This window comes from Rhinolophus ferrumequinum, chromosome 5 (genome assembly GCF_004115265.2).
Source record: "Rhinolophus ferrumequinum isolate MPI-CBG mRhiFer1 chromosome 5, mRhiFer1_v1.p, whole genome shotgun sequence".
Taxonomy (NCBI): domain Eukaryota; kingdom Metazoa; phylum Chordata; class Mammalia; order Chiroptera; family Rhinolophidae; genus Rhinolophus; species Rhinolophus ferrumequinum.
The window spans coordinates 903770-1047948 of NC_046288.1; the positions used below are offsets into that span (position 1 = coordinate 903770).

A 144179-nucleotide genomic window follows, 5' to 3' on the forward strand; every position below is an offset into this window, starting at 1 on the left:
GACTACTTACATCTGCTGCTAAACCCCTCCAGTGAATTCTTAATTTCAGTTATTGTACTTTTCCACTCCAGAATTTCTATTTGGTTCCTTTTAAAATCTCAGTCTCTTTTTCGATATTCTCTATTTGGTAAGACATTGTTTTCCTGATTTCCTTTAGTTCTTCGTCCATGGTTCCTTTTAGCTCTTGCAGCGTATTAAAGGAGTTGATGGAAAATCTTTGTCTAGTAAGTCAGTAGTAAGTCCAATACCTAGGCCGCCCTGGGGACAGTTCCTATAATATTACTTTGATTTCCTATGTATGGGCCATACTTTCTTTTTATGCTTGCCTTGTAATTTTTGTTGAAAAGTAGACATTTTGTTATTATAATGTGGCAAGTCTGGAAATCAGATTTTCCTCCCTCCCTAGTTTGTTGTGGATGCTATTGCTTGTTTGTTTATTGACTTTTCTGAACTTTGTAAACTCTGTTACTTCGTGTGGCTACTGAAGTCTGTTTTGTTTGCTTAGTGGTCAGCTAGTGATTCAACAGAGATTTCCTTAAATGCCTACGACCAAAAAATAAAGAAAAAACTTCTAGTCTTTGCCAGTGGTCTCTGTGTATGTGTTGCAGCACACCTTCAACATTCAGCTGGGCAATTTACAAATCCACCTTAGCCCCTACTTCCTATTTGAGCAGAGCCTGAAAGTTAACCAGACATGAGTGTTTACGGCCTTTTCAGGTCTTTTCTGAGCATTTGCCCTACCCTGGGCATGCATGTGTCCTTTTTGATTTCCAGGAATATGTGGGAACTTTTCAAGGATTTTATTCTCCAAAGTATCTTACTGTTCAGTTTTCCCTCCCAGGCTTTTTGGTGTGTCTATTGTTTGCCCAAATTGTCATTTCTTTCCCCAGGTGGCAGCAGCTAATAAACTTTTTAAAAAATGTTTCTGACAAATGCCCTCTGGGTACTCACCTCTCTGCCTCGGACAAGTTTTGAGTTAGGCGGAATAAGGAAGAGCCCTTTGCACCAGTTCTTCAGGGTGCCACCAGACAGGTTAAAACACACTAACACAATTCTTCACTCTCTGGCACTAGGAACCTGCACTAGTAATGCAGGTACTCTTCAGATTTGCTCCTGAACTGATGATGAGGAAATGAGACCATGAAGTTTAAAAGACACAGAGCTCTCCTTTGAGATTCAACAACCTTTTTGATTAAGTGTCTGTCTGGTTACTGTAATGTCTGACTACTTTCCAGAGTTCACATAAACTTGATTCTGACAATCTTTGCCAACTTATTTGCTATTTATGTTGCTATGTGGAGCATTTATGACACATGTGGAGGGATGTGTCCTTGGAGTTCTCTGTTTGCCATTTTTGTTGACATCATCTCCAAAGGACTGATCTTGAAGAACCTCAACATTTGGTAGTGGAGAAAAATGGGTCTATAAAAAGGAATGAGAAGAGTTGTCAGAGAGGTAGGATGAAAACGAAGAATATACATCACAGAAGCCAACAGAGAAGGGTAATGCAAAGAGAGTAGCTATCAATGTCAAATATTCTAAGATCAAGTAGGAGAAAGACTGAAAAATGTTCAGTGGATATGGGAACATAGACGTCATTTGTGACATTAAAGACTAGTTTTCAATGGGGGGTGATAATGGTATTTTGATCAGGACAACTCTTAAATGTGAGGGACTGTCCTACACATTGCAGTATGTTAGGCATCCTTGACCTTCATCAATTAAACACCATAGCACCCCTCACCCTCAAGTTATAACCAAAAATATACAAGCCAAAGCCAAAAAATACTGCCACACATTTCCAAATGCCCCCCTGGTGAATCAGCACTGTATCTTAAAGAACCCTTGCCTTAGGAAAATCTATTATGATGATGTCATGGGGGCAGATCAGGGGTCACTACAGTGACCTGAAATATGAGTAAAGTGAAGAATGAAACCAGTGAGGTATCAGAGACAAGTCTTGCTGGAAGTTTGGCTGAAGTGACAGAGCAGTAATTGCGGTCAAGGTTTTTTCTTTTTTGACACAAGATTCAGACATGGTTAAAAACAAATGGAGGGGGCCGGCCCAGTGGCTTAGGTGGTTGGAGCTCCATGCTCCTAACGCCGAAGGCTGCTGGTTCGATTCCCACGTGGTCCAGTGGGCTCTCGACCACAAGGTTGCCGGTTGGATTCCTCAACTCCTGCAAAGGATGGTGGGCTCCTCCCCCTGCAACTAACAACTGCAACTGGACCTGGAGCTGAGCTGTACCCTCCACAACTAAGATTGAAAGGACTACAACTTGACTTGGAAAAAGTCCTGGAAGTACACACTGTTCCCCAATAAAGTCCTGTTCTCCTTCCCCAATAAAATCTTTAAAAAAACAACAACAACAACAAAAAAAAAACAAATGGAAATGATCAGGATGAAAGGGAGAATTTGAGTAAACTAAGGAAAGGTTAATTGATACTGTAAAGTAATTGAACAGGTGGAAGAAAAGCATATATGAAGGAAAAGGCCTTAAAGAGGATGCTTTTAACTCCCGTTTTGAAATGGCGACTTTAGGACAATGCAGATGTACTCTAGTTTCCGTTTTCTTCCTTGCACATAGACTATTCTAAACACAGTAGCCAGTGTCCCTTCTCTGCTCATAATTCTCCAATGGTTTCTCATCTAACTCAGAATAAAAGCCAACCTTCTTATAATAGCCTATTAGATCCTTCATGATCTGCTTCCCCACCCCCTCCTTTAATCTATGACTTTATTTTCTAATCCTTTCCCCCTCAGTCACTACATTTCACCCATACAGCTTTCTTTATTGTTCTTGAACACATCGGCTCACTCCTCTCCCAGACATCCATATAGCTTGCTCCCTAATCATGTTCCAAGCTTTTGCTCAAATGTCCCCTGCTCAATGACCACACTATTTAAAATATTACTCCTTAATCTGGTACTTCCTATCAACCTTTACTCTCCTCTATGGCACTCACTACTTTCTAGATTACCACATCACTTATTCATATTATGCCTGTCATTTCCCACTAGAATATAAACTCCAGGAGGATAGAAACTTTTGTTTGTATTGTTCATTAATGTATCTCTGGCACATAGTGGGTAGTCAATAAATTGTTGACCAAATAGAAGGATAAATTGAGTGCAGGTAGGTTTGCATATTTGGAACTAGGAAGAAATTTCCATTTGGTGGCTTTAGTTTAGGAGGAAGAAGGCTCATGTTATCTTGTGACTGTAAAGAGGAAGTAGTAAAATGAGGGGGATAGGTTTGAGGAGAGCAGTTTAAAAACTTGCAGTGGGTGAGAAAGTTAGAGAGATGTAAGATTGCTTGGTTGTGCTGAGGGTTCATTTGATTCGGGTGATGGCGAGATTTTTAGTGGAATTTATCCATTCTATTCTTCAACAGTTTCCAGCAGTGTGTACCTGCTCAAGAGGTACTACAAAAGTGAACAGTCGGGTTACTCCAGACTGAACTTTTGCCAGACAGAAGCAAAGGGTTTAGGGTATAGTTCTCAATCTTGGCTGCATGTTAGTACCTCTCAGTTGGAAGAACTTAATATTGATATGGTGCTGTCCTGTTGGCTTTTACTCCTTTTCTAAATACAATAGTAATTTTTGTTGCAGTTTTCCCATTTTTTCCCACATACTGAATGAAAGCCTCACATCACAAATTTGAGAAAAGGTTCTCCTTTTAGTTATGTACTGTAGTTAAAATAGACTCAAGAACAGAACCAAGTTAATTTGCTCACTGCTATGATCCTAAGACTTGATACAAAGAAGCTCAATGTTTTTCTTTGAATGAATGAATGAATGATAACCACCAACAGTGGAGGATACATGTGCCAGGTGCTGCTAAACTATTTATATAATTTATTTACTATTTACAGATAGCCCTAAACCCTATCAAGCCAATTTTAGATACAAAGAAACACAATTTCGGAGACTTCAGTAATCTACCCAAAGTCACACTACTAGTCAGTCAATGTGACATAATATAGCCAGAGTTCTACATTATGTCATTCTGAATCCAAATCTCATGCCTTAATCACTATACTATGCTGAGTTTGAGGGGAAGGCAAGGACAAAGAAAAAAAGAGACAAATGAAAATAGGTAAAATGTTCATGGAATACACCCTTATTTTGTGACCCTTTAGAAATTCCAGCATAACCTTTTTAAGTCCCTTTTACAACTAGAGGCTTGAGGGTGTCACTTTTTGATTCTTCTAACAGTAGGATCACTTTAAAATCATGGTCACTTATCATAGTGAACTTATGGGCTGATAGTTCTTCCTCTCTATTGGTTATGTCTTTTTTTTTTTTGTAAGTTTTATTGGGGAATATTGGGGGACAGTGTATTTCTCCAGGGCCCATCAGCTCCAAGTAGTCGTCCTTCAATCTAATTGCGGAGGGCACAGCTCAGCTCCAAGTCAACACAGTTTTCAATCTTTAGTTGCAAGGAGCGCAGCCCACCATCCCATGCGGGAATTGAACCAGCAACCTTGTTGAGTGCTCGCACTCTAACCAACCGAGCCATCTGTCTGCCCCTCCAGAAGCTCAGTGGCAGCTCCTTATCTTCAATCTAGTTATGGAGGGCGCAGCTCACTGGCCCATGTGGGAAGTGAACCGGCAACCCTATTGTTCAGAGCTCGCGCTCTCAACAATCTGAGCCGTCAGGCCGCCTTCTATTGATTATGGGTTAATCTATTGGTTGAAACATGGGTCTTTTGATCATTTAGAAACTTGAGTTCACTGACTAGAAAGAAAAATGGTCTGTTTAAAATGTTATACATACAAATTTATGTACATTTTCAAATTTTATCTGTTACAATAGTTTTTTATCTGTTAGGAATAATCCAGTTTTCCATTATATTTGTGACAGCAGGACTGGATTTATAATCCTATTGTTCTTTTAGAAAGCAAGCAGAAGTAGAACCATAAGCCTTTTCCTCTTGAGAATTACAATATTTTGCTATTTTTTTGTGTATATTTTTGTAGGCAAATATCCTTTCATTCAACAAATATTTACCTAACATGTTACACAGAGCTTTCATTCTAGGAGATAATAAACAAAAATATATAACATATTCTATAGCAAACTGTTTAAGAAAAACACAGCAGGATAAGTGTGAGAGGGTGGTGGGGTACATTTGTATAGTTCTCAGAGAAAGACCTTTGTGATAGTGTGAGATTTGGACAGAATCGTAAAGAAATGATAGTTTGAGCTAAGTAGGTACCAAGAGGAAGAGTATTCCTCTTGGACCGAAGGATAGTGCAAAGGTCCTGAGACAGAGACATGCCTGATATATTGGAGGAAAAGGGAGGATAGAGTTGTGGGAAAAATGAGCAAGTAAAACGTCTTTGGATATGAAACCAGAGGTAATAGGGATGGGGGAAGTTTACACAGGGCCTTGTAGACTATGGTAAGAGCTTTAGCTTTTATTCTGAGTGAAATGGGAAGCCACATGTAGGTTTTTAGATAGGTGTTTAGGATAAAGGTGTAGGCTGGAGATTCTGGGTTTCATTTAGCCAGAGATCTAAATGGGATTGCCGAGGGGGAGAGAACAAGTAGTTCAAGTTGTGAGATTTGAAACTTGGGGCTCTCCAGCATTTAGAGGCTGGAAAATGAGGAGGAACCAGCAAGGAGAATAAGAACAGCCATTTAGGAAGGAAGAAAATCAAGAGGGAAATAGTGTGTAATCCTGGCAGGTAAAATAAAGCACTTCAGAAAGAAAAGAGTTAAGTTATCAGTTCTTTCAAATGCTGCTGACAGGTGAAGTAAGACAGAGTAATAAAAATTGGATTTAAGAATATGGAGGCTACTGCTGTTCCTGAGCAGTTTCAATGGAGTGTAGGTTCAAGAGAGAGGAGCAGAAGTGGAGATGAAGATTTTCTGTAGAGGAGAGCAGATCACAGCAATGGGGTAATATTTGGAGGAGTTCCATGTCAAGTTTTTTTGTTTTGTTGTTTAAAGATGCTTTAAAAGCATGTTTATAAATTGACCAAAGTGATCCAGTTGCAAGGGAAACAATAAGGAAAGTGGACAATTACAAGAGTAAAATGGAACTCAAGGCAAAAGTGGCAAGTTAGGTCTTAATTTTGACATTTTAGCCATAGTTACTGGAGTATAGCAGTGTATTCAGATGTAGGAAGGTTGGTAGGTGCAGTGGTGGAAGGCAGAAGCTATTACTGATTTCTGATTTCCCCTATTTTCTAGATAAGAAAACAATGACTTATGAGTGAGGAGGGGGCCTGTATAGTCAAGAAGAAAGATAGTAAATAACTGTCTCAGAGGGCAAGGAAATTAGTCTGAGGGGGTAAGAATACTGAGGAGTTCACTTCAGAGTTATCACTGCTGCGTATTTTTCTTCAGCCAAGTTGAACTGCTCTGACGGAAGCATACACTGAATCAACCAGGGTTGTGATTTAGGCAGGTGAAATGCAGGAAGAGAGAAGGAAAGGATTGATGGTATTTGCAAAGGAGAATTTGTAACAACGGATACTGGAATCTAAAGTAGGCAATGAGTTTTTTAAAAATGGGTATAACATATAGATGTGTCCTTTAGGAAAACTCTATTCTCATTATTTGAAGTAGTTATGTTTTATAAAGTCACGATGAACACTAAACTGCTCCTAGGGGAAACACAGGGTTAGGTTCCTGAGAGACTCTGGTCACATTTTTGTCAACCAATCAATACATCACCTTGTTTTATGCGTTTCTATTTAGATACCTTATTTTACATTGTTGATTTATTAACACTGAACTCATGGCCAAGATCACTAATGATAAGCTTGAAGGGAGCTTTTCTAGGACACGTTTTCTCCGCAAGGCACATCCCAGCTTTCCTGTGCTTACGAATTACCAGACAGCACTGCAGCACTGCTTGGGGGGTAAGGGGACGGTAGTGCTTAAGACAACACAATCACCAATAAACAGCACAAAAAAAGGTGAAAAACATGACATTATATATATTATGAAAATCGCATTTGATTATAGTATGCGAGGTGAAACAAAGCTGAGGATAGCCTTGTTTAACCTCAGCTGAGAATGTGTCAGGCAAGTTAGATTTTTTTGCTACTCTGTGAATATTCATGAATGCTGCATGCATTAATTTTCAGGGTTACAAATAAATTTTAGTGAGTAGTCGAACTCATGAACATGGAATCTGTGAATAATGAGGACTACATTGCCTGGAACTGTTTCCTCCATAGCTCAGTCCAGTTTGCTGCTTTTGATCAAATGATACGTATCAATTTCAGCACACATCTGATCATCAAATAAAAAATTAGTAACACATTTTGCTGCCAGTTTTCAAAGTTTCTGCATACGATCAATATATTACTTTTTGTACCTTTCTAATCGGATGTCTCCTGTCTTCAAAGTATTTGTTACAAGCGTTAGAAATTACACATAAGACTTTGGGTGGCTTTTTTTTTTCTCATTTCAGTCACTGAAAGTTCTTTTCTAGTTACCGACAGCTTAAGTAGGCATTTACTAGTCCTCACAAACAGCAATAATCTTAACATGTGGCTGGTGGGTGTGATAAATAAAGTTAATGTAATTTATTTTTTTCAATCAACCGTGATTTCAGGGCCCTTTCCCCACATCGTTCCATCTCTTCATTAGGTCCAGCAATATTGTTATTTGTTGGATACCAAATAAATCAGTTATTTTTTTGATAGTTTTTTGGAGGAGTCTTGTTTCTTCTCTTTCCTATTCTGCCTCTTTCTTTTATGTAAATAGTTGTATATTTGCTTTATACTAAAATGTTTTTTACTAATGTTGCAAGGAGCAGAAAAAATAATTATCTGAATACCACCAACCTCAAGGAAAACTTAATTTTTTATACACTTGACAGTTTTTCCATTCCCATCTGGCAATGTTACTATTGTGCCTGTAGCAGTCTATAAAATTCGATTTGTAGCATTTTCATTGAACACAACCTAGGCCTTGATTCGCACGCCAAACCTCCAAATGAATTTCCTTTCACCATAGGACTTCAACAAGGAAGAGGAACTAGACGAAAAATGGGAAATAAAGAGAGGTTGGAGAGGGCACGGCTGGGCGTGGAAAATCTTAAACAAGGATAAGGCGGTCCAACCCTTTTTCCAAGTCACCCATCCCCCTGAGTCTCCGGGCTCATCCAATATTTTAATTCACTGTGCCCAGCGGCGCTCCCAGCTCGGTTCAGGAACCTCCACCTTAGAGCTGCGCAAGCACAAGGCCTTGTCGCATTGGGCACAGTATCCCTAAATCCTTCACATTCGTCTTTGCTGGCTTCTGGAGCTGTGACTTACTTCTAACATGCCGCCGCGCGGGCTCCAAGCAGCCCTTGCCCGTCGCAGGTCGGTGGCGCCTTAAGCGTCCAGTTTGAGGCTGGTGTCCAGGCCCGGCTTCCGCCTCCAGAGAGCTGGCCTAAAGGAGCAGTCGCGCGCTCCCTACCTGCCTGAGGGCAGCTTCCGTTGATGCTCACAGAGGAAGCTCCACGGTAACCATCCGCCTCCCGGTCGCCTAACTAGAGGTTTGCGACCACCTCGCCCGAGCCCGAAGGGGCGGGGGCCGGCGGCCGGAGCGCTCCCCCCAGGGCACCCTACCCCACCCCCGCCCACGCCTCGGCGCACGCGCAGCAGCCGCAGCCTCCCTTATTTAGTCCGAGATGGCTTCTCTCGCGCCCCACCGTCCTCCTCCCGAAGGCGGCTCCCTCCCGGCGCACCCCGGGGCCCCTGGGACCAGCCTCGAGCGGGTTCCCAGGCAGGACTCTCCCTAAACTGGAACGGCGGTGGCCGGACGTGAGCGTGAAGAAAAGCAGCGGTAACCGGAAAGAGCTGACGGGTCGCGAGGCCGGGAGCCAGGCCTCAGAGGAAGAGGAAGGCCGGGGCGAGCCGAGGTTTGCCGAAGGCGGCGTTCCGGAGCTGAGCGGGGCGGGGAGGAGGACCGAGGGTGGGAGAGGAGGGGCGCGGCGGAAACTGCCGAGGTTTGCCGAAGGCCGCAGCCTCCGAGTTGCCCGGATGTAGTTGGTGGAGCGGCAGCGGCGGCACCAGCGGCGGCGGCGGCGGCAGGAGGAGGAGAAGGGCCAGGCAGCGGCGGCGGCGGGGGGAGGAGGGGAGGAGGCGGCGGAGCAAGAGGAGGAGAAGGCGGAGGAGGCAGTCGCTCTCCGCGGGGCTGGGCCGGGCGCGTCTTCTTGCCCCCCTCCCCCCGGTTCGCCGCTGCCGCCGTATAGTTGGCGCCGCTGCCCGGACTGAGAGTGAGCGTGGTGTGGACGGAGGGAGATGGCCCGGGAGCGCCGGCGCCAGTAACGGGGAGGTGCTGAGAGTCGCCGAGGGCGCGCCGGGCCCTGGTGCCGGTGCTGCCGCCCGCCCGCCGCCTGCGCGCCCGCCTGCCCGCCTCTCGCGGCCACTCTCCCCCCTCCCCCGACACACACTCACAGGCCGGGCATTGATGGTAATGTATGCGAGGAAACAGCAGAGACTCAGTGATGGGTAAATTGGCTTTTCGTTTCGGGCCGGGCCGCGGCGGGGGCGGGGGGCGGCGGCGGCGGCAGCGGCGGCGGGGGGGCTGTTCCTCCTTATCTGTGCGGGCTGAGCCGCCATTTTTGTTGTTAACCCTGATCCGGATCGGGCTGGGGAGGAGGAGCGGCCGCGCGGGCAGGCGAGGCCCGAGTGAGTGGGGAGGGAGCGGAGGGCCGGTTCGCGGCGTTTCGCCCTCGTTACCGCCTTTAAGCGGCGAGTGTCTGTGTGCGGGCTCAGTGCCGCTTCGTTTGGTAGGTTCCCCGCGGGGAGGGGCGCTGGGGGGGCACCCGTTTTCTTCCCCCCCCCCGAGATGTTTCATGTCGCTGTCTCTCTTCCTGTTTTTCAGCTGTCACGACCGGAGGGGGGACTCGCAGCCTTACCAGGTACCAGCCGAGACCGGGGTGGAGGGGTGGATGGGGGACGGAGGGGGAAGGGAGGACCTGCTGCTACTCGAGCGCAGGCTTCAGAAGTCGCTGCAGGCCCTTTGGTGCAACAAACCCGAAACAAGCACCACGGGTTCTCTTAAAATGTTGTGTTTGGGTCCATTAGCGCTCCCCAACAAGGTTTAGTTACTTATTTTGACAGGTGACTGGAGGAAGGTCAGTTGTGTTAGAAAAAAATCATTCTCAGCCAGGAAAGACCTTACTCGATTATTTGGGTGTCTAAAGAATCGATAGGGTGAGGTGACAGGTGATTTCTGAACCGTATTTATTGTATTGGGGAACTAAAAGTTAAAGTATTAAAATTAGATGAAAGGTCTGGGAAGAAACAACTAGTTGATTTGTAATTCTTAAGTGTGTTGTAAACCACTATCCCCTCTCAATTGTTTTTTGTGCAAATAATTGCCTTACTAGTGAAAGATAGTGGATTTGCTTCTGTAGGAATTGAGATCTTTGGATACTTGGATAATTCATTCTTATGTAAGAGGGTTTTAGGTATTTGGGTTCCTTTTTATTGCAGTTGTTGCATGTAAAGTTTTAAAAAATTGATACAGGTGGTGCCTCTTTTCAGGGGGCGAATCTCTTAAGTGGTTAATTATCAGATAACCCTAGCAGTGAATACTTTCTGCATCTAATTACTTTATTAGTGATTAGGAGAGCAGGTTTCTAAGCTGATCTTTTAACTGGCTAGCATGAGTTAAAGCTCAAGTTAGAAACCCTAGGTCCCTTGATGTGTAAAACAGTTTCATTATAGTTGGATATGTCAAAGATTAAACCCTAGTGAATCTGCTCCCCTAAAAAACATAATTACACATTGTAAAAGACTGGTATATCGTGGTCGTCTTAAATATGTGTTAGAATAAAACTAAACCATTATTGTGAAGGGGTTGCATTAAGTTTCATTTACATTAGAAATGTTACGTTAGAAATATCAGCCAACATTTTTTGTATACCTTAAAATTGTTTTACACCTGTAAGAATAGGTAAGATATGTTTGAAATGATTTATTTGAATAAAAGATTGGAGAAACGGATGCTTCTGTAGGTTTGCAGAAACATGCTTAAGCTCATTATATTTGTGTCTTTGCATCAGTTGTAGAGCAGAAATAGACTACAGTAGTACTCAGTTTCTACTTTTCTTTAGGTTAAACTTTATTGAAAACTTTATTGAGGAATTAATGCACCAAAGTGTTTGGTTTTATGTATTTACAAGATACTTTATAGACTGGATTTTTGTACTTTTCGATTTTTTTTTACATGGTATTATGATTTGTATCAGGAGTGTTATAATAATTTAGGCTTGTAGGTCTTGTCTGAATACCTTAAATGCACAATTGAAAATGGAAATTTTAATTTTATTGATACAAATTCATAAAACTTCATGAAGTTAAAAAGCCAGATTTTGTGATAAAATTAATTTAGGAAGCAACGTTTACAGTTTCAATTTTTTCTCTTCTTTGGGGGGGTGATGTTTTACAGGCACTTAAGTATTCATCGAAGAGTCACCCCAGTAGCGGTGATCACAGACATGAGAAAATGCGAGACGCCGCAGATCCTTCACCACCAAATAAAATGTTGCGGAGATCTGATAGTCCTGAAAACAAATATAGTGATGGCACAGGTCACAGTAAGGCCAAAAATGTGCATATTCACAGAGTTAGAGAGAGGGATGGTGGTGAGTAGCTTTTTTGTTGAAACTTTAAAAATACTTTTATTTTTAATAATAGCTCTGTATAAAACAGTAGGTGGAAATAACATTTCTAATGTGTGGATGTTGCCATATAATTATGTCATCAAAATATTTTACTTCTGTCAATTTACTTGATTCCTGAAGAAGTTATTGTATAAATAAGATGCTGACCTGAGCATCTAAAAATGGACTCCAACGACTGATAATAGAATGCATTTATGAATATAGTCTACGAAATGCTTTACTAATGATGAGAGAAACTCAGGACATTTTTCTAAGAAAGGAACTTGCACCTTTTCAAGTAAAGGTTTTAGTTTATTTGGCTTAATTTATTTTGAGATCCGTGTTGCAGCTCAAATTTACTTTTTAAGGGCCTCATCTTATTGATAAATTATGAATTTAAAACAGTAGGTTTTTTGAGACAGTATACAGGTTAAAAAAACTAAGTTTTTTTAAGTTTCGTTATGTTACGTTAGAAATATCAGCCAACAGTTTTTTTTATACCTTAAAATTGTTTTACACCTGTAAGAGTAGGTAAGGTATGTTTGAAATGCTTCTCTGTGCATAATTACTGGGTTGAAGAAATTAATAATGGTTAGGAAATTGTATTGATATGGAATAATTTGTATGGGAGGAAAGTATAATTCTCTTTGGAATATAGCTATAACTCTGCTACTAACTCGGTTGAACCATATTTTTGTTTGTAAGTGACAGCAGATGAGTTTGATTATTAAACTATTAGAAAAGTTCTTAGGCAAAATTACTTAGACTATTAATATTTTTCATTTTGTGGGTAAATTTTCCATAGTGTTATGTATAGTCTGAGGTGGTACTATTATCAACCATTCTTCTGTAGTGGATTTCATTTCAAATATTAGCTCTTGGAAGGCAGGTATTGTATGTACCATACTGTGCTTTATTTTGAAAATTTTGATGACTGACAAAATAGGATGTGACACCTCATCTCCTTACAGATAAGTATCTTAGGTTCTCTTTCAGTGATTATGATTTGGTTAATCTAATCATCTATCCCCAGATTCAGGAAGAAGTCAGTTTAGGTGCTCTAGGAAACTTGATGGAAATATTTTCATACACTTATAGTGAATCATGCTTGATAAATTCTTTTACAGGCGAAATAATCCCAAAACATTCCGTTGCTTATTCATTCAACAAACAGTGGGCATCCACTGTGTGCCAACAGTTGTGTGATATTCCTGGAAGTAAAGATAAGATGTCACCCTGGCCTTGAAACTATTCAAGCTTTTGACTTTTGAGAGTTAGTGGTGGTGTAACTACTTTTTCTTTACTCCTTTTTTCATTGTGATTTTAATTTTACTTCCTATGTGTATTTGATACCACTTGTAGGCTTTTAGTTTCCTTTGTATTTGCTTCTGCTTGCTGATGTTTCTTTAGCTCCATTTGTAAGAAATTTCTTTATTATTTTTCTGATCTAGTCATTTGCTGAGTTAGGCCTTACTTTCTAACTTTGCTTTTTAGCTGCTTGCCTGTCTTCCTGTGGATCCTAATGTAACTCCATCCCTATTCATACTATCTCTAATATACCTGCCATATTTCTTCATACTATGTAGGAATAATAACAAATATCATAAAATGTGAGATCTCTGGAGTTCAGAGTGTATCTTTGATAATTCTGTCTTTTAAAGGTATAAAATGATTCTTCTCTCATTTAATACTTAGGTATTCAGTCATTATACTTTAACTACAGTTTTATTGTTAATATGAGGTTCAAACTAAGCTTTTAAAAATGCATATATATGATTTTATTATAGGCATTCGTATTGCCTTAGAGTTTTGCCTTTAAATATGAATTAAAATAAATACAAATATTCATACACATATATACGTATATACATGTAAAGTCAGAGTCATTGTCCAAAGTCAAATGCAGGTGAGTTGGATTATCTGTGTGCTTAGCGTGTATACGTAGCAACTTAATATAAAACAGGTTGCTAGAATTGAAAGAACTGATTTCGAATTTGTTATTTTTTTCATTTAGGATTAAAAAAAAATCTGATGACTTTCTTTAGTAAATATCTAATAAGTGCCTACGTGCTATGATTTATAACTTGCATTTTACAAAGCAAGTTAAACAAATATGGAACTTGTAAGATGTGTTTTTTTTTTTTTTTTTTCAGTAATTACTAGATTTCTTTCATGGCACCGTGGATTTCCTTGAAAAGTGACAGGTTAGAAGTAATGTATAAAAAAAGCTTTTAAGGTATGTTATAAAAACTTAGAAAGTAGGGATTGAGAAGGATTGTCACTCCAAAAAATCTTTAAAGAAAAACTTAATGTAACATAGCATGTACAATTTAAAAAGTGAGAGATTTTTATCCTTTAGATTTATTAAAGGGAATGTAGATTTTCCATTATGAATTAAGGGAAGTTATGTGAGGTATAACTTACAATGTTATTTAACTTGGTGAAACAAATTATTTTTCTGTATTGTATGATCCATCTGCAAATCATATAATCTTCTGTTTAAAAATAACCAAAAGCAAGAATCTTAAGATACAATCATGAGATTTGGTTTTTATAGCTTAGACATGTTTTTAAAGGTACAACTGACATCCAAACCTCAGAAGAGTGAGCATACAGTACATGTTGAATTTATATTTTATGGATTTTTAATTTTATCCATTTGGTTTAAATACTTTTTTCTTGAGGCCTAGTTCTAATGATTATTTTACTAAGTAACTTTAAGAATGATAATACAAATGAGTTGAGGAATGAAGGAAGGGTGTCTTTACCAGGGATTCTGTAAAGCTGTCCCAGAAAACTTCAACCTCTTGGGGATCGTTCCATTTTTCTCATCATCCATCTCAGAATTGACTGAAATTATTATGATATATTTGGAATACTTGTTAGAAACATCTTTTTAGGAGAGGTAGCTCAGTTGGTTAGTTGAAAAATATTCTTACTGGTTCTCTGATTTGTGGGACTTTAGTGAATTTGCATAGCTCTTTAGTTAGCATTCAAATGTTTTTGAATGCAAAGGAAAATTGCTGTGGTTTGGGTACCCATGGTTTCTAAAGATTTTCAAGTTTTTAGCTGCACAGTGAAAGTTTTATCTTGTCATTTAGCCATATACTGGAGAAATTTGGGGATACATTTTCATCTAATTTTCAAACAGGTTACTATAATTAACATTTGAAGGAATTGTTCAGTAAGGATCATTTGGGGGATAATTGGTGTTTTATAGTTTTTAAAATATAACTTAGTAATGTTTGAATCTTTTCACATTGGATAATAATAACTAGGTTTTGAATAAAATGAGATAATGCTTTGCGTTTGTAATGTTAAGGAGTGATATAAAAATGAACAGACTCATTCGATCCTCGTTTTTGACCTTGGAAGGTAGATAGAACAGGTAGCATCCCTGTTTTAGTTTCACAAATGAGGGAAAATACCATAAAGTCTTTTTTTACCTGTATAAAATTGAACAAATAGTGACAGCTAAGTTTAGGAATTAGTCTTTTCTACTCTGGTAAATTGTATACACTGTCAGAGATGAAACATTAGGCATATTGAAAGCTTACTTGGTGTGTGTTTACTATAGCACAAATTAAAGGTGCTTTTGTTTGTATTCTCTTAATGGTTTCAACCAACTTCCTCCAGTGGTAACTTCTCACCTAATTATAGTACAGTACCAAAGCCAGGGAATTGACATTGGTACAATGTATATGTGTAGTTCTAGACCAAGTTATCACATGTCAGTGTTTTACTTTTAAAAATAAGTTTTAGCATGAAAGCTTGCCAGATGTTTTACAAGAAAGGAGACTTGTTTTCAAAGCAACTTGGAAATTTCATACATAATCTAAAAGTTATTAAAAATTACGATTTCAGTAACATTGATTAATATTAAATATTTTCTGTTTATTGACCGATAAATATTACCTATTTTTATTAATCCATGCTTTATAGGAAGATAGTAACCTTGGCGAATATGTTTGCATTGGATTTCCATAGGTCAGTGAAAAGATCACAGGAAACCGGTATTCCATTTCAAGAGAAACAATAAGGTTGGCAGATTAGCGTTCTCAATGTTTCAGTTCTTTAGTATTTTTTCCTTATTTTTAGAAAATGCATATGCTCTAAATGTTTGTGCATGTATTTGAACACATTCATCATTTGTCTTAGTGATCAAATTTTAACATTTGTTATTTTTAAAGATGTGGTTATTATGTATTGTTTACGACCTAATTTTTATTAATATTTCACAATCAGAAAAATCTGGAATGGTTGACTTTGATCTTAAAGCAGCCTTAATTGAACTGTTAGTTGTGCAAGATGTATTTGAAGTTCTTGGTGTAGCACACTTAGGATTTTTGGTCCCTAATTCACAGAAAATTTATATATTCTAGATTGTCTCTCTGTTAAACATCTGTTTATTGTTTTATTCTGTTATGCAGAGTAGTTTTGGTGTATGTAATGTATTATTTTGTTATGATGATGGAAAGGGTGAAGATCCAGTGCTCCCCATCTTTATGGGGATTCTGTAAGTAAGACTAAATCTATAACTGGATTTTGGTTCTGGGACTTTATAGTAAGTTCTGGAGATACTATTTGTCAGTCGTGTCAAAAGCAATTATTTGGGGCTTGAAAATAGATCTTATGAAGAGTCTAGTTTTTATGATTTATATGATGCTTCATAATTTTCAAAGCCCTTTAACATTGTTTCTCATCTGATCCTCTACAGCCCTTTGAAATAGGTTAATTGGATTATTTGTGTTTTACTGATGAAAGTATATAATCCAATGAAAGAATTCAGCCTACTATTGTTGAAACTGGAAATAGGTCTGTGCTGTACTTAAAAGCTTATCTCCACCTTCAGATTATACTCCAAGTGTAACCACTTCTCAGGACTTAAAATACAACCATTGTAGTCCTGGTGACCACCTCTTTTACCTGGATTCTGCAAGAGCCTCCTGAATGGTGTCCCTGCATCCTTTCTGTTTCACCCAGTTTTTTCTTCACACAGTAGCCAGTGTGAAATGCCAGTCAGCTCTCATCACTCTCATGCTCAGAACCCTCCAATGACTATTACTTATCAAGGACTATAAAAGACCCTGTATAATCTGGTGTCTGGGTGTTTCTTCAGCCTCTTCACTGACCACTCTTCCCCTTGTTTGTACTGCTCTGTCCACACTGGCCCTACAGGAAGAAGTTTGCTCTTGTCTCAAGGGTGCTGCACATTATTCTCCTTTCTGGGATGTTCATCTTTATGTGCTGGTGTACTCTCTCACTTCAATAATGTGTCTGCTTAAATGTCACCCTCTCACAGGCCTTCCCTACCCTTGGTCACTCTGAAATAGCCATCACCATCATTGTTTATCCTTTCCACTGCTTTATTCCTTCCTTGTACTTAATGTGACTTGATGTTACTTAGTCATTGTGCTACCACATGACATACGTGTTCCTGAAAGTCACCACGCTATGCAAAATTGCACCACAGGATTTAAGGGGAAAATGTTTTGAGGAACAATATTCAAACACATTGTCGGTGACGTGTTAAAAAGAGAGGAACCTAACAAAAATTGTAGCATAACATTAAGTGATTAAGTACATTAATGATACAATAATCGTGCTTTATCCTGACAGACCTGAAATAGGCTTCTGGAAGTGGGCATCTGTTGGAAGGATTGCAGCTTGTTAAGTTATAAAGTGATGGAAGGAGGGTTTTCTGAACTAAGCATCTGAAAGTTGTAACACCAGTTGTGGATGGATCTGACTCATAAGTCATACGACAAACTGGGTAGCTGACATGTTTGAGGTGTGTGTGTTTGTGCTTTGTGAATTCCTGTGTAGCTTGGTTCAGCTAGGTGCAGCTAGTACTTCACAGGTGAAATTGCTCATAAGTAAGTTGGAAATTTGTGTCGTGCTCAAATAGTTTCCTGGTACATCAGTAGCACTCAAATGTAGCATTTTCAGGTGGCCGGTTAGCTCAGTTGGTCAGAGTGTGAAGCTGGTAACACCAAGGTTGCCGGTTCGATCCCCACATGGGCCACTGCGAGTTGTACCCTCCTTTAAAAAAAAAAAAAAAAAAAAAAAATTCAGCATTTTCAAAACAAGTGTTATAGCAGAACTATTTTAATTTCCTTGTCTTTTTTGTATAAACTCCACCAGAACAGGGAGTGAGTTTGTTTTGTTAACGATTTTATCCCCCTTGTATCACTGTTGCCTAGAACACTATATGACACCTTACAATGCTTCTGTATATGGGTAGACAAAAGAATATTGGGATTGTCATGATTTAAGGGAAATGAAATTGCAGTGACTCTCAGACTTGAATGGTTACACTAATCACCTGGAGATCTTGTTAAAATGCATATTCTAGTTCAGCAGTTCTGGGGTAGGGCCCAAGAGTCTGCCTTTTTAACAAGATCCCAGATGGTGCCCATGTTGTTGGCTGCATCTGAGTAACAAGGTTCCAGAAGAGAACTGTCCAGTGGAAATATAATACGGGCCACAAATGCAAATCACATGTAGTTTTCTAGTAGCCATAGTGAAGTAAAAGTGAACTGAAATTAGTTTTAGTATATTTTATATAACCTAATATACCTAAGATATTTCAACACGTACTTGATAATTAAAACACATAAGATTCTTTACAATTCTGTTGTGCAATGTCTGTGAAATCCATTGTTTTATACTTACAGCATATTTCAGTTTGTATTAGCCACATTTCATATGCTTACTGGGCACTGTGGTTAGTGGCTACTGAATTAGTTGGACAGCACAGTTCTGGAGAATATGATCACCCTGTTCGGTCTAACTTTAGACATATTCTTATATCTCTGAAGAATAATTTTTTTCCCTGAAATACTGTGACAGTAAATTAATAGGTTTACTCTTACTTCTATGATTGATGAAGAATTAGTGTCAGGTCAGCAGCTCTAAGTCTCTAGGAAGGAAAATACTGGGAGTCTGGCAAGTGAGCTCCATGAAGGACTGCAGGGCAATTTTAACTTGGAACCTGCTTGTACCCAGGATTTTGCAGTTCAGGGATTTTTAGAATAGATGTATGTAAGGTTTCAGAAACCAAAACACATGTTCAGGGTAATTTCCTCAAATTTGGCTGCTTATTAGAATCAATCTGAGAAGCTTTTAAAGCTGTAAGTGCCCTGACTCCATCTGAATTACCATGAATCAGCAATAGGGGATAGAGCCTTGAAAACTGAATTTTTAAATAAACACTGGATTCCTTTAGATATTTATAAACTGCAGATCTAGGAAGTATACTCAGGAGGCACTCTGAACTGGACATTACGGAACATGAGTTTTATCATTAGGAATCTAGAAGTAGAGTGGTTGGGTGTGTGTGTTGTTTTAAAGAATTTTCTTGTCATCTTTCCTGATTCACAGATAGTAATACAATTTGTATGCATTAAATATAAAATTAAACATTAAGTAGCTAACTTCGTATCCTTTGGCAAGGACAACTAATACCCCAGAGTAAAACTAGTGCGAGACAGTAGAGAAGTTTCTAACCATACCAGCAACTGGACAGGGCAGTAAGATATATTTGGGTAGTATCTGGAGCGACCACGATTGCTTTAGGTAAAAGTCTTTGGCACTTCATATTCTCCTCCCCTGCCACCCAGCCTCTCAGTCCTGGGCCAGCCAGCCGTCTTGAGACAGCTAAGTGGTAAACTACAGTTAGCTTTTTGTCTGTTTGAAAAATAGCCTTCACCTGAGTTGTTATACTTAGCCTGATTTCAGATGTTAGCAAAGTTTTCCTGAACCGACCCTTAGGAGTAATTTTGCATTTTTAAAGAAACTTACGATGTGTGGTTGATGTATATACATAGGTCTAATCTTTTGGTTTAAATTTGATTACTTCTCAATTGTGTGACAGTATACCAGAAGAGCATGGCATAATGTTGGCATCTTCTGAAAAGTTCTGACCTGTACTGTATTCACAGAAGTAGTCCTTTTCTGGTAGTCAAAAAGCAATACTAGTAAAATATGTTAATTTGGAATATTTTGGCTTGGATGAGGAGAGGATCGTGATCAAGTGTTTCTGCATTTAATAATTGATTTGTGAAGAATAATTTTGCAGACTCAACTTCATAAAAAATGTGTGCTGATCATGAAAACATTCATTGTAATAGGGAAAAACTAGGGAAGTTGGAACACAGTATGTGATAGGCTATTAGAAGCAGCCTTGACTGCCTGCAGCCTTTTCTGATGATTTGGTCAGGTTTCTGTTCCTGCTGCTTATTGGCTCCATATCAGGGTTTTAAAGCATTCATCTTTAATACTGTCTGCATAGATATCTCAGTCTCATTTACCATGGGACCTTTAAATTACAAAAAATGTGAAGGGTTAGGTCATAAGGCTGTGCTTTCTAAAACTGTAGACTAACTTTAATTATATATTTTTGTGTAATTACGATAGTTCCTTTTTTATGTAACTATTAAATGTCAGTGTTGATTATTTTGGAAAAGGAGAACAAAGTACTTAACCCTTCAAATCTCCCCTTTAATTTGATTTGGGCTGGTTTTATTTGTTACAACCTTAACAAGGAGTGGGTGAGTCCTTGATACTGACACTCATAATTTAGGAATGTTCTTGATTTGGGGGAAGAACAGGTTTCAAAATACAGTACTCATTTTAATATTCAAATTTTAAACTCTTATTTTTATAGCAAACATAGGGAATTTGAAAAGTTATTTTACTGTATTTTCGTCTGTGTAGTGCATGGAAAGATTCAAGTCTGGCCCAGTCTAGAGCAGAACTCTACTGGGTGCTATTATTCTAACTGTTAAATTTAATTTGACTTTGTCAGCACCACGTTAGTAGCACAGTTGGGGGATTAACTACTTTTTTCCCATTATGCCCTTGCACATTGGCACATTATACATTTAGGCTTTGAAACTGTCCTTTTGTGTGCTGATTTGGCATACATTAGCTAACATTTGGTTATATAAAGCCATGTGTTATTAGCACTGTTTGAAGTACTATAGATTTGAAGTGATTAGAATTTGGATTAAGATGGTGGAAGTAGAATTTAAAGAAGATTGCATTTGATAAGAATATTTTGAGGGAAAGATAGATTCTGGTGTCCAAATGGTTAGAAATGCTAAAGACCTCAAGTTTGAACCTAATGTACTGGGAGACTCCAAGAGAAATGGTGGGGTGGGGGCCTAGATAGTTTGATTTTTGGACTAGTGGTTGTCATTGGGTGACCTCTTTATTGATGTTTTCATCTTGTTTGAAATTTTGATACTGTGTTTCCCTGAAAATAAGATCTAGCCGTAACATCAGTTATGCGTCTTTTGGAACAAAAATTAATACAAGACCCGGTCTCATTTTAATGTAAAATAAGACCAGATCTTGGGTCTTATATTAATTTTTGCTCCAAAAGATGCATTAGAGCTGATGGTCCGGCTAGGTCTTATTTTGGGGAAACATGGTATGGTTCCCATATAGCAAAATTTCACTAATGTGGAAACTTCTGATTTCTATTTCGATAATGTAGAGTGGCTTGAGTTAAAAACTGTGTACATTTTCTACTTTAAAACAGAAAGGTTTACTTAATTTTTGTAAATAATACCAGTAGGAATGTATCCGAAAAGAAGACATTTTTATAACACTGAAAGCATGTTCAAAGTAGTCATGTTATATAGTTCTTGGTAATTGCATGTTATATTGCTTCATTAAAATTAGAAGGGCAATATTTATGAAAGGTAGAATGTGCATTTCTGCTGCAGCTTCTCACTGTAGTTGTGTATTGGATTAAGTCATACGAAATTACTGTTTTTGTAGGTAAAAAAATTAACTTCATATTCAACCTAGATTACAGACTTATAGCATATTCTTCTTGTTGGGGCAAGTCCTCTTGTTTTTGAAAAACATCTAGGATGTGCTTAAATTTATTTTCTCACTGGGGTAATTTTTTTTTTTGACTTAGGTTTATTGCCAAAGATGGGCATTCAAATGTTCATTGTATTGATAATGGACATCTTTGTTCCGCATTTTAATGGCATACCTCTAGAGTTTCACCTTTAAGAATGCTTTTAGTTTTCTGGTAGATAATTTACAAGTTAAGGCAATTTTCTTCCTAGTTTGCCAAGGGTATCCAGAACAGATGTTGAATCTCATGCTTTCTCCTAACAGTTAAGAGAGATGATCACTTTATTTTTCTTCACTTTATTGATATAATAAATTGTAATAGGTTTTTTAATATTTAAATATTTTTAACGTTGAAGAAACCCTGGTTTTGGTCATAGTATATGAGGTTTTTGTGTGCTGACATTTTATTTAGCTTTTTTATTTTTTTTGCCTTTATGTCCATAAATAAGAAGCACAATTTAGAAAGATTTCTTCTGTGCCCTGAAACAGCTTGAATAATATAGGAATTATCTATTTTTGACAGCTGTGTTTGAATCTGTAAAACTGTTGTTGCCTTATTGTGTGGTAGAACTTTGTCTCTTTTCCTGTTTTTCCTATGGTTATTGATTTCTTTTCCCTACCTCCTTTAATATTTTATTAGAAAGTTTATTGATACAAAGTTTAAAATTTATGTTTAAATCTGTCATCAGTTTGATTCTTCTCTTGTATTAATGTTCTACCCTCCTCCGCTGTTTGAGAATCAGACTTAACCAAAAACTCATTTCTTGTATTGGTATTTTTTTTTTTTAACAGGACTTTATTGGGGAACAGTGTGTACTTCCAGGACTTTTTTCCAAGTCAAGTTGTTGTCCTTTCAGTCTTAGTTGTGAAGGGCGCAGCTCAGCTCCAGGTCTAGTTGCCATTGCTAGTTGCAGGGGGCACAGCCCACCATCCCTTGTGGGAGTCGAACCGGCAACCTTGTGGTTGAGAGGACACACTCCAACCAACTGAGCCATCCGGGAGCTCAGCGGCAGCTCAGCTCAAGGTGCCGTGTTCAATTTTAGTTGCAGGGGGTGCTGCCCACCATCCCTTGTGGGAGTCGAGGAATTGAACTGGCAACCTTGTGGTTGAGAACCCACTGGCCCATGTGGGAATCGAACCAGCAGCCTTCGGAGTTAGGAGCACAGAGCTCCAACTGCCTGAGCCACCGGGCCTGCCCTGTATTGGTATTTTTTAAAGAAGCTAAAAAGAACTCTGTTTTCTATTTATTTTTAAGTGATTTTTGTTTTTTTGTTTTTTAAACTTGTACTTATTATAAGTGTGTTTTTCCAGGACCCATCAGCTCCAAGTCAAGCAGTTGTTTTCAATCTAGTTGTGGAGGGCACAGCTCACAATTGGCCCATGTGGGGATCAAATCGGCGACATTGGTGTTAGCACAGGGCTCTAACCAACTGAGCTGACCGGCTGCCCCTATTTTTAACCTTTTATTGGGTTCTTCTTTGGCCCTAATTTCTTTAGTTGAATACTTAGTTTATTGTGATTCTTTGTTGTTTATTGAAAACATTTTCTGGAAATAATTTCAAATTTATTATTATTCATTGTTGCAGGTGGGAAGGATGGTATCACACCTAGTTCTTATTTATAAAGGTAGCTTATCTGGTATAGTGTATCTCTTAACTTCCCTGTGTTCTCCCATACAACTTGAGAGCCTTTAGAATTTTTTCTTTATCCTAAGATCTAACATTTTACCAGTCCCTCACTGTAAGTGTGATCTTGTTTTCAGAATACATTGTACTCTGATGAGAATCCCTTAGCATGTTTTCACGCTAATTATATTTTAAGCTATGTTCATTTCATCCACCTATTGAAAGCTCTATTTTGGACGATCTAGTACTTTAAATTTTTATTACGTCTTGTAATTTTATGAATCCAATTTGATAGAAATACTCTGAGAATTTAAATTATATTTTGGTTTTTTTCATGTCCTATGTTTCATCAGAAAATTTTCTGTTTGAGTTTGGTGCATCTGTTTCTGTTACTGGGTTCCTGGGATGTTTGCTGTTTGTAATTGCTCATATTTGGGAATGAGAGTCTAAGCTGCTTTGCAGTAGAATGTTGATGTGGTTTTAAATGTTTAACATCTGAGCCGTACATTATGGTAGCCACTAGCCACATCTGCCTATTGAACATTTGAAATGTGGCCAGTGCAACTAAGAAACTCAAGTTTTAATCTTACTTAAATTTAGCCCATTGCTGTTAATGCTTTTTACTATTGCAATTTCTTTTTGCAGTTGCTAATCTCTTGGTTACCACTGAAAACCTTTCAGTACTTATTTTACTTGACGTAAGTCCTTTCAAATGCTTTGTCCTTTGTTGTTGATAGGTTTTTGATTTTTGATGATTTCAGTTTTCTTTACTATGCTATTGTTTTAATCCCATTCCTGAGCGCTGAGTCTTATATAGCTGCACTGAAAAGTTAGTATTCTGTCCTTGTTGCTCCTCATTCTGCAAACCCTATCCTTTAATTTTTCAGGCCCACGTATCTTTTTGCTTATTGGGCATTGTTCATATGGTGGGTGGTCCATAGGTACCTTCCTAAAATTTATTTCTAACTTGAGTATTCCCTGTGCTGGTTAATGCTGGAAAAGTCATACTTGATGGTTTTTCCTTTTCTCCTGTGTTTAGGGGGAGTTCTGGATCTCATTGCTCTTTTCTTAACTATTGCAGTATCCTTTTAATAGATTATTGTCTCATTCTTTATCCATTGCTGAGTTTTAAGCTATGAATTTAAATACAATCCCTTCATTAACCCTTAAAGCCTGACTTTTTATAGGTCTTTATTATGTTCTGTTGGCAACATAATTGTCCAAATATGAGTTTTCCTCCCTACTTTCCCATGCTTATCTGGGAAATCTCCCTGTCTCGTGTACATAGAAGATGCTGAAATGAAAACAATTATGTTTATGCTGGAAAGCAAGCATCTCAGAATAGATTTCTGCTTGTAAATATAGCTTGAAGATTTGAATAATTTAAAAATCTCTGAGTCACCATTGCCAAGAGTCCAAGCATCTCTCTTTTCTTAACTACGTTCTCTTCCTATACTGCAATTATATAAAACCACTTACCCAGTCCTAGAACACCAAATGATGTTGTCCTTTTGTGTTTTCATAACCTAAACTGTCCTCTCCACTTCTACCCTATCTTTTTTCTTGGCAAACCTCTTAATCCTTCAAGACCTCAGTTCTTTATTGTGTGATGCCTTCCTTGAACCTATTTCTGTTACAACTCTTTTACAGCGAATTTTAATTATTTACATATGTGGTTTGCCTGCTCTACTGTGAGCTTTTAGAAGGCAGAGACTACGTTTTAATTTTTATTGTACCAGGGCTTGGCATATAAATGTAGGTTCTCAGTAATGTTAAATTAATGTCTTATATGCCATTTTAAATATCTAGTACATGTCAAAAACAGGTGAGTGGTAGTAGTCTTCAGAGAATTAATTGGTTTCAATCGAAAGTTAATTTTTTCAGGTACAGTTAAGTATAAAATAATTTACTATTCTAGAATTCCTAAAATAGTTTAAGTTGCTTTTGTACTATTCATGAAGGAAGCAAATAGTTTATGCAGACTTTCAGGGAGAACAGTATAAACTTTTTTTAAAAATTGTGTACATAATTGATATGTTAATTCCAACACATTATTACCAATCCCTTAAGTGGTCTTGATAGTTAGACTAGTAGATGTTGCTTTGTTATAATCCTATAAAATATTATATGTAATTTAAATAATAGAATGACATTTAAAATTCTACAGCCGCCTTTAGTATTTTGACTGCTCCTTTCCTAAATCATTGTTTCTGAAATTCTCTTAAATCTATGCTCCACTAGTTAATGAGATTTTTATAGTTTTACTTTTTATAAGCCTAAAATATCACTGGAAGCAAATAATATATTAGGCAGAATAATCGGTTGGGTTTTTGTTTTTTGTTTTGTTTTTGAATAGTCAGTAAGGCTTTTCAAGCTTATTGAAATTAAGAATTTCCCTAGAAATTCTTAACATGTGGTGCTCCATTTTCTTTACCCTTGAGAATCGCTGCACGAATTATTTTTAATTAGTGATTCATTGTTCCTAAAAGTGACTAAAGTGTAACTGAAGATAATTTGTATCAGGAAAAAAAGAAGACAACAGTAACATGGCATATTTGATAGCTCTTGAACTTGTCCATTTTGACAATAAAACCATAACTTAAAAGTAAACTCATTGAAAGACTTTAAACTGTTTCAACTATGCAGTGGCCCTTTGAAGCCTTTGGGGTTGAATTGACATCTTGTTAAAAATTCGAGAGCTACAGTAACAGATTGTTGTTTCTTTTCAATCCCATTTTGGTTTTGATCTGAAACAATATTAGCCAATTTTCCTTCTATATTTACTTGTGTTGCCATTGAATTATGTATTATTTTTAATAGTCAAACCCATCTTCAATGATTAAAACATTAGCTTAAGACATTTGAGTGAGTATATTACAGGCTCTAATGGTTTCTCAAAGAGGAGTAATACATGTTTTGAGAATTGACATCATCGGAGACTTCTTAAGGTGAATGCTTTGCAGGTTGGTATTTACTTTTCTGTATGAGTATTCTAATGTTTATTTTTTAAAAAAATCATTACATTATTTGTCACCTTTCTAATTTTTTCTCAGTGTTTATTCAGGATATGTGTGGTTTTTAAAAAGCTATCTGCTGGCTTTAAAAAAAGCGTGACTGTATTTTTGTAGATGTTGGAATGATGCATTGTATTACGGATTTTCCTGTAGGCTCATAATTGATCAAGTCAGGTGGGAAAAGTCAGGCTTATTGGTCAGAATGGTATTTAGGTTTGGTTTGCTAGCCCTGTCTCTTCTTTATGAGTGTGTTACGTGCCTTGAGTCAGCTCCGACTCCTGGCAACACTGTGAGTGATGTCCACGGTGTCCTGTCCTCAGAGCCTTATGCAGTGCCTGCAGACTCATGCCTGTGGCTTCTTTTATGAAGTCAATCCATCCTATATTTGTCTTCCTCTTTTCCTACTGCCTTCTGTTTTTCCCAGCATTACTGTCTTTTCCAAAGAGCCCTGCCTTTTCATGATGTGCCTGAAGTAGGACAACTTCAGTTTTGTCTTTTTGCTTCCAGTGATATTTCAGGCTTAATTTGATCTCGGACCCACTTGCTCATCTTTCTGGCAGTCCAGGGTATCTGTACAGCTCTCCTCTAACACCATATTTGAAATGAATCCATTTTTTCCTTTTAGACTTCTTCAGTGTCCAACTTTTGTATCCCTACTTAGTAATTGTAAATATGAGGTATGGATGACCTTAGCCTTGGTGTCTAATGACACATTTTTGCTTTTGTAATCTTTCCTAATTCTTCCATTGCTGCCCTTTTGAATTTTAGCCTTCTCTGTAGGCTCCATTTTACTTGACTGAACCAAGGTAAGCAAAATCTTTTTTAACAAGATGTTTAAATGTAATCCTGCTTTGGCACTTTCTTTTAATTTCATCACAAGTAGTTTCAAGTCATTGTTACTTTTCTGCCAGTAAGATGGTGTCATCTGCATATTTTAAGTTTTTGCTATTCCAATTCCACCAATTTTCACTCCTCCTTCCTCTTAAGTCTGGCCTGATTTTCCTGATGTTTTTTACATACGGATTAAACAAAGAGGGAGATCAAATGCACCCTTATCTGGCACCTTTGCCTATAGGAAACCATTCTGTCTTGCCGTATTCTGTCCTGACAGTGGCTTCCTGTCCACAACACAGGTTACACATCGGGGCAGTCGAGTGCTGAAGCGGCATGCCCGTTGCTTTCAGAGCAACCCATAGCTTTTCATAGTCCACACAGAGGCTTTACTGTGGTCTATAAAACAGACTGACCACCTTTCTGAAATTCTTTGTAGCACTTTAGTATCTCTGTAATCCTTTCAGTATCATTAAGATTGGTATCAATGGAGAAAGGCAGGGAAGCATATAGAGATCTGCTTTGTGTAGCGTTATTTTAGAAGCTCCTTCTTGGTAAACTGGGTTTTTAATACACATGTCAAAGCATCATGTTAAGGAACTACTACCAAATAAAATTTAAAACCTGAAAGAAAAAAGTTGAATCATAGAGCCAGAACTCTTTGAATGTTGACTATTGTAATTATAAGAAAGTTCCTGTTTGGGTTTGGATATATGTATCTTTTAGGATGGTACCCCGCTAGAGATAGATTGTTGTTAATTTGGTAACGAGAATTAAGGTGAGAAAATGTACAGTGCAAAGAGCACCAGTCTTGGATGTGGATGTTGTAGTTTGTGTTTTGCTGGTTATTAGCTTTTTGTCTATGGGCAGGTCATATATCTTCTTGGTGGCTGCTTTTTTGTTCTCCTTTTTTTCAACAGGATTGAATTGATAATTTCCAAGGTCCTTTCCAAATAAATGGCTTGAGATGTGTGCGGGAGAACTTTCTGATTTTCGTGCTTTAATTTATGCTTTCATATGTTTGCTGTGTGTTCTGCCTTTCCATAGTAACTAAATTTCTCCTTGCCAAAAGTATAGTACAGTACGTATGGCTTCTTTTGTTTGTGTGGGGACCTTTGGAATATTTCCCATCAGTATTTAGCATTTTTTTTCATTGCTATATAGAGAAGAGTAGAACAGCGTGATAGTTTTCTCTGTGCTTATTAATTTAAATTGCAAAATAGGTTGAAAATTTTCAAGATTATAAGTAGAAGTCCTAAAGTTTTTACTGTATGTACTATATATACTGTAAAAATCAATTTTGTTTATATAAAAAGTGGTTTAGTTTGTAAGCTTATCAGTACAGCTTCCAATTTTAAGTCTTCAATTGCCCACCAAATTCAGTATTATTGTTTGCTCTAAGTTGGGAAACATTCATTTTGCTTCAAAATACTGCGTAGTAAATATTTGAAACTTAATCTATTGGTCAAATACCAGTTTCTGGTGGGTTTACTTTAAAAATATGAAAGAGATACTAATTTTATATTCCAGAAATTCTTGGGTGTTCTTTGTATTTTAAATGTACAGTCTTTTCTGATTTTTACTTAATAGATGAGATACTTAGAGTATTATAAAACAAAGGCATTATGCAATTGTATAGTGGGATTTAAGATTGAGGGAAGAGTCATTGTTGCTGGTTTTAAGTTTAAAGTATGTGACCTAAATTTGGCCATTTTTGGTGAAAGTGGAGTTTTCAAAATGCAGTTACTGTGCATGAGTCAATTCTTTTTTGTACTGTATAGGTTTGTATAGCTGTGGAATGGAATGAGCACTGAGGTGTGGGTGAAGCATGCTCATTGTCCACTTACTGGTTTTATGAGCTTAGATTCTCTTCTTATCTTGGTTTCCTTTACTTTGCTTAGTTCTTGACTTTCTTAATACCGTTACTCTCCTTTATCCCCAATATCCACTTATGAGTCTCTTAGATCTTGCCTCTGAAATAGCTCTTGAATGGATTCATTTTTTTCCCGAGCTCAGACCATTGTCTTTTGCCTGAATTAAAGCATACTGCCACTTCTTTACCTCCAGATATTCCTCACACCAGAATCACCTCTTAAGAAGAGCACATTTTCTCATTCTTTATGTAAAAATCTTTGTCTTCCAGTTGCCCTTAAGATAAAGTTCAAACGTTTCTAGTGAACAGCTTGCTACATCTCTGTATTTTTTTTAGCCCTCGTACATGCGTCAGTTCCTTGAAGATAATGAGTTCTATCACACATGGGAACTTCACAAAGGCTGTTTCCTTCTAGAATACTGTCTCTCCTCCTGCCCCTTTTGCCTAGTTAATTCCTTCCTATTTTTCAGGCTTCAATTTAGAAGTTACTTTCTCTAACCTCCCAATTTCCACTCTAGGTTAGTTAGCACGTCTATTATCACATATAACCCATTGTGATGATTACATTATAATGTTCAGAACTGAGCTGCTCATGTTCCCCTCTCAAACCTGCTTTTCCCACAGCCTTCTGCATTTTGTTAAATAGAAACTGCAGCCTCTCAGTGGCACAGGCTAATAATCTGGGCCTCCTAACCGGTCTTTCTGCTTTCCTACTTTCCAGCTCTTTAGTTTATTCTCAATGCAGCAATCATATCAAGTCACTCCATTGCTCAAACGCTCTCAAATGTCCTTACAAAAGCCCACAGGCCCTTTGTAATTTGTTACACCCTCCATTGTTAGCTCTCTGACCTTACGTCTCTAGAGTCTACTCTTGCTGCACTTCAGTCACACAGACCTCCTTGTAGTTCCTGGAGCGTTTCAGGCACATTCTTGCCTCACATCTCTATCTTTGCTCTTCCTTTTCACTGGATATCTCAGCTATTTTCTATCATTTAGGTAGTTTGACAATGATATATGAAATGGGTGACTAAGAAAAACATTGAATGAATTGAATAATCAGAAGGATTGCAGTGACATCAGTGGTATGCACGTTTGTACTATGGCCCTTACCCAAAGCAGCAACAGATTGTTCAAATATGCTTGGTTTTTCATAAATATTTTCTCCCGCCGGAGGAGTAAATATCTAATCTTAAAGACTAAATCCAGTGCAGTTATTTAGGGTTAATAGAGGGATGGGCTTTCTTGAACAAAAAGTGAAAATACACTATAAAATATACTGCCAGTAATCTTAAGTCTTGTCAATTTGTCAGTGTTCTTTAGAACATATTACAGTATATTTCAGAGAAAACTATATTCATTATATTTTAGAGAAACATTCTGTTTCTGGGTTTTTTCCCCCATGGTCAGAAACATGCACCATTGTTTTTCAAAGTATGGTTCATGGACCACTTGTCCCAAATCACTTGGAGTGTTTAAAAATGCCACTCAGTCCCACACAAGACCCAACTGATTCAGAACCTCTGGGTGGTGATAACCTGGATGTGTACATGATCCCAAAAGTCATGTTGATCCACATAAAAGTTTTGACAACCACTGCTTTGTGCTATATGAATGATAGAGTTATAATGGAGTAGAGGAAGAATTCCATGGCATGATTAGTGGCAGAAAATCTTGGATAAATTTTAAAGCTTAAAATTAATTTGAATATATTTAAAACTCAAAAGAAAAACTATAACTTAAAACATTGATGCTAAGAGAACCTGGGCCCTTTAAATTGCAGCGGTGTCCTTCATTTTTTTCCTGGCGGCAAGTAACGACATATGTTGGGGCTGAATAGGGTGGATCCATTTGGAGTTGTCAGTACTCAAGGACTTTCTAATTCTTAGTGACATTTTGTCACTTGAGGATTACACTAGAGAACTTTGGTTCAAACCACAGAAACATACGTACGAAAACATATTTTTACAAACCCCTGCTTTCTAGGGAAATGGCTCTTTTAGTTTTGATATTTGTTACAATAATTGTGAACTGGTTTATATTAACACTCAGTTTTTAGCCTGGATGTGAGTGGGTTAGTTTGGGTTGAGGAAAGCTGTGTGTTTTTCCTCCCTGCTAGTGAGAACTTTGCCATTTTAATCTATTCAGTTTTAAGATGGAGATTGTCCTAAATATTTGAGCCTAGTAGTTGCATACTTTGGTTACACTTCTGGCAAGTCTGCATAAGTCAAGATTATTTAACTTGAAGCAGTCTTTTTCTATTCAAAAATGGGTGTTATACCCTGAGGCGTTTAGAAATTAACTTGAATACCTGTATAATAGACTAATAAACCATCTTGCATAATTGAATGCATCTTCATGCCATTAAAAATTGCATATTGAGGCAGTATAACACTATTATAAAACTGTATTAATGTCATACAGTATTATCATTACCTACATAAAGTATCTGAGATTTAGCAAGCTCTTTCTTAGAGATGAAAATTTACCTCTGAAATTATTTTTCTTCATTTATTTCCTGCTGCAACATTACTTTTTTAATGCTGTGTGCAGCAATCTACTCCTATACACATAAGTTATAAAAAATTTTGTGTAAACAAACCAACCTCTGTTCACAATTTTCCATTCTTCTCTTTGGTCCTCATCATTGCACTTCGTTGTGTCAAAGACTATAAGTATTGATATTAATGAAAGCCACTAAAATAATGAGTTTGCTTCAGAATTATTAAAATGTGGTATACTCAAGAAGTTCAAGAAATCCCAAAGTGGGGCTGTCCTGGGGAATAAAGACACTTTGCAAAAAGTGGAACGTAATTTGTATACACTGTAGCTATTTAGTTGATATAATTGGCAAACACCTAGAAGTGAAAGGTTAACCAGAAGTGAAAGGTTAGAAAATATCAGAAAATTGTAGAATGAAGACTGTGTAGTACATTGGTACAAATCAAGATGAATTTGTTGGTATCGTGTTTCCCGGAAAATAAGACCGGGTCTTATATTAATTTTTGCTCCAAGTGACGCATTAGGACTTATGTTCAGGGGATGTCATCCTGAAAAATCATGCTAGGGCTTATTTTACAGTTAGGTCTTATTTTCGGGGAAACGTTATAACAGGTGGAATGCATAAGGTAAGAAAACATTAGGGGGACCGTGAGAGATTGATAGAGCATGCACAAATATATTGAGGACCTACTGTGTGCCAGGCACTCTGGATATTGCAGACATTAAGACAGTTAAATCTGCCCTTTAGATACTGACACTCTTGGGAGAGAGAGATAATAAACTAATACATGAGTTAGAGAAAAGTACTGCCTCACAGAAAAATAGAGCTGAATAAGAGAAAATAAGATAATCTTGGGAAGAATGAGCTACTATATCGAAGTATGGGTTTGCTATATAGAAATGAGGAAGGTAGGCATATGAATATGGGGTGAAGGAAGTATATTCCAGGCAGAAAACAGTAAATGTCAAGGCCTTTTGGTCAGAGTAAGCGTGATGTATTTGAACAAGATAGCACGGCGTTTTTTGAATGGGGAAGTGATGAAAGATCTCATAGGTAGCAAGGACCAGATTGTGCAGGGCCTCGTAGGCTTTGGAAAGGATTTATAGGCTTTTATTCTGAGTAAGATGAAAAGCCATTGGAGGATACTGATAAGAAGGCAGCTTATTACTATTACAGTGTATATACTGGTTATTTTTGCCATTTAATTATAGCTGTAGAGATCATTGTAGCAACCGATTTTTAAGTTAAACATGGGAAGGTTTATTTGAACTATACAGCATGTTCTCGAATAATGTTTTTTTTCTGTCGCTTCAGTATAAGGTTGATGAGATGCCCTGGGAACTTAACTCTAGTTTATACCAATTAGCCTATCATAAAATTGCTTTTGTTATTCATTGTTTCGCTTAAAGCCTCAGAACCTGTCTAGGACACTAAATGAGAACTTCAGTAGCTGTTAAATGTGTCTTCTTAAAGCTTTGAAAATGCAGCCTTTCATGCCATGGATGTTCTGCAAAAGTACCTTGCAGGTCACTGTTAGGAGCAAGGGAAGAGAGACAAATTCTGCCTCTACCTGTTTTCTATATCTTTTCTGGGTGAGATTTTACTTTGGGCAGAGTTTTTCTTTTAAAGGTTTTGTTGAAAACTACTTTTCAAAATAATTTATATTCTGTAAGTATGAAATGATAGATATTAGAGTTAAAAGCAGTAATGCAAGGTGATGATCTGCTATAGTTCTACAGAACTGTACTCCCCACTTAAGAAATAAAACATCACAAATTAAAGAAAGCCCCTTGTGTACTACCATTTCTTAGTCACATCCTTTGGCTGTCCCCATCCCTACCCTCAGGACCCCTTTCCCAGAATTGTCCTGATTTTGGTGTTTGTCATTACCATGAATGTGGCTGTTTTGATTTTGTATTCATCTAAAATGAACTTTTACAGATTTTCTTTTGACAAAAAATTAACCAGAAATGAAAAGTTCACTTTTAAATGTCTTTAAGAAAGAATAGTTTAAAGCAATTTACATTAGGGTGTGTGGATGTGTGTTGTTTTAATGGGATTTGAACCTAAGGGTAGGGGGAGAGAGGGGACAGGAATTATAGAACTTTTAAGTTTTATTAGGTGGGATGGTGGGTGGAATATTACGGGTTGTTCTTCTAGATTATTTAGAATCTTTCTGGGTTGTGAGGGAGGGTTGAGAGCCAGGAATTGATTTGTGATATGTAATACACTATAGACATTTGAGATGTTTTCTGATAGATTTTGTAAATGTTTTCTCACCCAGTTCCTTAAGGGCAATGATAGCAATTGAAAATCTGATTCAGATAGAGTGATCTGACCCTTTATAGCATGCTTCATGGTCTGATACGTGTTATCCTAGCACATAGTAGATGCTGAATAATACGGTGATTAAATGAGCAAATAATGTTATGGCTAATAGTTTCTGAATTTGAGTATTATTTAAGTGTACTTTTAGGAGATAAGAAAGGTAACAAAAATTAATAAAATTGAGAAGTAGGCATTTCATTCCATCCCTTTCTTGAAGGAGTTAAGCTGAAATTGACTATTTTGTACCTGTCAATTATGTAAATAGTGATGCATTAATTGCATTATGGTACAATATACATAACAATTAGCATTAGGGCAAGTACTGTAACCCATGTTTGTCTTCCACTTACTCTGTAGCCTTGGGCTCATTATTTAAATTTTTTGAATTGTAAAATAAGTCTTTGTACTAATCCTCAAAGATTTGCTTGAGGAATAAATGGCATAAAGAGCCTAAAATCTGTAACAATCCCTCCTGTATAAGGTAATCAAAAAATGTGTTTCTGTTTTTTGTGTTTTATGCTACTGTTTGAGTAAAAATGTATTTGGCTTTAGGTGCAAAGAACCATGTTATTTCAGCATTACTCTTCAAGTAACCTGGATCTTTTTCCCTATAATTGAAATGTTTAGTAATACCTAATACCTCTCTTTCCTTGATTTTGGCTTATAGCTAAACTTAGTGATTATGTTCTAGGATGTATAGAACAAGTGAGATTTTGGAATTAAAAAAAGTGTGGGGGCAATTATATGTGGACAATTATATATTTTTCTTTTACTGAAAATATTTCTTGAAATTGAACTCTCAAAATGCTGTATTTTATAGCACTAATCTATAGGTTTGGGAATTTTACGGAATCTTGACATGAAGTATGTTAAGTCTTTTTGGTTACTTTAAACTTTTTCAAATTTATGACAATTTAATGGTAGCAGTGTGAGAGACCACTGTATTATTAAGGACAATTACAGTAAAATCGTATTTGAATAGATTTTGTTTCTGAAATGGCATCAAATTCAAAAGTGTTTAAAAAAATCAAGGGACAAGAGCAATGGGAAAGGAAAGTGCAGACTGGCTAATATTGGTGTTATCTGTAGAAGGCAAAATTATTTATTTGGAGGAAGTTTTGATGCTGACAAAAGGCATGGTGAATGGGATGAGCGAAAAGCCATGGAGGTTAAGACGAGTGAGTAGGAGTGATTAAGCATATATTAGTGGAGATTAGGAAGTTTAGTGGCAATAGTGAGGAGCAATGATGAAAGCCCCTCCAGCAAAAACTATTTCATGATTTGGAGCAATGAAAGAATAAAACCACACGACCTATACTTGTTAACAGAATAGGAGCAATCACACTTGGGTTTAAACCCCCGCTGTTTGTTTTAGCTGGTTTGGTTTTTTAAAAAAACTTTATTTTGGGATAATTGTAGATTTGCTTACAACTATAAAAAATACTACAGAGAGATCCCATATGCCCTTTATCCAGTTTGCCACAATGGAAACATCTTGCATAATTATAGTATGCTACCGTGTTACAACCAGGAAATTGATGTAGATACAGTCCACGGGCCCTATTCAGGTTTCACCAATTTTACATGCGTGTATGTGTGTATTTCGTTCCATGCAGTTTTATCACATGAGCAGATTAACATGATTACTGCCATAGTCAAGCTACAGAACAGTTCCTCAAAAGTTTCTTGTGCTACGCTTGTACATGTATAGCCACAGCCACCTCCCTCCTTCCATTCTTCCCTAACTCTTAGCAACCACTAATCTATCCTCAATCTCTATAATTTTGTCATTTCAAGAATGTCATAAATGGAATGACAGTATGTATTAATAACTTTTTGAGATTGACTTTTTTTCACTCAGCATAATTCCCCTGAGGACCAGGAGAATGTGTATTAATAATGTGTTTCTGTTTTATTGCTGAGTGGTGTTCTGTGGTATGATATATAGCTCAGTTTGTTTAACCATTCACTGTTGAAGGACATTTGGGTTTTTTCCAGATATAGCTGTACGTTCATGTACATGTTTTTGTGTGAAATAACCTTTCATTTCTCTCTTACAAATGTCTATTATTGCTGGGTTATATAGTAGGTTAGCTGCTTAACTTTTTAAATGACAATCACAAACAGGAAAATCTTCACTTACTGTCATCAATCATCAGTCTGTATTATAAATTGTTACTGTTGCCGGAATTTAATTTTCATCTGTGGTCTTCTCGCTAATCACATTCTTCTGTAAGTCATTACACAAATACCTGAATTTTTTTTTAAGGAAAGGCATTTTACTGGATTCTAATTTAATGTTTCAGTATTTGTATCTAATGTGGCATGATAGTAGTAAATGTAGCAGATTTGCTTTTCATTTTGCTCAGAAAATGATACAAGCAACTCTTCTGGATAACCTGTGCTTTCATATTTGGTCATTATATTTAGTGTAATAAAGATATGTTTAAGGCAATTTATTTTTAACCTGTCAAACTCTTGAAATACATATGTTCACAGAGGTATTTTTTTTTGCTGCTAGCTACTCTATTTTTTTTTACATTTAAAAATTACTGAGTGTTTAAAGAGCAGTGACTCAATCTAGAATCTGCCATTTATAGTAAAGTGGCATATCTACTATATTGCCATTGTCAAAAACTTTACAGTAAAATAAAATACAGTAAACAGTAAAATTACTAGATGTTATTTAATATGCTTTTGAAGATTTAGGAGACTTGAAGTTGCAATATATGTTTTAGCTATGGTAGACCTCTAGTTCTAAACGTGGCTATCAGAATCACCTGGGAAAGTCTAAACCTGAAAATCCTCAGATTATTAAAAGTGGTGGCATGGGACTAGGAATCTTAACTGTTTATGAAGCACCTCAGTTTCTTTTGAAACATAGTTAAATTTGGAAAACTGAACAGTTACATAAGTTCCAGGGAAGAGTGATTTCTGTTTTATTCTTTTGGTGTCTTGCACCATCTTTGGCATATGGTAAATGTTTAATAAATACTTGTTAAATGAATACTGTGTGTGTTGTGGTGGTCGAGTGTTATTGACTGCTTGTATAAAATAAAATTACAACAAAAGAACAGTTTAAAGAGTATAGTTTGAGTAAACTAAGTTTTGCTGTGTAATGTCAGTCATTTGGCACAAAACAAACAAGTATGAAAATAAACACTTGGTAATTGTAAGTGGCTGTTAAGCCTATATACTAAGCAGACGAATTTAGGTGCATTCAGTAAACACTGCCAGTCTTTTCCATCTGTGGATTTATTTTGATTTTTCTTATGATTGTGTTAGTCCCCTATTGTTACTCATGAACTGAATCCTGGTTGGAAAAATAATTCTCTGGGCCACATCCATTTTTTTCCTCTTAGCACAAGACATTACTACTGTCTTCTGGCATTTAATGTTTCTATGGAGAAGTCTGAGGTCAGCCCTTTCTTGTTTGTTTTATAAGTTTCTGCCCCCATATTCTTTATGCTTAAAATTAAGCAGCTTCACTAGGATATGAAAGACGTGTCAGTTTTTATTGGTTCTTCATTACTTTTTCTTTGTATATGGTGAGCCCTGTTCACTCTCCAGATTGAGATCTTCCTTTCTTTCAGGAAAGCTTGTATTATACTCATGAGCATCATCTTTGTTTTTTATCGTCTTCTTCAGGACCTCTAGTTTTACATATGTTGGCTCCATCCTTCATATAGAACGTTTTATTGCTAAATGCTATGTATCATCTGTCCTTTTTGTCCACTTTGCTTTGTGGTATTTCTGAGGTCAGTGTTCCTTATTATAGTTGACATTGCATTCAGCAATAGTAGGATTCAGCAATGTTGATTCTTTATTACTTCTAATGGGGTATTTGTTTGTTTAATGATTTCATTTCTTCTCTAAGTTCCTCCTATTCCAGCTCCCCTGCTTTTTACCTTGTCTTACCTCTTTTTTGTTTCATAGAATTTATGTACTCTCTGCTCTGACATAGAACAGAATTTGTCTAAAAAGTTACCGGTTTCCTGAGATTTCTTTCGAAGTATTTTCTTTACCTGTTTTTGTTATATTCCCCCACATTGGTCTCCGCACAGACTCTGTGTGGGATGGTTTCTGTGTACCTGTCTTGAGTGAAGTTATTCTATTGGGTCTTTAAAATAGACAAAATATATAAAATACATATCGTGTTTGAGATTCTCTTTGATTCTGTTTCATATTTTCCTGTACACTATTTTAATTTTGTATCCTTAGAAGTTCCTGTTTCAAAATCTGAGTCTATATCAGGGAAAAAAGTGAGGGATGTGTCTTTTAGGAGGAGAGTGATAACGTGGGAAAGCAGCAGTTCATTCTGCTTTCTCTGAACTTCCTGTATGTGCTTACCTCATTCTGTCATCGGGGAGTCCTGGCGAAGCTTCAGAGTGGCGAGGCTTTCCTCTGATTCAGGTGTTTGCTACTTAATTGGGCCAAGTGACCCTTCTCTCCCACCTCTTCTGCCTGCCATAATTTTCAAAATAGGTCTCTTTACAGATTTTAGAGTATTTTTCTGCGCTTAAGTGTGGAGTTTGTTGTCTCTTGAAACTATTTGTTAGCACCAGTTTGTTGGGTTGTGATGACTATTCCCTTGTTGAATTTGATTAAATGTCCTTTTGGTGTTTTTTAGTTAATTTTGATATGTTTCTATACCTGCCCTCTATAAAACCTATTCTCATGGTGTCATCTTTCTGAAAAGCTGCTTTTAATGTAATTTTCATTATCAGTTTTTTGCTATCTCAATCATTTGTTAAAACATATATCATTTCAGTCATTGAGTGGCTTTTAAAATCAATTCAGAAATAAGCATCTTAAGATGACTTTTACGTGGTTCTTTTCAATGTTAGATATTGCTAATTTCATTTTTATGTGGCTTTGGGAATTCAACACATAGATAAATGGTAAACAGAGAACACTGAAGTGTTCCTCTGATTTACATATTATGATAGATGCATGCAGTGTGGAGTATAATGTTGCCAATTACATTTATGAGTGAAGATGTTGCTGGGTATTAAATAGGAAAAGCCACATATAAAGTAGTATGATTCTGTTTTTGGGTGTTATATATATAACAGAAAAAAGCCTATGAGGATAGTTATCTTTTCTAATGTTTTTCTGTAGCTTCTGATTATAATATTAACACCTGTTCTTTACTTTAGAAAATCAGTTGTTATAATTTTTAAAAAATGATAAAGACTCTTGGGACACTCAGTGTTAAAAGGAATTGCTTGGTGATAAATCATTATGCAAAGATCATCCCTATTTGAAGTTTGTCTTGATTAAGGAAGCACCCATCTTTTCCTACATTTAGCTCTTAATGCTCTTTGTTAGAAGTCTTAAATTTTATCAGATGTCCTCTTAATATCTATTGATAGCGTATTTTTAAAAAATTAAATTCAAGATTTATATTCATACAAGTCTTTCAATATTCAGCCATTGTGCATTCCTGGACTGAGATATATATACACGTATATAGTTGTGAATTCTCTTAATTCTGTTACTGCTCTATGGTTCTTGTCATCTTTGTCAAGGATTTTGCAGTTGGTTTCTTTTATGATTGAATCTGTTTCTGGAACAGATTATATACTACAGGAATTAACTTTTTCCTTGAAAGTTTGAAACAGTTCCTCAATAAACCTATATAATCTAAGTCTGGCTAGAGCTGGGAATGGGCAAGGAGGGTGGTGAGGAACAGAATGATTGGGAATGAAAGGAGAGTGAAGAATGTAATACTCTTTGTCCAAAGTATGTTGCCTTCTAGTTCTGTAGGTTAAACATTATCAGCAAATGTGATCTGTTGGTGCTTCTCCCCTAATTATTCCAAGCCTCTGTTTTTATTTTTAAAATACTTCATAGTTAATAACATGTGCATCTTCCACTTAATGTGTATAAAATTGGCTTAGGCATTGTGGCAATGTTTATTTTTTAGTAGACAATCATTTCAGAGTTGGAGAACATCTAGACACAAAATACCCAGTATTAGATCACCAGTAGCTGTATCAAAATGTAGCCCTGTCTCAACACAAAAGGAGGTTGACTAAACAACAGAAACAGATGGAGTTTTAGAATAAATGCTGTTTGTGTGTCTATTAAGAGACACGCAAAAGCAATATTAAAAATGTCTTATCTGTAAGAGAAAACTTACTGTTTTCCTTGAGATAATTCTGCTGTAATATGCTGCCTTTTTTCTTTCTAATAACCTCACAATTTTGGGAGAAGAACTTTTCCAGTTTATGTTGTACAGGTAATAGACTGGAGGGTAATTTTTCCTATTAATAAGTATTGAGTTACACATTTTCAGTGAGAATTGGAGGTAATGAGTTTCTTAACTTTTTTGCTGTGTCATATTAGTTACACTTAACAGGTAAAGTTTATATACCTGCATATGACACAGGATTTGTTACCACTACCCACCCAGCCTAGTTGTCATTAGTTTTGACAACTAATCTCTAGAGATTATCTATATCATTCCTTTTTAAATCATGCTGTATGGAGTTTACAAGTTCCAGGATTGTGACTGGTCTAGTTGATCCTTAATCCCACACTACCCCATTGCAATAAGAGCAGCTCCTGTTTTAAGTACTGGGCTTCCATTCATGCGTGTACTTTATTTTAGCATCTTCTGGCAGACCCAAGCACTGTTGTAATTACAGGGATTATAGTCATGGTATGAAAGGCAAGGTGTCTGTGCTCAAGAAGTTTCCTCATGGAAGAGACACAATATATATAAAGTGGATAAGCATGATCATTTCATGCTGTGACTTGTGCTATAAAGAAAATAAATAGAGATAGCAAGGGGTAGAAGGTAGTCAGGGAAAGGCTTTTTTTAGAGTGTGACTTGTGAATTGACACCCAAAGGATGAACCAGCCAACCATATCAGAAAAGCATTCTGTGGCTTAAAGTTGGGGGAAAATATTAAGACAACCATTTTTCTAAAAAGAATCCTCTTTAGTCTTTTGTGTTGTCTTTAAAAATGCATACTTGTAAATTGCTTTTTCATGGTGTACTGTTCAAAAGCATCAAAAAAAATACTCAAAAGCAAAAAGTTAGGTTCTTAATTATTTATTTTGTGTTCCTTGTACAGAAGAAAAATTCTATTTTTTCTTTAGTTTGGCTTCCGAGGCCCTTGAATAGTCTTTAGTTTAACTTAGCTTTATACCCCTTTTATCTCACATACAGTAATCTCACGTTCCTGTAAGCTAGTTTTGCTCATTGTCCTCAGAACTGTCATCGGTGCTTTCTGACTTTTATGTCACTGTTCATACTGTTTCCCTTGATGGAAGTTTAGTCTTCATTGTACCCAGTTAGATCTCTTCTTGTGTTAGATGATCTTTGTAGTTTCTCTTTCTATCTTAATGTAACTGAGTTTAAGTGTGTGAAACATGAAGGCATGGCAAATACTTGCAGATTCCTTTGCATCCATTTTTCACCCATTCTTAAATTGAGGAGTATCAAGAGGCTTCCCAAGTTGAAATTAGCTACTTCTTGCTCAGTTGATTAGAGTCAGAAGGTAAAATTACTTGGAGAGACCTGCAGACATGCCAGGACCTGCCTCTGTTTCTCTATGTTTGCTGTACTGTGTGTCTGAAGGCATCAGTTTGGGAAAGGATAATACTCGGTTTTTCAATTACATTGTCTGCTGCTCACCCTTTCAGAATCTTACTATAATTTCATAACGTTTTCAAAAACTGCTTTTATTTTTCATACTAATGTATATTCTTTTTCTCTTAAAGGGATGCTTTCCTTCCTTAGACTAGCCACTCAACTAATTTAAAAACAAGAAAACAGGGAGCGATGTCAGATGTAGTCTAATCACGCTGCTTAAAAATAGTTATTAAGGAGAGATGTGTGCTATGATAGGGGGCTTGTTTTAGATTGAGGGGTCAGGGAAGGCTTTTCTAATAAGTGGCATTTAAGCTGGAAGGACGGCCAAGAAATGGGCAGGCAAAGAGTAGGAGATACAAGTAAGGAGACAGAAGGATCTAGGGTAGGAAAGAACTGGGCATGTACTCAAAGAACTGAGAGAGACCGGTATAGCTAAAGTGTAGTGAGCAAGGTGGTGGTGGTGAGCGCTGCAGGATGAGGCTGGAAAGGTAAGTGGGGCCAGAGGAGTTTGAATGACTTCCCTCATGAAATTCAAAACACATCTTATGATCTGACATACACATTTAAAAGGTTACTTTGACTAATCTGTAGAGAGTGTTTTGAAAATGGAGATGAGAGTGACAGTGGGAGAGCAGTTAGAATATTAGGGTGAACCCAGTGAATTTCTGCAGGAGTTGGTAAGAATGAGGAGATCCTTACTCCAGGATGCTCTGTGATGCTATTTGATCTGTGTGGTACTGAATCAAGTGCCTGAGATCACTGAAGAGTCAAGAGTCATGTTAACAATTCAAAGCAAATAGAAGTATAAGGCACCAAATGTTGAGGGTATAGGCAATTACCCTGTTTCCCCGAAAATAAGACCTAGCCGGACAATCAGCTCTAATGTGTCTTTTGGAGCGAAAATTAATGTAAAGACCGGGTATTATATTATAAGACTCGATCTTATAGTAAAGTAAGATCGGGTCTTATATTAATTTTTGCTCCAAAACATGCATTAGAGCTAATTGTCCGGCTAGGTTTTATTTTCAGAGAAAAATGGTAGAAGGTCTAGGCTTTTATTGTTACTTGGTTAATAAAGCCTTCACCAAGAGCTAATAGGAGGAAGGATAAAAATCTTAGTCTAAAATCTTCACTAAACCTTAGTGAAAAGTCAGGTGAAAGATCAAAAGAGGTTAGTAACCTTCATAAGTCTAGCATTTCAGCTCAGTTGTCATCTTTGCAGTCCTACACACTGTCAGACCCGGACCTGATTTGACAGAGGTAACCGTAGAAGTTAGATGACCTCATTTTTATTTTGTAAGGTGGAGGCAAAATATGTACTAAAGCCCAGACTGCCGGATTGGGTGCTCTTTTTACTAAATCAGTGTCTCAACTTGGTTAGACTGAACCTTCCTACCCTTTAAAATATATTTTAATTGGTTATTTTAAAAAATTCAGATATTATTCACATACCACGCAATTATTTCTCCTCCCCCAATAAACCTCATACCTATTAGCATCATCACTCCCCATTTTCTTCTTCTCCCTCTCCACCCCCCAATAGCTGACCTACTTTCTGTCTTGATAGATTTTCCTGTTGTGGACATTTCATATAAATGGAATTCATATGTGGTCTTTAGTGACTGCTGCCCTTTTTGGTAACAGTTTTAATGATGTGTAATTAGCATACCATACAGTTCACACATCTAAAGTATGCATTTAAGTGGATTTTAATATTTTCAATCACCCAAAAAAGAACCCCTGTTGCTATTACCCTCCTCAGTCCTGCTCCCCACTTTTGCTCCCAGCCCTAGGAACCATTAATCTCCTTTGTATCTCTATAGATACTCCTATTAATGGATGTTTCATGTAAGTGTGTTCCTGTAATATGTAGTCTTTTGTGACTGGCTTATTTCACTTAGCATAATATTTTCAAGGTTCATCGATGTTATAGCGTATAGCAATACTATTTTTTGTTGCTGGATAATAAATAGTCCATTGTATAGATACACCATATTTTATTTATTTGTTAATCAGTGGGTGGACATTTGGTTTGTTTCCATCTTTTGGCTGTTATGGATAATGTGCTATGAACATTTGTGGACATGTTTTCGTTTTTCGTAGACATGTCTAGAAGTAGAATTGCTGGGTCATATGGTAATTTTATGTTTAACCTTTTCACGAACAGCCAAACTTTTTCAAAGCAGCTGAGCATTTTTCCTTGACAGCAGCAATTTCTCTGCATTCTCATCAGTAGTTTGTCACAGACTGTCTTTTTTGACTGTAGCTATCCTAATGGGTGCAAAGTGGTATCTCATTGCAGGTTGGATTTACATTTCCCTAATGACTAACGTTGAGCATCTTTTCATGTGCTTTTTGCCCATTTTATGTCTTCTTTGGAGAAATATTTGTTGATCTTTTGCTTATTTAAAAATCGGATTTTTTTTATTATTGAGTTGTAAGAGTTTCTACTAGTAGAACTAAAGTTCTTTCCATGTGATTTGAAAATGTTTTCCCATTCTGTGGATTGTCTTCTCTTCTGATGTCCTTTGAAGCACAAAAGTTTTTAATTTTGACAAAAACTAATTTAGCAATTTTTTTTTTCTTGTTTCACTTGCTCTTTTGGTAATAATTTGTCTATTTTCTTGCAAGAGTTTTATAGTTTTAGCTCTTATATTTATGTCTATTACTGATTTTGAATTAGTTTTTGTGTATGGTGTGAGGAAGGGGTCTAAATCACCTTCATTCTTGTGCATGTACATGTTAAATATTTTGTAAAATCCCCATTTTAGCCTGTAGATAAAGATAAGTAATATATGCTACCTACATGTGTAAGAGTGGGGAAGACATGGGTAGTTCCAAAGGAAATGATAACAAATAAACTAATTTTTCACAAAGAAGTTTGTATCACTGCTAAAACTATTTAGCATACTAATTTGAGATAAACATACAGGGTATCAGTACTGTTTTTAAAACAAGCTTTATTAATGAAATCCAGGGAGAGTTGCATCTTTATTTTTGTTAGTTTGATAATTTGTGGTCCTATCTGTTAACAAAGGACATAATAGCATTTGTTTGTAATAAATACAAGTACAGCTGTATCGTATGGCATTATTGATAAGATTTTTTTCCAGGTGGTAACCATCTTGGTAAAAATTCAAAACAAAACATAAGTAGTCTCTACAGTACAATTTGCACAGCAGTTACATTCCTTGAAAACTCAGCGTATTAAGCAGAGCTAGGTTCTCGGCTCAGCTAATTATAAGCTAATTTTTCAGACATGGGATAGTTCTTTGAGAAATGCCCTACGCATAGTAAGCATCCCTGGCCCCCTTTGAGTAAGTGTCACTGGGCACTTTCATCTACAGCAGTGCTGTCTCATGAACTGTATGTGCAATTTACAATTTTCTAGTAGCTGACATCTGGAATTAATTTTAACATAGACTGTTTAACCAAATATATGAAAAGGTTGATCATGTCATCAATATAAAAATATTCATGTGCTGTTGTACGTTCTTTTTGTACTAAGTGTTTGAATCCAGTGTGTATTTTGCACATAGAGCAAATCTCCATTTAGAGTAGCCATATTTCGAGGGCTCAGTAGCTGAATATGCCTAATGGATATCATTTGCATAGGACAGATCGAGAGGGAGTAACTCAACTCCAGGGGACTTTTGAATGAAAGCCGATTGTTGACACATCATCTTATTCATTCCCCTTCCCCCCAGTGACAGTCTGGTTAGCACAACTTTTATTTTTTACCACCATAAGCTCATATACAATTGGTAAATTGGAAAATGACATCACTATAAACTGAAGTTGTGTTGGTTCATATGTGAAAAAATTTTTTTCTAGTCAAGGAGAATCAGTAGCAGGAGTATATACCTTCAAATACTGTAGAAAGAAAAAAGCCCTCAACCAGCTGCTGCATAGTCAAGAGACCTACAGAAAACTCAAGCCTACTCCCGGAGCCTTACATGGCTCACTGTCTGTGGCAAGCTGCGCTTTCTCCTCTATCAATTTAAAGTGTAGTCTCAGTGCTCAGAACTTCACTTCCATGTTCTCAGCTGCAGCAAGCTTTGTTTATATGTTAATGAGTTTTTACATTTTTAATATCCCTTGAAGTAATTCTACAACCATGCTGAGCTGCTTGCTTCTGCTATTCAAGTCTTTGTTAGTGTTCTGGTTATAAAAAGTTGCATAATATTGAGTTACTCATTTGTTTCTACTCTATTTTTCCCATAAGACTTTATTCTTAGTGTGCAGTTTTGCAGAATTCAGTGTTTTTCAAGAAAATATTTGTCATGTTACGGCAGAAATACCCACTATAGATACCTAGTTTTCTTCATGAAATCCCCTTATTTTTAAAGGTTTGTGGTCTCTGGTTTTGGGGTAATGAGAGGAGGACCAAAGACAATGGAAGGCAGTACGATACTTAGAATGAAATGTGGCCTAGATACTGACCACACCAAACCATCATGAGAGTGCTCATTAAAAATTCAGGTCTTGGGAGTTTCATCTCATATACTGTAAATCAGAATCTCTGAGATTTAACCTTGAAATCTGTATTTTTTTAAATATACTGAAGTTTGAGAGTCACTGCTGAACCTTATTCGGTCATAGCTGTTACCTGCTTTTATTAGTTTGGAAAGCATTTGGGGAAGTAGAGGTCCTTGAAATCTTTCATTTAGTATGATATTAGGTATACCTTACCTGTTTATTCATTGTCATGTTCTGAATAAGGACATAATGCCATAATATTTTGCTACTAGTAGAGTGAAAACTGTTTCACCTTTTGAAAAGCTGGTTGCAGTTCCCAGCCTTATTTGATCATGTAGAATTGTATATACAGTTCCTGGTTTCCTGCTTACATCTGAGTTCCCTTTTCTAAATGGGAGGGCAGTCTAATTGCTTTAGTGCCCCCTTTTGCTGAGTCAGTATGTTTTGCTGCATTTTTTTTGTTTTTCAGAGTACTCTCCTAGGACTCTGTCTTACTCAGAGTGTAGGTTATATTCTTTTTACCCTTAAGATCCAGCTTTCGAAGTTTTAGAGGATGCCAAATAAGGATTATTTATTCTGCCTTTTAAATATTGAAGGTTCTGTCAGGTACAAGGTCATAGTATCCCTCTCTTGGAAGCCTTTAAGACTTGCTTTATCAGTCCTAACTTTAATTTCTTAACGTTGGTTTGAATGTGTATTATTTAAAACCATTTTTATCCCACTTCTCTGCAGATGCTACTTTTCTCAAGGAGATAGTTTCTTTTTCTTTAAAATAGTAAGCATTTTTCTTGGTAGTGGACACAGAGCATAAAGGGTACTGGACCATATAAACAACTTTTGCTTCCTTTGTTGGGCCAACTAGCATCCATGAGACTATCTCACCAGCATATATATTATCTTCCTTTGTGTATTTGACTAATCATTGGATTTAGTAGTAAAATTCTGAGTTCAAGTTTTATGTATGGCTCTACTTTTTGGATGTATTACCTTCCACAAGTCACTAATTCTATGTGTCAGTATTAGGTTCTACATTATACTAATAATGAAAAAACAATTTGTGTTCTAATCCCGCAACACTCAAATTCATCGTGGGATAGGATACAAAAAAATAATGCGAGTTTTTAAGATAAAGTAGGAGATTTCAAAGAAATTGTGTCGTGGCATTTTCTCTAGGTATGGCTCTGGAAAATCATAACTGCCATCCTCATTACTCTGTCACTGGGGAGGGTGAGCATAATCACTTTGCTTTTATGCTTGTGTGTTACTTCAGTTTGGAAAGAACTAAATGGAGAAATTAAAAGGCTCAAATGAAATACTCCCCAAAAATGCTCTGGTAAAGCACGTAAATTGTAGCTTTTATTATAGAGAGTTGGCTTTGCTTTAGCTTATTGTGTTTATGTTATTCTGGGGCAAATCTGCCTTTCCTTTACTTCTTAAGCATATTCTCCTGGCTGGATCTAGCCTGTGTTACCATAACATACTTCATGTAAAACTTCTTTTACTTAATTTTGAATTCTGTTTAAGAATGTCACTTTATTCTTACAGTTTTACAAAAAATATCTGTATCTTAATCTTGCTCCTTGCTTTTTAAAGTTTCATTTGTTAGTTTTGCTATCTGGTCTAAATAAATCTAATTCGTAGAACACAGAATCTAGTCCCTGTTCATAAAGCTCCTGTCTCTGAGAATGACTTCATTCTAAACAGCTGATGTAGTTTTCTCTTGACTCTAAAGTCTTAGGCTAATGTGCCTTGATGCTTTTGGTTTTCAATTATGTTGTACCCCCTGAAAACACATACTAGACCTAAATGGTATCTAATACGACAGCCGGAACGTCTGTCAGGCTGGTGGAATACCATGTCTTCAGAGGTAAGAGCTTAGTTAGTTGGGTGCTTGTCAATTTTTGAATTTTCATTGATACTAAGAATAAAATGGAGGGGATTCCTGGATCTTAACCTCATGAGAGTTCCGTAGACCTCATTTCTAGCATACCTTATGTTTATCGAATATTCTGCCTATCGTGCCTTTTAACAAATCTTTATAATGTGGCACTTTTGTTTTATGGGTTTAAGCTATTTCATAGACCATTTTGCACAAAAATGTATGTAAATAGATGTCTAACCCAGACTTAATGTATTACTCCGGGGTTCATTTCGGTCAATAAGATTGGCCTTTTCGCCATTATTGCTGATGTTTATGGAAATTTTCGTGGAAATCTCAGTTCCACTATTAGTGTATGTGGCTTTCTATTAGTCTGTATTACCACTTCTGTTTATTTGTGTTCAGCTATAAACCTGTGATTTTTAGAAAATTTTATGAATTACATCTGGAAAGTACAAATTTTGGCATAGGTCTAAGATTTCCTTTAAAACTTGGAGTATTAATTTTTCTTTGTAACTGAGTGTGTTGAGGTCCTCCGACCATCCCCAGGTTTGGTGATTCTCTAAGAGTACTCACAGGACCCAATATGTAGTCATTATCGTGGTTATGACTTACTACGGTGAAAGGAGGCAAAGCATAACCAAAGGGAAAAGGCAAATGGGGCAGAGTCTGGAGGAAACCTGGTGCAAGCCTCCAAGGATCTTCTCTCCGTAGAGTCACATGGGACACGCTTCATTTCTCCAGACTTGAATTGTGAGAACAGTGTCGTGTTGTGTACAAAAATGTTGTGTAACGAGGAAGCTTCTTAGAAATTTAGTATGCAAGGTTTTTACTGGATTTGGCTTATTATGTAGGCACTCTCCCTAGCACCTACCAAAAGTCTGGATTCTCAGTAGGAAAGCACGTGTTCAACATAAATCATATTACAGTACATGCACAAGCAACTTAAACACAGTGAATAACTCTTATTGTTGTGGGAACTCTCCTAAAAAATCTAGGTTCCCGCAAGCCAGCCAAGGGCCAGCTGCTCACGCAGGCCTTTCTAAGGATAGCAGTCTTAAGCCTGCTGTGTTAACTTTTCTGCCCATTGATCTTATTCTTAACTGATTTCTTCTTGATTGTGTTCATTCTTACAATGTTTATTGAGTTTGTTACCTACTCTATTAAAATAGTTCAGTGTTTTGCATAAGTATATACTATCAAGTGAGATAAAATTAAAAACAAGTAGATGAAGAAAAAACATCAGGCATCTTAATCTGCAGCTCTGTTAGGAAATTTCCGCTGTTATACCTACATTTTACTCAGTACTTAAGTAACCCTCTTTTGTATTTTGTCACATCACTAGCTTTATTGGGTCTTTGAGTCTGCTTCTAGCTGGTCCCTCTCGGGTTAAATCTTAGCTATTTCCTGTTTTCTTGCCTTCGTCTTATTTCATTCTGAGCTTGTGGTGCATACTTATTCTATGCAAGGCAAAGTTAGAGGCCCTTACCTTTCACGTCTAATAGAAGAGACTTCAGATGCACTAATAGAAGAGACCCAGTTCTTCATAGATCTGCCAACCATTTCCACTTGGATATCGTCAGTTATCTTCTGTGTGTCCCAGTTCACCTTTTTTTATCTACCAGGGGTGCCAATAAAATGTGCACACATGTGACTTGTATTTATCTTTCGTTATTGGTATATATTATTACAATTTTAATAGTTTTTTTTAAATGAGTTTTTACTTATTCCTACTCATCGCAACTCTGGATCTGATGGCTAAAGAACCTCAGATTACAAAACTTCTGTAGTTACTTAAAGTAGTTTAACATGAGTTGCTCTTTCCATAATATATAAACTTCTTATACTATATATTTATTGAATGCCTACTGTCTATTATACACTATTAGTCCCTGTCCTCAAGGGCATGAAACTAATTCTTTGACCACTGGACCATTTAAATTGCTCTTTCCACTTCCAGTTTTCGTTCATTATAGTGTAGCCTTCATACCATTGCCAGCTCAGTTTTTTTTAAAACAGTTGAATTATGTTACTTGATGTTGAAAACTAATGTGGAATGAGCTGAAATACTAACTGCGATTTTTGAGGTGAAACATTTTCTGTCATTAATCAGTGTTTTTGCAAGTCTGGAGTTTTATACCTTGGCTTTTCTTAAGACAATAAAAATTATCCTGCCTGATGATTTCTGTGATGTTTAGATTACTCATAAAACTATGAGTTACATTTATGCATTTTTTTAGGTAGGTCCTGTTATTAAAAAGCTTGATGACATTTTTATCATCTTAAAAGCAAGTACCTTACTGAGACTTAACTTCTTGAAAACTTTATACTGTTTTAGTTGAAAAATTTGTGAAACTATTTAAGAAACTGAAAAATAATTGCAAAAACATATTGGATAATTGTGACTATTCTGTATCAGTTGAGGTTTTGTGCCCTTTCCTCTATGTATGTTGTGTTTCTGTTTATCCTTAATAAAACTTGTAGTAAAACACCCTACAAGTTGCTAGAAATGATACAGATGAGGTTTTCCTCATCTGAGTATAAATAACATTATTCCATAGGATATTAGCCATGTAGTATATGTGTTCATTAAGCCATATCTTTAGTAGGCTCATAAATACTTTATACATTAATAAGAATTATGAATATGTATATATTCCTAATGCTTATGTAAATGATTTAAGGATATACCATGATATATATATATATGATATGATATAAGGTATGATAGACCAATTTAAACACGAAACACTTGTAAGTTGTTTTGCTTTTTGTTTTTTTTTTAAGGGACCAGTTACTCTCCACAAGAAAATTCACACAACCACAGTGCTCTTCATAGTTCAAATTCACATTCTTCTAATCCAAGCAATAATCCAAGCAAAACTTCAGATGCAGTAAGTATATGAACATGCTCAATTTTGGTTTTTTTGGAATTTATTGAAAAAAAACAAAAAAACAAAACACCTCACACCAAGTCTTGTTAAATCTAATGTCTTAAAAAAATTTTTATTTTTAATCTAAGTTGGCCTTTTCTTAATATGTTTGAACTAATGAGCTAGCCTTACTAGAACTGAGGGTAGTCAGAAGACACCCTTTGGCATTATTTCATCAGTATTCCTGTACAGGGCAGAATTTTACCATTGAGATATCGGAGAGGTAAAGAACCTCAGATTATGAAACTTCTGTAATTAAAGTAATTTAACATGAGCTACTCTTTCCATAATATATAAACATATATTTATAGAGTACCTACTGTGTGTTATACACTGTTAGACACTAGTCCCTGTTCTCAAGGGCATGAAACCCAATGAGGAATTTTAGGTAGTTCTAAAATGAAGTAACTCAGTTTGAATTTTTATTAATTTAAGATTCAAATGAAAGTTCTAGTGCATTCATTCAGCAAAAATTTAATAATTGTATTTCAATTTGCCAAGCATATTCTAGGTTGTAGAGAAATAGAACCAAGAAAATGTGGCACATCTTAAAGGAACTTTGTGACCTGTGGTAGAGATAGAAAAGTAGACAATTAAAACAGTGCATGTTAAAGTTGCTTTGGGAGCACTCAAGGTGGGGCTGGTCTCCCAGCTTGGATGAGGAAGGTATTAAAGCATATGTAGTGCTACCCAACAGGTTGAATAGTTGAAGAGAGCTGGGATTTCTGTAGCATGCAGAGGAACAGCACCTACAAAGATAGAGAAATGTAAAATAGCATAGTATGTTTGGAGAACTACAGGATTTTGATAATGTGAAAGAATGGGAGGAGCTCAGGTTACAGATATAACTGGGGGTCTGATCACAAAGAGTTACATATCTTGCTAAGGAATATGAGTTTTATAGAAAGGCAGTGGAGAACTGTTGATATAATTGGTAAAGTAACATCAGATTTGCAATTTGAAAAATTAAGTAGCCGCGAGGAAAATACATTATAGGAAAGAAAGAACGAACAGCTTGAAGGCTATAGAAGCGTAGGTTGAATCCATCAGATTTTTGCCTTGGATATTTGGGTGATCATCATACCTTAAGCGGCTTTGAAAGATTCTCAGTTAATTATTTCTTGTCCCTTGTTGAAGCAGTATAGATAGTACATTTCCATAGAAAGTTGAGTCATCCATGATAATATTTTCATAAAAATAAATTCAGAATAATTTTAAATATTGTGTCAATCAGGGTCCAGTTGGAAAAATAAACATAGTAGCTATTTTTAGTACAATTTAATAATACAGAATTTCATATACAGGATTGGTTAAGCAGATATCGCAGTTATTAAGGACAGAAAGAAACAGAAAGGGACACTGAGGGAACACATATGTAGTGACTGCGTCTTAGGGACTGAGGAACAATAGGAAGAGTTAGTATCAGAATGGAATAGCTTAGGGGAGGAGGCCTGCAGAGCTGGTGTTAGTAACCTCTGAGTGGTGTGATAAAGGTCTGGTTTGGGTTAGTAGCAAAGAGCTGGAAACTAGAGCCAACTGGGGCAAGTAGGCTTTTCCTTTCTCCTGCCTTTCAGTCTTCCTCTAATGCCTACTGTTGGCAGAATCTAACCGGAGTCCAGCTGGCTAAATCGGATGTAATTTGCATTATTCCAGCCCTAGCATCGCAGAACAGACAGAATATAGAAGGGTGGTTTTGAGGCTGAGACAACAGCTTGATAAAACTTCACAGGTGTTATCATCAAACTACTTGTGATGAGTCATTTTCAGTAAGACATACACTCAGGATTTTAGAATGAAGAGCTCAATTTTTGTCAAAAATAACTCCATTAATTTACAAAGTTACACTAATGCAAAGTTCTGTTTATCCCTGACGATTCAGATTTGGTATTTGTCTCCTGTTAGGACAGAGGCAGGCCACGTGGACATTACCTTGGTTTAAAAAAACAAAACACCTTATTCACTGAAAACAAATTCCGATTATTTTGATTTTCAAGAAATGAATTAACGTAGTGAAATCAGAATAAATAATAATCAAATTAGCTTGAAAGACCCAAAACCTGAAGGACGTCAGGGAATTTCATTACATGAATGGAAACTGAAGACTGTTAGAGAATGGATTAAATGTGTTACCTGTTTTCAGAATCAGGGTTTCCCTTTCTGTAGATTTCAACTATAGGTAAAATTAACCTCCCAGTAGTTGTCTTTTTCATTATAATGTACCCAGCAGATATGACACATATATCAATTACAATCTTACCTGAGAAGTGGGCTTTTGATCATTTCTGAAGGTTACTTGTAAACTGACTTTGTCTTAAAATTACTATAGTGGAAGTTTTTGAGTAGTAAGTAAAACATAAAATTACCTTTCATCTAATATTTTCATCTTGAAAGAATAAATGAACAGATGAGTATTAGGTCACCATTATTTTAACCCAAGTTAAAATAAGGAATAATAATAATAGCTTTTTGAAAAATGGTTTTTGGGTTTTTGTCTTTGAGATTTTAAAGTTTTAAATCTGTCTTTGAAAATCACTAACAATATTATTTAGGGTACTAGATAGACTTTTGGTTGTATAGTGATTTATATTCACTGTTGCAAGTTGAGTTGAAGTCACCTTATTTTTTCAGTATTAGATTAAGATATTTACATGTAGTTCCCTGCCAAGTCCTGTGATGAACATTTTATTGTTTTTTTAACACAAAGCCTACCTCGCCCTTGGTAACTATTTAGGAAAAGCTTGTTGAATATTCCATCTTCCTAAATCATGATAGGGCTTGTAGGAATCATATAGACTGTTTAGATAAGTTATGCATACTTGTTTTTTGGGGTTTTTTTAAGAGACCTCTGAATCTCAGAAATAATGTTTTCATTCTCATTTAAAGACATAATTGGACTCTTCCCTTTTAAGTATGCTTCACCAATTTTGATTTGCTGGCAAGCACTTTAAATTCAATCCTAGATGACTTTCCATTTATGTTCCAACTCCTCTTATCAGTTAAATGTCTTCTGTATGTGTTGGAGCTTTTAAATTTGAGGCTCCCAGGATCTCTTTTCTGTAATCAGTCTTACCTGAAGATATGCTACTTAATTTAAAAAAAAAGAAAAGAAAAGAAATTTATGAGAAAACTCATAGGATTCCGTGAAATGATTTGTTACAGTGAATGCCATCTTTGATGTTCTTTAATGAACCATTCTTTATTAACAATTCATAAATTTTAAGATTAACTATTTCTTTTTCATAGTTTAACTTAGAGAAGAAGTAGTAGGACTCCATATTTTGGAGAGAGTAGAAAGGGAAGGTGCCTTTTTTTTTTTTTTTTTAAGAGAAAAGCAGTATTCATAGAAGAGTTCTAAAAGACGTTTTGAACTGACGGAGGGCAGATAAGTGGCTCAGTAACTGTTCAGTGCTAATCTTTTAGAGCAGCCATTTTCGTACTTTTAGTCTCAAGACTGCTCTACATTCATGAACTTGGAGAGTTTTTTGATGTGGACTCTATCAGTATCTACCATATTAAATTAAAACTGGTAAATTTGAAAAGTAATTCGTTTAAAAATCAATTATAAACCCATTACGTATTAACATGTAATACGTTTTTAAGAAAAATGATTATTTCTAAAACAAGAAAACTGACATTGAACATGTCTTTTATGCCTGAGTTAGTATAATAGAAGATACCTAGAATTTCTTATCTGATATGCATTCAGTGTTTTGTGATATCAAATCTTTATGCAGTCTCGGAAAACACTTTGATAGAATGAGGAGAAAAAAGATAAAACTATCTTAGTTTTATTATGAAAATAGTTTTGATCTTGTGCAGTGATCTCGGAGTCCCTTATGGGTTCCTGGACAGCACTTGCAGAACTACTGCCTTAGGGTATATGTTGGCAATTACTTCGAGCCTAATTTAGAAAACTTGTAATGTTTTCAGGCTTTTTGTTTGGTTAGTTCTTAATTTTAGATACGTTTTTAAAATTAAGAAATTTAACACCCGAGGATCTCTAATGTATAACATGGTGACAATATTGATAACACTGTATTGTATAATTGAAATTTGTAAGAGAGTAGAACTTAAATGCTTTCAACAACAACAAAAAAAAAGCAATGTGAGGTGACAGATGTGTTAATTAACTAGATAGATGGGCAGAATCCTTTCAGTGTGTATGTATATCCAAATCATCACTATGTACACTTTAAATATCTTACAGTTTTGTCAATTAGACCTCAGTAAAGCTGGAAAAAAAATACTTTGGAACAAAAAAGAAATTAACACTTGTTGCACATTAGCATTTTAAAAATTACTCCATTACTTAAAGTCCTCCCCCCCACACACACACCTTTACCTTTTTTTTTGAGCATGAAAGTGGCCTGTTTTGAGAAAGCTCTAAGTTACTGGTATGTGATTATACTGCTAAATCCTACAACACCTACTTGTACTAAGCTAAGATTTGATAGGCAGAATCACCGCAGTGTCATAGACCCACGTTCTTCAAAGTTCTGGTCTTTGAACTTTTAACTGTCCTGAAGTTGTGCCAGAATATGAATTTACTGGCATTAAATATACTGTTTAGTTGATTTTTTATTTTTGTTTTTTTCTTAAAGCAAGCCTTTTGGCTAGGGAAGCAGTGTGTTGATACATATTTTAATGGAAGCTCCTTATCTCGTCCAGGACAGGCAACAGTTCCCCAAACTAGCACTTTGAAGAGCACTGGTCTAGATCACTCTCATCTGCCCTGGTCTCCTCTGTCCACCTGCCTCAAAATCTTTACTATTGAACCCAGAAGAAAGGAAAGATAGGCTTCCAAAAGTATATTACTTCATTTAATCTTAAAGGTCTTTTGAAAAAATAGTTAAGAAATTCATCTGAAGTATATTTGGGATTCTACCAGATTTCCTGGGGCCAGTGCAAGTCCCCACTTTTTGAGATTAGTTCCATGGAAACTGAGCCTTTCACATTTGTCTAATTTCATTGTAATTTTACAGTGCCTATAAAATACACGCAAGAGACTATATCTGAGAACTTTCAAAAGACAGACCAGTTTTAGTTTCAGGACAATGAGTGCTGCTGCTGATCCTATATATTATATGAGACAAGATTTAGTTAATACTTGACCTATCTCATGGATTTCGAAGGTGAAACAAATTCATAGCCCTTAATTAGCTTTGTGTTTACATTTAAGTTTGTTTTTTGTGGTTTTTTTTTGCTGTTTTTCACTCAGTAACAGTAAATACAGGCAAGTTGTTTTCTTATACTGTATGTGATTACTGTTGTGCCCTAAGAGTTTAGAACGGATGTGCTCTCCTGCCATCAAATCAGTCACTTGAGAATGAGTTCCCTAACCTCCCCTGCCATGTGGCTGGATTTCAGCAACTGAAATTATGATAATGGGGAACTTTGTAATGCCTTTCGAAAGTCAAGATATTGTTAATTTCATCTTTTCTTTCTGTGTCTAATCAACTAGTATTAATCTATTTAATTTTATATTTATAGAGTTTTCCATTATCTTTGAAGGTTTTCATAGACTAAGGTCTCCTAAAGTACATACATAGATAGATAATTAATTACATCCTAACTTAGGGCACCTTCATCTTATAAGTCTTTTCCAGTATGTGTGCTTTGAAAACCATCTACATTCTTTATACTTCATATCAAGTGGTTAAATAGTATTAACATTTTCTAATTTTTAAAAATATTTTTAAGCCTTATGATTCTGCAGATGACTGGTCTGAACATATTAGCTCTTCTGGGAAAAAATACTACTACAATTGTCGAACAGAGGTTTCACAGTGGGAAAAACCAAAAGAGTGGCTTGAAAGGTATTTGCTCTTAATCTAATTCAACAATATTTTTCATTCTTTATTCTGTAGGTTACCATCTTAGAACACTAAACATTCTAAGTTTAGGTTTCTTATCATGATACTCCTATTTTTAATTACAGTGGTTGGCCTATTGTGTTTTCCACTTCTCTTTACTATTTCTCTGTTTACCTTTGGGCCCTATCCACAAGGGCTTTCAGTATACTTATTTTAAAATTTCATATTAATCTACATTCATGTTACCGTCCTTACAATTTGTAATGCATCTTCATTTATAATTCTTGTAGGATACTATTTTTCCTTCATATATGTAGAATTAATGTTGCAGAGTTTTGGTTGTAGGGTTAATGGCATAAATAATTGGTGTAATATTGCCATCAGTGAGAAACATTTAATACTCTGTTTGCTGCATCCCATCTGCCATGCGAGTTAAATGATTTTATGGCTATGTTCAATTCTTTTATTTTCCATATACCATTTTGTTGAACATTTGGCCAGAAGTGTTATATGTGGACTCATTATATCTGGTATAATTTTTATGGGTTTATCTATTTTTTATTTTTAGAGAACAGAGACAAAAAGAAGCAAACAAGATGGCAGTTAATAGCTTCCCAAAAGATAGGGATTACAGAAGAGAGGTGATGCAAGCAACAGCCACTAGTGGGTTTGCCAGTGGAAGTAAGTATTAATTTTCTTCTTTGAAACAATAATGATGTTTGATTCATTCCTGTAGTTCATTTATGTTACAAATATATACATGCATAACCATTTATATATGTAAACTAATATAAATAGAAACATATAAGGTTTCCTTTATGTTGGATCTGTTTCCCTAACCTCCACCATATTTTCCCTGAAAAGGGAAAAATATGCGCAGTGGAATAGTACACACATGTATTCATCGCTATCCTAATGGCTATAATGCAGTTGAGTGGTTAAAAAATACAACTTCGTGTTGTGGATTGACTTCCTTTTAAAACAGGAACTTTGCCCCCCACCCCCAAGTTGTGTACTATTAACTAGACACTGAAATCCCTTCCAAAACTCCCTGGGTTTCAATCTAATAATTGAATCAGAGCTACCCACAGATAGTGGCATCAAAGTACCTATTGGTGTTTTGTGTTATCAGTAAAAAACTTGTTTATCCTTATATTTGGAAACTGATTTCAACATGATCATAGATCTGTGTAACATCTCCATACTGTAAGCATACGTTAATGTTTTTTTGAGGCCAGATTTTGTCCAAGTGGGACAAGATGAGTAACATACATTTGTTTTTAATTCAAATTATATTTGAATGTGATTGCTTTTACTAAACGTGTTCTATTTCCAGTGTCTTCCCTTATCTAGAATAAAATGTAAATGCCATACAGAGTTCTTCAGCCCTTTATCAAATTTTGAAATTCCAAGAATTTTAAAGTGTGTTCTAGGAATCCTCAGACTTAAGCGTTTGAATCTTCCCCCTGTAATTCTAAACAAAAAAAGGAGGTGATCTATTTGATCTCAGCAAAGAATATTAATTTTTTTTGATGGGAAAAATTATTTAAGATTAAACAGTAACAACTTTGCAGGACTGAATGTTTAAAGTATGTTCCTTAGAACATTTCATTTTTTAGTGAAATTGTACTTAAGAATTCTTAGAAAACAAAGTGATTTAAAGTACTGAAATTATGAAATTAAGAATATTGTATTTTGAGACAGAAGAGTGGGGTGCTAGCTCCATTTCACCTAATACCTAAGTAACTGACTTTTGGCAATTAAAAATGAGATAAAGGTTTTCCTCTCTAGGTGTAAAAAAAAAATAAATAAGGCACCCAGCTTGTGGGCCTCCTGAACAAATTGTTTGGAGGTGTGGGTGGGTATCGATAAAGAATGGCAAAATGAGTGTAAAAAGAATAACTGTTTAGTTATTGGGCTAAGCCTCTCTTAGTGGCTGATGGTTCCCAGAGAGGAAAAAGATCAGAGCCTAGTATGTCAGCTTTATTCTTTGCAAAATAACCTGTCATTTAAGTCACTTCTTCTCCACTGGGGTAGAGAAAGTGAAGGCAGTAATTGAGATCTGGTAGAAATATTGATGGAAGTGAAAATACTATTTTTGTCTTTTAGTAAGCCATGTTTAAGGAATTAAAATCAATTGTGCTTTTAAATTGTTTATCTTCATGCTTTATGATTTCAAAAGTAATGCACTTTTGTTATTCAAAAAGTAGAGAAACTTTTGTTATTTAAAAAGTAACAAAATATTTGTTATTTTGTTATTTAAAAAGTAGAAAAAATTTTAATCCCATGCCCAGGGACTTACACGTTTTTCTATCTCTTCATATAAATGTACATATTTTTCCACCAAAAATGGAATCATATGTTACTGTTTTTAACCTTTTTGTTCAGTAATATTTCAAGGATATGTTTCTGTGTCAGTTTATAATTCTACGTTTGGTATGTTGACTGCGGGGTATTCCTTTTTTGGTTGTGCCCTCATTTATAAATAATCCCCTCTCCGTGGATATTTAGGTGGTTTTTAGCTTTTTCCTATTGTAAAAACAATGCTTTGATCCCTATCTTTGCTCTTATCTCTGATTACTTCCTTAGCTAAATTCCTAGAAGTGCAAATGAGTCAAATGAGTCTGGGTTTGTGTTGAAATGTAGTCGTGTATCACACTTTTTTGACTTTTAAGTATTGTTTGGGAAAGGACCTTAGCTGTATTGCTGCTGCTGCTGCTTTTGTTTTTGTTTTTTTGGTTGGTTCACGGAGCTATACTTGGTGTGCTGTAGTAATACTAAGCCATTTAAGCATTTAACTTGGTCTATCCAAAAATGTTGGCGGAGTTTTCCCATATGTCCAATACATTAGTGTTCATGTAGGGTAAGGCTTAAAGCTTTATAATTCCTAACTGCCAGTAAAAGAAGTGTGTATGTATGTGGGTGTGTGCAGAGGGCACAGGGAGGATTGGGAAGATTTTATATGTAAGGACATGAAGGTAGACACAGGTTTTTAGAGGTTCTTTGGTTGTTTGGGTTTGTTTTGTTTTGATTTTGCAGTATAGTAAATGTTATCCACAATTTGACATTGAAAATTATATGGATAAAATTTTTAATTTGATATTACTGCTACTAGATTATTTTTATCTTTTACATGTGCCTGATAGAGTGTTTGCTCAATGGTTAGAGAAACCTTATCTTGGGGTTCCTCAACAGTAACTCTCTCTAATGGCATTTTGGGTCAGGTATTTCTTTGCTGTGGGATGTTGTCCTGTGAGTGTTGTAGGATGCAGAGCACCATACCTGGCCTCTACATACTAGATGCCAGCAGCACGCCTCCCCTCTCCTCTGTTGTGACAACCAAAAATTTCTCCACACATTTTCTAAATGTCCTTGTTGTGGGGGATGTGCAAATAGTCACTGCCTGTGTTCTGTAGAGTTGTGAGTAATAGAAAGCTGGTGCAGCTATATCTTCCTCAGTTCCTATAACACTGCTGCCGTGTTTTTTCCCCCAAAGCTTACAAACGTTAAAAGTATGTTTAATTTTCATCTGAATATGTTTACTTCATGAATTTTGACTGTTGCAGTCATACAGAACTAAAAGGAAATTCTTGGTAGGGGAAATAAAAGTTCTGGGTAAGCAAGTCACAGGATTGGTGGGAATTGGGCGTGTTATTGCTTGTTATGTCTGTCTCTAAAAGTTTCTATTGTAATAGTATTCTTTTCAGGAAGAAACTTTAGAATAAAGTTTTTAACTTTTATGTGCATGCAAGTTGATAGTATTATACAACAAATATATGTGTTCTGTGGTAGCCCAGTCTATTTGTTCATTTTTCTGATACAGTGATATATGTGTAACTCATAACACTAAATTTCATTTAAGTCATTAAGTCAGAAGACTGTGTTTTGATCTGATTGAAGTTTTTTGGCAGTACCTTTTGTTTTGGTGTAACATGTAGGAGTTGTGCACCGATGACTTGAAAACTGACTTGTAGTTTCAGCGTACTTCCTTCCTTGTGCTGTCTTGGTCTCTAGACTTGGAGGAACCGTGAAATGGAAAAAAACAACACAGTATTCAACAGGGAGGGCGTCCTTTGGTAATATTATCATTACATAGCATGTGCTTGAATCTTAAGATGTTTCTCTACTTGGAAACATAAAACATACATTATTTTAATTCTTTAGTTACTGATTATTATAATTTAGGCTAGAGGTTGTTTTTTTTTTTGATAAATACAAATTTTGTTACTGTGATGGTTGAATTTTTCCTCCTTTTGTAGTTTTTGTAGAAGCAAAAGTACTTATTTCTGACTTTAAAATATTTTTGTAGCTTTAAATTGGAAGAGGCTCTATATAACTGATAATAAACAGCAAGGTTTTTTTTTTCTCACTATACTGCAGATGTAGGGCTTCTTTTTTCAGATAGCATTATCCGTAACTTGATTTTATAACCGATTCTGGTATTTGTTAGCATCACTAAAATATTGATTTACTTAGCTGAATGCACACAGTTCATTATAAATTTAGTCATCTCAAAATGAGGTCGTTTAAGCCCTAGCAGAAACTACTTTAGAGCCCATTTAATTAGCTACATTAGTGTTCAGAAAAATCAGGCTAAGTAAAGCTAATATTCCTTTGCAGTTGAACCACTGTGGATAATTCAGTTAATTATTAGAACCTGTGATCTATATTTTAAAAGAATGGACCATTTAGTTTTTCAATTTTTAAAATATTTAAATTTTTTTTATTTGAGTAAAATGTTATAACTCCATATATTGATTTTTTTTTAATGTTATGTTTGAACAATGGTGTGGTTCTAAAGAATCCCCAAAAAGTAATAGCCCACTTGAAATATAGATTAATATTTATAGTGGAGCTAACTTCTTCCAGCATTTAGATATTTATATGCTAGTAGTAAAACTGCAGACACTAACTGGGCTTGCAGTTTTTTAAAAAGATACAAGTACAGGTATGTTGGTAAATTAGCTGATGTTCAAGACAGGATTCTAACGTAATCTTTTTTCTTCCCCCTTCCGTCATTCCAACATCTCCTTTTTTCGAACTGTGAACTAAAGTGGAAGACAAGCATTCCAGTGATGCCAGTAGTTTGCTCCCACAGAATATTTTGTCTCAAACAAGCAGACACAATGACAGAGACTACAGACTGCCAAGAGCAGAGACTCACAGTAGTTCTACGCCAGTACAGCACCCCATCAAACCAGTGGTTCATCCAACTGCTACCCCAAGCACTGTTCCTTCTAGTCCATTTACGCTACAGTCTGATCACCAGCCAAAGAAATCATTTGATGCTAATGGAGCATCTACTTTATCAAAACTGCCTACACCCACATCTTCTGTCCCTGCACAGAAAACAGAAAGAAAAGGTATGGCATTATTACTAGATGCTGCACGTTGAACTATAGTTTGAGTTTCTGATTATATTACATTATTTCCGTTAGCTTAAATAAGACTCTTATACATTTTTTAAAAGGTTTAGAATGTTACTGAATAGATGTAGGTCTAGAGTTAGCCATATTTAGCTTTTTCTTTTAATTTTTAATTACGAAGCCTCATAACTGTTTTTTGTCTTTGACACTTTGAAATCCAGTACTTAAAAGTTAGTAATGATTTCTTTAAATAATTATCAAAGCCGAATGACTGTCCCTACGTATTTGTATGCAGTAATTTTCAATTTTTGTGATAATTGTCTTGATGGTTTAGTTTAGAAATTGTCTCAATTTTCTATTAAAATTCAGTATGAATAGAGACATTTAAAAAACTTGTCATTTACATAACATGCAATTATTGGTTTCAGTTTGTGAATTAGAACATTGGGTCATAGGCCGCAAGATAAGGAGTCTTAATTTATGAAGAGTAGAAGTTAAACTTTGCAATCCAAACTGTGTTTATCCAACTCAGTGCTAATAACCATAGCATGTTCAAAAAATTTAGAAAAAAATTGTGCCAGCTGCTCCTTGGGAGGTGACACGTAAACAGAAACAGTGATGGGATAAGTATGTTTGCAGACCACTAACAATCCCAAACTTATACTTTATAGTATGTTTTAAGAAACTAAAGAAACGAAAAGACAATAAGTAAACAAATTATCATGGGTAGACCCATTAGTAGATTAGCATTAGGAAATGTTGAGGCACTTTTAAGTGTCATGTGGGTTTTAGGAGATGCTGCATGGACATAATGAATCTTTAAGCATTTAATCTATTGTCTGATTCATTATTTCATGTTGAGTTACTTTGTTGACAGAGGGTTCAGATAATTGCATTTCTTTTGCTTTTAGTTTCCTCTCCTTGCATGTTAGTTTCCTCTGTGCATGTTATTTGAATTTCCCTTGTGGCAGTTGTTAGACATTACTAAACCATACTTTCATCATATAGTACATAATATCATCAAATGTTAAATTCCCCAAAGCTGGTTTGTATCAAAATTCATATCGACTTAGCCCGTGTGTGTGTGTGCGCGCGCGCGCGCGCTCGCGTGTGTTCCTGTCCCAAGATTCTCTGGGGCAGGTCTTGCCATACATGGACTCAGGACACATCTGAGTTGGTCTCTACTACTTGCCCCCCACCCCATGCCTTATCATTTTGCCTTCTAGAGCTCAGCTGAGGGCCAAGGGCAGCTGTGCAAGCCATATTTACCCTGATGCGGAATTAAATTTACAAAGAATTCTTGAGAGATGAAAACTGAATTAATGCAGTAATTGTTAATATGATAGTACTTTCTAAAGGATGTTAGGGTTTTTCAGTTCTTAAATAATTTTATTTTGATTTATTTGGTCAGAAAATTTTATTTTAAAAATCCTTGTCAGTTTTTTAAAAAAAATCTTATGTCTTTTAAAAGTCTATCTCATTTTACTTCTTGTTGACTTAACATTTTTTAATCTCTTAACTCCTTTTTAAAACTTTTCCTTCCCTGTCTTCTGGGATACTGCTGCTCTTCAGTTTTCTAGTTCTGTTATTTTCCTGCTCCTTAAATATCAATAGTATTTAGTCTATTACTGTGATTTGTTTTGTTTTTTTTCTTGCTCAACATGTCTTCTTTTGCTGGGTAATCATTCTGTGACTATGTTGTGTGCATAAGTGACTTCCAAATCTTTATTGCTAACTCATATATACCCGTGTCTGCTTCCTTTCTGTAGGCACTTGGTATTTGTTACATCTCAGAATACAGTGTGTCCCAAATTTCTCCCTTTTTCCACAGTTTATTCTTAGGTTGTCAGTAAGTGACAACACTGTGTCCCCCCGCACCTCAACTATTCCTTGTTCTTCAACATTCTTGCCCACCTTTGCCTACCCGCTCATTGGCAAATCTTGTATTCTTCTTCCTATATCTTACCTGTTTATATTCTTTTGTTTATACAACTGTCATTATTGAAATGACATCAACTCATCTCTCCTGAGCTAACCTTCTCATTATTGCTCTGCTTCCTTCTACTCAGTCTATCCACTTATGGTGACATCATTATAAATAACTTTTTGATTGGATTGTGTCAACTTCCTTTAAATTTTCTAATGGTTTCCCATTGTCCAAAGGATAAAGTTCATATTTCATAATAAGGTTAAAGCAAATATTTGACAGTCTAGTTGCAGTGTCTCACTAGCTTGACCTCCATCATTCTACTCTTACATTTCCTATAATTCACCTGTTAGAAATTTGTACACTTCTGAGGGCATATTATGATCTTTCATGTTACGAGCCTTTGTTGAAAAGAAAGACATGTTCTTTCATCTATTACCATCCTGTTGAACTCAGTACTTTTTCTTTAAAAGCCAGATCGAATGTCCTTTGGTTCATTCGTTAACTTCTCCCAATCTGTTTCCCAGATTGTACTGTTGTTTATTATAGTACTTATCACATTATTATTTTAGTTCCTTCAATTAGACTGTATCCTGTTTAGGGTTAGACATTATGTTTTATTGCGTTTTGTACTTTGTTCACCTTCTGCCCTCTTGTTCCATGCTTCAAACACTATTTCTAACATACTTAATATAATTAAAAATAACTGTGCCAAGTGTGGTGCTAAGTGTTTTATAGACATTTTAATTTATTCCTTAAAACAACATTGTGAGGGGGAAAGTATTGTCTCTCAGATGTGAAGAGCCTAAATATTACCACAGTCTAAACACAATGTTGTATTAAAGGCAGCTTCTCAAATCCATGTTCTTTCCATAAAACCATAGGAAATGAAAGACCTAACAAATCTATATTTATTTGAACTCTAGTAATTTAAAATTTCTGACAAATCATCGGTGATTCAAGTTTAAATTCTACACGATGTTTGCTAATCACAAGCTTTATGTAAAAAATTTATATGTAATAATTTTATTGAACTTATTGTTAGAAACTTGATTACTTTGGAATTGCCTCTTTATATAGGAGAAATTGTACTGTCTCTCCAAGTATTTCTGCTTGCCCGTGAATTGAAGATAATATTTACAGTTTCCTTAAATTATATAACAATTTGGATCTTTTCAGGTTGCTTTCCAGTTAGTCTAAATTTGTGAAAAATTCCATTTGAAATGCTTTTTTTCTTCAGTAGAGACATTCATGTTATTTAAATTAAACTTCCTCTCGACTCTTTTCATCAACATAGTGATTTCCTTATTTGGATTTTCCTTAATGATATGTATGAAGAGGTTGATGGTTCAAATAAAATTGGTTTCTTGGTCATAAGTGCTAATAGGACACTAAGCTGTATCTAAGGATGTCAACAATAGGATGCTGTCGTAAATGATACAAAAGCAGGGTCTTTCTTAACCGTGGATCTATCCATAGTGCTTGACAAATAATAGGCACCCAGTAAATACTTGTTGTAGATGGATAAGTAACTGAAAGAATGATAATGAGCGTGTTGAGGGTTGCCAGGAACACCTGCCCTGGTCATGGTTTTAAATACGTATTTAGAGAAAAAGAAGAATGTTGTATATGTTGTTCATCTCATTAAAGGATACCAGCAGTAGATTTAGATCTGTTTAATACCAGTGTGTCTTTTGAGAAAAAGAATGTAAAACAAGTCAAAATCTGTCCTTGCTCAAGGGATAGAAGTGTGGAGAAGGTGTGAAGCCTTTCGGTTTTAAATTCTGGTGTTAGGTAGGGTGAAACAAGGGGTGTGGGATCAGGTACCTCCTTTTAGATACTTATCTGTTAGGGTAACATTTGAACATTTGGCAAGATTAATTTATTGGGCAACCATATAACAAAGTAACAGAAACTCTGATGTGAAAAAAATATCTAAAACTGATTTTTATCAGTTGGCAGGCACCCCACCCCGTTGGCCATTCCAAACTGGCCTTAACTCCACCCTCTCTCCGCGATTTGTGAAATGACAAAATAGGCAGGAAATACGTATCTTTTTTTCTTTGGCCAGATAAGTTCCAGAGTCAGAAGAGTTTAATGGCCTTAATTAACAAGTTTCTTATGATTTATTAGCATAGACAAGTTTGAAAAATAAAGTGGCCTCAGAGACATCTATTCAGTGACCTTAAGCTAGCTCTCTGATTAGCATGTCAATATTCACATAGTTATCTGCTGGTTCCATAGTCTTCATCTAATGGGAAGGAGGATTGTTCATTAACGTGAGGTGTGAGTCACTGGTATAAATTTACCTTTTGTGTTTCGATGGTATTTGTAGACTGGGTGAAATTCAAATGAATCTGAAGATGGAAATGGCTAGTGGTAGCCTTTTTGTGGCTGACGTAAGTTATTAACTGCCTGTAGTGGGTCACATTCAGCCCTCTGTTGCTTTGCTTTAAAATAATTTTTATGCTTACTGAGTACTCGTGAAAAATTTGAAAGCTGGCCATATCGTTATTCAGATATTGTTCAATAACTGAATATATTGTTGGAGGAATTTAGTCTGTTTTTAGTCCATAGGTTTAAAATTACATTTAGTCAACTTAGTCAAGATGGCAATTTGAATAGTGGGACAGTGGAAATACCTGTAATGAAAGAGTATTAGAAAATATTTTTTATAACTTGATGATTAGGGAAAGTTTTTTTAATCAAGACCCCAAAATGCATTTGACTTAAAAGAAAAAGTTGATAAATTTGACCACGTAAGACATTTAAAACTTCTCTATGACAGTGATAACACTAAACAGGTTGAAAGATGAATATCAGATTGTGAGAAAATATTGCAGTATATATAACAGTACATTGAGGACATTAAGAACTCATCAAAGCAATATGAAAAACAATCCAATAGGAAAATGAGCAAAGGATATGAATAAGCCTTTACAGAAGAGAAACTTAAAATTGCCAACTTTGCCTTATAGTTACAAAAACTAACTCAAAGTGGATTAAAAACCTAAACTTAGCTAAAACTATAAAACTTTTAGAAGAAAGGGGAACATCTTCGTGACATTGGATTTGGTAGTGATTTCTTGAATATGATATCAAAAGCACAGGCAACAAAAGAAAAAATAGATAAATTGGACTTTGTTAAAATGTAAAATTGCATCAAAGGACACTCTTGAAAGCAAAGACAGCCCGCAAATGGGAGGAAATATTTGTAAATCATGTATATGCTTTGAGATTAATATCCAGAATATATGAAATCCTGTAACTCAACAACAAAATGAAACAACCCAACTTGAAAATGGGCAAAGGACTTGAAGAGACATTTGTCCAAAGAAGATGGCCTTAAGCATAAGAAAAGGTCCTCAACATCTTTAGTCATCAGGGAAAGCAAATCAAAACCACAATGAAATACCATTTCACACCCATTAGGATGGCTATTATTATAAAAACAACTGGAAAGTAACAAGTGTTTTTGAGGATGGGGAGAAATTGGAACCTTACTTGCTAGTGGGAATGTAAAACGACAGTAGCTGCTGTGGAATAGTTTGTCAGTTTCTCAAAAAGTGAAACAATTACCATAAAATCCAGCAATTCCATACCTAGGTATATAACCAAAAGAATTGCAAGCCAGGGAATCAAACGTATTCATACACCAGTGATCACAATAGCTAGAAAGTGGAAACAATCTAAATGTCCAAATTGTGGTACGTGTGTGTGGGGGTGTGTACGCACATTCAGATAATTAAGTTTGCAAACTCATCCTGGAAAAAGTGCTACATACCTTATTTGCCAAATATTACTACGGTCACCTTCGAAGTACTCCCCTTAGGAAGCTATGTACCCACACCACCGCCCAGCCCACCCTTTAAAGCAATTTTGGAACTTTTTTTTCTGGAATGCCCATCTGAGCTGTCATCGTATTACCCTTGATGTCCTGAATGTCATCAAAATGTCTTCCTTTCACTATTTCCTTTATCTTTGGGTAAAGAAAGAAGTCAGTGGGGGTCACATCAGGTGAGTAGGAAGGGTGTTCCAATACAGTTGCAGTGGTACCTCGGTTTTCGACCGTAATCTATTCCGGAAGACCGTTCGAGTTCTGAAACGTTGGAAAACGGCCGGCAGCTCAGCCTCAGGATCTTGCACTCACAGCGGAAGCCGCGTGACATGTTCAACTTCCGAGGCATGTTCAATAACCAAAGCATTTACTTCCAGGTTTATGGCATTCATAAACCGAAATGTTCATCAACGGAGACGTTCGAAAATCAAGGTACCACTGTATTTGTTACTGGCTAAAAACTCCCTCACAGACAGTGCCATGTGAGCTGGTGCATTGTCGTGATGCAAGAGTCATGAATTATTGACAAAAAGTTCAGGTCATCTAACTTTTTCATGCAATCTTTTTGGCACTTCCAAATAGTAGTAAACTTGGTTAACTGTTTGTCCAGTTTTGGTACAAATTCACAATAAATAATCTCTCTGAAAACAAAAAGGGTTAGCATTGTTGCAACAAGTTTGCAAACTTAATTGTCAGACCGTGTGTGTGTGTGTGTGTGTGTGTGACACACACACACAGTATTACTCAATCGTAAAAAGGAATGCAGTTTTGATGCGTGCTGCAACAGGGATGAATCTTGACAACCTTATGCTAGGTGAAGCAAGCCCAACCCAAAAGGACATAACATTGTTCGATTTTACTTACGTGAGGTACCTAGAATGGGCAAGTTCATAGAGACAAAGTAAAATAGTGCTTACTGGGGCCTGGGGGGATGGGGAGTTAGTGTTTAATGGGTACAGAATTTCAGTTTGAGACGTGTTCACTGGAGGTGATGGTTGCACAAAAGTCTGAATGTACTTAATGCCATTGAATTGTAAACCTAGAAATGGTAAACTGTATGGTATAATATTACCAGTATAAAAAATTCAAGAGTACCAGTACCAGTACATACTGGAAATTAAAATTAAAGTGAGATTTTTCACCCTTAAGATTAGTGACAATTGAATGTGGGGAAACACAGTCGGTGTGTAAATTGGTTATTGCAAAGATCACTTCAACGTAGTAAAATCTGTTAGAAGTTTTAAAATATGCTTATCCTCTGTATTACCATAAAGATTTTCTCAGTTGAAGAAAACAAGTTGCAAAAATGTCTATATAATAAAACACCAGCACCATATTTACATATATTTCTAAATGCATAGAAAATAATTCTGGACGGATATGTGATTAAAAATAGATATTCATGAATTACAAAATTAAAAAATTAAAATGAAAGTCACAGATTATATGCCAGGTGTTGTCACCCAGTTATCTTAAGTTTTTTCCACTACACTTGAATACTTTGTTTTCCTGTATAACTTATCCATGTTGTACTCTCCTGTGTAACACCATTACTAGAAAATAGAATAAGCAGGCTACCCTGTTGCACAAGTATTTTGAGCTTTGTTCCCATGTCCTATTCAGTATTACAGCAACTGTCGGAACATCATAGGAAATTATGATTAGAAATGCAATTAGTACCTTTTACTCTTTAGATGTAGTATGTTTTTAGGTATTATTGTAGGTCACAAAGGAGTTATTGGCATACCAGAAAAATGTAGGTCAGAAATGAATTTTGACTTCGGTTTATGCTCTCTTGGGTACTTTGAAAGGGTGCCTATAATTAAAAGAGGTAAGTGATAAAGTTAGACTATACTAACATTTCTGTGTTAAGTCTAGTCTTTGGTAGGTTACTCCCCCTACTGGTAAAAATTGGAAATATAAACGAACAATTCATAATTATAAGCATAAATGGAGAAAAAAAGGTTTTATCAAAGCAATATGCACATTTTAAATTAAAATCAAAGGATAACATACCTTTGGCTCATATTAAAGAATTTGTCAGAGATTTACAAGTCATAGAAATAATCAGATGGTAAACAATTTAGTTCATTTAAGTTTAAAATAGCTTAGGAAGAGATCACTAAATATCCTGAAAAAGATCACAGGCATACGCCAAAAAATAAAAACGCTAAAGCTAAAACCGGGCACCATTCCATTACCAAAGACTGAACAAATACTCAAAGTAACCTAGGTTTCTTGAATGCTTGGGAAAGGTTGCATTTAAGGAGTGAAACTAGAGACTGACACTTTTAAAAAGCAGAAGAGCCTATTGAGATGGATTTGTAATGCAAAACACTATATTAATTCTTTTATATAAATTCATGTTTTTAGGTAGCCATTTCCAAAAATCCAAATTTCTTATTTATATTTAGTTTGATACAAATCTGTATGAACATACTAAGTATATTAGCCTCACAGCTAAATGATTAGATTCCAGATTAAAAGGTTTCAGACAAATAGAAATGTTAATTAAAATTAAATACCTGTATAGAAAAACACACTCAGAGACTGTTTACTTGTTCTGAATAGTAGTTTTGTTGCCTTTGTGTGTTAAAGTAAAAAAAATGGTTGTGTATTTTATAAGATTATTTAAAGTAAGTCTAAATAAGTTAAATTTTGTCTCAGACTATATAGCATTAACTCAGCTTTATGAAAATAGCATAAAGAGAGCTGTTATCTGCTTTGACAATTATTTATGGCGACCTTAGACTTTCCTCTGTTTTAAGTTTTGAACCTAGAGTTTTAGAGAGAGAACACATTTACGTGCTCCTGGCTGGCCTTTAATTGCATATTCAGGCATCCAGTCAAATACATATCTTGGTGCTAAGTTCCGTTTTGTATCAGGGCTACAGAGATAAATACAACAAAATTCCTCTCCTTGAAGGAGTTAATGTTTTAATAGAAGGGAGGTATACTGTGTTTCACGGAAAATAAGATAAGGGTCTTATCTTATAGGGTCTTATAAGACCGTGTCTTGTTTTAATTTTTGCTCCAAAAGACGCATGAGAGCTGATGGTCCGGCTAGGTCTTATTTTCGGGGAAACACGGTAATAAGCTATATAATAGATGCTGGGTAATGTAATAGAACTCTGAACACAGGATGAGCACACAACCAGTACCTTTTATAGTTTAATGGTAAAACTGACTTCTTTTCAGTATAGCATTTTTTATGTATATTATTAAACTCAAATCAGTTATTCTCAGTTACACTTGTAGATTGAGGCAAATAATATTACAAATGTTTAAATAGCATGTAACATGCTTTGGAAGGGCATTTGTGTGGGGGTGAGTGGTGCTGTTCTCTAAAATAGTGTGAAAATAGAATGTTGACGCCCTGCCTGGAAAAGCGATAATAGCTTTTCATTCTGTCTTTGATTTTAATCCTTTTCCCACTCAGTTCTCCATGTTTGTGCTGTTTTTTATTTTGTTTTTATTTTTGAAGTTAAGGGGACCTTGAGAATTCTGTAATTAATTTTTTCATAACCAGCAGGGTATGCCAGAACCATCCATAGGAGGACTCTTACAAGTTCAGTGTTCTTGGGCCTCACCAGGTTCATTAGATCTGGGGTGGAGCCCTGGGATCTGTTTTCTTATTTATTTATTTATTTTTATACTTCACAGGTGATTCTGATATGAATTCTGTTGAAAACTGGTATGCACAATCAAACCTTTCCATAAATTCTTACCTTTAGAGATGTCACTTGCTCAAGCATCCCATAAGTATTAATTAGTATTATAGTATCAACTGGTTTCCACACTGTTCATCAATAATCTTTTCTCACAAAACTGTAAAATATATCTTCAAAGTAAATCAACTTATTAAAATTAAAAGTTAAGGATGTTTAGTTTTTGCTACTGTATTTTTTGTATGGTGATACATATTTTCTATTTTGGGATGTTTTCTTGGATTGAAGGACAACACTGAAGCATATTTAAGCCTGTGTTAATTTTTCAAATCCATGGATAGATTTAGCAGCACCAAAACAAAATAGAAAACTCACACCTTCTTCTCCAACTCCTTTCATTAAAAGCAGGAGAAAACCACACTAAAAGTAACAAAAAGTAAGGATCATTCCAAAGGGATAGGATTACTAATTTAATTGTTAATGCAGGAAGTGAAAAAAACAGAACTTATTTCATTCTAAACATTAAAATGCCCTTAGGCTGTATATTCCCTAAACTGAACCTTAAGGGGTATGATTTGGAGAAAACTGCTGTTGTGGTCTGCAGTTGCCCCATAAAATGTAATAACTGACAGTAGTTTTTCAAAAGGAAAATCTCATTTCGTTCAAGTGTCTTTATACTTGTCTGTGAATCCAAAACGCAAAGCTTAACATAGGTAGACTGCTAGACTTACAGACACTCTTTTAAAATGTGTCCCTTACAAAAATTAAAATAACTGCCTTTCAAAGATTAAAATGTCTTAGGTCTTCTAACTTGATCATAATTGATCAACACATCCTTGAAATGTACTTCAAGCAGTTATGAGGTTCGTGTTTTAAAGAGCTATATTGCCTAGTGTTCATTAATAGTAACGGTACTTAAAGGCTGATAGAGCAGTCTTTTCAGTAAGCTTGCTAGTAATTCCCAGCTTCTTTGGGACCATGAATATTAATGAATGTTTAGTTCCTAGAATTGAAAATGATTTACAGTTACTAGATTAGCAGTTTAATATTCAAATGCAGTGTTCCTGAAACTTATACATCATAATAGTTTTAAATCAGTTACATAATAGATATATGAGCTTGAACATCTTTAAGAAATGCATATGTATGGGAAATTAAAGATGCTTAAGCAAATTTTCATATTTAGTCTTTAAGCTGATATTATAAGAGAATTTGTATGAACATCTTGAATAGTGCAGTCAGTCTTAATGTTGTTACCCATAAGACCTCTGTTTCTAATTCTCCTTTTCCATTAAAGTCACTATATTAGTAAAATTCCATGGTATGAAAATAACAGTTTGTGTTCATTTTCCTCTTGGTGGACATTTGGTTTGTTTCTAGTTTTGTGCTAAAATAAACAGTACTGTGATAAAAATTTTTGAATGTTTCTCCTGATTTAGGAATGTCAGCATTTTTCTAAGGGTATATACCTAAGTGGAATTAATGGGTCATGAAGTGTGCATGTCCAATTCTTATAATGCCTAATTATTTTTCAATATGGTTATATAATTTAGTCTCCTCCAGAAATGTGAAGTGTTCCTGTTATTCGTCAACATTTGATAGTGTCACGCTTTTTTTTTTAAGTTTTTTGTCAATCTGGTTAGCATAAAAGAATAATCCTGTTGCTTTTAATTTGAATTTTCCTGATTATCGATGAAGTTGAACATATTTTGCATTTTTTAAGCCATTCAAAATTTTCTTCTGTGAAATATCTCATGTCTTGTCTTCATTTTTCTATTGTGTAGTTTGTTTTTATTTATAGGACTTCTTTAAAATATTTTGGTTACCAATACTTTGGATATAATTGTTTTTGTTTTTGAAAATTTCTGTATCCTGATGTCAAAGATATGTTCCTATATTTTTCTCTACTAGTTATAAAGACTTTAAATATAAAAAGTTTAATCAGCCTTAAATTGGTTTTGTTTTCAATGTTAAGTTTTTGTATCTGGCAAGGCATGTCACTAGCCGTTATTCTTTTTTCTTCAGGAGTTTTGTGGCTATTACTAGCCCTTCTCTCTTTCTCATAAATAAGTTAATAGAATCAGTTTGTCAGATGTTACCAAAAATGCTGTTGGGTTTTGATTGAAATTGCATTGAATTTATATAAAAAATTTGTAATGACACTTTCAAGTAACGATAATTTTCCATGCATGTTTTATATTTTATTTTTAGATGCTGAGGGTGGGGTTTTGTGGTGGTTTGCTATTAAAAGCGTCCTTTTTTTTTTAAGGGAAAAAAGGGTCCTTTTTAGTGCTAATAATCTTTAAATGGTATAGATAGTGATAACTCATTGCCTTATTATTTAGTTAAGGATCTAGGTAATTCTAAAAATCGTTACGTATAAAAGTTCAAAGTAGGAGTCTCCTTATTTATCACAATCTTATTAGCCCATTCTGGGATTGTTCACCATGGTGTCTATCCTATTTGTATTAAGGCCATTGTCATACTTACTTAGGTTGTCATTGTGATCATAAGTGTTTTCTTTCAGCTTAATTTATTTTACCAGACATACGAAATTAAGTTCTGGAGAGTTGTATTGTCCTTTTATCCTAATGGAAGTTTATTTAAATGTATAGTTAATAAACAACTGTGTTTGAGACAGCATTACTAATAAACAGTGTGGTACTTTTAGAATCAGACATGGAGTGTGGTTGAATCACTGCTTACTAGGTTTTGTGACTTCAAATTATGTAATATTTCTTGTTCAGTTTTCTCACCTATGTAATTGGGATATAAAAAATGCCTACCTTATTATTCTAGTTTTTCAAATCGTTACTGAGCCTTCTGTGTGCTAACTTGTAAATATTAAATGGTAACTACTTGAGTTAGGTGCTTCGTCCGTGGAAGTTGCTTGTTTGATATTGGTTCCAGTTTCCTCTATTGAAGTAATTTTTTTCAGCCTTATTATCCTTTTTATTTAGAATCTACATCAGGAGACAAATCTGTTTCACATTCTTGCACAACTCCTTCCACATCTTCTGCCTCTGGACTGAATCCCACATCTGCACCTCCAACATCTGCTTCAGCAATCCCTGTTTCTCCTGTTCCACAGTCACCAATACCTCCATTACTTCAGGACCCAAATCTTCTTAGACAGTTGCTTCCTGCTTTGCAAGCTACGCTGCAACTTAATAATTCTAATGTGGACATATCCAAAATAAATGAAGGTAAATTTTCATAGTAACAGTTTTAAAAATTCACTTGCATTGTGCAAAATTATGTAATTAGTAAAATCTCCATTTTAGGAATGGTCTTTGTTTCGTTTTGAAATTCATATTTGAACTTAATTCTTTGGAATTTATATCCCCCATAGTTTAAGGACTTTGGTATTGTAATTGAGTTAGCAATTGGATTTTCTGTGTATTTTTCAAGACCTTCCATATATCTGGTAGTTACTAGAGATAAGCTGTTCTGTGTACTTAATGTGTTTGGCAATTCTTTCTTTTTTTAACATAAAATCAAAGTAAAGAGCTTTTGCTAAAATTTTTATAAAAACACTGGATTTCTAGCATATTTCAAAAAATCTATATGAGTAAATAATTATTTGGAATGTTAAAAGTATGCCAATTACTAAAAAAGTAGGAATTCTGGTTGTTCCTTGCAATATTTGAAAAAAGTTTGAGAAGAGAGGTAATGGGTAACATTTCACTTTTTTTCCTAGTTAATTGCATTGTTAATTCCAACTTTGCTTTTCATTATGCTATTAAAGTATTTAGGTAGCGATCTCAAAATGAATTAAAGTGGATGTAGTTTTAATTCATATTCAAACATTAAGTCCTAAGAGCATAGCAAAATTTTATATTTCTATACATTTTTACATAATATATTTGACAGTAGTGTTAAGTGGTAAGTTCTTCCTGTATCCTTTAAAATGGAGCTGTGTCAGGTTAGTTGGTCATTAATCTTCTATTCGCATTAATCTTCTATTCGTATTGTCCTCACCTTTCTGTATTTTGCTTTTGTTCTCTAAGGTAACAATGCCATTCTCTTGTTTAATAGGTGAACTTTTTACTAGGCAAAGTAGGGCTTCTAAACAGTTTGAAAAAAAGCCAGCACAAGAAAATGTCAATAACGAAAGATATTATGCTTTGAAAAACATGGCATTCCTAAGCACCCAGCTTTTTAATATCCATTTTAAGAAGATTGTTGGGGTGAGAGTTGATGTGGGATTTGAGTGGTGAGCTTGTCTAAAAAAGCAGTTGCATTAAATAGCTACCATTTATCCAGTTAATTCTAAGTGCTTATAAATGCATAGGTTTGTGCTATAATTGGAAGTTCCAGTGAATACTCATTTAGAGGAGTTTTCTTCAACTGAACATCTGAATTTTAGTATAAAGGAAACTACTGTTTTCTTTACTATAAACCCATTACATTTCTTGTCCTCTGTCTTAGATCATTTTACATCTCTAGACTCATTATATTACTCCTATCTTTTAAACTTTTATTTTGAGAGTTTTGGTTTGAAACTCCAGTTTTCTTCTGTGTTCTTTTTGAATTTTCAAGTTGTTACTAATGCAACATATGCCTCTGTGTTTTACTTGAATTTAAGATAATTTTATGTTTTCAGTTCTTACAGCAGCTGTGACACAAGCCTCGTTGCAGTCTATAATTCATAAGTTTCTTACTGCTGGACCATCAGCTTTCAACATAACTTCTCTGATTTCTCAAGCTGCTCAGCTCTCTACACAAGGTATTCATATTCTTAGATATCTCTAGAATTGTATCTTGATTTGGGAGGGGTTAGTTTTTTAAGTCTTTGAGATTAGCTACAATAATGGTTTTACTTTTTTTATGCTTGATTTTTAACACTGCTATATACAGTAGTATTTTAATTTACTTTTTAAATGAAGCAAGCTTTGACATTTATCTTACAATATTGCCATGAAGTCTGTAATATAGTGTATATTTAATTCTGAATTTAAGTTGTTGATGACATATTTCACTCCAAAGCTGTGGGTAAACTATGATATGCCCTCAATCTTTGTGAAACATTGAATATATTTTAATGAGAGTTGAAGTGGTTCAGGTTGATATTAGATGGTTTTTGACAGGAGGATACAGAAATGCTTAAGGTCCTGCCTTGAAACAGCTACCCCCCTCTTCCCCTTGAAGGTATCCAGTGAAAAGAGAGACACTGGGTCATTTAAGAACAAAAGAGAAACAAAAGGATCACTTTGACTTGTCCCTCGGGTCTAATTCAGAAAGCTGGTATATTGAGCAGGAATAAGTGTTCTAAAATTGAAGGATGATAGTGAAAAGACTTTGACAACCCTGTAGTTAGCCTCATGAGGCAGGGGACGAAAGAGGATGACTGGCCTAAATGTGACAGAAAGATGATGAGGGTGTGTTCCATGTGAGAATAGGTGCCGGCTTCCCTTCCTGCTCTGGCGGTCAGGAGAGAGAGCCTCACTGTGTGTGTGCTTATCTCTGACACGCAGTCATTGTGGCCTCAGTGAGTATCTCAGATTCTGACCTTTCCAGTGTTCTCTTTGGGGGAGAGGGGCATGTGGAGAGATGCAAAGATCTCCACATACACTGCAGAGGTTTTTGGTTTGTTTGAAATTAACTGCTTCACTCTTTTGCAGCCCAGCCATCTAATCAGTCTCCAATGTCTTTAACGTCTGATGCATCATCCCCAAGATCCTACGTGTCTCCAAGAATAAGCACACCTCAAACTAACGCAGTTCCTATCAAACCTTTGATTAGTACTCCTCCTGTTTCATCACAGCCAAAGGTATGTCACCTTTGAGGGAAATTTGGAAAAGAAAGCACTTTCTAGTAAAAACAAGTTTAATGTTTTAGAATCTATTGTAGAACAAGCCCTGCAAGAATGAACTGGTAGAGTGAATGACGGGTGAGCGAGAACAGATGCAGGTTAGAACCTCTCAGTTAACTGAAGGATGGAGGGGGGAGTTGCATCTATGCTGCTTTTATGTTGTGATTCTATTCCCTTAAGTGGCTTAGGGGTTTGTGGCATGGAGAGCAGGCTAAAGAAGGGTATATTAATTGAGTCTTAGTATTTGTAGAATTTTCAAACTCTAAAGATATGAGAGAACATGTTTCCTAGGAGTTTCCCTCCATCCTTTTATTTCAGAGATGAGTCAGTTTCTGTGCTCAGAGCTTTTATGTATTATTATATTTAACTTTGACAGGAGCATCAACCATTTGCCTCATTTAATAGATGAGAAAACCAAGCCTTTGATTAGATTTAGTCTTTGAGTGGGAGTCAGGACCTGAGACGTGGGTGTTTCTGAATGGAGAGCCATGTGCTAATTGAGTAAGCTCTGCTGGCTGTGCTGTCTGAGCACAGTCGCACACGGGTGACTCGTCACAGCAGTTAGAAATTGCTGGTGTGTTCTTACTGAACTATAAAGAGGACCCTATGCCGCAGTCCAGTTTTCTACATCATCTGGATCTTGACCACAAATGCATAAGCAAGTCCCAGTTACACTCATGCCCTCCTTTATAGCACGCCACCAGTAAAACACTGAGAAATTTGGAAGTCAGTATATATAAGTTGTGATATATTTTTTTTAATTTTTAATGGTAAACATAGGAGAAAATTCTTTTTAATTGTAAAATCAATGGGCTGTTTCAAAATTTTTTGCCAAAAGTTCTTTATTTAAACAAAATCATAAGCAGAAGCCTGAATATAAAAAATGCATTGAAACGTAGCTGGAAATTGATGGTAGGCCAGCTTTTAGGTCTTCCTGTTGGCTCATCCCTTCCCTACTTCAACCATCTATTTATGAACATTTTCGGGTCAATCTAGATTGATTTTTTTAAAATTCTGATTACTATTGTTAGAGTTTATTGTATGATTCATTATTGTTTATATTTTGATGGGAGAGGAATTAAAATGTGAGTTTTCGCAAAAGAGATCTTATAGTTAATGCTTAAAACGTACCTTCCAGGATGGTATCTCAAGAGTACAGTAAATGATGACTGAAGGTGGTAGTGTTAGTTTTACAATCAGTTGTAAAAATTAGCATTTCAAATCACTTAAGCAGATGGCTATCAGTTTTTTGCATTGAAAAACTTCAAGTTTTTAAAAATAAGTGGACATTTAGTCTTATGTGTATGTTATTAAAAATGATATTTATAAGAAGTAGCAGGGCCATCCAGATTTGTTCGGGAGAATATTAATCATACAAAACAAAGCAAAACTCCAAACAAAAAACTCTGCTAGAGGATGTGACTTAATCACAAATGGCTTCATCTGCCTTTGTGCCTTAATTTGTGGCTTACATTTAAAACTACGGTTTTCTCACTCTGGCATCTGGATGTAAATAGTACATGTATCCTCACTGGCAATCAGGGACCTCCTGATCTACCTCTGTAGGGAAACATCTCTTTGATGACCAATCTGTACGTTGTCTCCATATGTGGTTGGAATTTAAGCAACTGTATTTATATGATATAATATTTATTTTTATTGATATTGATGTAACAGTACAGTCATGCGCTGCCTAACAACGGAGATATGTTCTGATTTTCCTTGTAGTGCAAACATCATAGAGGGCAAACATAGAGTGCAGTTATGCAAACGTAGATGGTATGGCCTACTACACACCTAGGCTATGTGGTGTAGCCTATTGCTCTGTAGAGGAGGGAAAATAATTTTTCCTCTACCCTTCTGGCTTCTTGGGCGAGACATTCCTATAATAAAAGACAGATTAACAAGAGAAAAACAAACAAGTTTACTAACATGTATACCTTTTGTATACATGGGAGAGACCAAAGAAAACTGAGTAGCCAAAATGGCTGAAGCCCTCCCCTTAAATACCATCTTCAGATGAAGACTAAAGAAGATGTTGGGGTTTTGGGGAGTCACTTGTAGGAAGTTACCAGAAAAGGCATAGGAAACAAGGGTAAGGTTGTTACACAGATTGAAATTCTGGTCTTCTACGTTGATAAGAGTTTCTGGAGTTGAGGTCATCCCCCTCTTCCTGGTGCGCTGAGGGAGACACTGGTTCTAATGGAGATTTCCCTGGCAAATGTAAATGTCTTTTACAAAGGGTAACTTCTACATACTTGGTTTTCAGAGCTTCTCCCATGTCTGCTGTTTCTTAAAATTAACCAGTCTAAAATAAGCCTTATGCCAAATAGACATATTTTGGGGTGACAAATTCTGTTCCCCTGCATCTCTTAGGCTGTAAGTGTGATACTATACTGAATACCGTAGACAGTTGTAACACAGTGGTAAGTATGTAATGCATTATGCTATGACTTTAAGACAGCTAAGATGTCACTAGGTGATAGGTATTCTTCAGTTCCGTTATAATCTTACTTTATGGGGCCTCTGTAGTATATGTAACTTACTTGACCAAAATGTTATGCAGCACATGAGACTCCAATTCAGAGGAGGTATTAAATCGCGTGCTGTTCTGAGTGGCTTGAAGAAATCTCTCACACTATCCTGCTCCATCTGTCCCCAAACGTGAATCATGCCTTTAACCAGCATGTCCATGCTGGATAAGCTACCTGCCCATTCAGTCACTTCACAGCCATCTTGATTATCAGGGTTATCAGAGAGAGAGAGAGAGAGAGAGAGAGAGAGAGCCGCACATTTACTTGATTTTTATTGCAGTATATTACGATTTTTCTATTTTATTATTAGTTATTGTTAATCTCTTACCATGCCTCGTTTATAAATTAAACTTTATCATAAGTATGCATGTATAGGAAAATACATAGTATATACAGTAACTCCTCACTTGAACATTGTCCATTGATTCTGCGACTTTAAGCAAATCAACATATAATGAAACCATTTTTACGATAGGCCAGTTGATACAAACAAGGATTAAATTTCTATCAACATTACAGTGAAACGACATTGAATGAAATGATGTTATTTGAGCACATGGTGTATATGGGGTTTGGCACTATGCAATTTCACGCCTCCACTGGGGGTCTTGGAATGTATCCCCCGAACATAGGGGGGGACTACTTAGTCTGTATCACTAATATTAATATAAAATAGAATTTAGGATAACTCTTGTTATCTTAAAAATCATTGAAGAATAAAAATAATTGGTAAGTTTTATTGATAGAACTTGTCCTTGTATCTAGTTTCCATACCCATTTGCCTCTGTGTGATAGTAGCCTATCTCACCAGATTTTGATATTTCAGGTTAGTACTCCAATAGTTAAGCAAGGACCAGTTTCACAGTCGGCCACACAGCAGCAGCCTGTAACTGCTGACAAGCCGCAAGGTCATGAACCTGTTTCTCCTCGAAGTCTTCAGCGCTCAAAGTAAGTACATTTTTTCCTTAATATGGCATACTGCATCGTTTGAATATTATAATTATATATGTATAATAGAAGTTGGTCTTGGAAGAATCCATGGATAGCCTAACTTAGTTTTACTATGTATTATAAAATTTACAAAGGCGAATCTACAACAAATAGATTGTTGTCTCTAGTAGTGAAACCTGGGTTATTTTGAGGAAAGTGTTTATTTTTCTAAAATTTCACTTAGTGGAATATAATGGGAATAACAACATGATACTTGTACAAAGAGGGCAGTGGTTTTATAAGTTTATTTGTTGGAAATAACACCATTTTTAACCTCCTTTATAGCAGTTTTAGATTTGAGTGTATTGATGAAGCCAAAAATCTCACATCTAAAACTTGGGCCAATATTTGCAACTGGTATGTGTCAGCCTTCCCCATTAGCTTCAACTCTACCCTGTACAGATTGCTTGTCAAATAGAACTGTATTGTTTTGTCAATTTCTTTGTTAATGAACAAATACAACTTTAAGTAATTTTCATTTGATTGATTTTCCTATTTTTATTTCTTGCTGTGAGGTAGCAAAATAATTCAGCTGTTGTTTTTATTGTTATTTTCTAAACAAGCATTTCAGAACTTACTCATCCAAATGAGAGTTGTTCCCTTCAAAGTAATCACCTTGGGAAGCTGTCTGCTTATTCGAGCAATGTTGCCATTGCTCAGAACATTTTTGGGAAATTCTTCTTTGAAATTGTCTTTAGGTGCTGCAGTATTATTTTAAATAGCCTCAGTGATGAAAATTCTTCATCCTTTGGGAGATTTAGTTTTTGGAAATAACTGAAATTCATTCAGAGCCAAGTCTGGTGAAGCAGGTAGGAAAGCAACTTGGGTGATTAAATTTTTGGTTCTCATGACCATACCCTGAATCCCTAGCGTAAGCCACATGCAGTTTTAAAAGAAGATAATCTGAGTTACTTTTTGGTCTTATTTTGCCACTAAACTCAGTCATTGCTACCCAATAAAATGCTTATTTATATTTTGCTTCACATTGTTTCACCCTCTGATTCAACACTTTGTGATGTTAAACGAGAGCAGTATATATTTTCTCCTCCTTATGTATATGTATTTAAGATGTCATATTCAGATGTGCCTGATGTCTTAACACCTGTTAAAAGGTGACCATTTCTTAATTACATTCTTATTAGTGTTTGTAGTATAGAGTCATCAAATTCTGCTGCCAAATTTGGAGAGAGTACTTTTATTTTAAATTTGACTCTGATACAGTGTTAAAGGGGGCTTTTTCTCCCCCAAAAAAATGTATTGGGGAATACATGATACAAATATACTTTGGATTTTAAATTCTATTTATTTTATGTCAAAATATCAATTTTTTCTTAGGTATTTGGATATCTTTAAATTAATAGAAGGTATTGACAATTTTTATGATACTTAGAAACTACTTTTAGATATACTACACGTTCTATCTTTAAATTAATAGAAGGTATTGACAATTTTTATGATACCTAGAAACTACTTTTAGATACACTACACCTTCCAATTCTGTTTTCTCTTCCAGTAGCCAGAGAAGTCCATCACCTGGTCCAAATCACACTTCTAGCAGTAATGCATCAAATGCAACAGTTGTACCACAGAATTCATCTACTCGACCTACATGTTCATTAACACCTACGCTAGCAGCACACTTTAATGAAAATCTCATAAAACATGTTCAAGGATGGCCTGCAGATCATGCAGAAAAGCAGGTATGTTACAGGATTCACAGAAGATGTTTTACCTTTGGATGACTAGCAAAATATAACTTAATTCTACTTTTAGAAAATCTAATCTGGGCTGCTGAACTGAAGCTATATTTAAAACAACTAATTTCTAATTAGATTGTAGTCATTTTATAAAATATTTGAAACATACTTATAGGGTATTTATGTGGTCACTTTTGTGGTTTCACATGAAATATTTTGATATAATTATCATAGCTACCATTATCAAGTACTCAACACTTAGCTCTGTGCTAAGTGCTTTGTGTTTATTTTCTCTACTTCTTCACTCTGTTAACCAGTGCAGATAATGAGTTTTCCTATTTTACCAATGAGGCCCTTAAGACCAAATAAAATAGATTACACCAAGGTCACCCAGTTAATACAGTGATGTAGCTTGTCTAGTGGGAGAGTTGTAAGATTAACTGTACTAACAGGTTCTAAAACTATGAGTGGCTGGCTGAGTGGAAGAAGAACACTATAGTTTTAGAACCTGTTAGTACAGTTAATCTTACAACTCCCACTAGACAAGCTACTAGAAGTTAGGAAACATTTTTTTGCTTTGTGATGAAGACACTGCAGTTGTTGCCATTGGCTCTCCCTTTTATCACATAACTGGCCATCTGAAATGCTCCATAAGTTCACATAGCTTTGTTGTGTATTTCCTGATACAGGAATATATGGAGGCCCTTTTATCAGTGTTATACCTGAACTTGGCTTTGGCTGACCCCCAGCATCTTTTATTAACTACAAATTATGAGTCATCCTATTCTAGTGCTGTATTATTCTGAAATTGGAAATACTATTTTCTCAACCATATGAGACTTTTTTTCTTTTAAAGAAAATCATTTTTCTCTTTAGATTCACCAGCATTTTTGTGAATTTAAAGAAAAATGATTATTCTGTAATATTGACATAAAGTTCTACTCAAAAATTTAATGTTTTACTTTTTTTTTTTATATGTGAATGTGACTTTTGTTTCATGTGATTTTCATGTCTATAATTATAGGCATCCAGATTGCGAGAAGAAGCCCACAATATGGGAAGTGTTCATATGTCAGAAATTTGTACTGAATTAAAAAACTTAAGATCTTTAGTCCGAGTATGTGAAATTCAAGCAACTTTACGAGAGCAAAGGTAAGTTTTTTGCTGAAATGATTGCATTGTGTATCCTAAATCAGACTGAAGAACATAAATTTTATTTCTGAAATTTAAAGTTCTCTTTGATATATTGTATCACTTTCCATAATACTATAACTTCTGTTTTTGGAGTTTAATACCATTTCTAGTGAATGATAATGGCATCTAGACTGTATTTTTCTTAACCCATAGTAAATGCTTTGTTAGACTTTTTTTTCTTAAATTATAACTCTACAAGGTATAGTAATATGTTATTTAAAAAGTGAAATTAGGCAGCAACTAATTATAAAAGGTCCCTTGAATTGAGGGCGTTTATTGAATTGAGAGGACTGACTTGTTAATTGTCTATTGCTGAGGGTACTTAGTTGAGATGTCAAATCAGTATTTACATTGTCTTTGAATCACTGATAGATCCCTTGGAAATTACAGTAAGAACTTAGTTGTCCAGCAAATTCAGTGATGTATGTATGTCTGTTTATTAATTGTTTTCACCTAAAATCTTACTGCCTTGTTTTTCTTAATCTAGTATCCCACTCAAGTAGGATATCTACATCCAGTAAATAATATAGATGTATTTTTAAATGCTTGTTACAAAATTGAGGGCAAACTTTTAAATGGCCTCATATTCTATCTGTAGAAGGTAGAGTTGATCTTGTCATGAAACCACAAATATTTAGTAAATAACCAAGTTGGGATTTATAATAAACTTGGAAAAGTTGAGTTTTTATCTAACCTTTCAATTATTAAAATATTTGGAGGCATCTTTTGAATATAAACTGGGAGTTTTTTACTCTAGAATTGCTCTGAAAGTAGTTGTAACAAAGCTTGAACTTCATTTTAGCTTGCTAGAACATTATTTAGCTTTTAGGAAATTATACTATTCCTTGTTGCAAGTTATTAAAACAATATACACAGTCAAATACCAAGCCAGTATATGATTTTGCCTAATTCCCTGGTACAAGCAATAAATGTCCACTTCACAGAATAGGAATGATTCCCTATAGGGAACAGAGTAGGAATGACATTTATGAAGTTCATGAAAATCTAGTTAGTTGTAGAGTTTGTGGGACTTTAACTTGGCTTCCATTTTTATGAACCTACATTTATATTGAGAACTGTTCATCAAAACGATGAGCCTCTTGCACCTAGTTAATTCCAAAGTATTGTGGCCCAGAAAACATGCAGCATAGGTTTATCTCATGTCTAACATCTACTGCCTTTCTGTGTGTGTTTGATGATACAGTGAACAACTACATTTTAAATCTTGTATGTTTAAATTATTCAGAAATTGTTAGAAAACTAGGAAACATTCTAACTTATTTCAATACTTTATATCATATGTTCAATGGTTATTTTGTCTTCATTGTAGCGTAATCAGTTTTTAATTATTTTGTCCTAATTACTCATTTTTAAAGATATATTTGTCGTTAAAAGTTTGGTTTTTCTGTAACATTTTTATATGGCAGTTCTAATGCCTTCTTTTATTTTTCAGGATACTATTTTTGAGACAACAAATTAAGGAACTCGAAAAGCTAAAAAATCAGAATTCCTTCATGGTGTGAAGATGTGAATGATTGCACATGGTTTTTGAGTACAGGAACTGTAAATCTATTGCCCAATCTTAACATTTTTGAGCTGCATTTAAGTAGACTTTGGACCGTTAAGCTGGGCAAAGGAAATGACAAGGGGACGGGGTTTGTGAGAGTCAATTCAGGAGAGAGACAAGATTGATTTGTAAAACCCTTGAAATGTAGATTTCTTGTAGATGTATTCTTCACGTTGTAAATATGTTTTGTAGAGTGAAGCCATGGGAAGCCATGTGTAACAGAGCTTAGACATCCAAAACTAATCAATGCTGAGGTGGCTAAATACCTAGCCTTTTACATGTAAACCTGTCTGCGAAATTAGCTTTTTTAAGAAAAAAAATTGGGGGGGGGGTTAATTTATCATTCAGAAATCTTGCATTTTCAAAAATTCAGTGCAAGCGCCAGGCGGTCTGTGTCTAAGGATACAGTTTTGAACCATATGGGCAGTGTACAAATTATCATGAAACAACTATTTCCACACTTGCACCTGATCAAGAGCAGTGCTTCTCCATTTGTTTTGCAGAGAAATGTTTTTTCATTTCCAGTGTGTTCCATTTCCCTCTGAAATCCTTGAGCTGATTTTATCCATTTTTTAAGGCTCCTCTTTTTCTCCTTTCTTAAGGCACTGTTGCTATGGCACTTTTCTATAACCTTTTCATTCCTGTGTACAGTAGCTTAAAATTGCAGTGATTGAGCATAACCCACTTGTTTGTATAAATTATTGAAATCCATTTGCACCCTGTAAGAATGGACCTAAAAGTACTGCTGGGCGTGTGTGCTGAAAGTACATTGATTGCTCAAATGTAAGGAAGTGACCCAATGAACATGGTTGTGGGAGGGAAAAGAGGAAACAAAGCTAGTCAGATGTGAATTGTATCTGTTGTAATAAACATGTTAAAACAAACAAATTGTTATTTTTCTTTTCCTTCGGTCAATGCATATTAGAATTTGAACTACCTGGGGATTCTTTATCAGAACTATTCTTGTTGAATATTTATACTTAATTGAAATAATTCCTTAAGGGAGGCTTTGTTTAAAGCATATCAACAAGAAATTGTGTATAAGATATTTAATAAAATTCAACAAGAATGATTAAGTCACTTCCCAAGTGGTTGTCATTTGTTAAACCCTGGTTTACCTGTCTTGCTATTATGACATTTCATTTTGAAGGATGTTTGTGTTGTAGCTAACTGTTCAAGTCTGGTGCTGACTGCTGTTCTTAGCCATCACAAAAAACGCTAAATTTGTGTAATTGGAGCTTCCTGCTGTTATCTGGAAATGGTGGGAAAGCTCAGCTTTGTATATTGTTTCCTAAAATATATTAAAATAAAAAAAGAAACTATTGCTACTATAAAATTACCTTGGCTTTTTTTTTCTTTGCTAAAATATTGGTCAAATGGCCTTAGCATGACACTGCCAGTGTTATCAAATCACAAGGGTTTCTTTATGCAGAAAAATCTTTTACTTTCAAAATCTTAACTTACCCAATTCAGAGACTTTTTTTTCCTGTCAAGGCAGATGCATTCATGTGCTTTTAGAACTGCCAGCACCAAGGGCTTATTTTGTGATGTTAGACATTAATGTTATCACATTCTGGGATACTAAAATTTTGAAATTGCTCTTGTGCTTTAAGTATATTTACAGTATAAAAAATAACGCTCAGACTTTTCAATAAATTATAAAAAGTCAACTGTAAGCGATAGTATGGATATTTTTTAAAACAAAAATGTTCCAGTGTAATTAAGAGGAATTAAAATCTTATACTGGAAACTGATTTTTTTTAATTGTAACTTGAGAATATGTTTAAAATGTAAGAAATGTCAAATTATACCGTCATGAAATGTTTATGCCTGTGTGATTGTTAACATTTGCTGGACTTGATTAGTGCATGTAAATGAAACTGCAAAGAGCTGTTAAGCTAGAACCCTATTGAAAGAACCCTGTATCTTTCCCAGAAAGAAATGAGCAATTAATTTATGATGTGGTAGGCAAATATATCCTGATCAGATGGCAACTTGACTTGTGATTTAAGGTAAATTTCAATTTGACTTGCTAGTAGTTTATTGATTTATGTTACATTTCTTTGCTTTAAAAAGTTTACATCCCTAAATGAATTGTTCACATATATATAGAAGATGCCTGATTTGAAATTTCCTGGTCAATTTTTAAACACAGAAAATTAAAATTTTGTAGGATATTTTTACAATATTTGATTCACTTATTCTATAGTAAATTATTTTAAATATTGCACTTTAATACAGATGTGGTGTCCAGCTACTAACCTTCTTGAGGTAACCAGGGACTTCATTAAGAATAGGCATAATATCTGAGAATATTCTTTATGTACTTGGACTATTGTCATGGCTTCGAACATGTATCTCATTTTGGTGGGTACCCTCGGTTCAGATAATTTGAAAACAGAAATGTGAAGAGCCCCTAGGAAACCTCAGGGTTTTTGTTTTAAAAGGAACATTAGTAGTCTTATATTCAAACCTTTAAAACTACATTGTAATAAAATACTTTGTGAAGATGGGTGTGTTAGAAAGTCTTCCCCTAAAGAACCAGCTTCCTAACATTTTCTTTTCTGTGTATCTAGTTTGACTAAATTTTAGAATTTGAACTATATCTCCAGATTTTTAGCACACTGAAAATTTATGCCTCAGCCCTTTTAAAAAACATTATGCTTCTTTTAATAGCCCAAATGAATAGTTTTATTTTCTAATTTTATATATCTGTTTCACACTTGTAAAATCTTGGAAAGGAGGTGCTTAAAACTTTGCAAAGAATGAATTGTTACCCCATTTCAAAAATAATCTATTGTTCTGTTTAAACAGCCTTAGCTTTAAGGGATTATTTGAAGGGGGGGGCAGAGTGTGGCATAAGTAACTGCAAATCAGAACTATTGTAGTTCAGGACTCAAAGCTACTGTATTAAGATGTGGGGTTTGAATATGCGGATTTCATTTCAATACCTGTACATATGGCTATATTCTTGTATTTGTACTGGAGTGTACAAAATGACACCTTAAAAAGTAATAAATATGTTTTGATTATATTGTCCAGTTATTTCAGAACAGCCTATTTTGAAAGTCTTAGAATACATAATGTGCATTTAAGAAAAAATACCAGATTACTGCTAAAACTTTAATAGTCACAATATAATTTCTTAATTGCAGTATTTAAAATTTTTGGCTTAAAAGTTGGGATTCCTTAGATCCTGTTCTAATTTGCTGTACCCTTTTTTTTCTGATTTCTGAACTTCGGGAATGCCCTGAAGCGCATTCTGCCTAGGTGATTTCATCCAGGCCCTTGGCTTGATGAATCCCACACGAAGGTGATTTCATCCAGATAGTCTGGTGTTGATCTCTTTGAGCTCCCAACAACAGTCACTTTATATCCTAGCCTTAACATTGCAAATTCTCTAAAAGAGGGAACGCGTGATTTGTGCTTCAGACTATTCTCCAGTGTTCCTATTTTCAGCAATTGACACAGGCTACAATTTATTACCCCAGTTGCTGAAGACCCAAACAGAGGAGTCATCCATTATTTTTTTATCTTAACATCCTCACCCTATATTTAATCAAGATCCACAAACTGCCTTCAAAATATATTTGGGATCTGTAGCTTCTCACTACTTCCATGTTTACCACTCCCATCCAATCCACAATCATCTTTGAACTAGACCATTGCTACATCCTCTTAACCTTTCTCTCTGCTTCTACTCAGCACCCCCACCACATGTACACAATCGATTCTTCATAAGCTGCCAGAGAAATGTAAACCACACATTCTGTTCATAATCCTTCAGTGATTCACACTCGGAACAAAATCCAAAGCTCCTGTGGTTTCCGTGTTCAAATCCCTAAATGTCACAAACTCATTCTGATTCACTAGTTTCTCTTGCTCACTGCAATCCCACCTCAGGGGTTTTGTTTTCTCTCTGTTTGGGAAACAGTTCTTAAGAGTTTTGCACAGCTTGCAGCTCATTCAGTGTCTTCTCGAAGGTCACATAAAAGGCCTTTCCTCATCTCCCATCTCAAAAAGAACACCATCTCTATTCACTCTAGTGTTCTTCCAAAAAACTGTCTGATACGTAATAAGTACTCCATAAATACTTGTTGAATGAATTACGAATGTTCTAGGGATATGGACAGGAAGAAAATTTACAAAGACGACTGAAAATTTTTTCAAAATTGGATTATGGTCCTCTCACCTTACGAAAGGAAGAGTAACCACCTTTTTTTTTTTCCTTTTAAGAAATTAATTGCAATTTACTCTTGGTTACCAAGACCTAACTGCAAACCTATTTTAATTGTTAGCATTATGAAATGTCCAAGCAAGATGAATTAAATGAACCTGTTTAGAACTTCCTGTGAACACATTTTAGGAGTAAGTAAGCCAATGAGAAGCAAGACGCTACTTCTGATGTGATAAGTTTGGGGAGATTTTTAAAATGCCAACGCAGTCATAGGCTATATCTCTAGACGTGTTTCACAAGCACAACAGTTCCAAAGATACTCTGTAAAATACTGATAATGGATTGCAGGATACTTAGCTAATGGCATATCCCCCGTGTTTAACAAAACCAAATTATGTGAAGAACCAAAATATTCCTCTACAAACATCAAAACAATGAAGGAGGCACAAACCTGTTCTATACTCTTTGAAAGATGATGGCTGGAGAGAAAGGAAGATAGAAAATGTGGGTGTAGTGGAGCACATCTAACCACTCCTGAATTAGCTTCCATTCAGAAAATGGAAGTCACAGTAAGTGGTATTTCAAAGGAAGGGAATTTGAACCTGGTGGGGGATGAAACTAAGGCAGCCTGACAAGAAAGCGACAAAAGAGGTGGGAGTATGGACAGAGGGGCAGCTCTTCTCTAGGGAGCTGGAAGCAAGGAAATGCCAGCCACTGACCAAGATGCCATCTGAAGCAAAGAGAGAAACACAGACCTTCCCCCTTCTCCTCTAGTTCTGCCTACACTGGTAGAACTTAAGCAAAAGGGCAAGAGAGCTTGGGACATTCTCTGCAATGGCAATGCTGAGAAAGGGAAAAAAAAGGAGAATAATGACCCTGAGAGTAAACCAACAAGTAAGCATAACCTCTGTCCTCGCTAGCAGCACAAGGGAAGAGAAAGGATGCCAATTTGAGCAATATTTCCCAACAAAAGATAATGGAGCAATGTTTAGGAAGCTCTAAGAAATGTATTGTGACCCAAATATTATACTTAGTAGTTCAAATATAAAGACAACAGAGACTCAAACATGAAAGGGTCAGAGACTATTATTGCACTCATGAGAACTGGAAGAAAATAACTCAGAAAATTTAACCAAGAGATAAAATAATTGAGGTAAAAGCACTCTCGGAAAGAATTTACACATGCAACTATAGAATGATGGGAAATGTGTGTGGTACATGAGTGTAGTAAAATATTGCAATATTAATAAAATGAGAATATGGGAGGAATTACAACTGCATTCATTTTTTTTCTTCTTAGCAGGGAGGTCCAATATTCACTGATCAATAGAAAGGTATTATGTACTAGGCAGACCAGGTTCTTCCTCTAGTGAAGCTTACCTTACATTTAAGTGAAGGCAAAACAATAACAATTTGAAAAAGTAAATGCATAAGAAATTCAGAATTCAATACATAATGCACAATAAGTACAGAAATAATTGCTGTGGAGAAAATAAAAGACCCACAAGGGAGTAAGAGTGAGGGATTTTTAAATATTTGTGGAATGAGTGAATAAAATACCAATCAAAGCAACGAGACGTCAATTTTCAACTATTAGATTTACAAAAATTAAAAAACGATAAAACCCAATATTGGTAAATAATGGGACACAGGCACTCATTTGGTGTATCTTTAAATTTTTTAATGCACATACCCTGCTGTTCGAAAGTTCGCATTACGCCACTTCACTTTTATGAAAGACCTACATTAGTACCTGTTTTCACTGACCAGAAGAAATCTGAAGAGGATTGTAGCTTTTGTGAAAAAGATGGGGAAGTGAAAATAGCAGTTAGTGTTTGTTTTGCAGCAAGTCTTTATGGAGGCAGCACACATCCCAAGCGGCGAGAGGGACGTTACTTTAGCATTACTATGTGCTAGTGTTATTTTAGGTTTTATTTGTTACTTGGTATGATTGGGTAGGTTATTTTTTGGGTCAATAATTTTTCCATATAAATTAATGGTACTTCTTTGCTTTATTCAACTTCAGCTTACAAAAGTTTTCAGAGGAACTCTCAGATAGTCGGGGGGAACCTGTACCTCAAGATCCAGCAAGTTCACTGCTGCATGGATGTAGCCATAAAAGTTCAAGATATGTGCAAGAATGATAATTGCAGCGTTGTTTATTGCAGCATATTAGCAAAAAAATGAGAAACGTCTATCAACGGGACTAGTAATTAACATTGCTACATCCATACCGTGGAATGTTATACAGAAATGAGACTGGACGGTGGTGGATCCGTATGTACTAATAAACATCTCCACAATTTTTAAGTGAAAGATGCAAGAGGCAAAATAGTAAGAGGAGTCTGAGTTCATTTGGGCAAGTGTTTAAAAAGCAGACTCATAAAGATAAACACATATACCTAGAGAGACATATAAATAAAGTATATTTTGAGTACATACATAAGGAACTATTAATAGTGGCTAACAATGAAGAGAATGACTAGGAGTGGAGGAAGGGAGACTTATTTTCATTTAATATGGTTCTGTATGCTTTTCATTTTCCACTGTGGTTTTTAGTGGTGAGTGGGAGCCAAACTCAAAAGTGCTGAGTGTGCAGTTGTGCACATTTATTCCCAACTCTGCGTATGGTGACCTCTCATCGGTAGCTTGAAATTGGCCATGGCAGTCATATTTACAGCATGGAAATGGGCTAACCCTCAAATCAGGCTTCCTTCCTCAAAACCTGTTAAATTATCAGCGCACCTCTGCATAACTACTATAATCACCGTAAAAAGTATTTATTTAAGAAAGCCGTAGGCAGACCCTCAGGCCCCGATCTCCCGTGTACATAGAGGTGGACATGACAAAAAGGAAAGGCAGTAGGCAGGCAAACTGCCAGATCCTGTTCGACCAGGACCAGCCTCACAAGGAAGAGAAGAAGCTGCAAGGTACAAAATGTGACTTCCAAATACTCTTCCCCATGTGATGTGAATTACGTCCGACAAGTCTCCAGCAGGCCTGGGACCAGAGGCTTCCTTACATGAGGCCTTTCCCCTGCCTTTGTGTGGTTCCATGGTGTTTCTAATTAGATGAAGAAGTTGCAAAAATCGTAAACATCTATTTTAGCAAAATACATGTCCACAGTCGTTTTTCAGGGGACTGGAGTGAGTAACTTCAGAAATGATGGCCATCTCTGATTTTCATCAGTTTGGTCCCGTCAGTTTGGTCAGGCTGTTTTCAAATTTTCCTTCCATGTACACCCATTCCCCTCTCCCCAACTCCCCTCCTCCCAGGAAAAAGTATCAACTTACGTTTGTGGACCCTTAATTGAATATCTTAACTTACTGTTATTTTCCATTTTGTTTTTGATTCCTTTTGCTAGGATCTAGCATTCCCCACATTAGCATAAAAATAGGAAAGTGTCAGCTGCTATAGAAGACTGAAAGTGAGAGCGTCTGACTAGAAATGTGTCCAGCATTTGGAGGATGGAATGGAGCTGTTCCTGTGTAACAACCAGAAAAGAGAGCAACTGCTCAAAAATCTAGCCAACCCAACCCCCAGGGTCATCTTCAGGCCTTAGCTGCACACCAGTGGTGATGTCTCGGCAGCCACTCATCACAGGAACCCTTGCCTGCATCCTTTCTCTTCCAAATAATCACTTATATTGATCATAGTGTGACTCTTCTGTTTAATGCTGGGTACAACTTACTATATTTTGTTTGGTTGGAGCCACTGAGCTAATCAAGCAGAGGAAAATGATTTATCTCCAAGGAGGTTTGATGGTACATTTGAGGTTGCTGGCTGGAGTCCAGTTCTACATCAGCCAACTTGCCCATAAGCAATACACAGCCCCTAGAATTCTCCCTCGCAGGTGAAGGGCAAGCAGGGTCCACATTCCTGAGTTTGGACGTTTGGCATTTGGATTAGGTCTAACTTCTCTCCTCACAAGTCCCAGTGATGCTTGTGATTGTTTATCTTGAAGGCTATCAAACACAAAAAGTTGAAAGACCTGCACAGTGAACACCTATATATTTCCTACCTAGATTCAGTTATGAAAAATGTCACATCCCTGCCACCCCTCCTCTCTTTTCCCCAAACCATTTGAAAGCCAGTTGCAGACATTGTGTCACTTACCCCTACACACTTTCGTGTGACTCTCCTAAGAATAAGGCTCTTATCCTACAAAAACCGTAACACTGTTAGCACGGGGACAGGCACAATTCGGTGGAACTTGGAGGTTAAGGAAAAGTAGAGAAATGTTTATATGGAGGGCAAGGAAGGGCTGATTTGGCTTTCCATTGTAGAAGTGGGCTTCTAGTATCATTCTTTACAAGTATGCTCGAAAGTTTTACAAGGAGAATGTTCTTTTGCAGTGAGAAAACCAAACCAAAACAAAATGTTTGAAGCTGCATCAGGACCAGTAGGTCTCAGCGGTGACCACCGGGCTTTTCGTGGGTCTGGGACATGCCTCTGCTGACACCAGGTGGCGGAGTTGGGCTATTATACATTCAGCCAGATCATCAAACTGGCAAGAAGCTCCCCAGGAAACACTGGAATGGGGCAAGAGAAGAATGGCTAAGCTTAAATTAACTGTTAGAACTGTGAGCGGCCCCTGAAGACACAGGAAGGGGGACAATAACAGAACTTACCTGGACGGCTATATAAGATCACTTTGCTCAGGAGTTGGATCTACTGAATTCAAATACAGGTTCTGTCCCTTTGGAGCTGACTTGTCACAGACAATCCACTGGATAAAGGTGATGTTCCTAAAGCCTTAGCATAGTGCCTCATAAAACGCAAGCACACGCCATGTTCTCTGGGGTCTGCAGGATTGAGCCACTGTTGAATTTATCCTTTTGAAAACATTTTCTGCCTCTACTTTTGCCAGCCTGTTTTCCAGAGCTACCTGTGCATTGGGTAAACACTGGATTCCTTTGCAGGGTTAGGTAGGTGACCACCACCCATGTGTTCAGGTACAGGCTTCTGCATCAACCCAGGCCTCAGAGAGCCTGTCCTGGAGGACAAGTGACTTGATGGACAAGGTCCCGATTTGGGGTTCAGAAAATAGTGGCACAAAACCACCCTGGAATGAATTGTGGCTGGAGTTAGTCAAGGCTGACAATGTTGGGATAGGCCTGCTTAGTTCTGATCTTTGCTTTTACGGTCGGATCACAGAGAGGACCAAAAGAAGGCAGAATTCAGCCGGGAGGAACCAAATCTACCAAATGAAACAGCATTTCTCTCTTTTCCCAAGGGAAGGAGAATCTGACTTAGATTCAGTCGTTAACACTTGAGGATGTTTCGCGTGAACCAGGAATCCACGTGTGCATTCTCTGTGCTCTCTGGCGTGTCTTCCTTTATGCCATCCTGCAACGGGAATGCGTGAAGGGAATTAGTACAATTAACTAGTCAGTTGTATTTATCCATGTACTGGTGTATTACTCTTATTATCAGCTTTCCATTCCAGGCCAGTGCGTTCAGACAGCCAGGACCATTAGACTTACTCACACAGAGCACCTACCAATCGCGAGGGTGGTGCCCAGACAACGGTAATGAGCTTCAGAAATGCTGAACTAACTTGTAATGACAAATATAGCCATACTGCTTGGGCTAAAACGGCAGATGCTAAAGTCCAATCACTTGTCAAGTACCTATATACACTAGGTGATTGCACAAAATCGTCTATAAAACCAATGTGACATCTGACTCCATCTCTCAACCTTTGCCGTAAGTTCTGCCTCTCACGTCTCTATAAAAGCCCTGTACTTGCTGTCATTCACCCACCTAAGCAGTAATTGGGCAGTTGTGAGTTAAACCCAAGTCTTTGAACCAGACCCCGCTGCTCACCCAGTATGCTTTCTCTGACGAAGCTTCATCCAGGGAGTCCTTCACCACCTTCCTCATATCTTCTGTCTTGGCTTAAACCAGTGATGCCAGTTTAACCTCAGTTGTACAGTGACCTCTGAGATTCAGACATAGCTGGGAATTACCAGGAGAGGGTGTTTTCACCAGGGACTCTGGGAGTCACGGAAGTACCAGCAGGGTGGCTTCAGCGCCCAGGTGACAAATTGTGACGTCTGTTGGTAAAGAGACATTCTTTTTGCCCATTCTTGCAACAAATGTTAATTGAGCCTCTACTCGTGTGTCAGAAAATGTCCTAGGAGGTTGGAACACATCTGTGAGCAAAAAATCCCCTGCTCCAGGGAACATACGTGCTTGCATGGGGACACAGACAAAAAAAATGGTAAACATACTAGATAAGTAAATTATACAGCAAGTTAGATGGTGATAAGGGAAACAAATAAAGCAAAAGTAAAGCAGATAGGAAAATCCAGATATGTCTGTGGTGGGAGAGCTGATTGCCATTTTAAATATATGGTCATATCACTGCAAGGTGACATGGAAGCCAAGCCTGGAAGGAGACGAGTGAGTTGGCCACATCTAGGAGAACATCAGGAAGAGGAAGAGCTCGAGCAAAGTTCCTGCAGGCTAGTGCACGCCTGGTGTGTGCTGGGTGGCGTGATCAGCCGGGGCCTGGCAGGAGATGAGTTTGGAGAGGTAACAGGGACCAGGTCATGTGGGGTCTTGCAGGAATCCTATGAACTTTGGCTTTTACACTGAGTGAGATGGGTCCTTGGGAGGGTTTTAGTCAGAGCCGTGGTATGCTCCAACTTACATTTTAAAGGGCTGTGTGTTGAGAAAAGACTGAATGGGGGTGGTGACGGAGGGAAGCAGGGAAACCCTTCAGAAGACTACTGCAATAATCCAGGTGTGAGATGCCGCGGACTTGGACCAGGTTGTGGCAGCTGCAGTCGTGACAAAGGTAGGATTCTGGGAAGAATGTGCAGGCAGCCTGGCACCGTGGCCTGATGAATTGGATGTGTGGTGTGAGAGAAAGAGAGAAGACAAGAATTATCCCAAAGTTTTTGGAAGAATGAAGTGGCCCACGGGTGAGACAGGGAGGTTTCCCCAGTTCTTCATGGGACATAGCACAGCTTTGGGGCATTGGAGACTCTGAAAATCACAGTGTCACCTTGCAGTACTGCATGTGATAGGAGGCAGCATCCACGAAGGGGCCCAGTGATCCAGTAGAAGGACCCCATTTCCACTACTTAGTCCCAGGACCCCCAAATGGTTCAGAGGAGCAGACTATCCTTCCTCCTGCTCCAACCCCTGCAGTCCCATCCAGGCCCTGCCCATGATGCTTGGGACTCCATATAAAAGCTGACGTTTGAGCCCCCAAACTGCTGTGCAGCTGGGGAGCTGCTTACTCACCTGTCCCGTGAGTAGAAGAGCTAGTCTCTGGAGTAGATATGGTATAGAAGTTCTCCACACAAGGATTACGGTCTGGGCATCTACTCTTGGCAGAAAAGGCACCACGCCAGCTACTGAACAAACCTTCTCACCCCATCTGCTGCACCAAGAAGTAAAACAGGTGGAATGTGCTCTGCTGAATGGAGGAGCCTCCCTATAGTTTGAGGGGTGTGTGTGTCTATAATTAAAACGAGTTAACAAAGAAATGGGTTCAGGGGACAGAAGAGCAGGTGGAGACCAACAGGCAGCTGAGAAGTGGGCGTTCAGGTATGCGATATGGCAAAATGAGTTTCTACACTGACACCTTCTGTCATTCAAAAGAGAAATGAGAAATATTATTTTTGTGATGATACTGTGGTGCCTTGGCAAATAATTTTTAGTGGTGACATTTGAGCAGAACTTTGGCTGAGACCCTACCTTTCTTCCACAAACTCGGCGCATCGCAGAGGCTTGCAGGCACCTGACCCAATACGAGCTCGGGTCTCAGCTATAAAGTCCTCTCTCTGGCAGACCTTCCACTGACCTCCGATGAGGTCTGCCCTTGGGACAATTTATTGACCTAGAAAACCGAATCAGAGTTGGAGCTAAAACCAAAAAACTGTGAAGTATCTAGACCAGAGCTGGGGAAAATATCTTTAGAGTTTTCGAAGCATGAGTGTGGCATCTCCTCATTTAGAGTTTATTTAGGTGATGGTGGTTCAAGTTCTTGGGCTTTGTAGAAACCTACTATATTTCACGGACTTTATTCACCAACCTTCCAGAAGTCTATATCAAAGGAAGGCTACACCTTTTGTGTTGGAGGATTGCCTTCTGCTTCGAGTTCTCCTGTAGCCCAAGGAGCTTGTCTGGAAAGACTTTGGCTCCTTGGAGTTCAGGGTAGGACTCTGCAACAAGCTTGCAGAGCATCAGTCATTCACTGAGCTCTCCCTTGTTGAGGCAGGATTCAAAAGTCAGAAATACTCAAAATATAGAATAGGGTGAGCTATGCTAGGCATCTAGATTCTAAATTAAAAGTCTGTAGTCTACATATTTTTCTATAAGCATTACCTGGCTGAATTCCACAAATTATGGTATGTTGTATTTTTATTAACATTTAGTTTGAAATATTTTCTAATTTCCCTTATAATTTTTTCTTTGACCCATGGATTGTTCGAAAGTGTGTTAATTTTCAAATGTTTGGGATTTTCCTAGTGATCTTATTGATTTCTAATGTAATTCCATTGTAGTCAGAGAACAAACTTTGTATATGCTTTCAATATTTTAAAATTTATTGAGACTTTTTTATAGCCTAACATATAGTCTAATCTGATAGATGACTTGCATATATAACTTGCAAAACCATATATAACTTGCAAAAAGTATGTATTCTCTCCTGTCAGGTATACTGTTCGAAATAGGTAGTTGATAGTATTCGAATCTTGTGTCTTTACTGATCTTTGTTTAGTTGTTCTATCAATTGGTAAAAGAGGGGTGTTAAAATCTTCAACTATGATTGTAAAAATGTCTCTTTCTCCCTTTAATTATATCAGTATTTGCTTCATGTGTTTTGAACCTCTGTTATTAGACACATACACATGTATGTTTTCTATGTCATTTTAATCATAATGAAATGTCCTTTATCTCTGGGATATACTTTTTATCTTGAAGCCTATTCTAGGTGGTGTTAATAAAGCCACTCTGACCTTCATATGCTTACTCTTTGCATAGGGCATCTTTCCCCATCTGTTTGCTTTCAGCTTATATGTGTTTCTATATTTATACTGCATTTCTTTTAGATAGTGAATATATATAATCTGATAATCTCTGCCTTTTAATTGGAATATTTAATTGATTAATATTTAATGTAATTATTGATATGTTTGGGTTTGGACCTACCATTGTATTACTTTTCTCTTTGCTGTTTTTGCTCTTCTATTTCTTCCTCCTCCCTTTTAAAAATATCACTGCCATGTCTGTCTCATATACAACTTCCAGATTTATATCTCTAGCCTGGGTTTCTTCCCTGGACTCCAGACTTCTAAGTTCAGTTACCTACTTAACATCCGTATTTAGATATTTAATGGACACTTCACGCTTAACATACCAAATTCAAGCTCTCACAGTCTTCTCCCTTCTTCTCTCTCAATGGTCCCCCCAAAGACAATTGGCAACTCTATCTTTCCATTTCTTCCCGCCAAAACTTGGAGTCTTCCTGGACTCTTCTTCTTTTAAAACCTATATTCAATACATGCATATCCTGTCAGTCTTATCTTCAAAATATATATTCTTCTCCCCACCTCCTACTCTATCATCCTAGACCAAGAGCCATCATCTCTACCTGTGCTATAGCAATAACCTCCAACTGGTCTCCCTAGAGTCTATTCTCAAAACAACAGCCAGAAGGATTCTTTTAAAAGCCAAGTCACATCATTCCTCTGTTAGAAAACTGCAATGTCCTTATTTTCTCAGAGTGAAAGCCAAAATGTTTACAATGACCTAGAAGACCACTTCCCATTATTTTTCTGTCCTATTCTCCTTCTACTCTTTCTCTAGCTCATTCCATTCTAGCCACCTTGGCCTCCTTACTGTTCCCCTAACTCAGTGTTTCTCAACTTTTTTTTTTTTTTTTAATTATTGCTCCCAGCAGGGGCAAAAGGGAAGTGCTTTTTTAGATATATTTTTTTCTAGTCACCCCCTGCCCCACCCCATGAAAACTTAATACCATGAATATGCGTGCTATATATGTTTATGTACTATCTATATGTACTTTATACATCAAAAGAGTGAGCTGTCGGGTTTTCTTTGTTTTTATTTTTTTAATTTTTATGCTCTACTAATGAATTTTCAACCCCTTAAGATGCTGTCTCCTCTATTGAGAATGCATGCTTTCACTATTTGGGCATGGTTCTACCTCAAGGCCTTTACACTTACTGTACCTTCTGCCCCAGATAGCGGTCTAACTCTTTCACCTCCTCCAGGTCTTACTAAAACAGTCATTTCATCAAAGAGCATCTCTTGGTCACTCTATTTAAAAGAGCAACTCTTGGGGTGGCCAGATGGCTCAGTTGATTAGAGCGCAAGTTCTTAACAACAGGGTTGCCGGTTCGATTCCCACCTGGCCCAGTGAGCTGCACTCTCCACAACTAGATTGAAGACAACGAGCAGCCGCTGAGCTGCCAGTGGGCGGCCGGATGGCTCAGTTAGAGAGCGAGCTCTCAACAACAAGATTACCAGTTCGATTACCGCATGGGCTGGTGGGCTGTGCCTACCACAACTAGATTGAAAACGGCGACTGGACTTGGAGCTGAGCTGCGCTCCAAGCAGTTCCACAACTAAACTGAAGGACAACGACTTGACTTGGAGCTGATAGGCCCTGGAGAAAAACACTGTTCCCCAATAAAAATTGAAAAAAAAAAAGAAAGAAAAAGGGCAACTCTTTGACTCAGGATTCCCTGCCTTCCTTACCGGCTCTCCTTTTCTCCACAGCACTTGTTACCATCTGGCACCTCCATATGTTGCTCAGCTATTTTTTTATTGTCTGTGTCCTTTCACAAGTATATGAGTTCTAGGAGCTATTTGTGTTTCTTGGTGCATCCCAGTATCTAGCCAGTTCCTGGCACACAGAACAAGCTCTGCTAATATCTGTTGAGTGCATGCATGTGGCGCTTACTTGCGCTTACCTTCCTCCATTTGTGTGGCTCCATTTGCTAGCATGTTCTCTTTTCTCCCTTTACCTACCAAGTCCTGTCCTTGCTTTAAAGCCCAAGCCAAGCACCAACATTTCCCTAGTTTTATGTCCTCAAGAATATTATAAAGTTCTTATATCCATTGTCCCAGCAGGAATTATAAAATTAGAATTGATTATTGAAGACTGAACTCCTTTTCTCCTTGGCCTAACGTGTCTCAAATCTATTCAGGAACCTCATTATTAATACAACATTTTGGCTCCCAGAGATGTTTGGTTATTCTTGAAATTGTATACATTCACATGCCATCAGAAGACTGAGTAAAGGTCTACTGACTTGAATCTGTGGCTACAAAGAAGGGAGAGAAAACCACTTAGTCTTCAGGCTGACTAACACTGCACAAGTATGCTTTGGGTAGATTCAGTTGGCCTCGTGCTACTGAAAGTGAAGAACATATTTTTTGCTGGTTTTCATTGCATTAGATCATGTTGTTTTAACCCAAGGGCCTCAGGAAGTACACAGTAAATTGGAACACTTCATCAAATAAAAAAAAAAGTATGTTAAAACTGAGTTATAGTTGGTTGTGCCACAAATGCTAAAGTTCAAGTTGACATTCCAGCCTGAGCTCATAATGTTATTAGTGAGGAGCCCATAGCAGGGGGAGGAGCAGAGCGGGTATCAGACTTCAATGTACATGTTGTGACTTTTGTTACTTGAAAAAAAATGAACCTTGTGATAACCTGACTCTTTGTGTTTATTCATTTTCTTGTGTGTTCCAAGGTCCGCCCTGCATTGGATAGCAAGTATCCATATACTTTGCCAAAAGACTATTTGCTTGGTGGGCCTCACCTGGTGGAATAGAAGTATTTTAGGGGCAATCACCACCCCTCCCACCCTCTGCCACCATCTCATCTCTCCAGTGCTGATGGACTAAGGGCGGGGATGGACTATCCTACAGCAGGAGTAGGGGCCCTGTAGCCTAGTGGCCTTGCATCCTAGATGCTGGTAGCATTTGGCATTATCTCTGTGTTGTTTGTCAGCAACCCAGGGAAGAGGAGCAGAGTCTGGAACATCTCAATTTCAAGAGTAAATAATATTAAAATGTTGCTATGAACAAACCAGGTCGCCACAGTATAACTGTATTTTGGAAGCTGGACTTTTCAAAGACAACTATGTAGACTTTGAGCATAATTATGAGTTGAAGTCCACATCCGGTGTCTCCCAGTTGTTCTTCCTTCATCCTCATTCTCCTGTTCATGGTCCCTCCTGCGATATCAGTCCCTTACAATACTAGTAACTGATCTTTACAGCTTACTAAATGGTTTCTCATATGATATTTTAGTGAATCCTTAGAACATTCCTAGGAGGTAGGAATTATCATCATGATCTATTTCGTAGATGAGAAAATGGAGGGGGAAATGGGGAAGACATTGGAGCAGGGATAAAATTCTGGCATCACTTCTCAGATCACATAACCTGGGCAACATATAACTCCTGGCCAACAGTTTCAAATTCCAAGTTTTTTCCTCCCCTGGTAACCAAAATAATCAGGAAACCAAATGTGGTGAGGGCTTGCTCTGTGCCAGGCATTGTCCTACGTGCTTTACACATACTGTCTCATCTTTCTCCTCCCAATAAACTTGTGAAATAGTTATTTTATTCCCATTTTAACAATGAGGCTTAGGGAGACTTCAAGACTTCAAGACCAAGTATATTACAAACAGCTCCATTAAATCCATCATTATATATTTTTAAAAAAACAAAAACAAACCAACTTTTCAAGAGTCACTGACCTAATCATGGCATCGTCAGGTTGCAAATGGAGCTCTGAGGCCAAAGTGTGCCTTTTCGCTGCCTGGTCCACTGCCTTCTAAGGCCCTGGAGGAGAAATGCTCTAGGTGAATGTGGGGCCAAGAGGTTTATAAGCAGAAAGGCACCATTAACTCAGAAGCCAGTGATTTGTATCCCAAACAAGTTGAAGAGGAAGAATAACCCTTACCAAAACTGAGTGAGTTGGTTGAGTGTATAAAATCCAAGCCAGGAAGATATCAAGGGGAGACCAGTTGACTGATCTGGATGGTGCTCAGTGAGTTTGCTAAAAACATTTTGCCAACTTATTAAAAACTTTTGAAGAGATTTATTTTTCTCCTTCGCCTATTGCTAGCACTAGTCCCAGTCCGTACATCAATCCAGCTTTTGCCCTTTCTCTTTTTGGCCACTGCTGCTCTTCCAGGCCCGTCTCTTTCCAACTGGTGCTAGGAGACTAACTATCCAACTTTCATGTCAGCCAGAAGACCAACAATAGTTTTCCTTTCCTCTTGCCATGAATCTTGACTCAGGGCATCAGGCTTGGGTGGACAAGGTTTCAACTGAAGATCAGAAAGCCCAGCATTTAGCTGGGAGATTACCACTGGTCAGAACCTACTCCCTGTGCTCCAGCCCCACCTCTCCGAGTCACTGATGAGGAATGCAGGACCCTGTTATGGGGTGAGAATCTCAGGATGACTGAGCAAGGGTTTGAACCTCTTGCAAAAGCTTTATTTCGAGAGTCAATGCTTCACAATACAGCCAGTACAGGTAAGTCATTGTAAGATGATCGATTTGTCCTTAATAGAAACATTTAAGATGATAGGTGATTTTTGTTGTTGTTGTTCCCTTATCCTAATAAATAAGACCACATTCCTTTGAGCAAGAAAGACTCCTCACCAGCAGCACTATCCTGAAGGGATGGTGGAGAATGAGCCTGACATACCATCTAAGGAATATTATTAGGGAAGTTCATCATTGTTGATGATGAAAGGATGTGTGGAGAGAAGGACGGTCTCATTCTATCTGTTTGCAGCCAGCACTTTATATTACCTGTCTGCCAGCAATCTCCAAGTTCTTGCTGTTAATGACATTAATTGAAGACAGAACGGAATCAAGAAAGTGAGCAGAGATTATAAAAATCAAAACCGAGAACTAAGTATTGAAATTTACCTTTTGACAGACATATCCGGGGGTCCTTCTCTAGCACATTGGGCTGTACAGAAAAATTATTTGATACTACTAATGATGATGACTGACATATTGTCGTGCAGAGGACCCTGATCGCTGCGCTATTTGTAGTGTGGGGCGGCCTGCGGGGTCTCTGCTCCCGCTCCCCACGTAAGAACTCAGGACATGGCGAGGCCGAAATGGAACACCCACGGAGCCATAGGTAGGGGAATCATATCACTATAGTCTCACTGGAGGCTGGATTCACATGACGTGCGACCTGCTGTCCGCTTTTCTGCCAACCGACCGACTCCCTTCTCTAGCTGCAATCCGCAGTGCTAACTGCAATCCGCTCTTGCAGGCTCAGCCACCATCTCCTTGCTAGCCCCCATTTTCTGCTAGCGTAGCCACGGCAGTTATATTAGTGGCCAATGGCTCACTGGTTACAGCTGACGGCCAACTAGCCACAGCTGATGGCCATCCAATCACAGTTGATGACCATTTACTACCTGAGGCAGCACCTTTCCATGTGAGGCTGAGAGCCTGGAAACTGCTCTCTGGGATTCTGTCCCCACACATATAGTGCAAATTCACTATTTCACTAGGCTGTTTGAAAGCCACATTCTAAGGCAAGAGTAAGAGCTTCCAGTTCAGGTTTCTATTGGGTTATGACCATTGAGTCAGAGGAAATGGCTTTCTGAATAATATGGCTTTGCATGTGTTAAAATGATACCTAATTAGCACCTCAAAGAAATAATTATTTGGTTAGAAACAGTGCTCCAATTACCCAGAAGAGTGTATTGAAGGGCAGTTCGTAAAGTAGGAAGAACACAGAAAAGCCTTGGCTGTGTCCTGAGTCCCCACTCCATTTTTTAGCTGTGTGATACTGATCAAAGACGGGGCCACTTGGAACGGCATCATAGGATTCTCAGGAGGAGCAAAAAAAAAAAAAAAAGCAAAGCTTTCTGAAAACTGTAATGCATTACACAAATATTAGTTATCATGTACTTCTCCATGAGACTAACCCTACGAAATAGGTTATGGGTTATTTAGGAACCTGTCAGCAGGTAGAGGTCCAGGTGTTTGTCTGCAACTACCTCCGTCTTGCTGGCAAAGCAGCTGTACAATCTCTCGGCATGTCTTTGGGAACTGGGAAGTAGTTGGTGTCTCCTGTAAAGCTCTAGGCCAAAGGATTCTCCAAGTGTGGTCCCCAATTGGCAGCATCAGCACCACCTGGGAACTTATTAGAAATGCAAATTCTCAGGCCCACCTCATACTAATGAATCAAATTCTGAGGGTGAAGCAAATTAATTAGCTTTAATAATCCCTCCAGATGATTCTGATGCATGCTCAAGTTTGAGAACCACTGACCTAGGTCTTGGAGCTTCTGCAGAAACTAAGATCAAGGGCCCCACTTTCACAGCCTGTTACACACCTGTGGGGACAGAGCCAGGAGTGGTTTCCAGGCTCTCGGCCTCACGTGGAAAGGTGCTGGCTCAGGTAGTAAATTGCCTTCAACTGTGAATGGATGGCCATCAGCCTGTGGCTAGTTGGCCGTCAGCTGACACCAGTGAGCCCTTGGCCACTAATATAACTGCTGTGGCTACGCTAGCAGAAAATGGGGGCTAGCAAGAAGGTGGTGGCTGGCTGGCAAGCGCGGATTGCAGTTAGGACGGCAGACTGCAGCTAGCGAGTGAGGTTGGTTGGTTGGCAGAGAAGTGGACGGCAGGTTGCGGATAGTGTGGCTCCTGCTTCCTGTGTCTCCAACCCAGCCACCAGCGAGAATCCAGTGGTATGACTCCCCTACCTATGGCTCCGTGGGTGTTCCTTTTTGGCCTCACCATGTCCTGCATTCTTATGTGGGGAGCGGGAGCTGAGACCCTGCGTGACACCCCGCATGACAGCATCCTACCCAACATGAACATCATTGGAAGGAAGCTTCTAATGAGAGCCAGGAGGGACTGGAGAAGCCAATTTTCAGGTTGGCTCATTGTGTAGCTAAGGATTCTGCAACCCCAAGGGGCTAAGTGAAGTCTGATCCAAACCCAGGCCAAGAGCCAACATAGCGATGACATTCAGTCTGGTGCTTTTCTCCTGCACCCTACTGCCTCTCGTATCCGGATCACAAAGCACCACGCAGTTACTACTCAGAGAAGATGGTACATTGAAGAGGAGCAAGGTCAGACGGAGAAGCTGAGTTTGGTTAGACCAGTTACCTCTGGCCTAGAGGCAGTCATGGCTACCCTCCTTGTTCTTGGTCGGGAAGATGAAATCATCTCCAGGTTATTAGTGACTGATGGGCCTTCCATTCACAGTCCTCAAAATGGAACGAGGTATGGACCTCGGGAGCCCTGAGGCGTCCCTTCTATGGAAGCCACTTCCCTGGTTGGTGTGAGCATCCGGCTTGGTGTGAAAGCTGAGGTTGCTAGTTGCTTCTGTTTATGTGCCCAGTGAGTGCTGAGGGTCAGGGTCAGGGAATTCCCATAGAGCATTTGCCACAGAAGGACAAGGTCTAAGCAGAAGGAGCCTTCAAATAAAATCAAGTATCAGGGAAAACAATCACTGACAGCTACCAAGGCAGGTTATTTCCAGCAATGAAAGCTGAAATGCAAGAATGACCCAAAAATTCATTCCCAGAAATGCTTACTTCAGGCTCTTAAGAACAAGGGAGGTTTGGGAGTTGAAGTAAATCAATCAATTCATAAACAGCCCTTATTCTCAGCTGTATAATTCTCTCCTTTTCTCCCTCAAATTACTCCATTTTTCAAAAGGTAATTTTACCTTGTAACATTGTCAAAATGTTTCTGCGGGATCTTAGCTCAGAAACACTAACAATTTCTTTCCATATCCTTGTTCAAGGCCACTATCTACCTGCGAACGTAATGGCCCGTCACAGTTTCCCACCTTTGAAACTGGCCAGCAGGTGGTGCTCTCAGCCCAGAGTGTCAGTGCAGCTGGGTTGACCCTGGGGAGCCTTCCACCTCTGAAGTTTCCTTAGCTGTGAAGTCAGGGAGGGACGCAATCATTTCCATGATTTCATATAAAGAATGGCTGATGCAACTTTTAGTACACGGAGGAATTGTTTGATTAATTTGATCAGTCTAGACTGGCAACTAACGTGGAGTTAGAGGCTGAACTATCCTGTTAGTCTTTCAGCTTTGATCCCGAATAAGAGTGAGATTTTCATCTCAAATGGGGGTGTGAGTGTAGCGCAGACTGCATCACTGCAATGTCCCCAGGCTCAGTTCTGGGGGGAAATGTCAGTCACCCATCCTTTGATGTTATGTGGTCCAGGAAAGGAGGGGATCTTTGTTTCATTCATCTGTTTGGAGGTTTTCTGTTTCCGTTTTTAAGTTGAAGTTGGCCAAAACAGTTTGTAGATTTGTAAAAACAATGCAAACATTTAGAATTTAGAGATTGGGGCAATGCCACGTGGTGGTTCTGTTCAGCTAACACATTTCCATTCAAAAATATTAAAAACCAAGCTGTGAATCAGGGTCACCCAGAATATGAACTCCTCCTTGGGAGGAACTCTGGCTCAAACACTTGCAGGCAAGGGTGTTTTTTGTAGAACAATGGTCACTGTTGTTCTCCACAGCATACCTGGACCTGTTACCACCTTCTCCTGGCCTTATGCACAGAGAAGAGCTTGTTCATTATTGTCTGAAGCCCTAAGAAGATTCTGGGAACATGGCTTACAGTCCTGTTATTGAGGTCACTGCATGACATTGAGACACGGTCATTAAATTATTGAGTCTAAAATTTCCCTAGAGTGACCTCGCTGCCTATATCAATAGCAAACAGCCGCTGGGTGCTGCTACCCTCTCACCACCAGAGGGCGACAGAGACATGCCACAGACCCGCTCCCTCGGGGACCGCGGAGGTACACCCTGAAAGCCGAGAAAGCTCCCGATGGCAAAGAGGAATGTATTTTCTTCTCTGGAAAATCCAAGTGGCTTAGGAAAAACGGGTTACCTTGATGTTTGTTTGTTTTAACATAATTATTCTCTAGAGAATGAACACATTTATTTTAAATAACTTTAATAATGTATGTGTAAGAATTCCAAGGTGTGATAAAACAGTGTCTGGTGAATTGGAGCAGAGGCCTGTTCCCAGCGCTGCTCTCTTGCTGTCAGGGACATGTGCTGTCGAGGACATTTAGAAAGGATACTGGGGAACACACTGCTGTCAAGAGAAGGAAAACCACTAGGCTGGACGAAAGGTCCAGTTCCAGGCGCACCTCAAGGGATACTTATCAAAGAATTTAAACTATGATATAATATAAAATGATTTATGAGAAAGGTTGGTAGAGCCTGCTCAGCAGAATTGGTCTTTATTCCCGTAAAAATTTAAATCTGTCCATTTGTTGACTGAAAAGAGATGGCCAGGAGTTATTGTTTATACCCCGTCAGGAAAGAGATAAAGGAAGTGCCGTTTGGGAATATAAAATACAGGTTTGGGAGAATCTGTATCAGCTTGAAATGGTTTTGAGATTTTTCTCCTTGTTGTTGTATGGATCTCAAACTTGAATTAAAATCCTAATTACCAGCTGTCTTCATGTGATCCATCTGCCCTATGTAGCCCTAACTATAATTCCTCAGCGATAAATGAGTCCCGCTAAGTTAGTGGGGGCTCTGGGTCAGGGGACTGTGACTGGCCCCCATGTGTTGTGTGTGTGAGTGTGTGTGTGTGTGTGTGCGTGCGTGCGTGCGCGTTAGAAAAAGGCACTCCCTCTCAAGCAGCCAAGGTCAGCTCCAGAGTGTACCACCCGTCCTGAGAGTGGCAGCTGAACGTCAGCCCTCACTCATCCCCTCACCTCAGCTGGACATCCTTGACCTTGAACAGTTCAGGACAGTCTGAGCTCACACGCAGGTCCTCACTCCTTAGAGGTGTCCAGTACCCAACATTTTTCCTCCTTCTGGAAAATGACACAGCTGAGTCATTTATAGTATTAAAAGGAATGATAACTAGAAGTTATTGCTGTAATTATAGATCTCCACATTGAAAGCTACTTGAAAGGCTCATCTGCTCCAACAGTTAGTTTACATGTCCATCACGGGAACCACAGTCTCTCCAGACAGCATTAATGCTACAAAGTTCTGCCTTATCTTACGCTGGCCTGACAACTTTTAGCTGGCACCCACTGGTCCTTGCTGTGCCCTCTGCAATTATACAAACAACTCTCCATTTTTATGGTTGAAAATCCTTCTTTCACATCTGTTGTTAAAGAGGATATTAATTGCCTTCACCAACTGGATCACTGTATTTCATCAAAGACCGTTTTAAGGTGCTATTCTGCATTGAGTCCACTATTCTAGAATGGTCTGATCAGAGCAGTTTCCAGCAGAGCAGTCATCATTTTGTGCTGGACTTTTTAATGTGTACTGGCACCAAGCTGCCCTGCCAAGTACTTGTGTTATTCCTATCTGTTTTTAAAGGACAGAGCTCCTGAAAAATAGATAGCGTCATATGGCTGCTTTTTAAAGCTTTTCTTAAAGGAGCTTATGAAAAGTAGTAGTTCTATTTTATTTGGCTTGATGGAGAAGGTAATGTCACTTGCTGTTTAGAACTCTGATTTTATTTCTGAGGATGTCTTTCACAGAATGTGGAAGTGATCTTAGAGATCATTCTACTAGTCAAATCTTATAGATGACAAAACAAGTCTAGAGAGTTTAGTGATGTTTGGCTAAAGGCACACACTGGTAAGGGGCTGAGCCCCAAGCTAATGCTGCCCCAGCCTGGGACGGGTGGGGGTGGGGGGTAATCACCTTGCTGCCTCTTCACCATGTTTGGTGCAGCAAGAGTGCAAGAGGAACTGGGTAAGGACTGATATGTCCTGCCACCTGGACCAGCCACAGAAGTTTCACACTTCTTTTCTGTAGTTTCCAAGTGTTCTACAATGATGCATTTCTCTTCTAATCAGAACATATATATACATGTGTGATATGTGTATATATCAGCAGATCTTAAACACCCACCTCACTCACACTCACAGTCCCTTAATTCTCTTGGCCTTCTCGCTACCCTGTAGAGTGCCAGTCAGAAAAGTTGTTCTTCCATCACCCCTGACCTCTTAAATTTAAATGATTCAGTGATCCCATTTTAGTTAGAAGTTAAATAGCGATAGAGCCCTTTGGGGTGGGGAGGGCGAAAAAGTTGAACTCCTAATTATAAAATAAATAAGTCAGGGACGCAAGGTACAGCGTAGGGAATACAGTCAACGTCATAATAACTTTGTGCAGTAACAGATGGTTACTAGACTTACGGGATCACTTCCTCAAGTCTATAGGTGTCGAGTCACTGTTGTACATCTGAAAGTAATGCGATATAGTATGTGAACTATACTTTAATCAAAACAATAAAGCTCTTTCCTGTCCTGTCCAGCATGTTTACTCACTCCCCTGCCCCTACGTGGATTATTTTAAAGGGTTCCCTGAGTTAAATTCGCTGAGTTAAGAGGAGAAAGGGGTTACGATGAGGGGTAAGACTGGAACCACAGCAGCAATAGGGACCCCGTGGTGCAAGGATGAGGACAGCATAGTCTGCAACCCCTACAGATGCTACCCTGGGGAGGGGGGATTAATCCAAACCAGAAGTGCTTGTCCCCTTGTTTTACTTTGGGACACGTCAGTGTCGCTCAACTGGTCACAATTGAATGAGGCGGCGGGGCGAGGCAGAGAACAGCTGCTGGGACCAGCCAGCAGGTGAGTCAGGCCGGCGAGTGCGAGCCCCAGAACTTGAGGGTGGCGCGCCCGGGGCGGGGAGCCGCCGGGGCGGGGAGGGCGCTGGGAACCCCGAGGACGCTGGCTGGGCGCGTGGAGGAGCCGAGCGCGGGTGCGGGTGCGTCTGGGTCGGGGCTGCTGATGTAAAACAGAGCGGAGCTCCATGGCGCCTCTGCACCATTACTTTCAATTATAATAATTGATGCCTCTCTCCAGCGTTTGCTCCCCCCACCACCCCGGGGATCCCTCTCGGTCTCATTCTTTGTCTGCCTCGCTCCCTCTCCCTCCCTGCTTTCGGACCCATCCGTCCACTTTGTCCGCCTCTCCAGCCTCGCTCTGCTTTCGATCCATGTGTTCTTTTCGCGCGTTCTCCCTGCGGGAGGACTCCCTAAAACAGACATTAATATCCATTGATTGGTTCGAAATGGTGCTGGTGCTGCCACTTTTTCTATTTTCAATGGAAACTTGAAGCACCTGCATTAGCATTTATTTTATAATTACACAGCTATTTCCAAATACTTCTCTGCTTCCATGCCAACAAGCCGGGAACCAGTAAAAATGTGTGGGGCCTGGAGTCGACTTTCCTGAAACTTCCTGGGTCTGTCACTATGGAAACTTCGGCCTTGGCCACCAGCCATTTATTTCCTATCTCCCTCTCTCTTTATCTCCTGACTCTTGCTGGAGTTATGCTGCGTGATGGACACAAAAAGATTTTAGGCCTGAATGGCTTCGGTTGTACCTCGAGACATTAGGTCTGACAAAAAATAAAAATAAAAAATAGGCTTTTTTTCCTCTGCATTATTTGCATCTATTAGGGCCCCGGAACTCACCTATTTTCGGTCTTCACAGGATGGCTTCAAGGATTTGCAAAAAAGGAATGTCGGCACCCTTTCCCTGCCCCTATTCTCCATTTCTACAAACCTTTGTTAAAATTATGCAGTCACCTAAAAGAAGGATAGCAGGCTTGTAAGCAATTTGAAGGTGGGAGCTTCTTCAGTAATCTTATTGATTACCGGTAAGAAGGAGTATGGCTCATGAGTACAGTTAGTACATTCATAATCAGGATTACATTGAAAATGTTTCCCTCAGACAGTGAATTAGCAACATCCGACTTGTTTGAAAAACGCTATTAAATTGGAGATGGCTAATTTAAAGGAGTCCTATTAGAGGGTGGAAAATACTTCTTGTGCTTCCCAAAAGACGGGCGGCATGAATTATGGCTCCTTGTGAGCTGCTAACTTTCTTGCGAAATGGTAAGTTAGCCCACCAATTTGTCTCAGCTGATTCTTGGACCATCACCAGTCATGGGAGCTAACCTTTGTTGGCAGGATTCATGCTGGGTTTAGAGAGAGATCCTCACCCTGCCAAGGCTGGATTGGCAGTAGCATCATTTGTGCTTCAACTCTTCCACTCTAGGGAGAAAAAAAAGTCCCAAACCCATCTAGGAAGTCCTGAAGCTACCATAAATATTCAGATGATTAAAAAAATAGATTTGAATACACTCTTTGTTTCTATGAAAAATCATTTAATATTTCTATAGGGGTTTCACAGTTAACAAAACTACATGAGGGACCTCATGTTACTCTCATAACGTTCTGAGAGGCAGCCAGGCCACCTACCATTATTGCCCTCCTGTATGGGAGAGGTAACTGAAGCACAGAGGGCACAATTTATTTGCCTATGGTACCACACTGAACAGTGAAGCGTGGATATAAATTCAGGTCTTCAGTCTCCTAGTTTAGTGTTGTTTCCTCATCTACAAAGTTATATGGTTTCCATTTGAAATCTCATTGACATTAATTCATCAAAAACTAAAATTTATCCAGGACTGCACTGTGAAAGGTATCAGTGGGAATAGAAAGAACGATAGAGATGTTTTCTGATCTTTAAGGGTTTATAATCTCCTGGAGTAACCAGACAGGAAAGGAAAGTTAAGTAACCACTGCTGGTGTGCAAAAAATAATTTTCTTCCCACCTTTCTAAGTTTTCTGGCTGTCCTAATAATCAAATCAACATGAGACAGATTAACAGGAGAAAAGGTCCAAAATGTATTAAGGATGAACATGCGAGATGCCATAAAAATACGAGACCAGATTGGGCAGTAGAGGTTCATATGCCATTTTGGACAAAGGAAAGGGAGGCTGGGGTCTGGGATTTCAAAGGGAAAGCAGGTAATTTACAAGTAGATGAGAAAGAGAAAACATGTGATAAATAAATTCTTGTTGGGCCACCCAGAAACCCTGGGACGCTGAAGGAAGTTCAACAAATAGGGTTTGCTAGATTTCCTCCGGTCTGCCACATTTAGTTTATATTATGATGCTAAGGTGATGCTTCCTTTCTTTAAGCAGGTTTTTCTATTTGAATTCCTTTAGGCAGGTAAAGGGGGAGGGTCAAAGATTTCTTTCTGAGTCTGTTGTTTCTTAATAACCAGCTTAAAATTAATATCCCAAAAGGCATATTTTGGGGTGGCAAAACTTCAGTTTCCCTTACCATGTAAGCAATGCTGCTTTTTTAGAGAACTCTTTTTATACTCCTGTGATTTTATGAGGAACAGCTAAGTGGTATGGGGTGTGGCAGAAAGGGTAGAACTTTAAGGAAGTGACTTCTTTAGCTTTTTGTTTGTAAAGTTGATGAATTTTGCTCATGTACTACATATGGACTGGCAAACACTGTTGTTTGCTCATAGACATACAGGCACCTTTGCTTCCCATATCAAAGCTACGTGTTTGGAAAAAGCAAGATGATTATTGACCCCAAATACCCATCTTTCTCTGGTAACTGACATAAAGCTCTTTGCTTGCCATTGTCAACTAGAAAGACAGCATATTTAAGATTGTTGTGTATTAAAAAAAATTGAAGAGTTCAAAGTGGTCCTGCTGTCTTGAATTCTGGAAAGGTTCTGAGTCTTCAGTCTGTGTAAGATGGGCCACATTCATTTGGTTACATTAAGTTTATTTTTGATGATAGCAAACACTCAAATGATACACTCACACTAAATTAATAATTTAAAGAAATGATCTTAATTCCACTTACTAATACTTTTTTTATAGGTGAGTTACATGATTTTGTATGTGATATATATGTATATATACATATATATATATTATACATACATACGTATAAATATGACATGCTTTATGGTGCTGGCCTGCCTATACCTCCTTGTACCTGATCTTCCTGGCCCACAACCTTGATGAGGGACAGTAAACATGTTTTATGCCAGCCAGGACCCTGTGGGAGCTGAATGAACCATAAACAGCATTTTGAGATGCGCTCAGCACCCATGTAACCTGCATGTCAGATTCATCTGAAGAATTGGGAATTGGGAAACTGAAGGGCTGAGGCAGTTTGCAATAGGCAGAAAGCAAAACAATCTTGAGCATTGCCTCTATGTAAAGGGGGCTTATGCAATCATAAAAGCAAGCAGAAGTTATGAGAGAGCAAAAACTACAAATGAGGAAAGGATGCCAGCTCGCTGGTGGAGAGGTGAGAAGGAAAGACAACCCTGAGACAAGAGACCCAAGTCTAGTTTCCGGTTTCCAGGAGGCTGGCTTCCGGGGAAGATAAGTAATGCTTATAAATAACCAACTGGTTGTATCCTTACAATAAGCCTATTGTATCTGCACAAGAAACCCCTCCTTAGTTAATTAAGCTTAAATGGAGCTCTCTTCCTTTTAATTAAACAAGTCTGACTGAAGAATGTGCTACAAATGTGCACATTTTAAATGATGTCTTTGAAATGATAGGCTAAAAATATAGGTAAGTGACACTAAACTATGAATGGAATAGTGGTGGGTTGTTTGTGTTTAAAAAGATTCACAGCAGAATAGGAGATTGTTAGAAACAAAGGAAAATGATTGAATACAGGAATAAATGTATTATAAGTTCTTAATTTAATATCAAGGATAAGAACAAGAATTCTTTGATGATCTCACTCAGGGCAACCCTGAAGCTCTCTCCATAACCTCTGCCCATAGAATAAATTTCACTGAAGTACATTAAATATTAGAAGAGATTTGTCTGGCATTTCATTTTGTGGGTTGAACCCACACATCCAATTTAATGTGTATCTTGATACTTTGTAAATAGTAAAACAAATACCTAATTATTTGTATAGCTAAGTTCCGCTGCAAAAGACCTCATTCTGTTCTGTCAACGAGGTTTCAGTTTGGAATATCCAGTATTAGAAGAAATTGGCTTTACGAGTACTCATTATGGGACCACCAGAGGAGGAATAGTGACAGGCAGAACACCGAAAAACACAGGTGGATTTTGGGCAGCGGGAAAAGATGCAAAGTTTCAAACAATTTCAAGCAACAGTCTAAATGTTTGGTTAGCTAATGAAAACATTAAAGCTTCTGAATCTCTGGTTCATGGTTTACTCATGAACATTAAAAAGAAAATCCTAAAAAACGCAAGCAAAATATTGTCAGCTAAGAAAATAGAACTCAAAAATACTATTCCTTGCCATTGTTGACCAGCATTCTGGATCAAGGATGTTTCTTTAGGTAGGAATTTGTTTAAGGTAACTTCTCTGCTTTAAAGGCTTAATTTGCCATTTTAATTACAACAACAGGAATTCACCTGGTTATTTGACAACAGGTAGGCAAAACTAGCAGGCTACTGAATAATTCCTAAAAGTTCTACTGGCTTAACTGGAGGCTATATTAACATAACTGAGTAGCAGAACAGAGACAAAGGCTTATGGTCAAAGATCATACAGAATATATTTGATATTATTTGATTATAAATAATATCCACTGTAATGTAGATAAAATAATGTTCTTTAACCGGGGACATTTCTTAGTGTATTCTAAACTTAGTTGCTTTAAAAATTCTTAAGAAACCATCAACCCAACAGATAACCTATGGTTTATTTGTAAGACCCCATAGCATTTTTGCTAGTCTGTGGGGGGATGGGTATTTTGGAATGTGAGCTTCAGTCTTCTTTCTTTCTAGGCTCTATCACACTACCTCCAGACTCTGCAGTCAGTCCTTTATCTCCTTTTCCATTTTGGAGGGGGGAAAAAAATCCCACACACACGCGAAAAAAACCACAACTTCACTAGACAGCCATTCCTTTGGCTGGGCTAATCTCTCACCTTTGACCTTATTTCAATGAAAATAAATTTTAGATCTGAATTCCTAACTTCTACTAAGAACAAATGACTTTGTAAAAAAGCTGCTACTGGGAATTCAAAGTGTTACCTAACCTCTGTGGATTGTTAGTTGGTGGATTTGTATAACAGGCAGAAATGTTAGATTCTATCGCTAGACTGCAATAGTTGTTTGTATGCCAGCCAGGAACTTGAACACCATTGCTTCTCTCTGAACAAAATATACCACGAGTTATTTTTCATCTGCATTGTGAAGAGAGGCATTGCTAGAAATAGGGATCACATATAACATTGGGAAAAAGTGGCATTATTTGGGTAAGCAGAGATTGGTAGAGTATTTACAGCTTTGTTAACAAAATGAGTTGGGACATAAAAACCCTTGGGTTTTTTTGTATTGTTTTGGGTTTTTTTTTTTCTATTTATAAGAAAAATGAAATTTAAAAAGTTATTGTGTCGTGTAGGACAACAGTAAAAACGTGTCATAGCAGCGTGTTGTGATTATATAGAATACGTATCCATGGATAAATATAATATCTAGAACACTGTTTGAAATTAATGCAATAAAACTATTATCATGTTTAATTATTTCATTTTGTTAGGTCTAGAATCAACTTTCTGTTCTTGGGTTTAGATGGCTGGTTCCCAGCTTGTATTTTCAAAATTCCCTTCATAAAACTAAAAATAATTTTGGTCATTGATTTCATTTCTTGATTTAAATATCCAAAAGACACTAGATTTTACTATTTCCCACTCCACTTATCAATCTACATGTAGGAAAGCAATAACTGAGTTATGTACAAAATGCAGGTAAAATTCTGCAGAAAAGCAATTTTCCTTGAGCCTTAAATTGAATTAAAATCGTTGCCTATTCTCTCAACCATTGATATGGCCTCTTAATTGGCATATTATCCCTAAACCAATTTTGATTCTCCACATTGATTCAAACACTCTCCTTCACTTAGTTGAAAAGTCCTTGTCTGCTCCAAACCATTAGATAAAGTGCAGACTTGTTTCTCTTAAAACTAATTTCTAGTCATTGTAAAAGTCTGTCCATTAAACTAATAATGAAAACAAAAGAGTTGAAATCATTGTCTGAAGAACCACAAGTTTATTCTAAATTGTGTTTGGAACAAAAAAGTGTACATCCTGGAATGATAAAAGTCAGTATTAATTAAATAAAATATCATGATAGTTGGATCCTTTGGGTTGAAAGTAAAAGAAGCTTAAGTAAAAAGGAGAACTTTTAAGGTGACTGAGTTAACCTTAATATGGAACCTAAGGACAGGTCATGAAGACAAGTGACTGGAAATCCACCTGGACTTACATCTTTCCCACTCTACACATCTTTGTCAATTTTCTTTCTTTGCAGAAAGGTGAACTCTGAATATATATGGCTCCCGTGAAGTGATCTGTAGAAACTGACCAGCATTTATGTCCAAAGACCAGAAAGAAACTAATTGGCCCAACTGGGGTCATGTGACTAGCTATGGCCAGTGCCCACTCCAGAGAAAGGGGCTGGGAAGGAGGCACTTGGAAAGTGTTTACTACAATGCCACTTTCATCAACACATCTCCCTGAACCCTTTCCATTAAACAAGGATTTATCTGCATCACAGGTAACTATAGTTATTTTCTTTTTTAAATATACATATTTTAAAACTTTCGTTTATTTAAGTGTGTTTTTCCAGGACCCAACAGCTCCAAGTCAAGCAGTTGTTTCAATCTAGTTGTGGAGGGCGCAGCTCACGGTGGCCCATGTGGGGATCGAACCGACAACCTCCTTGTTAAGAGCATCGAGCTCCAACCAACTGAGCTATATGGCTGCCCCTATAGTTATTGTCTGATGCATCTCTGCCCACTACCTGCTTCACATTTTATGTTCCAGCAACAAAGAATTGCTTGTAATTCCATCTACCCATCCCCTACTTACCACCCATATCCCAAAACACAATCAATGAATTTCATGCCTAAATTCCTGTAGTTCCCTGTGCTTGTAATGATCCCCTTCTAATTCTCTTTATTCTTTAGGAGTCATGCCCAATGTCACTGGTTCCTGCAGACCTTCCCAACTTCTTTACCTTCCTGAGCTAGTTATCTCTTCTTTTTATGCATAACATTGTGCACATAAATCTCTATTATCGTCAAACTCCATTGCTTGTGATTTCCTATTTAGTTTTTTGACATCTTCATAACCACAGACACTGTAAGCCTGGTCTACAGTGGGTGCTCCAAAATAGTTGAATTAATATACTCTCAAAATTTCCTTAGTTAATGATTGACTCTCTGGAGTTAAAAGAGTATGTCATTTCATGAAAAGAATTGTCTGCATGAACCCCTTAGAATTGTTAACTTATCAAAAAATTAGCTGTCTGGAAGTTCTGATCAAACTCCTCAAGGAATGATGTCAGCCCACCACTTGAGACCTGCCTGATGTTTACCTCGTGCCCTAACCAGCTTACTTTTCTCTTAAAACTTCTAATGGGCTTGCCTTCCCCTCCTTTTGTATGCAATCTTGATATAGTGCAGTAATGGTCAGAACATCAGTTTATGAAATTATTTTATTTTTTCTGCATATAAACATTATTTTTCAAAGGCAATTTCATTAAGTACATCCTGCAGCTCTGTGGACTTTCAACAACTTTAATTTACAAGGTTCGCCTTGATTTTCAGTCCTCGAGACATATTTTTTTTCCTAAGTCTTAAAGCTCACTTCTGCACTCTATTCCCAAGAGTTTGACTTTACATCTCCCACCTTAGCATCAAATGTGCTTTTCCTTCTTGTTTTCCGTCCTCCTTGACATTTTCTCAGGTAGGGAAATGTTGCCTGATCCTAAAAGGAAATTATGCAAATGCTTGACTTTTGTTAATCTCTGGTTTGGGGGACAGGGAATAAAAGAGCATTTCTTCAGATGAGAGTTTTAAGCTGTATTTCCCCACCCCCAAAATTAAAAACAATAGCCAAACCTCCAGGACTGCCTTTGGGTACGTTGGGGCCAGCAGCCCCGCAAGTCCTAATAAATGAATTAGCATCTCAGAAAGGAGCTCACTGCGGGGCTGATATTGATCAGGGTCAGCCGGGGTGTTTGCCTGCGATTGTTTGGGGGTGGTTAATTGAGTGTCAGTCTCGGCCTGTGTCGTCTCGCTGGCGCCGGGTGCTTTTTGGATTTACTAATTTTCGTTAAGTGTCTCTAGCCGGCTACTCGTCCCCTGTCTACCGAGGAGAACTTAGCGGCTCCTACTGATCAACAGTCTGTCTGTCTGGGCTTTATTGATCACAGGGCGGGCGGCTCGAGGCGGATGCGCCGAGGAGAGGGGGAAGGCTGAAAGCAGACATCAGTGCCCCGCCGCCCCTCTTCCTGGCTCCGGACTGGACCCCCCTCCTCGGCCACACGCGAGCCAGCAGGGCTCGGCAGGGGCGCCTTGGCCGACGGCGCACGCCGGGTGACCGCCACTTGTCCCTGGGGGGTTCCAGAGCGCGCAGCGTGGCGGAGGGCTTCCGACGACGGACACGCGGGTCCCTCGTGTGTTTCGGGGTGAACAAAAAAGAAGCAACGGATCAGGGGAGGCTGGCCGAAGGTTGAGTTGTGAGGGTCAGGAAGGGGGTGCCAAAGACAGACCCAGCGGCCGGGATCGACTCGCTTCTCCCGAAGGTCATGGACGCGCAAGCCTCCACGAGGGGGAGCGCGGGAGACAGCAGCCGCAGGGCCCTAAGCCCCAGACGCCGGCGCCGCTAGGAGCCGCGGGCAGGTCCATCCCCGCCCGCGTCTGGGCCCGCCCCCTGACTGTGGGACGATTGACTGGGGCCTGGCGGCCAATCGGACGGCTCTGGCGCAGCTGGGGGCGGTGCCGGGGCGGGGTGGTGCCAGCCCAGCTCCCCGAGCCCCGCGCTATTTACGGCGCGGAGCAGGCCTGGCGGAGGCGGTTGCAGGCGGGAGCTTGCGGCTGGCAGTGTCTGCACGCGCTCGCGGAGCCTCCGCCTTCGCAGAGTGTCGGGCAAGAGGTGCGAAACTGGGAGCACACCCGGGACTGCGGCGCCGAACGCAGCGACCGATCCGGTGCACGCAGAGTCGGCCCGCAAAGATCCTGTAGGCTCCTCGGCACGCCCTTCAGTCGCGCTCCATGCTCCGGCCGCGGCCGGGCCACTCGCCCCGTCGCTGACGGCGTCCGCCGCCCCGGGCAGCACCCATGCACGGCGCGCTCCGGGAGTCGTAGGCTGCAGCTGCGCCGCGGCTCCGGGACCGGCAGGGTTGCTGCGGCCGTGGGGGGCGTCAATGGATCGCCATTCCAGCTACATCTTCATCTGGCTGCAGCTCGAACTCTGCGCCATGGCCGTGCTGCTCACCAAAGGTGGGTGCCCGCCGGCTAGATGGGGCGCGGGCTCCCCGGGAGGGGCATGCGGGGTCCCGAGGCCGCCTCCGTCTCGGGCCTTTGAAGCCGGCTGCCAAGGCTTTGTTAGCGGCAGGCGAGGCTTCCTCCCGCGCCGGAGCCCGCAGGTCGCGACAAGTTGCCTGTTCTTAGAAGTCGCGGCGGTGGCTACGCGGTTGCCCCCTCTCGTGTCCAGGGCCCGGCACGTTCAGGTGGAGTCAGACTTCAGGGCAAGTCGTTGTCAAAATGTTTGTGTAAATCTCCTGTCTGTAGTGAACTTCTGGACCGTGGCTGCGGGGAGCAGAGCGGTAGTGTGGGCTCGGAAGCTGCCTCCCTCCGCATCCTGGAGGAACAGCAGACGCCCGCCCGCCAATTGCACTGTGCCTGAGCGTGTGTGAGTCCGTATATCTGAGTGTGTGTCTGTTGCGAGTGTATTTCTGTATTTGAGTGTCTCTATTTGAATGTGTCTGCCGTGTCTGTTGAGTGTGTCATATTTGCCATATCTCTCTATTTGAATTTGTGTATTTGAATATGCCGCTGTCGGTGAGTGTTTCTTTGTGTCTCTGAGTGAGTGAGTGTCTTTATGAGCCAGCGAGTGTGTGTGCCTCCCTGAGTATAGGTGTCCGGGGTGTGTGTTACGTGCATGAGTATGTGCTGTGTTGCTTCTCAGTGGCTGGGAGGAGTAGGCTCTGTCATCGGTCCCATTTCCCATACACCTCATATTTTACAACCACTCAAAAAAAAAAAAAAGTACTGGTCAGTTTCTTTTTTTTTCCCCCTGCAGGCTTTCACCTTTTAGGTCAAAATAACCCAAACTCTCCCTGGATATCAAGGTTCCCCCACCTACCCTGCCATGAACTCTACCTTCTGTTAGATAAATTTTTTAAAATAGGAAGCGTTATTTAGCTTTTGCACCCCCCACTTTTCTCTAATTGCCATGTAGCAGGCATGAGGTTAAAGGATAAGCTAGCTGAGCAAGGATGATGTGCTACAGTATTTATTTATTTTGGAAGGAAGGGTGTAATTAACCCTAAATAACAGCCCTCAGAGCCTGCAGAGGGGAGCCTCCTGGCCCTATCAAAGGCCAGCAGAACAGGGAGGGACTGAGGCTGACATGAAGTCACAGATACCGAAACTATGTGCCTGATAATGATATAATTAGGGGATCAGAGATTTCTGACTGCTGCGGACTTCAAAAGCTTTAAAAGAAGCCAGCAGTCTCTCCTGTAGCCATCTTGACTAAAGCAGACATTTTTGTGTAATCACTACATACAGTAACAAGAAAGGGGGAAAACAGAAGAGCATTGTTCACTGTTTCAAAATACCAGTCCCCTTTCTGGCCTTTTGCATGCCACAGGAAGAAACTTTATGAAACGACAGAAATATAGTTTTAATACAGTAATACAAAAGTTCATTCAACTTGCTCAAATGTGGCTCCAATTTTTTTTAAAAAGTTGTTAGAACTTTCCTAGTTACCTGTCAGAATTTTATTAGACTATTTTAGGTCCTTGAAAATATAGTATGTTAAATAGGCTCTCATAAATATTTAAGCAGTATTTTACTTGTATTCAGTTTTCTTTTTCTGTACTAGGTCTGAGATGAATAGGATCAAAGTTGACTTTTAATCTGTGTTATTTCTACTTTAAAGTTTATAGATGGAATTTGTCAGACTAGGGACATGTAGTCATCACCACAGAAGACTGGTGAGCTTTATGTGGAAAATCAAATAAGATGGAAAGAGAAAAGAACCTGTGCTAAGCAAGGTCCTAACTTGAAGGTCTTACTAGAGAAGGGACTTGGGCCCAGACCTAGGTAGGACAAGGGAGCACAGGTTTAGGATAGGAGCAAGACTTCCACCTTTGGACAGTTAAACTTGGGTTGCCAGCGATCCGTGTTTAGTCTTTTTAGAACTGAAGCTTTAGTAGCCTCTGGTGAAAACTGAGCATACCATACAGTGGCCTTTAATTTGGGCAGATAATTAAATGAGACACTTTACTCAGGCATTCACAGAGAGGAGGAGGAAAAAAGGTGAGGGTGGGAAGAGGTGTTCAATTTCAGAGCGGACAGAACTTCAGTTTTGGAAGCTGGGAAGAGGTTTATGCATTCGTTCAATTTACAGTAGCTTTAGCTGTGGCATGTGACAATGACCAGAGTCCACTGGGTCAGATAGCATACTAGTGATAACTCTGAGACTCAGTATTTCAACTAGAAATTGATGTTAAAAGCCTCAGATCCTGCATTGTGGCAAAATGTTAACTGACTCGCAACTCACTTTATAAAGGAAACTTTTAATCACTTCCTGTAGAAAAATTTGAGGTTTCCTTAAGGATTTTTCATTCAGCCAGCAGAGGATTTTCAGTTTCAGTGTTTCCCCTTTTAGATCCCATGTTAAATTACATGTAAAACTGGAGAGTTTGGGGGAGGAGAAGTTAGCCTTGCAGTTTTACACCCTCCCCTCCACCCCCAGTTTTATGACTTTCCATTTGGGCTGAAAGAAATTGACTTTGGCAAGCAAACCACTAATTGTAAACTGCCTAGTTCCTGTTTTACAATATACTGACTAAAAGCTCCTCTGCATGAAAAGATCTTTATAGGCAAAGTTTGCCTTTTCTAGAGAGGTTGCAAATAGCTGCCCAGTTTCATAGTTTTAAAACCTCCTGACTGGAGCAATTTCTAGATTGTTGTGTTTCTAGTTAATAACTTTATAAGGTGTTAGCTAAAGCTCTTAAATCTTGGCACAGCCCTTCTAGGTAGTAAACAATTCAGTAGTTCCGATCAAATATTTATACTGACAAAATCAAAAAGCCTAGCATTTTCATGTTGTATGGTCATGTAGGATTAAAATGAGTAAATAAGGTAATTTGTCTTATGGTAGGAGAAGTGATTGTGATTATTTTCTTTCAAAAACAAAAGTATTATTTTTAATTACTCACTGACTTATCAGAAACCTAAATTGAACTTTAATTCTCTGCTGTTAGGACTAATACATTTGTCAAATTGTATTTTACTGGATTGAAATTTAAGCACTGGTGTACACAAAGGGCTTTTCCAGTCTGCATGGCTTGCTGTTGTTGTAAGCACTCAGCTGAATATTCTAAAAGTTAGTGCCTTTGAGCTTGGGATTTAGCAATCACTTAAGCAGATGCTTTATCTGGTCTCCGAAGCAGTTTGACGCCAATTTCTCCTTGTTTTCAGGTGAAATCAGATGCTACTGTGATGCTGCCCATTGTGTGGCGACTGGCTATATGTGTAAATCTGAGCTAAGCGCCTGCTTCTCTAGACTTCTTGATCCTCAGAACACAAATTCCCCACTCACCCATGGCTGCCTGGACTCTCTCGCAAGCACAGCAGACATCTGCCAAGCCAAACAGGCACAAAACCACTCTGGCACCGCCATGCCCACGTTGGAATGCTGTCATGAAGATATGTGCAATTACAGAGGGCTGCATGACGTTCTCTCCCCCCCCAAGGGGGAGGTCTCAGGTAGGTAGAAGCCCTCTCTAATCAAAAGGCTCGCCTGATCTATAGGCTTGGGACAGCTACGACTTTGTCTGTCTGCTATTGGTTTTGTTGTTAATGTAATTAGAGACACCAGAGGGAGAAGCATGGCTGGATGCAAAGATGCATCTCTACTGAGTAGCTTTTATCTCTGCCTGAGCGTTATATAGCTGTCTACATAATAGGTTTTGCCTGTTTTTCAACATTTTGAAGACATTAAAAGACCATTACTCCTCAGTTATGACAATCTGTAAACAAATGTTTTTGTAAGTTTTTTGCATCATTATTGCAGCATTGACTTTCTAAATATTGTTGACTTAATTGTAAGCTTTTTAAGGGGTTGCCTTGTTTAAAACGGATAGATGATCATGAATCTCTACAGGAGGGGGTTAACATAGTTTGATCATTTTGCTCGTGCTCCTTTAGGACAAGGAAACCGGTATCAGCATGACAGTAGCAGAAACCTCATCACCAAAGTGCAGGAGCTGACTTCTTCCAAAGAGTTGTGGTTCCGGGCAGCGGTGATCGCTGTTCCCATCGCTGGAGGGCTGATTTTAGTGTTGCTTATTATGTTGGCCTTGAGGATGCTTCGAAGTGAAAACAAGAGACTGCAGGACCAGCGGCAACAGATGCTGTCCCGTTTGCACTACAGCTTTCATGGACACCATTCCAAAAAGGGGCAGGTTGCAAAGTTGGACTTGGAATGCATGGTACCAGTGAGTGGGCATGAGAACTGCTGTCTGACCTGTGATAAAATGAGACAAGCAGACCTCAGCAACGACAAGATCCTCTCGCTCGTTCATTGGGGCATGTACAGTGGGCACGGGAAGCTGGAATTCGTATGACTGCATCTTATCTGAACTGAGCTTCTTGGACGCTTGAAGGCCTTTGAGTTCTGCTGGACAGGAGCACTTTATCTGAAGAAAAACAAACTCGTGTAATCATCTTTGAGAGACAAAATGACCTCTGCAAACAGAATCTTGGATGTTTCTTCTGAAGGATTATTTGCACAGACTTAACGTACAGTCAAATGTATTACTTGCTTTGAAATTATAAAAAAGCAAAGAGAAGACTATGTACACACTGTTACCAGGGTGATTTGCATCTGAGGGAGCTGCAATGAGTACCTAAATAAACCAAAAATGTGCTCTATGTCAGCTCCTACATCTTGATTTATTGTAAAGATTTTAAAATATATATATATACATATATATATATTTTGTCTGAAATTTAGCAGTGTCTTGTCATAAATTAAAAACTAAGTGGGAAGTGTAAAAAAATACTACATGTTAATTATACAAACGAAGATCTGTTCTCAGAGTAGGGTCTAACTAGGATTTGGCTTGATTTTTCTTTTTTCTTTTTTTTTTAAAAAAACAAAACAAGACCAAGATCTTGTTTATTCTTACATGCCCGTGTATAATTTTCTTACAGTGTGTAGAATTTCTAAATGTAATGCCCATCGTTCAGTGTCTTAACAGTTTTTGTTTGGATCATTCTGGTTTTTAGCTTTCATCCAAGAGAAATCTTAAATGTATTTAAACCAGGTCAGATATGATTGATCAGTTTCTGAAGTTGCCTTAGCAAAGGTACTGTTATTTATCAACTTGATCCAGTTGCTCTGGAATACTTCTTAAATGTCTACCTCCAACCAGGAAAAAAAAACCTAAATGAAACTTTTTTTTTTTGTAGTTAAAGTTAGTCACTGTCTACTTCTACTGTTTACTCTGTCTCAAACCTAATTAAATATTTTGGACCCATGTTAGCCAAACTTTATTGTACCATGCTCCCAGTTTTCAAAACTTCCTTCAACACAGTATTATACTAATATTTTATTTTATTTTTTACTTCTCAATTTTTAGAAAGGTTTTCAATAGTGAATATTATATATCAATTGAGATTTAAATAACACAGAGTGCTACTAGTTTTCCTCCCCCAAATTAACATAACCAAATAGAACATTGACTTTAGCCACTAACTTGATACACTAACAGTGTTTTCATTCCTGTAGGACTTTCTGTCTGGCAACACTGCCCAGCCTGAATTTAAACCCATGCCATATTTGTGTACTTTTCCCCCCAGATGGGTCTTTGTTATCTTAAATGTGACAATAATTTGTCATGTAAGGTTTTTTCCCCCAATTCTTTTGTATATTTGAAACTTTTGCTTAAAAATTGACCTCTTGCCTGCATATTTGAATGTGGGGTTTTCTTCTATGAGTGTTAAAGGACTTTTTAAAAAAGGTTTTCCGGAATATTTTATGATAAGCATAATTTGGATCCCTTAAGACAGATGCAGTAGCCAAATTCATGGAAGAATCAGAGTTGAAAGGACTAGTCTAAAAATGAATACCTAGATTATTTAATAATCAATAGACCACAGCCCCAAACAAATTAGGCTATGGAATAAATATGCGTTTTAATAAATGACAATTTGTTTTGTGCTTTTTGAAATTGACAGTTTGTGCATGCATGACTTACAATTTACCAAAGGTGTTAAATTTTATGTGTGTCAATGTTTGAGGGAGCCAAAGGACTGTTAGACCTAATTGTCCAAACCTGTCTAGAGAAGAGAATTGATCAAAATTGCCATTGGTGCCACAGGTGGAAATTTCCCCCTTCACCTCCGCTTTCTGCCTCTCAATCAAATCATAGTAGTAGTGCCACTTAGAATTGGAAGACTTCTTGCTCCTTTTGCCTGGTCATTTCATATACAGTACCATGCAAGGGCAATCATTCTTTAAGTAGCCAATCTTTATTATCAGTTTTGTATAGTTAATATTCTTCTGTTTGCCCTGCTTTTATTCTCTATTCACCTCATTTCTTCCAAGTCCCAGTAAACTAAGAACTCAGCAATTCATTAAGAAATAAAGCAATGTAAGATTTAAATTCATGTGCTCTGAAATGCTTTGAAATCAGTAAACTCCGGGTACCAGGATAGATCAAGGTCCAGGTTACAGCTGACGTCACAGAAATCGAATGCAAGATGAATGTAGCGTGTCCCCACTTGGTTCTGTGTTCACTGACCTGCATCTTGTTTCTATTGTAAATTCATGAGACCGCTTACACCTCTGTGTCGGTGGGAAGGTGGCAATGTGCCTGTGTTCTCTTGTTAGACTGGTGTGCTGGGCCTCAAGTGGTAGCCACTTAAATAGACTGGCCCTGTCTCTTTTGCTAATAACAAATCCTCTTTAAAATCCTCTCATTTACTATTTGCACATGTCCTTTCCACCAGTCTACGCATAACTTGGCCTTTCAATGAAAATACTGCAGGTTTCTCAACTTTGATTTTTACTAAGAACTAAATATAGATACTTTTGCTTTCCTACGAGTGTAGAAGTTGCCAAGAGTGGAGATAAAGGATCCTTCATGAAATAACTACCTACCTGACTCAGTGACGTAAGAATAGTTATGACTGGTTTATTTGTTTTTCCCTCACAGAGATGTTTACTGTTACTTTGAGGTGTCAGTACAAGGCCAGGCTAACCAGGGACAGCCCCTGTTTAATACTGACATAAAACTCCCCCCCAAAAGTAATTTTCCTTTCTAAGTGGAAATTTGCCCAAACCAGAGACAAATGGGACCAAATTTGCCATGTTTTTGTATCTACACCCCTTACATTGTACTCCTGTTGAAAAAATTGATCTGTACATGGTTATGTCTTTCATGGCATTTCCCCCCCTTATTTTGAATGGCTCAGAGGCTTCCTAGAAATTGACTGGTGTGTCTCTAATTTCTGCTGAACTGATTTTATTAAAAACACTGCACCATAGGGGGTTTGACCTTCTAAAATACCAAACATGTCTGCTTAGAAAATCATAAAGCTCTCCTCTGAAGAGCTCGTAAATCTGGTTTCAATATGGGTTGATTATAGACTAAAAGCTTGAAAGCAGTGGCATCTAGTATCATGAGTCTGGGACTAGCCTTTTTGGGGCCAGGACAGCTTTTTTCCCTTATAACCTAATTGGTCCTCTTCCCTGTCTTAGCCCAAAGAACTTGAAACCTCAAAAGTTACATGGTGTGAGGAGGTTGAACTCATACAGAGTAGTGGTCAAGCTTGCTTTCAGAGTCTCACAGCCTGGGTTCAAATGCTGCTTTTGTCTCTACTAGCTGTGTGAATGTGGGCTAATGACAAGCTCTTTAAATACTCAGTTTTGTTACCTATAAAATGGGGGCAGTGATTGGAGCCATGAGGAGATATACAGTAGCCATTACTATTAATGTACACGAGAGTCTTGTGTGAACTAGAGTGGCCCAACCTTCCTCAAAAATTGAGAATTTGTGCCTATTTATACAATGGGTATTTTTACTTTTTCATTTCAGATTTTTGTATATTTGAGATTTGCTGGCCCTTCAGTCACCTGCAGACTGGATTTAGTATTTGTAATATTTGCTTTCAATTTATTGCCTTTATTTAGCCTCTCATATCTACCGATTATGTTGATTTGTAATTATGTCTTTTAGGAATAATCTATATGGCTACTGACAAGAACCTTTTAATTTTATGTACCTATTTTGTTTTTGTTTTTGGTATTTGGCAGAATGAAGTTATTTCAGTTTTGGCTGCTCCAGATGGTTAATCCATTGAGAAAACCAAGAGTCAGGTTAAATGACAGATAGTTTCAGAATTGCTTCAACAGTTTGTGTCTGATCGATGCATTCTGAACAAGTGCTACCATCAATTATATTTGCCCCATAGGTGCTCCAAACAAAATATAAATAGTTCCACAACTGGTTTGGGTACTTTGTGAATTTGGGGCGGGGGGCAGTTAGTGAAAAATCCATTGGAAGAAGTTAATTTAGTTACTCTGTGGATCACAGTTGTAATGGAAAACTATAACTGCTCCAGACACCAACTCCCTCCTCTTCCCTCTACCCAGTTCATTCTGTCAATGTTGCCCTCATTCTGCTGACTTAAAAAGGCTTATTGTTGATCTGAGAATTTGAGAGCCAATGAAATAATGAAATTAAATGCTCTTTCAAACTACTACAACTCTTTATTTGCACATAGTTTTAGACTCAAAACACATTCTTGCTCATTTGCTAACACTGCACTGTTCTGCAGCGTGGTGGTGTAATTCACTTCTCTGCCATTCCATCCATTTAGAGATGGAATTGGGAAGGTAGCAAGCTGGGTTCAAACAGATAAGGGTTTAATTCTTGCAGCAAGGCAGCAATTTTCCAGTGGATCTGCTTTGGGGAGTTTCAAAGTATTTATTACTAAGGGAGGCCTACCAGCCATATTTCTGCAAACTTTCCTCTATGAATATGGAGAGGGGTAACCGGAAGGGCACTGATGAGCCATCTTGGAAGGTAACTTTGGGTAAGCAGTGAAATAGTATCTCAAGGCATTTGTCATTCCTCAAGACTTTTAAGGGATTCATTCTATTTGGTGGCCAGTGGACAGAAGGCCTCTTAGGGGCTCTTTCAAATTTTGTTTAGCCACCTGTATCTTGTAGATTAGATTGATGTTGGACTAAGCCTGAGTAGAACACTGGAGAGATGAGTTGGTAAATATTTATTGCATGCTATATGTATGCCATGCTAGCCCCACAGTCTTTGTAATCCTGAAATAATTTTACATTTAACAATTTTCAAAGCAGTGTGTAAGTACATGACGGAATTTGTGAGAAATCAGCAATTTGTTTTTAGACATGTGAAGATTAAGTTGTGACGAATTAATAAAGTCAGAGGCTGTTGTGTAAATTCACTCTGAAAGATCTCACATTACAAACCTCATGGAACAAAAATTGTTTTAGCAGTTAAAACCAAGAGAAATACAGAAAGCTCTTTATCCCTGGTCTCTTCCCCTTGGAATTTCCCTAGAGAACTGATGAGGACAGTGGAAAAACACCACAATTCTAAATGCAGTCTCTTACGTTTCAAGTGTTGGAAGTCCACTTTAAAGTATTTTTTTAGTAAGTTTACTAGATGAGATTTTGATACGATAGACTTTAATTCACAGTTGCCTTGGTAAATGGGGTATTTCTCACCTGGATTTAGGGATTAAACTGTGAACTCCCAGTGGGGTGGCGAGAGGGGGTTAGGATCAGTAGCCTTTGAACTTTCCGTAATCCAACCAAAGGAAGAGAATGAGATGAAGGACAGATTAAAGCCTTTCGTCATCAGACATCTGAATTCAGATTGTCAGTAAATAAACAAAAGCTTCTCTTTTGTTTCTCTACCCTAAACTGTTGTTTTACAGATTTATAATTTTTTTTTTTTTTTTTTTGTACAGGAGGCCTAAAGGAAAGCAAATTGCTAGTGAGGGGAGCTGAGGAGAAACAATTCAAATGGGTCTGAAAATTAATGAACCATTGCTAAGGTCAACAGGCTCAGCCCACCTTTTAAATTTGGGGCAGTCTCCAAGCTAATTTAAGGATCTCAGCACTCCTTACTGGTATTCTAAAATATCCAAAGTTTTCATCAAACACTGTTTCTCTAAGGAGGTAAAAACAAGCCACTGAGAGTTCTCTTGGTTCAAAAGGTGAAGAACCTGGGCTCAACGGGCTGACTTAGTATCTCAGTTTCAATAGCTTGTCCCAGCCACAACTTCAGCAAATTCTCTTTTCTTCTGTTGAAATGAACCTCTGACCAGAGGCTATAATTAAAGCAACAAATATTTTGCTGCATCTTTCATGCAAGGACATACTGAAAGTTATAAATGAACTTCCCCCTCTCAAACACGAAGCATCTTCATTTGAAGATTACTTTTCACTTCAAAACTCAAATGACTCTTATGCATCCATTTAGTTTTATAATTTAGACTTTTATGTACTTTTTATTATATTGTTAGCTTAAGAAAATTACTGATGCATAGAGAACTTTAAATAACCAAAGGTAAAAGGTAAATTAAAAAAAAAATCTGTGTGGGGGAATGATCATCCATTCCTTTCCAATCCTTATATTGTTTTTAGTTTTTCATATTCCTTTTATTTATTTAAAATATTTTATATATACATATATTTCTATGTTCCACGAGCTCTGGCTCAAACCAATGTCAACATGCTTCCAGTAGTGTTTGTTAAAAATATGAATAAAGTGTGGAAAAGGGAAACCCCATTTCTTTAAAAGCAGCACAGCTGTTGACATTTTCAAAGGCAAACTTCTTTGCTGAAAGCAGAAAAACGTATTCTCTCTGCAAACCCTGGTGGAGCAGTGATCATTCTTGATTCAAAGCTCAGCCTCCTTTGGGAGTCTTCACACCTGGCCACCAATTTCACAGGCTAAGAAAGCACGGAGATGGCGCTGCCCTCAGAGGCTGTCTGAAGGGGGATTGTGTGTCCATCCGGGATCTCTAAAAGTCAAGGGTCATTTCCCTGGCCTGACACTGATTTGTGAAGCAGGTTACGAGGTAAATCTTTCAAGGGGTTGGGTTGTGACAAACACCACCATGGAACAATAAAACTCGACCTCCTTAACCATCTTGTTTAACAATAGGAGGCTGTTTGTTAGCATTTGTATGCAAATTGTGTGAGTAGCTAACAGGTTGCTTTGAAATGCTCAATTTGTTTATCCCGACCTTTTCTTCTTGGGCAGAAGATTTATAGAGCTCTTTTTCATGGCCCTCAGCAATGAATTATGTCCAGCAGGGTCCTCAGCATTTTCATTAACTCCGGTTGGGCTGCTTGAGCGGAAGTGCTCTGCTGGTCCCTGGACTCATCCAGACGGAGGTGACCTGCTGGGAAGCCACTGGCTCACAACATTCTGGAGTTCCTCTCTGCTCTCCTGGGTGGGGCTCAGCCACCAAAACAGCAAACAACTGAAAGGAATAAAAAACTCCTCTCTTCAGGATAGCCATCACCTGAATACCTTTCTGGAAAAAAAACAAATCAGCCATTTTCTTTGGTTGCATATTCTTACCTTTTCTGGGAAAATGCCCCTCCCTCCTTGGCCTAAAGGAACACCTGCCATTGAGCCTCTCTCACTTGGCTGTGTCTTTGTATGAACCTATTACAGTTAAAAGCATTTGTTCGAAGTGCTCATCCTAATATTTTTACCGTCTTTATAGTGGTTCTCGGCGTGTGTAGTTTTGGCTTCCGAGTGACCTGGGTTCAGTTCAGAGTTGGCGTGTTACTAGTGGTGTGACTCACTAACAGAATGAGGATAATAATATTATCAGCACTGCGTTTTGGGGAGGATTAAATGAGATAGTGCAAATAAAGATTTAGCTCCATTCCTCGCAAAGTTGTAAAAGTTAGCCATTACTAGTAGGTATTGTTCCTTCATAAGCCCTCAGAATTCTTAGAAAAGACTCATGGGTGGCCATGGGTCACCAAGCCTACATTATAGACTGGAAGAGAGCCAGAGTGGATAGCTCCAGTGATGTTTAGTCTTTTCTATTTGTGAGTTTCTTTGATTGGTCCAATTTTAACCTTCCATGTTTATATTTGGCTCAAGACAGTACGAAAATACTTACCTTTTGATGTAAAAATATCAAAACTACCACATCCCTTGCAGTAAAATTTTATTTATTAGGAACAATGATAGTGTTTGACATCAGCACAGAACAGTTTGTGTTAATATTCTCCCAAATCAGGAAGGGCATGTTATCTGCTCCCTGTTACAACAAATACCTGTTTTTGCACATCCTGTTAATGAATACACACCTGTCGAGTGTGTGAGTTTACTCTGCTGAGTTAGTTGACAGACGGCCAAGCCACAGTTCACTGCACTTAGCACTGCCCACTGTTTCGCCGCTTGGGGGTCCGGGTGGAGGGCTGGTGAAGGTCACACCCACGGGAAGGCAAGAGGCATATTCAAGTTTTGTTCCAGACCACACCTGTAATCCATAAACCGAGTGACGACTGTTCTCAGGAGAATCTGTGCTTCTAAGAAATCCGTTGGACTAAAACCACAAGACAGCTTTGATAGTAGGAGCACAAACTGCAAATCTACCGATTTGTTATTTATTGTTTCTAACGAAGAGTGGTATGACATAAGTGGTTCTGTATTTTTTAATGTTCCTGTAAGGCAGCCTGTTGGGTGTGTTCCTTAAGACATGGACAAATCAGTGGGACTTCCCCAAGCCCAGGAATTTGTCTCTGTCCCACATCTTTACAGCATCTTCAAGTAGTCACCAGCCACCTTCTGGAGGCACGTGCTGAGTGAGACACAAAGGCAGTTCCAACACATTTCTCATTAGTTGACCAGCTCTTGAACCTTTCCACCCATTCTGAGTCTTGCGCTTTACCCTATTTCTTCTGATGCCCTTGGACATGGGTTTTATTGTGGATAATCGTGTTGTCCTCCCACCACTGCCCCGAGACTTGAGATCTCTTGCCTGTCTGTGACTTTCCACCATTCAGGTCATCTCTCTTGGCTTTGCCTCAGGCAGGTTCCGACCTCTTTTACTCTGACTTAATGTCCTTTCTCTCTTTCATTTATGTACTGGGGTTTTGCTTTTTGCTCCAGACTGTTTGTCTTCCAGTGACTTGATTGGACAGAGAACTTTGACTTCAGCTTTCGTTGGAAAGATCTCTTGTGTCAACCTTGGTGTCATGATGTCAAGCTGGCAGAACAGGCCTGGCTGGGCTTGAGTAATCCTGGGCCTGGAGCACTGAACTCTTGTTTGCTTAGATACAAACTTGGTTATACACTCAAGATCTTGTCACATTTTAACTCACCTCACTGAGTTAGCAAGACACCTATAACCTTATATTTCCTGGTAGATGTTCCTTACTCATTAATAATGTAGGATTAGAACATATGGACTCATCGGTATGGGGCAAGCTGGAGTGCTCCTGGCCAAGATGGGGTTTGAGGGAAGAGGCCACCACGCTTAGGACTGAGAACCCACTGGCAATTCGTCTGGTGCCTTGTATACTCTAGAAGGCAATATTCATTCCTCTAAAACTCTGCCTGACAGTTTGCACTGAAATCTGACAACATTGCCCTAATTCTTCCTGCAGGCAGAACAACTTATGACCATCTACTCTTTGGTTCTCTGATGAAACTAAGTAGGTGACATTTCTATTAACATGACTGGGAAAGAGAGGATGAGATACCAGGGAGGCCTCTCTAAGAAGTCAAGGTGGGGTTCTTGTTAGAGCTGGGAGGAAAGGTGGGCACTCACATGAGCCTTGCCACGTGCTGCCTGCAACAAGAGGGAGCTTGTCATAGCTTCCCCAAAGAGCATGTGCTCCAACTTGGCACAATTCTACTCTGCACTGACAGGCCCAGGAAGGGCCCGCTAGGTCACTGTTTGATGAGCTGTGGCAGGTATTTTGGCCGAACTGATGGGCCACAGCAGGCAGCTGACAGGCTAGCATCCACATGCTATGTGAGGGGCTGAACACCCCTCCCTGGCCGCACTTAGTAGGGATGTGCTCCCCCAGAAAGCTCTGGGCTTCTGTTGCAGAAGCCTTGTTCCCTGTGCCAAGGTGGGACCAAAGCAGCACTGGTCCCAGATTGGTTGAGGACAGCACTGTGGCTTCAGAAGTACTTGGAGAGGAGTTGCAAGGCCTTCCTGTGTGTTCTGGTCAATCCTGTGTGCAGCCTGTGTGTAGCACAATGCCTGGCCGTGAAGGTGATCCGTATGAGTTACCACAGCAACAGCTAGTCCTCTACTAACGTCTTTCTTTTGGCTCCTGTTCACCACTGCACAACTCTGATGAGGTCAGTTTTCAGTTGTGGAAAAAGGAAGCAATTTGCTCTGAGGTTCTATTCTGACGAGTGAGGCATAGGACATCATGTCACCTCCCAGCTTCATCTTATTCATTCATCAAATGAGAGTCACAATAACACTGTTATCCTCCTCCCTCAAAAGTGTGCTATGGGAATTCTACAGCCACAGTAAGGCCCTTGGATTTCCTTGGCGAAGGCCCTATAAAATAAGAATTGTTGTTAAAATGCCATCTTGAAATAAAGAGGAGATTTTCCTCATGTGTTTTCACATTTTTATTTCTTCTATACTTTTAGTCCAGTTACTCTTTCAATCTAGGTTTTGAATCCTTTCTCCTTCGTCAAATATGTATAATTAAACCATAAAATTTGCTGTAAGAAGACAGAAAATGGTGTACACAACAGTTATATGCTAAAGGCCATCTTTCCTTGTTTTCCCCACAAATAAAAGCACTACCCATTTGGAATATTGTTTGTAATTAAATTTACATTTACAATAAACCTTAGGTTTAAATTTTGGGCTAGGGTGTGGAGAGAGAGAAGAGAGAAAAGTCCAAACCGTATAATCAACGGAAGTGGTAGCAGCACAGTTGTGTACAGTTTGAAACAAACATGCTGACAGTTTTTAGAGTGTCCTGAATAAAAATGAACCAACAAAGCATCAAGTTCAACTAAAAAAAAAAAAAAGGAAAAGAAAAATCCCCCGAACCTTGGAGACGATTTTGCTTAAAAGTAACCTTAACCTTGGTACTGTTCTCCTACTTCAGACAAATATTATATAACAATGAAACTATCTTTTGTTTTTGAAAATTTTCTGAAATTACCGGAACTGTTAAGATTAGCTGACAGTGTCTTGGTTAGGGACAATAAGAAGGAATATTTATGTTTCTTGTTGACCTACACCTAAACATTTAATACTTAAATAGTGCTTAAATATTGCAAATTTGGGTGTTCTTCTAACTACCTCATAGTTGGAAAACACTTGCTAAGTGACGTGCCCAAGACCATAGTACTGGGTCACATTCTCCTCAATAAATATTGCAAACTTGTGAGAAAAATAAAATCAAGTTCACAAAGTTTTATTTATGAATGGAATCTTTACGAAGCTCTTTGTCTGAAATAGGGTCTCTACCTTTCAGGAAGGCAAAACCACCCTAAACGCAAACCATGTGATTTCTGCCAAGTCTCACCCCATTCCTCCCGGTGGAACCAGGAAGGAATTCTCTGCTTAGCGTATTTGGACTTGAGGCTGAGAATAAACTTTTTTTCTTCTTTCTAGCTTTAATTCCTCAAGGAAAGATCCCATGGTTTATATGTTATTCTGGCAGCTATGGGGAAAGGATTTTTATTTTCCTCCCCAATAATTTCCTTACTCTGAGGTAAGGGGAGGGCACTGTTGATTTTCCTCTTTCTGGCTCTCGGGAGGAAGGGAGTTAAAATGCAATCTCATCCTCTCGCTTACTTCTAGTTGCCTCTCACCTTTGTACAAACCACTCTCTTAACCAAAAGAAACAGAAGTCAATTGATTCTGATGACCTTTTGTGGCTTATATTAGTGAAACTTCGTGGAAGATTTTTTTTTTTTTTTGAGTGAGTAACTTTTCCCTTGGAAACATAAAAGTACTTGTAGAAAAAAAAATATGTGTTGAATTCACTCTTCTAAGAGTCTTGATTTTTAATGCTTAGCTAAGAACAGAGAGATCCTGGTGCAATTTTAGTGAATAGTTTCAGGATATATTTTGTTAAGTCATAAAATGCCCAATTTCATGTAAATTGTATTTCTAAAGCCTCAGTAGCACTCAGAAACTGTAATTATATTCCAGAGGGTGTCTTTTTTAGCATAACAGACTCAAACAACTTTCTCCATGGTCATGCTTTGACAACTTCATTCACTTTATTCATAACATTGTCTTAAAAGAATTTCCTTTTAGAAGACAGTCAAGAACACAACACAGTGGGAATTTTCTCCATGATTGAATTCATGGAAGAGTAGCATTCTATTTCCAGAATAATCAAAACATACAGAGACATTCAGCTTCTCCTAATGATGAATATTTGATATTTCAGAACTAAAGTAAGCAGTTTGATGGGAATTATCAGGCACTGATAAAATGCTAGAATCAGAAAGTCAAAACATCAGGTTACATGGAACACTCAACTTGAGTCTAGCACACAGAGTCACCAGAATGACTAGCATATAAAAAGTCAATGTTTAACTTTTCCAAGTTTTGCTAACAAGAAATGTGTAAAAGAGGTGAAGAGAGAGATAAAATTCTTGTTTGGTTAAAACATGCTCTGGATAGAGAATGAGAAGAAAGGTTCAACCATTTTCAAGAAGTCTTCATGTGCTACACAGACCTGACTCAACTTGATTTTCTGTATTCTGTGGTTACATATTGGAGAGAGAGAGAGAGAGAGAGAGAGAGAGAGAGAGAGAGAGAGATATGAAACGAAAACAAACAAAATGAATGAGGGGGAAGAAAGAAAACATAAAGGAATATTAGAAGACTAGAAGGAAATTAAATTTTTTCTTGGGTGTGGAAAAGGGAAACAAACAGAATAGGTTAACATTTAATAAAACAAGCCTCAGGGTCACACATGGGCTTCTAAGCAGCAGTTAAATCTGGTATCTAGAGCCTTGAGACCTCAGACCACCATGTAAAGAAATGCAGGGTTGCCAGCAGGAGCTCTCTTCCCTGGGTTTGTACTGATTTGCAGCAAAATTAGACCCTGGCCCTTCTCAGATTGTTGGGTTCCTCATCATTTTTTTTTTTTTTTTTTTTTTTTACAGCTCCTCCATTTTCCTTTGCCTTACTGGTAAAACTCAAGGACAGGGGTGACGTGAAACTTGGCCCATGGCTGGGACTGGTCCACATACTGTTTTGAGCTGGTTCATGATGAGATAAGCACAAAAATTGAGAGTAAGCATCTAGAAACTTTTATAGTAATTTGGTGGAGTAATTTTATGTCTGTTGAATCTAATAAAAAAAGGGACTTCATTTGCATATCTTTGGTTTTAATTTTACTTTGCCTAGTAATTTATTTTTATTGCATTTTACAAGATATCAGATGTGATAGATTGGGGGAAATTGATCTTATATGACAGATAGTTTGAGAAACACTGCTTTGGAGAACCAAGAGATAATGTTTCTGGGGAAAGATATCACCCTCTTCCAAATTTGAAAGGAGTTTATGAGATGGAGGAGGGTGAAACATTTTTCTCTCTGACCAGTGTGGTCAGAAACAATGAGCTTTAGTGAGTGCATTCTTTAGAGAAATGATTCTCAAACATATTTGTCTTAAGACACCCTATACACTTAAAAGAATTTCAGGTTTCAGTTGTTCATTGCAAGTACAAACACAATTGGTTTATAAAATATTTTCTTGGTGTTCTGTGACCTTGTTTACCTCACATATTCGGTCTAGTAGTTTTGTTGTTGTTGTTGTAGATTCTTTGTGATTTTCTACATAGACAGTCATATCGCCTGAGAGTAAAGGCAGTTTTATTTCTTCCTTTATACTCTGTTACTTTTTTTCTTTTTCTTGCCTAATTTCCCTGACTAGAGGCTCCATTACAACATCAGATAGGAGTGCTGGAAGCAGACGTCCCAGTCTTAGTCCTAATCATAGGGGGCAAGCATTAAGTTTTTAACCATTAAGTGTGGATAGTAGCTATAGTTTATGAGACTGAGGTAGTTCCCCTAATTTCGTAATTTGTGGAGCGTTTTCATCCTGAATGGATGTTGAATTCCGTCAAATGCTTTCTCTGCATCTATAGAAATGATCGTGTGTGTGTGTGTGTGTGTGTGTTTTCAGTCTGTTGATATGGTAAATTACATTGATTTTTGAATTTTGAATCAGCCTTGCACACACACACACACACACACACACACACACACACACACGGATAAACCACATATTTAAATGTATTGTTATTTTAATATATTACCGAATTAAATTTGCTAGTATTTGGTTGAGGACTTTGCATTTATATTCACACTGTGTATTGCTATGTAGTTATCTTTCCTTCTAATATTTTTGTATGTTGTGGGGACCTGGGTAATACTGGGAAGTTGGGCATGAGTTGGGAATTGTTGCTTCCTTTTCTGTATTATGAAAGAGTTTGCACAGAATTGGTATTGTATTTCCTTAAAAATGCTCTGTACAAGTTTCCAGTGAAGACATTTGGGTTTGGAGTTTTCTTTATTGGAAGGCTTTTAGCTACAAATTCAATTACTTAAATAGATACAGGACAATTCATGTTATCCATTTCTTCTTGAGTGAACTTAAGCAGTTTATATCTTTCAAGGAATTTGTCCATTTCATCCAAGTTGCTCAACCAAATACTAGCAAATTTGATTCAGTAATATATTAAAATGACAATACATTTGAATATGTGGTTTATCTTGTGTGTGTGTGTGTGTGTGCAAGTCTGATTCAAAATTCAAAAATCAATGTAATTTACTATATCAACAGACTGAAAACACACACACACACACACACACACACACACACGCACAAATAAGGTTATTTGTAACATTGTCTTATTGTCCCTTTAATTTTTTGTGGGAATTGTAGTGAAATCCCCTCTTTCATTCCTCATCTTAGTAATTTGTGTTTTCCTCTTTTTTCTCTCATTCAGTCTGATTAGAGGTTTATCAATTTTATTGATTTAAAAAATGCATTTGGCTTCTTTGATTTTTCTCTATAATTTTTCTATTTTCTATTTTGTTAATTCTCTTACCTTTACTATTCCCTTCCTTCCGCTTCTTTGGATTTAATTTGCTCTCTTTTTCTAGCTTCTTAAGGTGGAAGCTTATATAATTGATTTGAGACTTTTCTCCTTTTCTAATATAAGCATTAATGCTATAAGTTTCTCTCTAAGCATTGGCTTAGCTGCATCCTGTACATTTTTATATATTGTGTTTTCATTTCCATTTAATTCAAACTATTTACTATTTTTCTTGTGATTTCTTCACTGATTCATGGGTTACATAGAAGTGTGTGATTTAATTCCAAATATTTGGGAATTTTTAACAATATTTTTCTTTTATTGATTTCTTCATTTAATTCCATTATAGTCTGAGAACATACTTTGTATAATTTTGATTTTAAAATTTTGTTGAAATTGGCGTTATAGCCCAGAATGTATTCTATCTCGGTGAATATTGGGTATGTGGACTTGAAAAAAATGTGTATTAGACCAAAGGTGGGCATTCTAATCCAAGATGGTGACATATGAGGCTCCTGAACTCATCTGCTCCCATGAATACACTGGATCGATACATACATATGGAGCAATTCCCTGTGAAAGAAATGCAAAACCTAGCTGAGTGACTCCTACACAGCAGGTGAACAGGAAAATACCTACGTTGAAATGGATCTTGGCATCCCTTCAACTACTGGGAACCACTAACAGCCAAGCAGACAACTTGGGCAATCACAAAGGTTTGAGAGGCAACCAAGAGCTTAGGCCGGGCTGAATGATAAGGTTCATCTCCTAAATGAGACCCTTCTGTCAAGACAAGGAGAGGTGGCTGTTCTATCTACTGCACAGAGTCCAACACACAGAGTCAAAGAAAACGAAGAATCAAAGAAGTACGTTCCACACAAAGGGACAAAATTCCAGAAGCAGACCTTAATGAAATGGAAGTAAGTGATTTATCTGATAAAGAGTTCAAAATTATGGTCATAAAGATGCTCACTGAGGACAAGAGAACAATGCATGAACAAAGTGAAAATGTCAGCAAAGACGTAGAAAATGTAAGTATGAAACAGAAAGCACAGAGCTGAAGAACACAATAATTGAACTAAAAAAATCAATAGAAGGGTTCAAGCAGAAAAAAAGAGCAGTCAACTTGAAGACAGATCAGTGGAATTCATCCAATCAGAGGAGTTAAAAGAAGAATGAAAAAAAGTGACAATAGCTTCAGGGATTTATGGAATACCATCAAATGGACCAATATTTGTATTATAGGGATCCCAGGAGGAGAAGAGACACAGAAAGAGTCAGAAGCTTATTTAAAGAAATAATGGTTGAAAACTTTCCTAACTTTGGAAAAGAAACAGACATCCACATGGAGGAAGTCCAGAGAGTTCTAACAAAAGAGGAAGACCCACACTGAGGCACATTATAATTAAGTTGTCCAATGTTAAAGACAAAGTAATCAAGTGCTCATCTTCTCTGTCTCCCTGGATTCTGCTTTCTCTCTTTACATTTCAGGTTAATTAGTTGCGGTGAAACCTCAGCTTTCTGATGGGTTCAAGAAAAGTTGTGAATTTGCAGATTGTCTGAAACTTCTTGTCATTGTTGTGAGAAAGCACTGCTCTTTCCAACTTTTTATGTCTTAAACAGAATTCTGCAGTTTCCTAGATATGTTTGCCAACTATGAAAGACCAAAAAGAGCTTTAGTTAATGTGGGTCACTCTATAGATATTTGTCATATAAGATATTTCAATGAGAAATTAAAAAATAATTATTAACTTATTTAAAGTCACAATAATATACCATTTTTTGAAAAGTAACTGTAAATAATTCATTTTTAATGAAAAATAATGGTATTTCCCAAAATAAAAGTTTAGTGAGAAGTGTAGTGATGGTGTATATTTTTGAAAATCATTTTAATGTATGTGTTAATAGAAGATGGCTATATTCTCATATATTCTCATATCTGCTTCTGCTTTCAGTCTGTTGGAATATCATCATCATGTAGTCTCTGGAATACTCCAACATACGAGTATACTAGTGAGAAAGTGAGAGTAAAAAAGACAAACCATATCTTACTATGAGCTTAGTTTTGACCTTTCAGAACCCCAGAAATGGACTTGAAGAGTTGTAGGGTCCCCAGGCCAGACTACACTTTGAGAACTTCTGCCTTATTACATCTCCTCCGACAGTAATAGAAAGTGTACCCAATCAGCAAATGAAGGTTGAATATCTTCCAATATATGTATCTGTTTATAAATTATATATATATGACTACCATCAATTATATATCGTAAGTCTTAGTGAAGCAATTTGTGATTGTTCAGTTAAAAATAAAATGAAATAGATATGATAATATTTCCATCCTGCCATCCTGTGCACCCCAGCTCCTAACTCCTTTAGAAGAGAAGCAGGAGACCCTGAAGCCCTGCTCCCTGGGACCTTTGTCCCTGGGCCTTGGTGAGTCTCGTTCCTCATGTTCTGGGCAGGGAAGAATGAGATCAAGACATGAGCTCAGTGGTCTGCCAGGAGGCAGAGGCCAGGCTTCAGGTGTGGCACCAACGGCAGATGCAAGAAGCACATGGGAACAGCGTGCCTTGGAGATGACAGTGCCTGTGGGGACTTACAGTTGGCGGTGTGGAAAGAAGTCACAGGCGTGAGTCTTGGTCTCACAGGCTCAAAGAAACCTTGAATCATCACGCCAAGGAGTTTTATTCTGTGATGGAATTCTGTACGAGAGTAGCCAGAATTCTGGATGTCATATGTAACAACCCCAAATTCACTGTGCCTCACCCAGAGTCCTTCAAGGTGAAGGTATTAGCAGGAGGGTTGGCTTTGTTCTTTCCTGGTCCTGGAGTAGGGCAGGATCTATGGGGAGACTAGAGTATTCCTTGAATATTTCTGTGTCATTCCAATCTTTTTTTAAAACTGGATGTAAGAATATAGTTCATTTTTACTAAGTTTTCAAAGGTGATTATCAGAGTCCTATAGCTTATGAGTATGAGGGTATATTAGTTATCTTTTGTTGAGTAAACAATTATACCCAAACAGAGCAGCTTAAAACGATACATGTTTATTATCTCAGTTTCCACAGGTCAGGAATATAACGAGTACAGCGCAGATGTCTGTGGTTTCGTCTCTCACAAGTCTGCAGTCTAGGTATCGCACAGGGCTGCCGTCATCTCAAGGCTCAACTTGGGGAGGATCTGCTTCCAAGCTCGCTCGTTTGGCTGCTGGCTGCAGACATCAGTTCCTTGCCACAGGGGCCTCTTCATCAGCAGCTCACAACAGGCAGCTGGCTTCCCTCAGAGCGAGCCAGTGAGAGAACAAGAGAGGATGCTCGTAACAGTTGACTGTGAGCTTGAAGAAAATGTAGCTATCTTCCTCTTTATAAGCCTAGCATTGAAAAACCAGTCATCGTGGGAATAAATAATCCATCACTGGAGCTGACAGGGTGGAGGTAGTTTCAGGAGGGGAGATAGTGTAAAGCCAGATGTCACAATGAAAATAATAAAATGTTTTCCCTTGCTACCATCTAAATGGTGAATGAAAAAGGACCCAGGGATAAGACAAGCCCCTGAAGGGGCTAGGGGAAATTAGCGCTGATGTTTCCCATTAAAGTAGCAGTAATAACGATAACAACTGAACATTTATAGAATGTATTTCATGCCTGGGATTCCGCTGGGCTTTAAAACAGGAGGATCGGATTCACACCTACTACCAAGAGAATGAATTACTTTCCAGCTCTCAGGGGTGCTGTGAGGGACTACTCACAGGAGCTTAGATCCATCAGATTGTAGAGCTAAGTACGGCCAGAGGTAAACTAGTTCAATGTCCTTTTCTGATAGGCCCAGAGAAGTCAAGTGACTGGCCCAAGGTCACACAGCTACTTAGTGGAATTGATAGGACTAGAACTCAATTAATTATGTTTCCTTAGAATGTCAGCTGTCATTTTCTAACTATATATCTTTGGGCAAGTCTCCTAATCTCTCTGAACCTCAGTTACATTACGTATAAAATGTGGACTGTAACAGCACCTACATCAAAAGGCTGTTAGGAGGATTGAGTTAATATGTGCTTAGAACAAGGCCTGGCACAGTAAATATTAAGTACATGCCAGCTATCATGAGCTATTATTCTTTTTAAAGGTAACACTTATTTTAATAAAGGCTGCTTCTCATTTGCCACAGTTGAACAACAATCAATTGGGATGGAAATGGCGGCCTGACCCAAATCCTGGTCAATAGGAATAGGTTACCATGAGCCTGAAGTAGCCCTGGCTCTGTGGGCCCCGTGAATTCTGGGGCAGTGAGAGACTTGGACAAAGCACCTGGACTCGTTCCTGCCTGGGTTTACACTGGAGGTTCTGTGTGGACTCCAGTTTGAGTCTGGAAGGAAGGTCAAGTTTAGTCACTCTGAATTGTTTCAGGACTGCCTGACCTGATCGGAGGCAAATCACTGGAGGTACTAGAAAGCACAGTCAGCGGCTGCCACCCTCTCTCCTCCATTTCTCCTACCCTATTAGTTAATGTCTGATATTTAGAAACGATTTCTTTTGATAAGACATTTATTTCTTGTGTTTTAAAGATTTTTATTAAAAATACAGCTAACATGCAATATTATATTAGTTTCAGGGGTACACCATAGTTATTCAACACTTATGTACTTAAAGAAGTGATCACAAGTCCAGCAACCATTTGACACTGTACCACACTATCACAGTATTGTTGACTGTAGTCCCTATGCTGTAGGTTACATCCCCATGACCTATTTGTTTTATACCTGGAAATTTGAATCTCTTATTCCCCTATACCTTTTTTACCCCTTTTTAAATTTACCAATTACAGTTGAAATTCAGTTATTATTTTATATTAATTTCTGTTTTACAGCTTAATGGTTAGACATTTATATAATTTAAGAAGTGATCCCCTTGACTAGTCTAGTACCCACCTGGCACTATACATAGTTATTACCATATCACTGACTATATTCCCTATACTTTACTTTACATTCCCATGACTATTTTGTAACTACCAATTTGTACTTTTTAATCCTTTCGACTTTTTCACTCTGTCCCCAACCCTTTCCCATCTATCTCACCAACAAACCTAGTACCCATCTGACACCATACATTGTTATTACAATGTTATTGACTGTATCTGTTATGCTATACCCTACGTCTCCATAACGAACTATTCTGTAACAACCAATTTGTACTTCTTAATCCCTTCCCCTCCTTTTACCCACAACCCCAAACCCTCTCCTATCTGGCAACAATCAAAATGTTTTCTATATCTATGGGTTTGTTTCTGTTTTGTTTGTTAATTTTGTTCTTAGATTCAACACAGAAGCAAAATCACGTTGCATCTGTCTTTCTCTGTCTGACACACTCCACTCAGCACAATGCCCTCTAGGTTCATCCATGACGCCACAGATGGCACGAACCCATTCCCTTCCATGACTGAGCAATATTCCATTGTACATATGTACCACCTCCTCTTTATCCATTCTTCCATTGATCTACACTGAGGCTGCCTGCACATATTGGCCATTGTAAACAATGCTGCAACGAACATATGCATGCACATGTCCCCTCAAAGTAGCTTGGGTTTCTTTGAATAAATACCCTGAAGTGAAGGGATCACTGGGTACGTCACTGTCTTTTCTTATAGCCTTTGTTTTAAAGTCTACTTCGTCTGGTATAAGTATTGCTACCCCAGTTTTTGTTTTGTTTTGTTTTGTTTTTCATTTCCACTTTCATGAAATATCTTTTTCCATCCCTTTACTTTCTTTCTGTGTGTCCTTCAATCTGAAGTGATTCTCTTGCAGGCAGCATACGTAAAGGTTTTGTTTTCTTATCCATTTAGCCCTCCTAAGTCTTTTGATTGGAGAATTTAGTCCATTCATTTTGAAAGTAATTGTTGGTAGATATACAGCTATTGTCATTTTATTATTCATAATTTCGATTTTTTTCCCCACCTCCAACATTCCTTGTAATACTGGTTTGGTGGTGATGAACTCCTTTAGATTTTTTTTTTGTTTGGGAAGCTCTTTAAC

The 144179-nt window shown here is 37.8% G+C and overlaps 2 protein-coding genes and 1 long non-coding RNA gene across 9 annotated transcripts; 2 read left to right on the forward strand and 1 right to left on the reverse strand.

Moving 5' to 3' along the window:
• Positions 1-6937: 6937 nt before the first annotated feature.
• LOC117021954 (uncharacterized) lies at positions 6938-8446 on the reverse strand. Its single transcript, XR_004422966.1, has 2 exons — positions 8285-8446; positions 6938-8003 (listed from the first exon to the last, which is right to left on the reverse strand). It is a non-coding gene; the product is annotated as an uncharacterized LOC117021954 (long non-coding RNA).
• A 186-nt stretch (positions 8447-8632) lies between these two features.
• Positions 8633-86187, forward strand: WAC (WW domain containing adaptor with coiled-coil). 7 transcript variants are annotated; one of them, XM_033105380.1, is made up of 14 exons: positions 8633-8874; positions 9843-9879; positions 11415-11610; positions 50427-50533; positions 56273-56388; positions 56954-57066; positions 61440-61748; positions 74145-74390; positions 75791-75913; positions 76809-76957; positions 80360-80481; positions 82037-82223; positions 83245-83372; positions 84868-86187. In XM_033105380.1, exons 3-14 carry the CDS (start codon positions 11472-11474, stop codon positions 84935-84937), a joined length of 1809 nt encoding a protein of 602 aa, XP_032961271.1. In that variant the 5' UTR covers positions 8633-8874; positions 9843-9879; positions 11415-11471; the 3' UTR covers positions 84938-86187. The 7 variants fall into 7 exon arrangements, with proteins under 7 accessions (XP_032961271.1, XP_032961274.1, XP_032961269.1 ...); XM_033105383.1 differs by having other exon boundaries at positions 8726-8874; positions 11397-11610; XM_033105378.1 differs by lacking the exon at positions 8633-8874 and adding an exon at positions 9000-9466 and having other exon boundaries at positions 11397-11610.
• A 32879-nt stretch (positions 86188-119066) lies between these two features.
• Positions 119067-127529, forward strand: BAMBI (BMP and activin membrane bound inhibitor). The gene is made up of 3 exons (XM_033106525.1): positions 119067-119280; positions 122494-122781; positions 123223-127529. The coding sequence occupies exons 1-3, from the start codon at positions 119205-119207 to the stop codon at positions 123639-123641; spliced, it is 783 nt and encodes a 260-aa protein (XP_032962416.1). The 5' UTR covers positions 119067-119204; the 3' UTR covers positions 123642-127529.
• The last annotated feature ends 16650 nt before the right edge of the window (positions 127530-144179 follow it).

Coding starts and splice junctions, on each gene's coding strand:
- WAC (XM_033105378.1), top strand. CDS start 9,426: ATGGTAATGTATGCGAGGAAACAGCAGAGACTCAGTGATGG. Junction 75,914..76,808: donor TGCTCAGCTCTCTACACAAG/GTATTCATATTC, acceptor ACTCTTTTGCAG/CCCAGCCATCTAATCAGTCT. Junction 76,958..80,359: donor CTGTTTCATCACAGCCAAAG/GTATGTCACCTT, acceptor TTGATATTTCAG/GTTAGTACTCCAATAGTTAA.
- BAMBI (XM_033106525.1), top strand. CDS start 119,205: ATGGATCGCCATTCCAGCTACATCTTCATCTGGCTGCAGCTCGAACTC. Junction 119,281..122,493: donor GGCCGTGCTGCTCACCAAAG/GTGGGTGCCCGC, acceptor CCTTGTTTTCAG/GTGAAATCAGATGCTACTGT. Junction 122,782..123,222: donor CCCCAAGGGGGAGGTCTCAG/GTAGGTAGAAGC, acceptor GTGCTCCTTTAG/GACAAGGAAACCGGTATCAG.